Source organism: Elephas maximus, chromosome 4 (genome assembly GCF_024166365.1).
Source record: "Elephas maximus indicus isolate mEleMax1 chromosome 4, mEleMax1 primary haplotype, whole genome shotgun sequence".
In the NCBI taxonomy this organism is placed as follows: domain Eukaryota; kingdom Metazoa; phylum Chordata; class Mammalia; order Proboscidea; family Elephantidae; genus Elephas; species Elephas maximus.
In genome coordinates this window covers 68,442,147-68,553,735 of record NC_064822.1, presented here as the reverse complement: position 1 = coordinate 68,553,735, position 111,589 = coordinate 68,442,147, and the positions used below count along the sequence as shown (strand labels likewise).

The 111,589-nt window shown below is 36.3% G+C and overlaps 1 protein-coding gene across 4 annotated transcripts; it reads left to right on the top strand.

The window, feature by feature from the left end:
• The first annotated feature begins 27,889 nt into the window (after positions 1–27,889).
• On the top strand, positions 27,890–103,131 carry LOC126075185 (NKG2-A/NKG2-B type II integral membrane protein-like). Of its 4 annotated transcripts, XM_049882477.1 has the most exons (6): positions 27,890–28,094; positions 92,284–92,370; positions 92,941–92,973; positions 93,953–94,104; positions 102,325–102,425; positions 102,739–103,131. In XM_049882477.1, exons 1-6 carry the CDS (start codon positions 27,908–27,910, stop codon positions 102,854–102,856), a joined length of 678 nt encoding a protein of 225 aa, XP_049738434.1. In that variant the 5' UTR covers positions 27,890–27,907; the 3' UTR covers positions 102,857–103,131. The 4 variants fall into 4 exon arrangements, with proteins under 4 accessions (XP_049738434.1, XP_049738437.1, XP_049738436.1 ...); XM_049882480.1 differs by lacking the exon at positions 92,284–92,370; XM_049882479.1 differs by lacking the exons at positions 92,284–92,370; positions 92,941–92,973 and adding an exon at positions 29,189–29,224.
• Positions 103,132–111,589: the final 8,458 nt, after the last annotated feature.

Below are 111,589 nucleotides of genomic sequence, written 5' to 3'. Positions count from 1 at the left end.
AGAAAGGCACACAGACATTATTATTCAGTTTATAAAAACATAATAAAATATAACAGAAATACATATATAGCTGCAATAATAGCCAACAATTTTGAAGGGTCAACTGTCAGTCCAAATTCCGGAGACACAAATATGGATTTACATGCTATTTTTCTAGATTTCACAAAGCCTAAGTTGTGGGTGAATTTTAACTGAAATTACCTACAGGCTGCACGGAAGTGAATTTCTTTCGGGTTGATAGCAAAAAAACTTACATTTTTCTTGATGTATGATGAAGAATGATTGAAAGAATTTCATTAGATACAAATGAGGTCATTTTACTTTAATTTTTTTCTGACACTAATGTGTCATTTCAACTTGTGCTTTAAAACTTTTCTTTTTCCTTCACCCTCCCTTTTTTTGTTGTTGTTTCACTTCGGCTTTTGTCGCTTTCAAACAAATATTCCTGTTAAAATATAGAAAATTAGTCATGATTAGAGACTCACGTAGTATATACTATACAATAAAAAATCACTGCCGTCGAGTCGATTCTGAGTCATAGCGACCCTATACGACAGAGAAGAACTGCCCAATAGTTTCCAGGGAGCACCTGGCAATTCGAACTGCCGACCTCTTGGTTAGCAGCCCTAGCACTAAACCACGATTCCACCAGGGTTTCCGTATTATACAATGCATCATATATAATGTATTATATCACAATGAGTAGTTATTTAGAATTTTAATCAATGGCATGATATATAGTTCAATAATATTTATTGTTTTACCCTTCCAAGAGATAATTGTTTTTATCAGGGGACATCTGATGATTCTATGATGTATTAAAAAATAAGATTGAGTACAAGAATAAGGTTGAAAAGTAGTAATCTCTCCAAATTATATTCAATAAATATGATTAAATACCTGTTGAGAATGGTGCTATGATTTTAGCATTTGTCCATCATAAAAGAAATGGTGTAATAAGGAAATGTATAAAGAAGTATGTAATGCCAAGATTTTGCAAGCCACTGTAAAAACAGGACTTTGAAATCTAATAGTGTTAACATGGCCTAGCTGATGATGAGATGGAAACATTGAACTGGATGGCTTGGCAAGCCCTTTATCCCCCCAAATTCTGTAGAATTTGAGAGCAATTTCTCAAAAGCACTTTAAAAGGGACAATCTGTATGACATATTTAAAGATCTACAGCATCCTTTCAATAGGATCTCAACATCTATGTTCTGGAGGTGGGTGATGAGACAAACTGACTTCAGAATAGCCCAAGTGTGAGGATTTCCTGTTCAAACATTAAATAACACATAGATGACCCATCTACTTTTTCCACTCTGCCTCATTCTGAGCCTTCATAGAACAGTCTGTGAAGGGCATAGATATTGTTTGTTCTTGTACTGGATTGAATGTCTTTAGATTTCTCCTAAATGGACTCGCCCATGGTTCTTTTTTTTTTTTTCCTATTATCCACCTATAGCAGGCCTCTAGGACATTGACCAGGCCTCTAGGACATTGATCAGGCCTCCCTACTAAAGGTTGCCTGGCTTTCTGACCCACAGAAGGTATGTGCCACTGCTCTCCTCTCTGTCTTCTAGCCCAGCTCATCTGGTGGGAGGTTATGATTGCTGTGCATGATACGCTGAGGTTCTATTAATATATGATAGATTCAAAGAAAGAGCAATGGAGTCTTTATTGGAATAAGCTTTCAGGGTAAAGAGCAAACATCAAAAATGTTTGAAGATTTCTTAAGTTATTCAGATTACTACCTGTGGAGAATTACTCCAGTGTACACACACATTCACACACACATATTTGAGTTCATTAATCAATATCATTTAGAGTGAAATTCCATAAGCATCATGACAATGAACAATTAATTTGGATTTTTTAATTGGTCCAATTTGTGTCTTTGAAGAATAATATATTATTTTACATTGAGCCCAGTCTTTAGAACTGTATTTTTAAAGAAACTAATTGAATAATACAAGGTCAGACATAATTTCTTACCCACTTAGTTAGATTAAATGCATTCAGTTTTATTTTTAAGAAAAAGCGGGATGAGTAGCTCCTGTAAAATGGTAATCTGAACATGATAACTGATGACAAAAGGTTTTTAAAAATTTAAGAAAACATTTTTAAAAGTAAACCACACCAGTAGAAGATAACCCTCTCTAATGAAGTTCTTTTACGATTTCTAACTGTAATGGATCAGAAACACTCACATGGCTTTTGTGGCTAAAATAATAATTAAAAAAGTGAACATCTCCTGAGTGCTTGTAAGTGCTAGGCTCTGTTAAGTGTATTACATGCATTACTTTTATACAGTAACATTTGTATTTTGTTTAGAAAACTGAGTGAATTTCTAAACATCAAACATTGTAGGTTTAAAAGGTGAAATTTAATTCTAAATTTCACTTAATCTGGAGCCCATTGACTGAATGAAATTGCATGAACTGAATTATTACAATTAATTACCCAACTAAAGTGACCTTCATTGACCTTGACAGACATAGGGTCTTTCTGGAAATTTGAATCAAGAGTGTCCTCACATAAATGGTCTACATTTTCATTTATCAATTTATATAGTCTCATATTCTAGCCATTAAGTAATTGACGATTCTGTAAAAGAATTTTTTTTTAAATATGTTTTGTTTGTTCTTTGTGGTGCTTCCAGTACATTAATTCTGTGCATAAGTTTAGTGTATTAGGTATCGCGTTCCAACACATAAAATTTTTCTTTAAATTCTTAGTGATTTTTCAGAACCCTCCACCCATCCATAAATAAGTAAATACGTGTGTATCACTAAAACAAAGTGATTTACAGCAATAAGTTAATATACATACGCTAACTTTCCAATCCCTTTGACTTTGGATTGTTTATTCTTTAACCATTATAACTGTTTAAATTTTCATAAAAATTGATGCATTGGTTTTTTGTTTTTTTTAAAATATAAATTTTTAATTTTCACAGAGGTAATATAATGGTTTTAAGATATTTTAATGGACTCAGACTTTAAATAAATAATGAATATTAATTTATTAACTTCTTTATACTCAATAACTTATTGCTTTTCATTACTCCAACAAACAATATTTTGTCAAACGCAGATTAAAAAAAAGTACTTACTCAACTCTGGACCCTTGTGTTAAACCTAAAGTAAATCTGAATCCAAACTAGATTCTTCAACTGCAAATGACCATTAACCCTCAGCTTACTCCCATCCTCCACAGCCCAGTTTGTGCTCACGAGCCATCTTGTCATTATGTGCCCCATATACTGACTTCTAAAAGCACAGTTACCCTAAAGCACAGTCAGTGGCATCACTCAGCTGAAGAGATGAGTAATCAAGGAGCAATCTACTCAGACATCAACCTGGCCAAATACCCAAAGAGGCAGCAAATCAAACCTGAGAGCAAAAATAGCTCCATTTCAGACACTGAGAAGGACATAACCTACGTGGCATTAAACCTTCATAATGCTTCTCAGGATCTTCAAGGAAATGACAAGAAACCCCATTGCAAAGGTAAAGCATTTACTGGTCCTTCAGCACAAGTGCTCTAGGATGTGCAGTTGGGGAGCAGAGATGGGGGGAAACAGGAAACACTGAGGCATGAAACGAGGATGGTCATATTTAGGGAATCGGCTCACATATTTTCATTTTTGAGAATCAGAGCTCAAATTGGGGGTATGATATTCTAATATGGAATCTGAAAACTAGTTTTACTCAGGCGTTGATAAAATCTGTAGTTTTTGACCAATAATTCATGAAACATTATGTTTACTGACAATGCAGTGGTATAGAGAAAGATTACAAAGGTGGACGTGGGTTCAGTTGCAGCATTTACGCATATAATTTTCTGTGCGTAGGGTTCCTGTTGTATGTAAATCTTCCAAACAATCTCTCCATCTTTCCTGTCTCAGTATTTCCATTTCTCCCTGCAGGTTTCCCATCATCTCCTGCGAGGCTCACTGCTATGACCCTGGGAATCACCTGCCTTGTCCTGATGGCCAGTGTACTAACCACGACAGTCATAGTTATTACTGCTGGTAAGTTTTTGAAAGGTAACATGGAAGCTTTTTATTCTAAGGGTTTGTAAGTGCTTCTAATTATGTAACAATATTAAGGAAGAGAACCTTCATGTCAGTGTATGTATTTGGACTCAATGTTTATATTTGGACTAAATGTGGAAAAGTTATTATGAATTTGCAAGAAAAAAATAACAGAAAGATGTGGAGAATATATATATATATTCTAAAATTTCTTCAGGAGTGTAAAAAAATTATTGAACAGTACAAGTTAATTTTTCAAAGTGGTTGTATCAAATATTGTAAGGGATGGTAAAGTTCAGTTCATTAGGCTGTTTTTCCCCAAAGACCATTTGTTACCTGCACGTGTAGGAATTAAATTTCAGTAATTAAAATTTTCCCAAAGACCTTCATGACTTTCTTAGCTATTTTTTCATTGTTTTTATTCCACTATTCTAATTCTAAACATAAAAAAAAAAAAAATTCTAAACATACCACCTTTCAAATAGGAAAATGAACGATAATGCTTTATTTATAGCATATTAATCTTTCTAAGAATTACTGTAAATATTTTAGATACTGTAAAACCAGGACAGAACAATTCTTCTCTGGTAACAAGAACCCGGAAAGGTCTGTAACCATTTATAAAGTTCTGATATAAGTGCAGACTGGGCTGGGTTTATAGGGAATATGTTTTCTCTCTGCATTTGGGCTTAAAAAAATGATAAGAAATCATAAAAACTTAAATTGAGCAATATATTTTCATAAATGAATATTTTAGGAGAGTGTTCCTTCTTGGTTAAGAATAAGATGAAATATTGTTTAAAAGTCAATAGACCATTATATATCTAACCACCAAAATTAAAATTAAAGGTGGTACATGTACATTTTCAGGACATATATAGGATGTAATCTTTGTTTGCCTCATGGTTACATAAATTAGGCATTGAGATGCTAACATTCTGTGCATATATATATGGCTTTGTGTGTTTTGTTTTACATGTGCCAGTTTGTGAAGGTGCATATCTTGGTTATGTACATATTTGTTTGTACCTCTGAAAATATGTCAATTAATATTTATTTGTCAACTCGAATCATTTTGGTAGTAATTCAAATCTTTTCTTAGGACATTGTCATCATTGTCCAAAGGCCTGGTTTATGTATCCCAACCACTTTTATTATGTTAGTAGTGAAAGAAAATCATGGAATGAGAGTTGGATGGCCTGTGCTTCTAATACATCCAATCTGCTTCACAGAGATAATGAAGAAGACAAGGTAAGATTTTTAAGTTATTCAAACATTTTATTGAAAGCTTATTTCAGTCAATATTATGTTTGTAGGACTCATGAATATTTTACTATACACTTGTAGTTTATTTTCAAGGCTGTTTAATATTCCTTTGTTTGATTTTACAATATTTTATTTATTTTATTAGGCTATTAATGCACGTTTGCGTATTTAGTACTCTTTCTCATGAAAAACAATACTTCCATAAAAGCTTTTCTTCGAAAATAAACTTTGTTATTTTTAAATCATCATATGTAAAAATATAAACAAAATAAACATATAATTGTGCAGATTGATCAGAAAGTGAATATAACCTTTTGCCATCAAGTTGATTCCGATTCATAGTTACCATAGAACTGCCCTTTATGGTTTCCAAGGCTATAAATCTTTTATGGAAGCAGACTGCCAAATTATTTCTCCCACAGAGTGGGATAGTAGGTTCTATCTGCCGACCTTTCGATTATAAGCCTAGAGCTTAACCCCTGCGCCACCAGGGCTCCTAGAGAGTGAATGACCCATGTATTTAAAAAATACCTGGTCTCTTGGTAAACAGCCCTGGTGGTGCAGTATTTAATCCCTCCACTGCTATCCAAATAATCAAGAATTTAGCCTTACCCTGAAGGAAAGGCCTAGCAGTCTGCTTCTACGTGAACCACAGTCTCCACCAGCCTGAGCACAGAAGAACTAAAAGGTGCCCGGCTACCACCACCAACTGCTCTGAAAGGGATCACAATAGAGGGTTCTGAACAGAGCAGGACAAAAATGTAGAACAAAATTCAAATTCACAGAAAAAGACCAGACTTACTGGTCTGACTGAGACTGGAGGAACCCCTGAGACTGTGGCCCCAGGACATTGTGCTAACTCAGAACTGAAGCCACTCCCAAAGCCCTCCTTTCAGCCAAAGATTAATTCGTTGCTGTTGAGTTGATTGTGACTCATAGCAACCCTATAAAACAAACAATAACACACACAAGAAATGTGCTTCTTAGTTCAATCAAGTATACGAGAACCAATGGGCAACACTCACCCAAAAGCAAAGACTAGAAGGCAAGAAGGGACAGGAAACCTGGACAAATGATCACATGGCACCCAGGGTTTCAAGGGAAAGGGGTAGAGTGCTGACACATTGCGTCATTGCAACCAATGTCACAAAACAGTTTATGTGTAAATTTTTGAATGAAGAACTAATTTGCACTGTAAAGGTTCATTTAAAACACAATAAAATTAAAAATAATAATTAGAAGAATAAGATTACAGACAGCCAAGAAAACCTGTGGAGCTCAGTTCTAGTCTGTAAAACATGAGGTTGCCATGAGTCAGAATCTATTCTACAGTGACAAGTTTGGTGTTTTTGTTTGTTTGTTTGTTTATTTATTTACAAATAAGTTTAAGAAACAGACATTTGTAGCCCCTTAGTAGCCATGTCCCTGTGTCTGCTCTCAATACTTCTCTCTCCTCCCTAAAGCACTATTATGACATTTAATATTATAGATTAGCTTTGCTTGTTTTTGAATTTTATATAAATGAAATTGTACAGTGTGCATTTTCTGTTTGGTCTCTTGTTTCACTCATATAAGACATTCATGTAATTCATCTGTATTGTCGTAGTTAGCTGTAGTTTGCTAATTTTCACTGCTGTATTATGTGAATATAATATTTTGTAATCCAGTTTACTGTGCGTGGACGTTTGGATTATTTCTAACACTTGTCTGTGATGAATAATTAATTATTCTCTGTACATCCTTGTGTATGTATTCTGTCCATATACTACCTATATGCATAGGAATTCAATTTCAGGTTCCTAGGTATCTGTGCATGTCAACATTTGTAAATTTATTTGATAGTTTCCTAGGTTTTTGGTACACATATCCACTTTATTCAATAGTATCTGAACATGTTCCTTGATCCTCGTAAGCATCAAAACTTAGTAGTATGAGGAATTCTTATATTGGACATTTTTAAGCTTATATAGCAGTGTCATGATATTAATAATGCATTTTCCTAATTACTGTTAGATTGAACACATTTCTATGTGCCCTTAGCATTAGGATACCTCTTTGTGAAGTGCCTGTTCATGTCTCTTGTCCATTTTTCCTATGTGGTTTTTCTTTCCTTCCAATAAGTTGTTGACATGTTTTAAATATGAGCCGTTTCTTGATTTTACGAGATTTTAATAGCTTCTTTTTCCTTAGTAACTTACATTTTCACTTTAATATTTTGAGTCTTCTAATGAACAACATTTATTAATGTTATGATAGTCTAGTTCACCTTTTTGGGGCGTGTTACTGCTTGTTTTGGATCTATTTTAGGAATTACTAAAAGTCTATAAATTTATTCTCTTATGTTTTATATTTATCTATCGGAATTATTTCTTTTTTTTTTTGATCAGCAATTCATTGGGAATTTATTTTTTGTGATGCTGGGTTTTGGATGAAGTGAGGTAAAAGTGAGTTTATACTTTTCAACATCATTATTTAATTGATGAAGAGTAACATAGCAAAGATGACTGTTTCTCCATTCGCCACTCTCCCACTTTTGCCATAAATCAATTTGCATTTGATATATTTAGGGAGACTATCATGTTCCATTTTTCTATTTTTTTCTTGCACTCGTACCACATGGTAAATATTACTAAAGCTTTATGTTAAACTTTGACATTCAGTGCAAAAAATCACTTCATCCCAGTCTTCTTCAGGAGTATCCTGTTACACTGGCCCTTTTAGTGCCTATATAAACATTTTCACAGAATCAGGAGGTGGCTTTATTGAAGTTATATTTAATCAATAGGTTAATTGTTCAAAATGGATATCTATATAATATGTTTTAACATGCCTGTGTTATTGTTGTGTGCCATCCAGTCGATTTGACTCATAGTGACCCTACAGGGCAGGTCAGAACTGCCCCATAGGGTTTCTTTGGCTGGAATCTTTATGGGAGCATACTGCCAGTCTTTTGTGGAGCTAATGGTGAGTTTGAACTTCTGACCTTTTGGTTAGTAGCAGAGCACTTAACCCTTGCATCGCCAGCGATCCTCTAACATGCCTTAATCCTCTCTTTATATTCTCAAAACAGTTTCATATATTTAGGTTAAAGTCTTGGATGATTTTATTTAATTTAACTCTGGTTATCTTTCTATCTTTCTTTTTATGATGTCTCTAATATAGCACAATAAAACTTATGTATATTTGTATATTGACATTATTTTCAGCAATCTTGCTTAATTTATTATTTTAGTCAGGATTCCACCAGAGTAAGCGAAGCAGTAATAATGCATGATTTCTCCCTGATTGCTTTCACTATTTTTTTTATTGTGTGATATATTTGTAACAAACATTTGCCATTTCAATATCCTTCATGTGTACAATTCAGTGACACTAATTATGTTTTTTGTGTTGTTCAACCATCACCATTATCCATTCCCAAATTTCCTAATCACCCTAAGCAGAAATTTAGTGTCCCCTGAGCATTGCGTTCCCCTGTTCCATTATCTTCCTCCTGCCTCTACTCATATAAACTACAATAAGCTTTGGTCTCTATACACTTGCCTATGCTAGAAATTTCACATTAGTGTAATCATATGATATTTGTCCTTTTCTGATTTCATTCAGCATTATATGTTACAGGACTTCATTTCTTTTTATGGCTGAGTAATATTCCATTGTACTTATGTACCTTATTTATTTATTCATTAATCTGTTGATGGACATTCAGTTTATTTCTAATTTTTTGGCTACTGCCAATAGTGCTGCAGTGAACACTGGTGTGCAAGTATCTGTTTGTGTTCCTCCTATTAATTTTTTGGGTGTATACCTAGAAATGGAATTTCTGGATCAGATAGTGATTCTATGTTTAAATTTTTCAGTAAGCACCAAAACTGTTTTCCACCTTGGCTGCACCTTTTTATAATCCCACCAGCAATGGATGACGTTTCCAATTTTTCCACATCCTCAACAACACCCGTTGTTTTTTGTTTTTTAAATCAGCACCATCTTAGGGTTGTGAAGTGATAGCGTATTGTGGTTTTGATTTGCATTCGGTAATGACTAATGACTTTGATTATCTTTTCATGTACTTGTTGGTCATTTGTATTTCTTTGTTGAAGAAATATCTATTCAAGTCCTTTGCCAATGTTCTGTTGTGTTTTCAGTTATGTTTTACTTTTTACCCTAGCTTCCTAGGAGTTTTTCTTGTGACTGCATAGCTTTGTTATTAGCCAATGATTCAAGTAGAGGTCGTATCCAAAGACTTCAGCTCTATAGAACTTCCTCCCTCTATCTTTTGATGTGGTGTGTGTGTGTGTGTTGGGAAGTGTTCATAACTTTGCAGCAAGCTCTCAGGTCTCCATTGGCCTTTACTTTTTATTGGGAACATCTAAGTGTCCTTCAAAAATGTAATATTTATTCAGTTAACCAGAATGTGTAGAGAGCTAATGTCATCACTTTTATTGGACTCTCATTTTTAGGATCTTTGTCTTAAATTTATGGCTGGGAAAAAAAAAAAAATTGTTGCTGGTATTCTGCTTACTCCCATGGAGAACACAAACTCAGGGTAGAGAATTTGTGGGTTTTAACCATTCATTTGCCATAGGTTTCAGTACTTTGAGCTGGAAATCCTGTGGGTTTTTGTCATCACCTCTCACCTGCAGTCAAATCTGCCACCTTTGGCAGTCACACTGCTGACTTTTGCAGCCTGCCCCATGCTGTAAAATCTGAAGGTGTTCTCACTGAGCTGCGGAGGGGAAGGGATTGGGAACAGCCTGGGCAGGAAGACGGCAGATGTGTCCAATTCTTAATCAATATCTACCAGCTTTCCAGGAATAAATCTTTTTCAAATTATGATTTGACTTTGATCAATTTCCAGAGCCCTGAAAGTATTGTTTTTGTCAATCTGATCCCTTTGCTCAGTCACACTAATCAATGTCTATAACATGTCCGGTACGAAACACTCACAATGTGAACAAATTGACGGGCTCTGTACAGTAAGAAAGGATTCACCGTATTTGATACAACAAAAAAAATGTAATATAATAATTTATATTTGATTTCCCTTAAAATTGTTTTCTCCTAGAATTTCATGAGGTATTTCAGAGTCTTACGTGGATTGAATTTAGTGGCAATTCAACTTTCTCCTCCAAAGTGTGAGTTTTGAAATTCCTCTATTTTATAACTTGAGAAAAAGCAATAAATGAACAATTATAAAACTACAATTATTTAAGTCTTTGTTGACAAATAGTAGAGGAAATATTCAGGTTCAGATATATAACTGTAGGTCTGCATAAATTCTTTAAGATTGAAATATTTATTATATTATTAAGTTATGCATTATCAATATTAATACTTTATTGAAAAGGATAACTCCATGAATATTATTTTCATATATATATTTAATTATCCATATGTCTTTTCTTAAAAATATTATTCTTCTCTGTATGACAGGATTTCAGTATCTCCAGAGAGGGACAAGAATTGCACCTTTTTTAATATTTACAATAACAAGATTCCTTCTAAATCCTGCTTACAATTAAAAACATATGTTTGTAAGCACCAAGCACGGTCATTTTCCAAAGTTTGGTATAATGCTGTTCCCCATCTATGAACACATACTTCTAGTTTCTTCAGTAGCCATACAATGCTTTTTTTAGTACAATTTTAATTTACATTAACTTTAAAAAATTATATATATACAAAATAAGAAATTTGCCACTTTGCCATTTTTACCGGTACAATTTAGTGACATTAGTTACATTCATCACTTTGGGTATCCATCACCACTATCCTTTCCCCAATGTTTCCATCAGCCTTAACAGAAGCTCAATGTCTCCTATAAAATAACTCCCCTTTTCTCCCTTCCCTCCTGACTTTATAACCACTAATCAATTTTGATCTTTATACATTTCCTGAAACTAGATATTTCATGTAACTAGGATCATATGTTTGTCCTTTTATGACTGAATTATTTTACTCATATACACAGAGAAATATTATACATTCATTAAGCTTCTGCTATTTAAATTATGTATAAATTACAAATCACACTATTATCAAGAAATGTTATGTTTGACGTCAGCAACAAAATGAATAAATTCATTCATATTCTCAAATGAGTTGGTGTCTCCTAGCCCTTGAAGTTGTTTTAAATGAGGACACACCATCCCTAGTGGTAAGGTGTGTAAATCAGAGCCCAGTTAGGAGACAGAAATCAGAGAAAGTTTATATAAATAATTATTAACTATTTGTAGAGGAAAGGTAAGTAAGATGGGATAAAAGAAAACTATAAAGAATCCCTTAGTGCTGAGGGAGAATACTCAAAGAAGGAACAAACTTGATAGTTGGGTTGAAACTTCAAACCAAACCTGTGTGGCTACAGCTCCTGAATGGCAGAGGTGTTCACTGGGTTGTCCTGGGACAGAAGAGGTCCAAGCCATAAGGATGAAATTGGTGAGGATGGAATCTGAGCCAGGGTGGCAGGCAGAAGGACCCCCTACAAGACAGCCAGGGGGCAGAGGCTGGGGGGCAGGGAACTATGACTGAGACTGGCAACAAAACTTGCTGGTGGCTGAATACCAGACATCCTGCATACATCTAGCTGACAGCACACTACCCACCATAGAAGCAAGAGGATAAGAAGCATCACAAAGCCAGGAAGAAGAACCCTTCCTCCTGCAGTGTCTCTCCAATGGCTTCTACTGGCAAAGCTTAACATCATGCCAGCTGCAAGGAAGAACAGTTTGTAAGAGATAGCTTCATTATTATGAAATGGCATAGGATAGGTTGGATTTGGAGATGAGAGAGAATACATTGTTAATTGGCACACAAAGTCACCATTGTGACACATGACAGAACTGCAATATAGCAGACCTTTGTATTTGCTCCGCTTCCCCAAAGAATAAAAACAACATGTATCTCTGAATTCCATTTTAGAGCAACATTATCACTACTAAGTTCCATTTTTGGTAGAGATTGATATTTGCATTGGGTTATGTTCAGTCTCCTTTGATAATTGACACATGTCTGTGGTTTTCTCTACTATAATTCAGACATTTTCGAAGGTATTTTATTCAATTCTCTATCCTCCTCCTTCTCTCACACTTTATCATCGTGCTTAGAAAAATGCTTTGATGAAAAACTGAAATGATGAAGATAAAAAAAGAATCAAAAGGATAAAAGCATTTGTTTGGTATAAACAGCTACGTATTTGCAAATTCAAAATAGGTGAGTAATTTATCAATCATTCAGAGACCTTTTCATCATCATTCAATTAAAAGAGGAAGGGAGCTTATCATTGATTATTGTTAGCAAAATAAACCGATATATACATTTATCTCCTTGAATAGACTAAAATTTCATTTTATATAATGCATAAACTGTAGCTGTATCAGATCTTCGAAGCTGTATAATAAGCAACCACAATTGCATTGACTTTCAAAAAAAAAAGAATGTTTTCTCACTCATCTGTCTGTTGTTTGGATGGGTTTCAGTTATTATAAGTTGAGCTTAGCTCCAGTCCACTAATTTAGTTCAGATTTTTTCATATATCTTATTCTCAGAACAGTGGGCTTATAACGTGGGTGCACATCCTTCTCATTGCAGAGGTCATCAGTTCTCAGAAAGGCAAGCAGAAATGTATTTCTCGATGCCTGGGCACGGAACTCACAAGTTTTCACTTTCTCACCCACAATCCTTATCAAAACAAGTCACATGGCCAAGCCCCCAGGAATTTATTTTAATAAGAAAGCAATGGGAAATGTAAAGATTTTCAGTATTTCATGAATTTTTCTTCCTAGGTTTTATTTCCTTTATTCCAAAATATACTGGAAGGTAGTCTTGTGTAGTGGTGAAGAGTATCACATGGATGCATTTGTGAGATTCTTTATCAATGTACAGATGGGGAGGAATCAGTATAGTATAAAGTTTAGCGACATGAGCAACGTCCAATGGAGCCAGACCACTTCGGTATAAATTCTAATTCTACGATATTAGCTATACGATCCAGTTACATAGTTCTTTTACATCAGTCTTCTTTCCTGTAAAATGTAATATAAATAGTGTATTATCCACATGTTATTTGAAAAGCACTCTACAATACCTACTGGCACACAAGTATGTAATTATTTTTATTTGACATTTTTATGCTTCAGTTCTGTCACATATAACATGATGACTAGGATTATAGCTCCCTAACGGAGCTGCTATGAGGAATTAATAATATAATACCTAAAGATTCTTAAAAGAAAGCCTAACCAAATTAAGTTCTTGTTACATGTGCCTTTTCATTGTTCTTTTTCTTCCAAATATTCAACCAAACCTGATTCCCTAGAGGACATCATCTCTAACACTTTGTCCTCCATCTTTCATTCTGCAAATCCCCATTGGTTCAATAAAGTAATTTTAGACAGGTATCAACAAATTACCCTGATTGAACTAATTCAGGCAGTTATGTCAAGGGTACATGCGTTTTAAGGAAAATTAATGACATTTTATGCATGGTATGTATGTACCTGTCACCATCTCTGTTTGTCACATTGTGGTAGCTTGTGTGTTGCTATAATGCTGGAAGCTATGCCCCTTGTATTTCAAATAGCAGCAGGGTCACCCATGGTGGACAGGTTTCAGTGGAATTTCCAGAATAAGACAGATTATGAAGAAAGGCCTGGTGATGTATTTATGAAAATTAGCCGATGCAAACCTTATGGATCACAACAGATGATTGTCCAACTAGCTTGCTTTTGACACATCATCGGGTGGGATCTAATGGTAAAGGAGAATGTGTTTAGTGAAGCAGAGACCTAGTGAGGACAAGGGAGACCTCAGGAAGATGGATTGGCACAGTAGCCACAACAATGAACTTTCGAACATGCTGCTGACGACAGTGAGAATAATGCGGGATTGAGAAAAGTTTGGTTCTGTACATAAGGTCGCCATGAGACCCAGTCCACTTGATGGCAGCTATCTGTAACTATCTATCATATATGGACAAGAAAGTATAAAGGAAGAATAAAACAAATCCAAGGCAAGTATCTGAAGAAAATAAAAAAAAAGATTAGAACAGAAATTCAAGAAATCGATAATAGAATAACAACACAGAAATGAAATGACACAAAACGTATGATACCTTAACAATATGAACAATATTGAAAACATTTAGCTAGACTGGTGGAATGAAAAATAGAGACTCCTCAAATGACTAAAGTCAGGAATAAATATGTGGATATCATTATTGATCTCACAGAAATGAAGACTAGAAAAGAATACTATGAACAGTAATATGCTAATAAATTTGATAACATAGAAGAAATAGAAAAATTCTGGGAAAGACAAAAATTCCGTAAGCTGACAGAAGATGAAATACAAAATCTGACCAGACCTGTTAAAAGTAAAGATGATAAAAAACAAAAAATTTTCAACAAATAAAACTCAAAATCCAAATGGGTTCACTGATGAGTTCTAATAAATATTGAAAAAGAACGAGATGACAATTCAATGGAGAAAGAATAGCCTTCTAAACAACAAATGATGGTACTACAATTGAATATCCACATAGAAAATATTAACTTGGAAACCTACCTCACTTCTTATACAGTGAAATCTGTTTTTCCAAGTGACACAAAGTTTCTGCCCTTGACAAGGTGCAGTCTTACCACTTTCCTATTGCTCTCTTGGAAGAAGTATAGCCAGAATGCTCTTTAGAAGTGAAGATGGCAAGTCTTCGTCTCACATACTTTGGACATGTTATCAGAAGGGATCAGTCTCTGGAGAAGGACATCATGCTTGGTAAAGTAGAGGGTCAGAGAAAAAGAGGAAGACCTTGAACAAGATGGATTGACACAGTGGCTGCAACAATGAGCTCAAACATAGCAACAACTGTGAAGATGATGCAGTAACGGGGGGTATTTCTTTCTGTTGTTCATGGGCTCACTGAGTCAGAACTGACTCCACAGCACCTAACAACAACAACTTTATAAACACCCAGAAAGTGTTTCTTTTCAATTTCATAGGACTGGGACAGAACTAAGCCAGTTTTTATGATTTGCACGTTTATTCAAATTATGTACAGATATGTGCATATACTATTCAAACAAAGATATGGGTAAAATTCACTTTTGCATAAAAATATCTAATGTCAATTATTTAGTTTTTTTTTATGAAATTATTGAAACAAATACCTAAGATCTTAGCCTTATCAAATAATTCTTGGTTTCTTTTAACTTTTCCAAATTTCTTCAAAGCCTTTATATAGCTGGAAACGTGTTTGACTTAAAGGACAGGCTCTTCTAACTGTAGGTCTTCATTATCTTCATCATCATCATCTTTATATTGCAAGCTCACAATTTCTTGCAGGTTTATGTCATCCATTTCTGCGACAAATTCTCTGGAAACAACAATGTAAGGAATGCCACTTATCCCATTTTCTGAAACTTCAATGTAAATATCACTTATTGTATCCTGATTCTGTGTGTCAAACTCGTTTGGCTCCCAAAAAGATATATTGCAGGTGATTCCTTTTTTTTTTTAAGCTCTTAAGCCACCATTTAGATGCTGAGAATCCATCAGCTTTGAAAATTTGGTCATTTTCTTTGCCTTTACTGGCAAGAAAGATCCTGAAATGGGAACATTTTGGCAGAGGTGTTAAGAAACCACTCAAAATCAGTTTGTTGATTTCTGCATAATTTCAGTCTCTTCCTTTCTTGGTGTTTATGTTGATGTTGATCATGTATGTTTCAATTATCTTATCCTTTTCTTTCATAATTGAATAAATTTGCATTTTGTTGCACTTGAACTTAATTACAGCTTTCTTGTTGGTGTTGTCTTAGGTTATCATTTTGGCAACAGTAAGCTTTTCTTTCAAAGAAAAATTTTTCACTCTTATGACCATGGCTGTGAAAAAAGGCTTTTTTAAAAAAAGAAAACAACAAAGGTGGGGCCAAGATGGCTAACTAGTCAGAAGATCCCTCAGAACCCTCTTGCAACAAAGACCAGAAAAAAACAGGTGAATAGGTTACATATATGACAGTTTATGAACCCTGAGCATCAAACACAGAACTAAGGAATCTACCTGAGTGGCGGGACCTTGAGAGACTGTGTAGAAGCAGTGACGTGTTGCCGAGCCCAAGCAGTGCTTCAGCTCCAATACCTTGGTGCCGTTCTTTGGTGCGAATGTGGTGGAGCTGATGGTTGTTTCCTGAGACACAACAAGCACAGGACACAGCACTAACCGCCTGGGCAATCTCGGTGGGGACCCAGCCAGAGCACACAGGCTACACATGTCTCTGGAACCTGAGATAAAACAGTGCTCTTGGCACAAGATAAGTGATTTGTCTAATTTACTGTGCAGATCTAATAGATTATTCTGAAAATACTCTCTCCTATCTATCTGATCTCTCTGCTCCCTTCCCCAGCTGGCTTCATTAACATTAAAATTCCATGGACCTGAGATAGAACTTGCAGCACTTTTTCTGACCCATTCTCTGGCCTGGGAGAAGAAGCAAATTAACAAACAGGGAAAAAATACTTTTCTGACTTCCCTAAACTGGAAGCTCAGAGCAGAAGCAGCTCCAGTCCAGGCATAAGCAATCCACAGACTTTGGTTTTCACCCCTCCATGAAACCAGGTGGCTATTATACTGCAAAGGCAAATCTATTAGAGATCTGACTGTAATTCTTTCAGTTGTGTGGTGGAGAGGCAGGTTTTGGATGTCCGATACTGCTCTACCTATTAAACAGAGCCCTCACCTACACACAGCAGGGACTTGAGGGCTGAGGCTCCATCCATGCCACCTAGCCACCTGCAAAAGAGGTCTGAGGATAGTGGTGTCTACCAATCTTTACAGGTATAAGCACTGGGTACCTAAGATACAGCTGCAGAGCTCATCCATCAGAGCACTCTAGTGAACAGAAATTCTACTTCCTTACTGATACTTTGGGGAAGGTTTTTAACTCCCTGCTGTCCTCAGAGTGTGACCTCCTGCTGCTACCAGAAACCAGTGCAAACAACCATCACCACTACTCCTCTAAGATAGTGGGTAAGAGTCTATACCACACACTAGGTGACCAACTATCAGGACACCTGAGCTGAATATATTTGAGAATAGTGAATGGACTCATAGGCTCATATACCTGGTAACAGTTCTAGCCATCTGGTAACAGGACATTACTGCTCCAAAGACTCCACTAATCAAGTTAGCACACTCTAGTAGCCTATCTGGGTATATTGAAAGAAAACAAAGAAGATAGGACCCAGTGAGCAAACATGAAATAAATTATTACAATAACTTATAGATAGTTCAGAGAGAGCAGTTGATATCAAGTCATAGAAAAAAGCAGACCATGATTGCTTTTACAAACTCCCAAAACAGAGAATCAAGGTCTCTCCTGGATGAAGATGTGTTCCTAGAATTGCCAGTTGTAGAATACAAAAGATTAAAATAAAGACATCAGGAAAGAAATCAGCCAATGTACAGAAAAAACCAAGGAACACACAGATAAAGCATTAGAAAAAACTAAAAAGGTTATTCAAGAACATAAATCAAGGCGATATAAAAACCAAACAAATAAGTTAGGTTTAAATTTAGAAAAATAGGAGTAAATATTAAGGTAACCACAAAGAAGACGAATAATCCCATATTTCAAAATAAAAACCAAGAAAAAAGTAAAGACTCAGCAAAAACAAATTCAACTATAATGAAAAACAGGAACACACAATTTACAAAGAAAAACATCTCAGCACAAAAAAGTAAGAATGAAACTGTCAACAACACACAAAAAAGGGATGAAAATGAAAACACTAAACTCCTATCTATCTATAATGAAGCTGAATGTAGACGGACTAAACGTACCATTAAAAAGACAGAGGGTTGGAGATTGGATAAAAAAAACATAATCCAGCTATATGCAGCCTACAAGAGACACACCTTTGACTTAGAGACACAAACAAACTAAAACTCAAAGGATGGGAAAAAATATATCAGGCAAACAACAATCGAAAATGAGCAGGGGTGGCAATATTCATTTCTGACAAAATAGACCCTGAAGTTAAATCCACTACAAGGATAAGGAAGGACACTATATAATGACTAAAGGGGCAATTTACCAGGAAGATATAACCATATTAATTATTTATGCGGTCAATGACAGGGCTGAAAGATAAATAAAACAAACTCTAAGAGTATTGAAAAGTGAGATAGACAGCTCCACAATTATAGTTGGAGATTTCAACACACCACTTTCGGTGAATGACAGGAAAACCAGTAAGAAGCTCAATAAAGACACAGAAAATCTAAAGGCCACAAACAACCAACTTGACATCATACATATATGCAGAACACTCCACCCAACAGCTGCAAAATATACTTTCTTTTCTAGTGCACATGGAACATTATCTAGAATAGACCACATATTGCATCATAAAGCAAGCCTTTGCCGAATCCAAAACCATGAAATATTACAAAGCATCTTCTCAGACCGTAAGGCCATAAAAGTAGAAATCAATAACAGAAAAAGCAGGGAAAAGAAATCAAACACTTGGAAACTGAACAATAACCTGCTCGAGGAAGACTGGGTTATAGAAGATGTTAAAGAGGGAATAAAGAATTTCATAGAATCCAATGAGAATGAAAACACTTCCTGGCAGAACCTTTGGGGCACACCGAAAGTGGTGTTCAGAGGCCAATTTATATAAATAAATGCACACATACAAAAAGAAGAAAGGACCAAAATCAAAGAACTGTCCCTACAACTTGAACAAATAGAAAGAGAGCAACAAAAGAAACCATCAGGCACCAGAAGAAAGCAAATAATAAAAATTAGAGCAGAATTAAATGAATTAGAGAACAGAAAACAATTGAGAGAATTAAAAGACCAAAATCTGGTTCTTCAAAAAATTAACAAAATTGATAAACCATTGGCCAGACCGACAAAAAAAAAAAAAAAAAAAACACAACAGGAAAGGAAACAAATAACCCAAATAAGAAATGAGTTGGGAGATATCACAACAGACCCAACTGAAATTACAACAATCATATCAGATGACTGTGAAAAATTGCACTGTAACAAATTTGAAAACCTAGAAGAAATGGATGAATTCCTAGAAACACACTACCTACCTAAACTAACACAAACAGAGGTAGAACAACTAAATAGACCCATAACAAAAGAAGAGATTGAAAAGGTAATCAAAAAACTCCCTCCCCAAAAAAGTCCTGGCCCTAATGGCTTCACTGCAGAGTTCTACCAAACTTTCAGAGAAGAGTTAACACCACCACTACTAAAGGTGTTTCAGAGCATAGAAAAGGACGGAATACTCCCAAACTCATTCTATTAAGCCAGCATATCCCTGATACCAAAATCAGGTAAAGACAGTAAAAAAAAAAAGAAAATTATACACCTATATCCCTCATGAACATAGATGCAAAAATCCTCAACAAAATTCTAGCCAATAGAACTCAACAACATTTCAAAAAAATAATTCACCATGACCGAGAGGGATTCATACCAAGTATGCAGGGATGGTTCGACATTAGAAAAACAATTACTGTAATTCACCCCATAAATAAAATAAAACAACAAAAACCACATGATTTTATCAACTGAGGCATAAAAGGCATTTGACAAAGCCCAACACCCATTCATGATAAAAAATCTCAGCAAAATAGGAATAGAAGGAAAATTCCTCAACATAATAAAGGTCATTTATATAAAGCCAACAGCCAACATCATCCTAAATGGAGAGATTCTGAAAGTATTCCCCTTGAGAATGGGAAGCAGACAAGGATGCCCCTTATCACCACTCTTATTCAACATTGTGCTGGAGGTCCTAGCCAGAGCAATTACTCTAGATAAAGAAATAAAAAGCATCCAGATTGGTAAGGAAGAATTAAGAGTATCTCTATTTGCAGATGACATGATCTTATACACAGAAAACCCTAAAGAATCCTCAAAAAAAAACTACTAAAACTAACAGAAGAGTTCAGCAGAGTATTGGGATACAAGATAAACATACAAAAATCACTTGGATTCCTCTACACCAACAAAAAGAATATTGAAGAGGAAATCACCAAATCAATACCATTTACAGGAGCCCCCAAGAATATAAAATATTTAGGAATAAATCTTACCAGAGATGTAAAAGACCTATACAAAGAAAACCACAGGACACTACTGCAAGAAACTAAAAGAGACCTACGTAAGTGCAAAAACATACCTTGCTCATGGATAGGAAGACAACATTTTCTACCAAAGACATCTATAGAAACAATGCAATTCTGATACGAATTCCAATGACATTTTTTAATGACATGGAGAAGCAAATCACCAACTTCATATGGAAGGGCAAGAGACCCCAAATAAGTAAATCATTAGTGAAAAAGGAAAACAAAGTGGGAGGTCTCACTCTACCTGATTTTAGAACCTATTATACCACCACATTAAGCGAAACAGCCTGGTACTAGTACAACAACAGATACATAGACAAATGGAACAGAATTGAGAATCCAGATATAAATCCATCCACATATGAGCAGCTGATATTTGACAAAGTCCCAAAGTCAGTTAATTGGGGAAAAGACAATCTTTTTAACTAATGGTGCTGGCATAACTGGATATCCATCTGCAAAAAAATGAAAAAAGACCCATAATTCACACCATGCACAGAAACTGATTCAAAATGAATCAAAGACCTAAACATAAAATCTAAAAAGTTAAAGATCATGGAAGAAAAAACAGGGACATCATTAGGACCCCTAACACATGGCATAAGCAGTATACAAATCATTACTAAAAATGCAGAAGAGAAACCAGATAACTGGAAGCTCCTAAAAGTCAAACACCTATGCACATCCAAAGACTTCACCAAAAGAGTAAAATGATTACCCACAGACTGGGAAAAAGTTTGTAGCTATGACATTTCCAATCAGGGCTTGATCTCTAAAATCTACATGATTCTGCAAAAACTCAACTACAAAATGAAAAAGAGCCCAATTAAAAAATGGGCAAAGGTTATGAACAGGCACTTCACTAAAGAAGACATTCAGGCTGCTCACAGATACGTGAGGAAAGGCTCATGATCATTAGCCATTAGAGGAATGCAAATCAAAACCATAATGAGATTCCATCTCACTCCAACAAGGCTGGCATTAATCCAAAAAACACAAAATAATAAATGTTGGAGAGGTTTTGGAGATACTGGAACATTTCTACACTGCTGGTGGGAATCTAAATTGGTACAACTACTTTGGAAATCAATTTGATGCTTCCTTAAAAAAAAACTGGAAATAGAACTTCTATATGATTCAGCAATCCCACTCCTTGAAATATATCCTAGAGAAATAAGTGCCTTTACACGAACAGATATATGCACAGCCATGTTCATTGCAACACTGTTTACAATAGCAAAAAGTTGTAAGCAAACAAGGTGCACATCAATGGATGAAGAGATAAATAAATTATGGTATATTCACACATTGGAATACTACACATCGATAAAGAACAATGACGGATCCATGAAACATTCCATAATGTGGAGAAATCTGGAAGACATTATGCTGAGTGAAATTAGTCAGTTGCAAAGGGACAAATATTGTGTAAGACCACTATTATAAGAACTGGAGAAATAGTTTAAACAGAGAAAAAAATATTCTTTGATGGTTACGAGAGAGGGGAGGGTGAGAAGTTTTCACTAATTAGATAAGTTTTATTTTAGGTGAAGGGAAAGACAACTCACAACACAAGAGAGGTCAACACAACTGGACTAAACCAAAAGCAAAGAAGTTTCCTGAATAAACTGAATGCCTCAAATGCCAGTGTAGCAGAGGAGGGGTTTGGGGATTATGGTTTCAGGGGACATCTAAGTCAATTGGCATAATAAAATCTACTAAGAAAACATTGTGCATCCCACTTTGGAGGGTGGCGTCTGGGGTCTTAAGTGCTAGCAAGCACCCATCTAAGATGCATCAATTGGTCTAAACCCACCTGGAGCAAGGAAGAATGAAGAACACCAAAGACACAAAGTAATTTTGAGCCTAAGAGACAGAAAGGACCACATAAACCAGAGACTACATCATCCTTAGACCAGAAGAACTAGATTGTGCTAGTCCACAACAAATGACTGCCCTGACAGGGAACACAACAGAGAACCCTTGAGGGAGCAGAAGAGCAGTGGGATGCCGACCCCAAATTCTCACAAAAAGACCAGACTTAATGATCAGACTGGGACTAGAAAGACCCCAGAGGCCGTGGTCCCCAGCCCTTCTGTTAGCCTAAGACAGGAACCATTCCCAAAGCCACCTCTTCAGACAGGGATTGGACTGGAATAAATATGGGATGGAAAATGACAGTGGTGAAGAATGAGGTTCTTGGATCAAGTAGGCACTGAGACTATGTTGGCACCTCCTGTCTGGAGGGGAGATGAGAGGGCCGAAGGGGGCAGAAGCTGCTTGAACGGACACAAGGAGAGAGAGTAGAGGGATAGAGTGTGCTGTCTTATTAGGGGGAGAGCAAGTAGGAGTGTACAGCAGGCTGTATGTAAATTTTTGTATGAGAGACTGACCTGATTTGTAAACTTTCACTTATAGCACAATAAAAATTATTTTTTAAAAAAAGGAAATAAGAATTTTATGATCTTATTTTCTCAAAAATGTGATATCTCGAACAAAAAGGAAGAAAATGAAAACTATCAACATCATTATATAATAAAGTTAGCACACTTCAGTAAAATATTTAAGAAAAATGCGTGAGAAGAATGTTTTTCTTTTCTACACATTGAATGTGTTCAGTGAGGGGATGATTCTCTATTTTTTGGGAAAACAAGAAATTCTGAAGGAAAGAATTTCAGGGAAATGAATGGATTTTGGAAAATTGGAAAAATTTACAAATTGCTAAAGCAATAATTAAAAATAAGGAGAAGAATAAAACCTCTCAAGACAAGGGAAAAAATGTGTTTTGTTAGATTTTAATGAATATAAAAGAATTTGTTACTATCTCTTACCTTCTTCCAAATTTATGGATATGGTTCTATACTGAAAAAAATTTACAGGCAAAAATAAATAAACAAAAAAGCAAAAAACATAAAGAAGAGGTATACTCAGAGAACAGTAGCAATGTACAGTATGCACTCATGAACACTGCCAATGCAAAAAGAAATGGTAGGCTGAGCCTTCATCTCTGGCTCTTGTTCTTCCCAGGATTATTTCTGGCTTTTGCATATGCCCTACCTCCTATTTGGCCTGCAGTACCAACAATTTTCTGATTCTGCTCCCATCTCGCAGATTCTGTCTTTCAGAGAATATTTATTAGGTTGAAGCAATTGATTTATTGGAAGATATTTGAGTTTTCCTTCTCAGGTTATCCCTTACACTGGTTCTGGCTTTTTTTTTTTTTTTTTTTTCAGGCTTAATGCATTAACATTATCACAAAACCAAGACACATGCATTTGTCACAGATGAGTTATCTAGGGAAACAAAATCAGTGAAGCACATATATATAAATATATACACATAAGCAAATATATGAATATATACAAATATATATGTATAAATATGCATACAGATATATTTACATATGTATGTATTAGGAGAGAAAGATTTATCTCAAGGAAATGGTTCAGCGGTTGTAGAGGCTGGCAAGTCCCAAGTCCATGGGTCAGGCATCAGGCTGAATGGTTCTAGGACTCATAGCTCCAGGGGCTAATGAACCCAAGACCACACATCAGAATGTAGACTGCTGGCTCACAGTCTGCAGAAGTTAATGAATCCACGATTAGCAAGTAAGAGGGAATGGTATTGGCTCATAGGCAGCAGAGGCTGTCAAATACTAAATCAGCAAGCAATACGACAGGCCACTGGCTCAATTCCCAAGAACAGAAGGTCAGATGATGCAGATTTCAGAGCAAGCAAAAGCCAATGAACTTTGCCAAAACATCCACATATATTGGATGCAGGCTGCACCCCTTACAACTGATTGGCTGATCACATCACAACACCTCATGGAGGTGATTGGTTATATTACATAACAAAATGAGTGATAACTTCTTCATTACGTAACTGACAAAATACACCATTGCATAACTTCCGAGCCAGTGAGAATCATGGCCCAGTCAAGTTGATGAAGAACCTTAACCACCACAGTCCACCCCTGTCAACTTGACAACTGTAGGTATTTCCTTAAACCATACAAAGTCATACTTCTGCCTAACGTGATATAACTAACATGCTTACAACTGAAAACGCTCTAGTCCTGTTTACCTCTTATATTTTATAAATGAAGAAAACAAATTATTTGATGAACACATACTAGGAAGGAATACACAACAATTACATTCCTCATTTCTGCAACTGGTTCTCATGGTCATAAACGGTATTTAAAACTACCTTCTACCACCAGCCATTTTGTATCCTGTTATCCTCAACAAGTGCCTTGGCTGGCTGTGATTATTTGCCTTTGGGGTTACCCAAAACTTCATTCCTGAAGGGTCTGCCATTAGCAGTCATGTTGGAATCGGGTTCCCATAGTTTTCTATTGACTTTAATCACAGGGCATGATAGTACTAAGAGACTCCCTAAGGGATCTCCTGTATTCCAGACATACTCTTCTTTACCTCCTTTTTGCAATAATCGATTTATTCTTGGTAACTGGGGTCAATCACATCTGCCGATACAGTAACTCCCTTCTTTGACTGTTAATCCAGAGGCATGAGGAGCCCAAAGTGGCCGGGTGGCATTCTTAACTTCCAGTTTAATGGACTCATTGGTGTGTCTCCTGATGGGAGCATATCTCCCTTTGTAATTAACACCTCTAGGCCCTCAGAACATAGAGTCACAGAGAGAGGAAGCAAAAGTTTTGCAGGTGGGTCACTAGGGCTAATAGTGAGTGATGCCAAACACATTTTCATCCCTTTCATTCCTGGATCCATGAATCCTGGCTATGGGAGACACAGCACCATATATAGTACACTGACTTAGAGCATATACAGCCTCCTGGAGAACATAGTCCCAACCTTGCAAGGTATTGCCACTTAGCTGGCATTGTAATTGTGTCTTTAGAAAGCCATTCCATTTTTCTATCAAGCCAGCTGCTTCACGATGATGGAGAACATGGTAAGACCAGTGAATTCCAAGTGAATCCCTTGATGCGAGGCGATTCCGTGTGGGATACCAGGATGGTAGCTAAGGCATTCTGTGTGTCCACAGAAGCACTGCATGCAGGGAAGGCAAATACATATCCAGAGCAAGTGTCTATTCTAGTAAGAACAAAACGCTGTCCTTTCCATGATGGAAGAAGTCCAATGTAAGCAGCCTGCCCCCAGGTTGCTGACTGATCACCTCGAAGAATGGTGCCATATCAAGGAATCAATGCTGGTCTCTGCTGCTGGCAGATTGGGCACTCAGCAGAGGTATAACCAAGTTGGCCTTGATTAGTGGAAGTCCGTGATGCTGAGCACATGCATAACTTCCACCGTGCCACCTTTGCCACTTTGTTCATGAGCCCATTAGGCAATGAAAGGAATGGCTAGAGAGAGAGAGGCTGACTGGTATCCACACAAAGCATTATCTTATTCACCTGATTATTAAAATTCTCTTCTGCTGAGGCTGCCCATTGGCGAACATTCACGTTGGACACAAATCTAGACATGTTTTCTTCGTAATTAGAGTGGAGATCTATCCACAACCCTCTCCCCAGACCTCCCTGTGGCCAGTTATCTGTCTTGCTATGGTGAAAGAAAACTCACCAAAGATAAAATTTTCCTCACAATATATAATAGATCTACATATAAGTTCTAATTATATAAGCCTTTTAGGAGAAAATACAGAATTAAATCATTGTGGCTCTGTGTTAGGCACTGGTTTCTTAGATGTTATATAAGAAGCGCAAATGCTGAAAGAAATAATAGATAAATTGGATTTCATCCAAATTATTATTATTGCTTGAAGAATACTTGCAGAACTGAAGAGACAACTGATAGGATGAGATAAAATATTTCCAAATCAGATATATGATAAGGAAGCCCCAAATATGAAATATGTTGGAGGATTTCTTAATTTATTCAAATTATTACATGTGGAGAATTAGTCAAGTGAACACACACTCACAGGCATATTTGAGTTTGTCAATCAACTTAAAGTGAAATCCCCTAAAGATCATGACAATGAACAAATAATTGGTACAATGAGTGTCTTTGTGATAATAATGTATTATTTTGTGTTTAGCCAGTGTTTATTGCTAGAGTCTAAAACAAACAAAAAAAACCTACTTCAATGAGGCAAAGCCAAACATAATTCCTCATTCACTTAGATTATATACACACAGTTTTACTTTTTCTTAAAAAAGGAGGATGAGGTAGCTTCCATAAAATGCTAAAGTTAATAATGAGCATCAAAAGGCTTAAATTAATTGAAGGAAAAATTAGAAAAACCCAACTCATACAAGAGAATGCTGTCTAATGAGTTATTTTGAATCTCTACCTGAAACGAATCAGAAGCAATAACAAGAAACTTCAGCTAAAATAATAACCCGAACGCTTATTATCTATTCAGAGCTGACAATTGCCAGGTTGAGAGTTATGCACTTACATGCATTACATTTTATCTATTATTCCCATTTTAGATTAGGACATTAGATTACTAGACATTAATTGCTTTATAATGGTCACACATTGTAAGTTTCAAACGCAGAATTCAATCCTTGATCTTGCTGACTCCAGAGACCAATGAGAAAATTATTAAATGACGTTACTGAATTATACCAATTACGCAAGTGAAGGAACCCACAGGGACTGTGACAACCATATGATCTTTCTGGAAGTTTGAACCCACAGTGTTCTACCGTAAACAGCATGCACTTTTATTTATCATTTTGTCGTCTCATATTTTAGCAATTAAAACAATTGCCAATAATTTTTGTATAAGAAATGTATTTTTTTAACGCCTAATTGTTGTCTCTAATATTCTTTGAGTTGTTGATAAGTTCATTGTGCCATGTAGTTATTCTGACATATATTTCTTTAAATATGTAATGATTTCTCTGAACTCCCCACCCATTCATTAATAAGAAAAAGGTCGCATAATAGCACTTAATCTCCTTCTAATAAATAAAGGTCAGTCACTAAAACAAGGTAATTTAGTCCACTAAATTTTTATATGTTCTGTCATTCCAATTCCTGCTTCTTTGGAGCACTCAGTCTTTAACCCTTAGTGTATTATGAAATTGTCATAAAGTGATGCATTTTTTTTTTTTTTTTACAAATACAGAATTTTAATTTTAAACCCAGATATTACAATGGTTTAAAATATTTCTGTGGAGTATGACTTTTAAGAAGTAAGGACATTTTTATTTATGAACTTCTTTATTCTTAAGAGTTTATTGTTTTTTGTTACTCCAGCAAAAAATATTTTATCAAATGAAGAATACCTTTCAAAAATGACTTATTCTGCCATGAGACTTTTGAGGAAGGCTCTAAGTAAATTAGAACCAGACGCTGAGATTCTCAGTTGCAAAGTGAGCACTGATACTTACCCTCCCTCCCCACCTAGTTTGATCTTGTCATATACACAGCACGTATTTCCTTCTTGAGCACAGTTTCTCATAGAGCACAGACCTTGACACCCCTCAGCTGCAGAGATGAATAATCAAACAGTAACCTACTCAGAAGTGAATCTGGCCAAGAACCCAAAAAGGCAGCAAATCAAACCCAAGGACGCTGATAGCTCCATTTTAGTCACTGAGCAGGAAATAACTTATGTGGAATTAAACCTTCATGGTGCTTCCCAGGATCTTCAGAAGAATGACAAGAATTTCTGCTGCAAAGGTAAATCATTTAATCAGTTCTCAATATAACTGCACTAGAATGTGTAGTTCTAGGGCAGAGATGTGGGGAAAGAGTGAAGATGAAGACATGGAGCAAGGTTAGTCAGATGAAGGGGCAGGCTCACTAGTTTTCATTTTTGAGTGTCGGACCTGAAATACAAATAATCACATTCTGTTAATTCAATTCAGGCATTGTTGAAATTTGTAACCTCTGATGAAGAACTCATGGGCTTTTATTTACTAAAAATTAATGGTGTATTCTGAGAGAAAAATTACAATGGAGAATGCGGAGTCGATGTTCACTATTTATGTATATGATTCCTTGTGCATCTGGGTTCTCTTGTATGTAAACTTTCTAAACTGGCTCCATCTGTCCTTTCTCCGTGTTTCCATTTCTCTCTCTGCATATCTCCCATCTCCTCCAGGGAAGCTCCTTGCTGGGATCCTGGGAATCATCTGCATTGTCTTGATGGCCAGTGTAGTAACCGTGGCAGTCATAGTTGTTACTCCTTGTAAGTGTTTGGAAGATTATAAGGGAATATTCCTTTTAAAGCTTGGAAAGCTCTGCTGTATATTTCATAATGTTATAGAATTCCCATTTTAATATATGAATTTGTGTGATATACTTGCCGTGTTTTTTAATCTTAGTAAATTATGCTTCATCAATGTGGACTAAATGTAGAAAAGTTATTCTGAGGCTTCCAAAAGCATGAATAACAGAATAGTTGTAGAGTATATGTTTTTAATTCTAAATGTGTGTATTGTGTGTGTGTGTGTCTGTATACATATGTGTGTGTGTTTTTCATATCTCAAAGACTTACACTGAGAGATGGAAAATACTTATTGAGAAATACAAATTAATATTTTATTTTTTTAAAATCAAATACTGTAAGAGGTGGTAAAATTTCTCTATTAGGCTGCCCAGATATTTTTCTAAAAAACTTTCATTACTTTATTAATTTTTGTTGGTATAATAATTTTAATATACATTATTATGATTTTAAATGATATCCAAAGTTCCCACTTGGAAACTAAAATTGTTATGGTTTATTACAGAAATATTAATCTCTCTAATAATTACTACAATCTTTCTAGCTGTTGGAATGCCAGAGGAGAACACAACCCAGAAAGGTAAGTAAAAATTTTAAAAAGTTTTGATATAAACCAAAACCAAACCCTTTGTCGTCGAGTCGATTCTGACTCATAGGGACCCTATAGGACAGAGTAGAACTGCCCCCATAGGGTCTCCAAGGAGCGACTGGTGAATTTGAACTGCTGACCTTTCAGTTAGCAGCCAAGCTCTTAACCACTGCACCACCAGTGCTGATATATTGAGATTATATTTTGGTCCCTATTTTAGTTCATGAAGAAGTAATAACAGATTTTTTAAACCTTCCAAATATAGCAATAAATTTTCATATATAAAGATCATATGAAGAAATCCTTCTTGGTCAAAAATTAGAAGAAACATTCTTTTAAAATCACTATATCTTTCTTTTAACAATTGCCCCAAATTTCCTTTTGCTTCTGTAAAGATTAAACCAAACCAAAATAACCCATTGCAGCCGAGTAGATTCCACCTCATAGTTACCCTATAGGACAGAGTAGAACTGCCCCAAACAGTTTCTAAGACACTGCTGGTGGATTTGAACTGCAGACCTTTTGCTTAGCAGCTGAGGTCTTAACCGCTGCACCACCAGGGCTTCACACCAAAAATCCTATGGGAAAGTTCTACTGTGTCTCATGGGGTTGTTATGAGTTACAAATCGACTTGACAGCACCTAACAACCACAACAGCATAATATGATAAGAAATAAATAATTGTACTATTCCAATAAAGTAGTGTTGTTCAGTGATTTTCAGGACATGTATAGGATAGATATTTTATTTTTTTGGTTTTCACTGGTACATAAATTAGAGGATGGGAGGCTGACCCCTTCTGTGTGTGTGTGTGTGTGTGTGTGTGTGTGTTTTCATATGTATATGTGAGTGAATGAGACGGCATATATGTTATGTAGATATGTGCTTATGCTTATGCAAATATGTCAACTAATTTATATTCTTTATCTCAAATTGTTTCTGGATAGTAATTCATATTCTTTTTTCAGCATATCATTGTGGCCATTGTCCAGGAGACTGGTTATCCTATTCCAACAATTGCTATTATGTTAGTAGTGATAAAAAAACCTGGACTGAGAGTCAGATGGCCTGTGCTTCTAAAAAATCTAATCTGATTTATATAGATAATGAAGAAGAAATGGTAAGATTTCAAATATTTGAAATATTTTATTAAAAGGTATAACATAAAAAAGAAATGTATACAAAATATATATGAGTCAATAACAAGTATTTATCAAGATACATTGGTAAACATGCCATATGTTTCCTATGTATCTCAAAGAATGAAGATTTGCCTACTTTGAAAACTTATATTAATAGAATTATATTCTATGAGGTGTTTAGTGTCTTACATATTTCAGTTGATATTGTGTTTTTAGGATTCATCTATATTTTTGTTCATGTGTTGTTAATTGCTCTGATTCATGGAGACCTTACATAGAAAAAAATACAACTTTGTCTCGTCCTGTGCCGTCTTAATAATCATTGGTAGGTTTGAGTCCATTGTGGTCCATTCATCTCCTTGAACTTTTCTTGATTTTCATTGGCCCTCTTCTTTACCAAACGAGATGTCCTTTTCTAGTGATTGGTCTTTTCTGATGACATGTCTGAAGTAAGCAAGCCAAAGTCTCACCATTCTTGCTTTTAAGGAGCATTCTGATTGTGTTTCTTCTAAGACTGATTTGTCTAAACTGAGCTTTACTTTCAAGGCTACACAGTACTCCACTGTTTGAATTGACAATGCTTTATTTATATTTTATACTGTTAAAGTACATTTGCTTATTTTAAGTTCTTGGTATTTATGAAAAACAATGCTTCTATATACTTTTTTCCTAAAATAAACTTTGTTATTTCTTTTAACCATAAATAAATCTAAATATATCAAAATTATGAAGACTAATCACAAAATTAACACACCTATGTCATTACAAGTCATGTCAAGAAACAGAAAATGCTAGCCCCCTCCCTCCATTAGCTCTGCCCCATGTCTGTTCTTATCATTTCTCCTTCTTCCCAAACCACTATCCTGAGTTTTTGAACTTTATACAGATGGAGTCATACAGTGTGCATTTTTGAGTCTATCTCCTTTCACTCACATCTGATATTTATGCAGTTGATCTTTACTATTGCAGTTTGTTGGAGTTTGTTCATTTCCACTGCTGTTATATAAGTAAACCCACCAAACAAAAAAACCTAACCAGCTGCCATGGAGTTGATTCTGACTCATGAAGACACATGTGTTTAAGAGTAGAACTGCAGTTCAGAGAGTTTCCAGAAGCTATAACTTTCAGAAGTAAGTTGGCAGTCTTGTCTTTCGAGATGCCTCTGGGTGGAATTGAACCTCCAACCTTTCCGTTAGTAGCCAAGGGCCTAACCATTTCTACCACAAGGAGCTCCATTATTACCTAAATAAACATTTTAAAATCCATTCTATGGTGAATAGAAATTTAGTTATTATGGAAGTATTTAGCTATTATGAGTAATTACTCTATAAATATCTTTCTGGATGTGTTTTGTCCACATATTACCTGGATACACAGGAATGAAATTATATGGTCCTGCAGAGTTATAGACATATGTACATGTCAGTGTTTTTAAATTATCCCAACAGTTTGCTAGTTCATGGACACATACACATATTATCTAATAGTGTTTGAACCTGTCCCTTGATCCACATCCTCATCAAAACTTACTACTATGAGAGATTTTAATAGTAGAAGTTTTGATTGTTATACAATATTATCATTATTGTGTGAATAGATATTTTCTCAGTTATTATTAGATTGAACACATTTTAATGTGCTGTTAGCCACTAGCGTATCTTCTTTTATGAGGTGCCTATTCATGTCTTTTGTCCATTTTTCCTCTGTAATTGTCATTCTTTTTCTGCCAGTATATTCTTGACACATTTTGGATATGATTTCTTTTTTGATTTCATAAGTTTATAATAGTTTCATTTTTCTCTGTGGCTTACATATTTACTTCCATGTTGGAGTTTTGTAATGAATAGAATTTAGTAGTTTTAACATAGTTCAATTTCTCATTTACAGTGTTAGTGCTTATGTTGTAGTTATTTTAGTAAATAATCAAATTTCAAAATACAGAATCTACTAAATTAATATGTAGGTTTTACATTTTCTCTTTATTTTTTAAATTTTTTCTGAAAATGTGTACCTATTACATTTAGATGTATTGTTAGGTGCCGCAGAGTCAGTTCAGCTCATAGAGACACTATTTACAACAGTACAAAACACTGCCTGGTCCTGTGCCATCCTCACAATATTTATTATGCTTGAGTCCATTGTTGCAGTCACTGTGCCGATCTATCTCATTGCGGATCTTTTTCTTTTTCGCTGACTCTCTACTTTACCAAGCATGATGTCCTTCTCTAGGGAGGTCCCTCCTGATAACATGTTCAAATTTGTGAAACGAAGTTGTGCCCTTCTTGTTCCTAATGAGCATTCTGGCTATACTTCATCCAAGACAGATTTGTTTGTTCTTCTGACTGTGGTATATTCTTCTGACTGTCTGTGGTATATTCAATATTCCTCTCCAACACCATAATTTAAAGGCCTCAATTCAACTTTGGTCTTCCTTCTTTGTTGTCCAGCTTTCTCATACACAGGAGGCAATTGAAAACACCAGGCTTGAGTCATGTGCCCTTTCCTTCTTAAAGTGATGTGTTTATTTTTTAACACTTTAAAGAGGTCTCCTGCATGAAATTTGTCCCTGCAATGCGTCCATTGATTTCCTGATTGCTGCTTCCATGGGCATTGATTGAGGATCCAAGTACAATGAAATCCTTGACAACTTCAATATTTTATCTGTTTGTCATGAAGTTACTTATTGGCCCAGTTATGATAATTGGTCCAGATGCATGATCTATTGGAATTTAATTTTTGTGATGCTGATAGAAGTTTACACTTTTCTACATCGTTACCTTATTGAGCATAATTTATAGCAAAAATAATCATTTGTCCTTTCCTCTTTGCCACATTTGTCCTAATTCAAGGATATCGATGTACATTTGTGTGAATGTGGATATGTTCCTGGTCAGTACTAGGTTTCACTTTTCTATTTTTTCTTGCATCAATATCACATGGGCAAAATTACTAAAGCTTCCTATTAATTCTTTATATTCAGTATATCTAGACTCCTAAACTGTGACAAAATGAATTTCTGTTGGTTAAAGCCACATCACCCACTTGTGATATTTCTGGTATAGCAACATTAGATAACTAAGAGAATTTGGTACCGAGAAATGGGGTACTGCTCTAACAAATTTTTAAAATGTAGAAGTGGTTTAAGAATTGCATACTGGGTAGAGACTGAAAGATTTTTAAGGTGCCTGATAGGAAAAGCCTAGGTTGCCTTCTTAAGAGACTATTGGTAGAATTATGGATGTCAAAGGCAATTCTGGTGGGGGCTCAGAAGGAAGTGAGAACAATGCAGAAAGTCTCTACCACCCTAGAATATACATACGACACCAGCAACAGAATGTTGCCAGAAATGTGGATGTTAAATGTGCTTCTGGTGAGGCTTTAAAGAAAATGGTGAACACGTGATTAGACAACAGAGGAAGGGCAATACTTTTCATGCAGTGACAAAGGATTTGTCTGAATTATGTTCAAATATTTGGCAGATGGTAGAATTTTTAAGTGATGAACTTGGGTATCTAACTGAGGAGAATTCCAAGTAAGATTTTAAAGGGGTTGTGTGGTTTCTCCTTGCCACTTATACTAAAGTGTGAATGGAAAGAGATGGACTTAAAAATGAACTGTGAAAAATGACAGCAGAACTTAAGATTTGAAAATTCTGTTGCACAGACTAAGGACACTTGTCCTAAGATATCACCAAGGATGAGGCCACTCAATCTCTGGTTAAAGAGATGAAGACTGTGACAGATGGGTCTAACGACCACAGAATAAAAGCAATCACTGAAGGGACAGAGAATGAACAAAAGGAAAGAAAGTATTCTGCCGCTTACAATTTTACAGGCAAGAAACAGGTCAAAAGAGCTACATTTGTTGTCCCACAAGGAATAGGGTCACTATGAGTCGGAATCGAATACTCTACACAGAGTAAGAGGCAATCATTCGAACAAAACAAGGGGATGCTGCGTGGGTAAAATCAGAAAAGGTGTACATGAGGGTTCTATCCTTTCTCCATACTTATTTAATCTGTATACTGAGCAAATAATCCGAGAAGCTGGAGAATATGAAGAATGCAGTATCAGGATTGAAGGAAGACTCATTAACAACCTGTGATATGCAGATGACACAGTCTTGGTTTAGGCAAGAGGGCTGAAGAACTTACTGATGAAGATCAAAGACCACAGCCTTCAGTATAAATTACACCTCAACATAAAGAAAATAAAAATCCTCCCAACTGGACCCATAACCAACACCAGGATAAATGGAGAAAAGATTGAAGTTGTAAAGGATTTCACTTTAATTGGATCCACCATCAGTGCCAATGGAAGCAGCAGTAAAGCTATCAAAAGGCATATTGCATTAGGCAAATCTGCTGCAAAAGACCTCTTTTTAAAGTGTCAAAACACAAAGATGTCACTTAGAGGACTAAGGTGTCAGACTCATGCCATAGTATTTTCAATTGCCTCATATATATGTGAAAGATAGACAATGAGTAAGGAAGCCCAGACAAGAATTTAGGGTTAATTATACTGTTGACAAAGTATATTGAATATACCGTGGACTGCCAGAAGAACGAACATATCTGTGTTGGAAGTGGTACAGCCAGAATGCTCCTTAGAAGCAAGGATGGCGAGACTTCATCTCACATTCTTAGGCTTTGGACACATTATCAGGAGGGTTCAGTCACTGGATTAGGACATGACGCTTGTTAAAAAAGTAGAGGAGAAATGGGAAAGGGGAAGATCCGCAATGAGATGGATTGAAATAGTGGCTGCAACAATGGGCTCAGGCATAACAATGATTGTGAGGATGGTGCAACTGGGCAGTGTTTCCTTCCCTTGTAAATACTGTCGCTATGAGTCCAAATTGACTCAACAGTACCTAACAAAAACAAAGAACCAAAATCTATATATTTTTTGCTTAGGAGATGTTTCAGTGACATAGCTTGAAAATGGCATAATGGAAGAGAAATAATCTTCCAAAATGTTCAGCAGTTAGGCTTATAAAAGTACAGCTTAGACTGTCAGTCTTTTGCAGGAGCGGTCTCAAGATTATTTCATCCCAATTTCAAATGAATGCTATTAGCTGTTGCAAGTATCATTAAGTTTTTTAAAAAATTTAATTTTATTTTGACATAATAGTAATCTCAGATGCAGTTTAAGAAATAATGCAGAGAGACTCTGTGTATTTTTCACACATCTTCTACAAGTGGTAACATCCTGCAGCACTATAGTATAAGATCAAAACTAGCACTTAAGTTTGCGATTTTATTTATTTATTTTTTCAGGTTGTTTCTTCTGGTTCTTTTTTTCTCTTGTTCTTTTGCCTACTTTTGGGTAATTTGAACATTTTTAGGATTTTATTTTATTTATTTACAGTGGGTTATACTCTATTTCTTTGTATTGTTTCCTTAGTGATTGATCCGGCTATTTTAATATGCAAAAGAAACTTTTCAAGGTCTACTGGTATTAGTGTTTTACATTTTTAGTAAAGTGTGGAAATCGCACTCCCAGTAAAATTCCTGGTTGCACAGTGGTTAAGCGCTGGGCTGCTAATGGAAAAGCCAGCAGCTCTAACCCACCAGCCAATCCACAGGGGACAGATGTGGCAATCTGCTTCTGTAAAGATTTGTACCCTTTGAAACCCTATGGGGCAGTTCTACTCTGTCCTATAAGGTCACTATGGGTCGGAATCAACTGGGAAGCAAAGGAACCTTCTCCACTTTTAAATGTTATTGAATTGATTTGCAGACAGCATCATAATGTTTGTTTAAATCATTAAATATGATTCAGAACACTCATGAGGGTAAGAATATTCTATTGTATGTACTCATATTTCTGCACTTTCCATTGTTCTTTCTTCCTTCTGATGCTTCAACATTCTTTCTTATTCATTTCTTTTCTATTTGAAGAACTTTCTTAGGCAGTTGTAATGAGTAGGTTTGCTGTTGACAAATTCTTTTAGTTTTCCTGCATGTGAGAATGTATTCATTTCCCCTTTATATCTGAAATTACAGTTTCACTAAGTAGTGGATTCTTTCTATTTCTCTCATTCAGTATATGTGTCTGTGGTATGTGTGTCACTGTCTTTCTAAATTACACCTTCTACCAATACAAAAACTGGTCAAATCAGGAGTAGTCTAGTTAAAGAAAGATGTGGGGCCCAGAAAATCAAATTTTGTTCTTCCGCACCATTTATCTCCTTATTGGCAGCCCTTTAATTTCCTTAACAAAACCAAACTCTGAGAAACATAGTAGAAAAATACACTTTTTTACGGGGAAGAATGGAAGAATATCTGGAGACTTATTTAAATCCTTACTAAGAGAGTTTTTCATTGGAGAAAGTTGTCCAGTCTGCTTCTGTAAAGCTTACAGCCTTGGGAATTCTGTCCTATGGAGTCCCTGTGAGTGGGAATTGAATCAATGGCAGTGGGTGTGGCTTTTTTTTGTTAAGCTAGTTTATTGAACCCTGGCAACTATTAAGTTACATAAAATTAAACTTTTTGTTTTTAGTAAAACTAGGAGAATGAGACTATTAAGTATTACCACTTAGTTATTTTTGAATGAAAAGCAAAGACATTTGTGAATTTGTAACAATATGAAATGTGATTTTCAACTTTAATGTGTTTTTAGTGTTAGAATCCAGCACTTATATCTTGTTTTGAAATTAAAGATGAAGTAAAAGAAAACACTACATGCATGTTTTTAAGTAATAAAAGTATAACGGTTATTAAAACAGAATTTTTATTTACGATAGATGTTTATGGACATTCTATCATCTTATTCATGGATTGGACTGTCTCGTGAAAGCAGTGATCATTCCTGGTTATGGATAAATGGCTCGCCTTTAAAGCAAAAGTAAGTTCTTCGGAATGATGTTATGTAGAAGATGAAAAATACAAAAAAGAAAAATTTACATAAGTTATATTAATAAGTATGACTGGATTGAATTATAGGCATGTAGAGAGAAAATGAAAATTAATGACATGAAATGTTGATGGAAACATTAAGAATGAAGTGCTCAGTGTTCATAGCAATTATTACTAATATTTTATGAGAAATGTCAGTACCTATTTTTACAATATTTCTCTGTTATTGTTGCATGGAAAATGCCATTGTTTTATGGATTACCACACAAAATATAATGGATTTATGCATTTTTATACATTACAGGATAAGAGAGACATCAAATCCCATGTACCTTCTCATCTCATCTGACCTTCAATCAGCCAGTTGTGGATCTGAAACAACATACATTTGTAAGCTTGAGATTTCAAGTTAAAACACATGAGTTTAGCGTCCTTCAGGTATCTGTATATTTTATGAAGTGGAAATAATACCATGATTGCAGAAGTTTTATAAGCAATTACATTATTTGTTCAGCTGGAAGCTCCACATTGGAAGCCTCCTGGACTTTACCTTACATCCTTCTTCTCTTGACTGATTTTTATCAGTACCCTTTTCTGTAATAAAATATAACTGGGAGTATGACAACTTTCTTGTGTTTCTGAGTCTTTATATTGTTAAATATGCTTGTTTACCTGTTTGATTTTGTAACAAAATAAAAATACCTAAATTATTGCAGTTTTGTAAGAAATCTGAATAATTGGTTTGTGAGTGCTCAATTTTTTAATTCTTTTGTATATTATTGGCCATTTACATTTCAATACAATTTTTAATATCATCTTCACAGTTTCCACAATGAACACTCTGCTGGGGTTGAGACTTCTTGAATGATGGATGGAAACCTCTGTACCTCTGTAAATTCTCTCTATAAAAGGAAGAAAACACTGGCAAGAAATTTTCATACCAACTTTTTCAAGATTCTGGGAAGTAAACAAAGGCTTGAGACAATATAAAAAAATATGGGGAGTATTTAATCAAGAAAAAATGCTGAACCTTAGTAAGAAAGATACTGCCTGTGGCATTTTAACTTGGCCTCATACCAAACCCCTTCTCCCCAGCTCCACAGTAGCCATGAAAACTATCAGCTATGCCACTACTGAAGAGGAAGACCAAGTTTGGAGCTCTTAAGAGTCCCATAACCACAAAATTGCCATTCTTTGACCTTTCTCAGGCTCCCTGGAATACCCCACTCACAGCACATTGCGGGTATTTGACATGGTTGGAGCTAGCTCTGTGGGAAATTTGTTTACTGAAAACAATCAACAGCAATCTTTTCACATTACAGCTACCTGAGGCTGCAAATCCAGTTGTGGCCAAAAGAGGCTGATGAAAGATTAAAAGGAAGATTTAGGGAAAAAGATGTTCAGAGAGAGCTTCGAAAAGCTCATAAATGTGCTTGGGTATCCTGAAGGCTGTGCCATTGTACCGGACTGTGTGCATGCTGAGGAAAGATCTGAGAAGGCCCCAATCTCTTCTTGTGATGAAGGCTCAAACAATCAATTTTCAGAGTTCCTTGTTCCAACATACCCATTTAAGGCAATTGATTTTCACAAAACATGCTATTGTTGTTGTAATTTTAGTTTAGTTTATCTCAAAATTATGAGCACCCCTTGTGATCATTCTTTTGAGCCTACATTAAGCTGTTGTTGTTGTTGTTAGGTGCAGTTGAGTCCATTCTGACTCATATCTAACCTATGCACAACAGAACAAAACACTGCCCAGTCCTGAGCCATCCTTATAATTGTTGTTATGCTTGAGCTCATTGTTGCAGCCACTGTGTTAATCCACCTCGTTGAGGGTCTTCCTCTTTTCCGCTGACCCTGTACTCTGCCAAGCAGGATGTTCTTGTCCAGGGACTGATCCCACCTGACGACATGTCCAAAGAATGTAAGGAGCATTCTGGGTGTACTTCTTCTAAGACAGATTCATTCGTTTTTTTGGCAGTCCATGGTATATTCAATATTCTTTGCCAACACCAGAATTCAAATGCATCAATTCTTCTTTGGTCTTTCCTTATTCATTGTCCAGCTTTCACATGCATATGATGCAATTGAAAATACCATGGCTTGGGTCAGGTGCACCTTAGTCCTCAAGGTGACATCTTTGCTCGTCAACACTTTGAAGAGAGATTTACCCAATGCAGTGCGTCTTTTGATTTTTTGACTGCTGCTCCATGGCTGTTGATTGTGGATCCAAGTAAAATGAAATCCGTGACAACTTCAAACTTTTCTCTGTTTATAATGATGTTGCTCATTGGTCCAGTTGTGAGGAGTTTTGTTTCCAGTATGTTGAGGTGTAATCCATACTGACGGCTGTGGTCTTTGATTTTCTTTAGTAAGTTCTTCGAGTCCTCTTCACTTTCAGCAAACAAGGTTGTGGCATCTGCATAACGTAGGTTGTTAATGAGTCTTCCTCCAATCCTGATGCCCCTTTCTTCTTCATATGGTCCAGCTTCTCGTATTATTTGCTCAGCATACAGATTGAATAGGTATGGTGAAAGAATAAACCCGTGACACACACCTTTCCTGACTTTAAACCAATCAGTATCTACTTGTTTTGTCTGAACAGCTGCCTGTTGATCTATGCAAAGGTTCCTCATGAGCACAATTAAGTGTTCTGGAATCCCAATTCTTCACAATGTTATCCATAATTTGTTATGATCTGCACAGTCGAGGTAGCAATATTAAAAATTAAAAAAGAGATAAAGATATAAAAACGTTTTATTATTTATGTCTATTCAAGTATATATTTAAGTTATACTCTTGTTAGAGAATTACAATAATGGATATGCTTTATATCTTAATTTAAAATGATGCTAGTGTGAAAAATGAACTGAATATTTAGATTTTATTTATTCTTTATTAATTTAAATTTAAATCCAAATAGCGTCATTTAAAGAACCTTCTGTTAAATTAGCTAGTGGCTATAGCACAGTTTTACATATTTTATACTGATATTCTTTGAAATATGAGCATATAATGACTTTTGGGAAATGTTATAAGTGAGTTTCAAAAATACATGCAGTTTTCCCACTTTGAAATGTGGCGTCTGGGGTCTTAAATGCTAACAAGTAACCATCTAAGATGCATGAATTGGTCTCAACCCACCTGGATCAAAGGAGAATGAAGAGCACCAAGGTCACACGATAACTATGAGCCCAAGAGACAGAAAGGGCCACATGAACCAGAGACTTACATCATCCTGAGACCAGAAGAACTAGATGGTGCCCAGCCACAACCGATGACTGCCCTGACAGGGAATACAACAGAGAACCCCTGAGGGAGCAGGAGATCAGTGGGATGCAGACCCCAAATTCTCATAAAAAGACCAGACCTAATGGTCTGACTGAGACTAGAGGAATCCCAGCGGTCATGGTCCCCAAACCTTCTGTTGGCCCAGGATGGGAACCGTTCCTGAAGACAACTCATCAGATATGGAAGGGACTGGACAATGGGCAGGAGAGAGAAGCTGATGAAGAGTGAGCTACTTGTATCCGGTGGATACTTGAGACTGTGTTGGCATCTCCTGTCTGGAGGGGAGATAGGAGGGTAGAGAGGGTTAGAAACTGGCAAAATTGTCAGGAAAGGAGAGACTGGAAGGGCTGACTCATTAGGGGGAGAGTAAGTGGGAATATGGAGTAAGGTGTATATAAGCTTATATGTGACAGACTGACTTGATTTGTAAACGTTCACTTAAAGCTCAATAAAAATTATTTAGAAAAAATACATGCATTTTGTAATCGTGTATAAGTTTTTGTGTGTATGTGTGTACTGGTTTATTGTCCAGTTTATATCCTTTTGTAGCCTTATTGATATATTTGTCTGTTTGATAAGTCTAGAGTACTTTCCCTGCCTTACATAGTTAAACTTGGGTTTTTGTCCTTTTCAACATATCATTAAAATATAAGAAATTAGTTATAATTGAAGGATGAATAAATTAATAATATAATTAGTACTTTAATTTTTTTTCAATCTCTGGCATGGTGATAAATTTCAATATTGTTTAATGTTTTATCCTTTTAAATGATATTTGTTTTCAGGGGATGTCTGAAAATTCAAAAATTTATTTTTAAAAACTTAGTGCAAGAGTTAAAAAAAAAAAAAGAACTAGAGTAGAGGAATCAAGAAGAGAATTTTGGGCTCCACCAACAATTAAGTTGAAAATGTGGTAACTAGTGTTAAATTCAATTAATTACTTGTTCATAACAGTGTCATCATTTTTAGAAATTTTTCCAGAATAAGAGAAATGACCTAATAAAAATATGTACACAAGAGGAATGTAACACCATGAATTAGCAATCTAGTCCAAAAGTGTGATTTTGATATCTAAGATATTCTTAACATGGCTCAAATTTTAATAGTTTTTGATGAGAAGGAAACAAGTTTACTGCATGGGTGGTTAAGTCGTCTAGCCCTTAAAATCCAGTAGAACATGTGAACAATTTCTCAAAAGCACTTGAAAAGGGACAATCCATATGATACATTTAAACATCTTCTTTGTACTTTTAACAAGAGCCCAGCATCTTCTATGTTCTGGAGGTGTGTGATGACATAAACTGACTTCTGAATAGTCCAGTGTGAAACATTCCTGTTCACACCTTAAGTGACAATTGACAAGCCATTTACTTTATCCACTCTTGTCTCGCTCTGAGCTCTAATAGGACAATCTGTGAAGCGTACAGATATTGTTCGTTCTTGTCCTGGATTTACATCTATAGATTTTTCTTCTTATTTCCCAACCATAGCAGTTCTCCTTTAGAAAAGTAACCAGGCTTCCTCAGTAAAGGATGCATGACTTTCTGGCCGACAGAGGTATGAGCCACTGCTTTGCTGTCTCTGCTAGCACACCTCATTCAGTAGAAGAACATAAATGTTGCATATGAAACTAACACAAGAAGAAATTGAAAATATGAATATACTGTAATAAGAGAATTAATAATGGAAAAAACTTCTTAATGAATAAAACCCTAGACCCAAATGGCTTACTGATGAGTTCTAAGAAACATGCCAAAAGAATGAATACCTATCCTTACACACTCTTATTAAAAAATGGAAGAAAATAAACACTTCATATCTCATTCTATGAGGCCAGGGTTATTCTGATACCAAACCACAAATATATTAAGAAATATATATATGACAGAAAAATATTTCTTTCAATATAGGCTCTAATCTCTTCAACAAAACACTAGACAACCAAGTAAAGCAACTGCACAGATTTTTGTTTGCTTTGCTTTGTTTTGTTTTTCTGATTTTATTGCTTCTGTTTCTTTTTTTAATTTTTATTGTGGTGAAATATATGTAATAAAACATCTCAGTCATGTTCACATATATAATTCAGTAACATTCATTGCATTCACCATGTTGGACAATTGTCCCCACAATCCGTTTCCAATTTTTTTATCATAACCCTGTACTTATTAAGCATTACTCTCTATTTCCCCCTCCCACCTACCCTGGTAACCCCTAATGAATTTTGGTCTCTGTGCATTTGGGTATTCTGGGTATTTTATATAAATAGAATCAGACAATATCTATCCTTTCACGTGTAGCTTATTTCGCTCAGCGTAGTGTTTTCAGGGTTCATCTTTATCATAACATGTATCATATCTTTATTTCTCCTTATGGCCTAATAATATTCCATTGTATGAATATACCCTTTTTTTTTTTGCCCATTCACCTCTGACGGACACTTGGTTGTTTCCACTTTTTTGGCTTTTGTGGGTAATGTTGCTGTAAACATTGGTGTACAAGTACTTGAGTCCCTGTTTTTAATTCTTTTGTGTAGAACTGTTGAGTCAAATTGTATTATTTATGTTTACATTTTGAGGATCCACAAAACAACAGCAGCTGCTCAATTTTATGTTCCAACAGATAACACATGAGCGTTCCAATTTCACCACATCCTCACCAACACTCACTATTTTCCATTTTTTGTAATGTTATAAATAACCTAGGGGGTGTGAAATAATGTCTTCATGTGGTTTTGATTTTCATTCCCCTGATGGCTAATCATGCTAAGTATCTTTTTGTGTGCTTATATATCTTTGGAGAAATATATCTTGGTCCACTTTTTAATTACTTTGTTTGTCTTTGTGGTTCAGTTGCAACTCTTTATATATTCTGTATTAAACCATTATTGTTTATATGATTTTTAAATATTTTCTCCCATTCTGTATGTTGACTTTTCACTGTCTTGACAATGCCCTTCGATGCACAAAAGTTTTTAATTAAGCTGAAGTTCAACTTGCCTATTTTTCTTTTGTTTTTCATAAAATACGTAAGGAACAACTGTCAAATCCAAGTTCATAAAGGTTTTTTTTCCTATTTTTTTCTTCTAAGATTTATATGGATTTAACTCTTACATGTCGGTTGTTGATCCATTATGAGATAATTTTTATGTGGTGTGAGGTAGGAGCTACATCCCAAATATTTTGCATGTGGAAATCCACTGCCGTAAAAAAAAAAAAACACAAATGATTTTCTGTTAGTTGATCTTGTACCCTTCTGCTTTGCTGAATATATATATATATATATATATAAATTTAATCAGTTCTACTTCTTTTCTTATGGATTATTTGGTATTTTATATATAAAGGACCTATTGGCATTGAGTCATAGTGACCATATAGGACAAAGTAGAACTGCCCCATCGGGTTTACAGGGTGCAGCTAATGGATTTGAACTGCTGATCTTTTGGTTAGCAGCCAAGTGATTTAACCACTGTGCCACCAGGGCTCCCTGGTGGTATAGTGGTTAAGAGCTATGGTTACTGATCAAAAGGTCGGCAGTTCGATTCTACCCAGCACTGCTTGGAAACCCTTGGGGGAGCTCTCCTTCATCCTATAGGGTCACTCTGAGTTGGAACCGACTCTTGAGTCAGTAAGGTTTTTTTGGTTACATAAAGGATCATGTTACCTGCATATAGAGACAGTTTTACTTCTTCTTTTCCAGTATCCTTTTTTTTTTGTTTTTGTATCTTTTTTTTTTTTGTCTAAATACTCTACCCAGAACTTTCAGTACAATATTAAATACAAAATAAAATAAAACAAAACCCATTGTGGATGGGTTGATTTTGACTCATGATGACCTCATGTGTTATAGAATAGAACTGAGATCCATGGAGTTTTCTTGGCTGTAGTCTTCATGGAAGCATATTACCAGACCTTTCTTCTGAGGTGCTGCTTGGTGGCTTCAGACCAACAACATTATGGTTAGTAGTAGAGCACAAACAGTTTGTGCCACCCAGGGTTGCTTCAGTGTTTAACCGTTGTTGTTAGGTGCCATTGAGGCCATTCTGACTAATAGCTACCCTATGTACAACAGTACAAAACACTGCCCAGTCCTCTGCCATCCTCATAATTGTTGCTTTGCTTGAGCCCATTGTTGCAACCACTGTATCAATCCGTCTCATTGAGAGTCTTCTTTTTCACCGACCCTCTACTTTACCAAGTATGATGTCCTTCTCCAGGGACTGATCCCTTCAGGCAACATAAGCAAAGTAAGTGAAACGAAGTCTCACCATCCTTGTTTACAAGAAGCATTCTGATTGTACTTCTTCTAGGACAGATTCATTTGTTCTTTTGTCAGTCCATACTACAGTCAATATTCTTCACCAACACCACAATTCAAAGGAGTCAATTCTTCTTCGGTCTTCCTTATTCATCATCCAGCTTTTGAATGCATCTGAAGCAATTGAAAACACCATGGCTTGGGTCAGGTGCACCTTAGTCCTCAAGGTGACAACTTTGCTTTTGAACACTTTAAAGAGGTCTTTTGCAGCCAATTTGCCCAATGCAATGTTTCTTTTGATTTCTTCTGTTTCCATGACTGTTGATTGTGGATCCAAGTAAAATGAAATCCTTGACAACCTCAATCTTTTCTCCGTTTATCATGATGCTGCTCATTGGTCCAGTTGTGAGGATTTTTGTTTTCTTCATGTTGAGGTGTAATCCGTACTGATGGTTGTGCTCTTTGATCTTCATCAGTAAGTGCTCCAAGTCCTCTTTACTTTCAGCAAGCAAGGTTGTGTCATCTGCATAACCCAGGTAGGTAATGAGTCTTCCTCCAATCCTGATGCCCCGTTCTTCTTCATACAGTCCAGCTTCCCAAATTATTTGCTCAGATTGAATAGATATGGTGAAAGAATACATTCCTGACACACATCTGTCCTGATTTTAAACCATGCAGTATCCCTTTGTTCTATTCAAACAACTGCCTCTTGACCCATGTACAGATTTCTCATGACAACAATTATGTGCTCTGGAATTCCCATTCTTCCCAATGTTATCCATAATTTGTTATGATCCACACAGTTGAATGCCTTAGCAGAGTCAATAAAACACAGGTAAACATCTTTCTTTTATACTCTGCTTTCAGCCGGGATCCATCTGACATCAGCAATGATATCCCTCGTTCCACATCCTCTTCTAAATCTGGGTTGAGTTTCTGGCAGTTCACTGTGGATAAAGTGCTACAGTTGCTTTTGAATGATCTGCAGCAAAATTTTGCTTGCATGAAATATTAATGATATTGTTCGATAATTTCCACATTTGATTGGGTCAGCTTTCTTGAAAATAGGCATAAATATGGATCTTTTCTAGTTGGATGGCCAGGTAGCTCTCTTCCAAATTCCCTGGAATAGACGAGTGAGCAGTTCCAATGCTGCATGCATTTGTTGAAACACCTTATTTGGTATTCCCTCAATTCCCAGAGCCTTTTTTTTTTTTTTTGCCAATGCCTTCAGCTTAGCTTGGACTTCTTCCTTCAGGACCATCTCTTCCTGATCAAAGTTAACTAAGTCTTTTTGGTATAGTCACTCTGTGTATTCCTTCCACCTTCTTTTGATGCTTCCTGCATTTTTGAGTATTTTCCCTGTAAAATCCTTCACCTTTGCAACTTAAGACTTGAATTTTTTCTTCAGTTCTTTCAGCTTGAGAAATACCAAGTGTGTTCTTCTCTTTTGGTTTTCTACTCCAGGTCTTTGCATATGTCATCATAATACTTTGTCTTCTGGGGCCACCCTTTGAAATCTTCTGTTCAGCTCTTTTAATTCTTCGTTTTTCCCTTTTGCTTTAGACCTGAAGTTCAAGAGCAAGTTTCAGTCTCTTCTGACATCCATTTAGGTCTTTTCTTTCTCTTCTGTCTTTTTAATGACCTCTTGCTCTCCTCGTGTATGCTATCCTTGATGTCATTCCAGAACTCAACTGGTCTTCTGTCATTACTATTCAATGCATCAAATCTATCCTTGAGATGGTCTCTAAATTCAGGTAAGATATATTCAAGATCGTAGATTGGCTCTCCTGGATGTACTCTAATTATCTTCAGTTTTAACTTGAACTTACTTATGGGTAATTGATGCTCTGATCCACAATTGACCCCTGGCCTTGTTCTGACTGATGATACTGAGTTTTCCGTCTTTCTTTCCACAGATATAGATGACTTGATTCCTCTGTATTACATCTAGCGAAGTCCATGTGTATATTAAAAAAAAAAAAAATTTTTTTTTTTTTTTTTTGTGTATGGTGGTCATTTATTTTGGTGAAAAAAAGATATTTGCAATGAAGAAGTCATTGGTCTTGCCAAATTCAGTCATGCCATCTCTGGCATCATTTCTATCACCAAGGCTATATTTTCCAACTACCGGATCCTTCTTTTTTGTTTCTAACTTTCACCTTCCAATCATCAGTAATTATCAGTGCATCCTGATTGCATGTTCATTCAATTTCAGACTGCAGAAGTTGGTAAAAATTTTCAACTTCTTTGTCTTTGGCCTTAGTGGTTGGTGTGTAAATTTGAATAGTCATATTAACTGGTCTTTCTAGTAGACATATGGGTAGTATCCTATCACTGACAGTGTGCACTTCAGGTTAGATCTTGAAATGTTCTTTTTGACAATGAATGCAACACTGTTCCTCTTCAAGTTGTCATTCCTGGCATAGCAGACCATATGATTGTCCACTTCAAAATGAAATGTAACATTAAAATCTGTCTTGTATAAAGGCAAAGGGGAGACCATGTGATTGTTTTCAAGGACTAATTCTTTTCAGAAGTAGATTGCTGAGTTCTCCTTCCTAGTCAGTCTTAGTCTGGAAGCTCAGCCAAAACTAGGCTGCCATGGGTGACCCTGGTGGTATTTGAATACCGATGGCGTAGCTTCCAGCGTCACAGCAACACACAGGCCCCCACAGTATGACAAACTGACAAACGTGTTGTTGTTATTTCAGTGTTGCATAGCAGTGGTAAAAATGTATATCTTTTTCTTACGCCTGATCGCTGGATGAAAGCTTTAAGTCTTGTAACATTGAATATGATGTTAAATCAAAAAAATCGAACCCATTCCCATCAAGTCGATCCAACTCATAGCAACCCTATGATGTTAGGAGTGGGTTTTTCATAAATACCACTTATCATTTTGAGAAATTTCACTTCTATTCCTAATTTTCAAAATGTTGTATCATGAAAGGGTGTTGAATTTTGTCAAATGCTTTTTCTGATTCAGTCTCTTTAATTGCTGAAGGTCCGTTGAAATTTTCTATTTCTTGAGTCAGTTTACATAGTTTTTGTGTAGCTAGGTGCCATTGAGTAGTGTTGTTGTTAGATGCCATTGAGTAGATTTCAGCTCCTACTAGAACTGTCCCTTAGGGCTTTCTAGGTTGTAATCTTTATGGGAGCCGTTTGCCAGGTGTTTCTCCTTTAGAGCTGCTAGATGGGCTTGAACCACCAAACTTTTGAGTAGCACCTGAGCACTTAACCATTGTGCAACCATGGCTCCTCCATTTCACCTAGGTTATCTAATCTGTTGGCATGCATTTGCTCATTGTATTCTGCTATAAAACCAAATCAAACCCTTTGCTGTCAAGTCAATCCTGACTCATAGTGACCCTATAGGACAGAGTAGAACTAACCCCCAGGGTTTCCAAGGCTATAATCTTTTTGGAAGCAGACTGCCACATCTTTCCTTGAAGGAATGGCTGACGAGTTTGAATTGTCGACCTTTTGATCGTCAGCTAAGTTCTTAAGCACTGCACCACCAAAACTAAAATCAGACCAATTGCCAGCATGTTGATTCCAACTCATAGTGACGCTATTGGACAGAGTAGAAATGCTCTAAATGCAGTAAAGCCTTCCAAAGTTGTAATCTTTACTGGAGCAGACTGCTAACTCTTTCTCCCACAGAGTGGCTGATGGGTTCGAATTGTTGAACTTTCTGTTAACCGTAGAGCTCTTTTCCCTGAGCCACCAGTGCATATTATTTCCTTTTCATTTTTTGTTATATATATGATGATTCCTCAATTTTCATTTTGATCAGTTATTCACGTTTTGCCCTTTTCCTTTATACAAGACAGGTTTTAATGTTACATTTTTATGTAAATTCATATGAAATTATGAACATTCTTTTCACCCTTGCTTGCTTTATTTATTTGTTTATCATGGAGCTGTCTGTCTCACTTTTCAATGCTGTTAGAGTTTGCTTTATGTATCTTGAAGCGCTGTCATTGGGTGTGTAAATATTTTATATGGTTGTATCCTCCTGATATATTGTCTTTTCGATCATTATATCGTGTCTTTCCTTATCCTTTGTGGTAGATTTAACTTTAAAGTCTATTTTGTCCGAAAGTAATATTGCCACTCCTGCTCTATTTTGACTGTTGTTTGCTTGATATATTTTTTTCTATCCTTTGGGTTTTAGATCGTGTCTTTAAGGTGTGTCTCTTGCAGGCAGCATAGAGACAGATTGTGTTTTTTTTATCTCTTCTGCCACTCTATGTCTCCTTATTGGTGCATTTAGTTCATCTACATTCAGCGTAATTTTGGATGGGTATGAGTTTAGTGCTATCATTTTCATGTGTTTTTTTGTGTGTTTTTGACAGTTTCTTTTTCCCACTTAATTTTTTGTGCTTAGTAGTTTTTTCATTACTTAATTTCTTTTCCTCTTATACTTTTTTTTTTTTTTTGGCTGAGTCTTTATATTTGTCTTGTATTTTATTTTGATTTTAGGATTGCTAGTTTCCTTTGTGGTTACCTTAATATTTACCCCTATTTTTTTTTTAATAACTTTTATTAAGCTTCAAGTGAACGTTTACAAATCCAGTCAGTCTCTCACATATAAGTTTACATACATCTCACTCCCTACTCCCACTTACTCTCCCCCTAATGAGTCAGCCCTTTCAGTCTCTCCTTTCTTGACAATTTTGCCGGCTTCCCTCTCTCTCTATCCTCCCATCCCCCCTCCAGACAAGAGTTGCCAACACAATCTCAAGTGTCCACCTGATATAATTAGCTCACTCTTCATCAGCGTCTCTCTCCCACCCGCTGACCAGTCCCTTTCATGTCTGATGAGTTGTCTTCGGGGATGGTTCCTGTCCTGTGCCAACAGAAGGTCTGGGGACCATGGCCGCCGGGATTCCTCTAGTCTCAGTCAGACCGTTAAGTTTGGTCTTTTTATGAGAATTTGGGGTCTGTATCCCACTGATCTCCTGCTCCCTCAGGGGTCCTCCGCTGTGCTCCCTGTCAGGGCAGTCATCGATTGTGGCCGGGCACCAACTACTTCTTCTGGTCTCAGGATGATGTAGGTCTCTGGTTCATGTAGCCCTTTCTGTCTCTTGGGCTCTTAGTTGTCGTGTGGCCTTGGTGTTCTTCATTTTCCTTTGCTCCAGGTAGGTTGAGACCAATTGATGCATCTTAGATGGCCGCTTGTTAGCATTTAAGACCCCAGACACCACATTTCAAAGTGGGATGCAGAATGATTTCATAAGAGCAGTATTTTGCCAATTGACTTAGAAGTCCCCACAAACCATGTTCCCCAGACCTCCGCGCTTGCTCCGCTGACCTTTGAAGCATTCATTTTATCCCGGAAACTTCTTTGCTTTTGGTCCAGTCCAATTGAGCTGACCTTCCATGTATTGAGTGTTGTCTTTCCCTTCACCTAAAGCAGTTCTTATCTACTGATTAATCAATAAAAAACCCTCTCCCACCCTCCCTCCCTCCCCGCCTCGTAACCACAAAAGTATGTGTTCTTCTCCATTTTTTCTATTTCTCAAGATCTTATAATAGTGGTCTTATACAATATTTGTCCTTTTGCCTCTGACTAATTTCGCTCAGCATAATGCCTTCCAGGTTCCTCCATGTTATGAAATGTTTCAGAGATTCGTCACTGTTCTTTATGGATGCGTAGTATTCCATTGTGTGAATATACCACAATTTATTTACCCATTCATCCGTTGATGGACACCTTGGTTGCTTCCAACTTTTTGCTATTGTAAACAGAGCTGCAATGAACATGGGTGTGCATATATTTGTTTTGTATGAAGGCTCTTGTATCTCTAGGGTATATTCCCAGGAGTGGGATTTCTGGGTTGTATGGTAGTTCTATTTCTAACTGTTTAAGATAACGAGAGATAGATTTCCAAAGTGGTTGTACCATTTTACATTCCCACCAGCAGTGTATGAGAGTTCCAATCTCTCCGCAGCCTCTCCAACATTTATTATTTTGTGTTTTTTGGATTAATGCCAGCCTTGCTGGTGTGAGATGGAATCTCATCGTAGTTTTAATTTGCATTTCTCTAATGGCTAATGATCGAGAGCATTTTCTCATGTATCTGTTGGCTGCCTGAATATCTTCTTTAGTGAAATGTGTGTTCATATCCTTTGCCCACTTCTTGATTGGGTTGTTTGTCTTTTTGTGGTTGAGTTTTGACAGAATCATGCAGATTTTAGAGATCAGGCGCTGGTCGGAGATGTCATAGCTGAAAATTCTTTCCCAATCTGTAGGTGGTCTTTTTACTCTTTTGGAGAAGTCTTTAGATGAGCATAGGTGTTTGATTTTTAGGAGCTCCCAGTTATCAGGTTTCTCTTCATCATTTTTGGTAATGTTTTGTATTCTGTTTATACCTTGTATTAGGGCTCCTAGGGTTGTCCCAATTTTTTCTTCCATGATCTTTATCGTTTTAGTCTTTATGTTTAGGTCTTTGATCCACTTGGAGTTAGTTTTTGTGCATGGTGTGAGGTACGGGTCCTGTTTCATTTTTTTGCAAATGGATATCCAGTTATGCCAGCACCATTTGTTAAAAAGGCTATCTTTTCCCCAATTAATTGACACTGGTCCTTTGTCAAATATCAGCTGCTCATACGTGGATGGATCTATGTCTGGGTTCTCAATTCTGTTCCATTGGTCTATGTGTCTGTTGTTGTACCAGTACCAGGCTGTTTTGACTACTGTGGCTGTATAATAGGTTTTGAAGTCAGGTAAAGTTAGGTCTCCCACTTTCTTCTTCTTTTTCAGTAGTGCTTTGTTTATCAGGGGCTTCTTTCCCTTCCATATGAAATTGGTGATTTGTTTCTCTATCCCCTTAAAATATGACATTGGAATTTGGATCGGAAGTGCGTTAAATGTATAGATGGCTTTTGATAGAATAGACATTTTTACTATGTTAAGTCTTCCTATCCATGAGCAGGGTATGTTTTTCCACTTAAGTACGTCCTTTTGAATTTCTTGTAGTAGAGCTTTATAGTTTTCTTTGTATAGGTCTTTTACATCCTTGGTAAGATTTATTCCTAAGTATCTTATCTTCTTGGGGGCTACTGTGAATGGTATTGATTTGGTTATTTCCTCTTCGATGTTCTTTTTGTTGATGTAGAGGAATCCAAGTGATTTTTGTATGTTTATTTTATAACCTGAGACTCTGCCAAACTCTTCTATTAGTTTCAGTAGTTTTCTGGAGGATTCCTTAGGGTTTTCTGTGTATAAGACCATGTCATCTGCAAATAGTGATAACTTTACTTCTTCCTTGTCAATCCGGATACCTTTTATTTCTTTGTTTAGCCTAATTGCCCTGGCTAGGACTTCTAGCACGATGTTGAATAAGAGCGGAGATAAAGGGCATCCTTGTCTGGTTCCCGTTCTCAAGGGAAATGCTTTCAGGTTCTCTCCATTTAGAGTGATATTGGCTGTTGGCTTTGCATAGATGCCCTTTATTATGTTGAGGAATTTTCCTTCAATTCCTATTTTGGTAAGAGTTTTTATCATGAATGGGTGTTGGACTTTGTCAAATGCCTTTTCTGCATCAATTGATAAGATCATGTGGTTTTTGTCTTTTGTTTTATTTATGTGATGGATTACATTAATGGTTTTTCTGATATTAAACCAGCCTTGCATACCTGGTATAAATCCCACTTGATCAGGGTGAATTATTTTTTTGATGTGTTGTTGGATTCTATTGGCTAGAATTTTGTTGAGGATTTTTGCATCAATGTTCATGAGGGATATAGGTCTATAATTTTCTTTTTTTGTAATGTCTTTGCCTGGTTTTGGTATCAGAGAGATGGTAGCTTCATAGAATGAGTTGGGTAGTATTCCATCATTTTCTATGCTTTGGAATACCTTCAGAAGTAGTGGTGTTAACTCTTCTCTGAAAATTTGGTAGAACTCTGCAGTGAAGCCGTCCGGGCCAGGGCTTTTTTTTCTTGGGAGTTTTTTGATTACCGTTTCAATCTCTTTTTTTGTTATGGGTCTATTTAGTTGTTCTACTTCTGAATGTGTTAGTTTAGGTAGGTAGTGTTTTTCCAGGAATTCATCCATTTCTTCTAGGTTTGCAAATTTGTTAGAGTACAATTTTTCATAATAATCTGAAATGATTCTTTTAATTTCATTTGGTTCTGTTGTGATGGGGTCCTTCTCGTTTCTTATTCGGGTTATTTGTTTCCTTTCCTGTATTTCTTTAGTCAGTCTAGCCAATGGTTTATCAATTTTGTTAATTTTTTCAAAGAACCAGCTTTTGGCTTTGTTAATTCTTTCAATTGTTTTTCTGTTCTCTAATTCATTTAGTTCAGCTCTAATTTTTATTATTTGTTTTCTTCTGGTGCCTGATGGATTCCTTTGTTGCTCAGTTTCTATTGGTTCAAGTTGTAGGGACAGTTCTCTGATTTTGGCTCTTTCTTCTTTATGTATGTGTGCATTTATCGATATAAATTGGCCTCTGAGCACTGCTTTTGCTGTATCCCAGAGGTTTTGATAGGAAGTATTTTCATTCTCGTTGGTTTCTATGAATTTCCTTATTCCCTCCTTAATGTCTTCTATAACCCAGTCTTTTTTCAGGAGGGTATTGTTCATTTTCCAAGTATTTGATTTCTTTTCCCTAGTTTTTCTGTTATTGATCTCTAGTTTTATTGCCTTGTGGTCTGAGAAGATGCTTTGTAATATTTCGATGTTTTGGACTCTGCAAAGGGTTGTTTTATGACCTAATATGTGGTCTATTCTAGAGAATGTTCCATGTGCGCTAGAAAAAAAAGTATATTTTGCAGCAGTTGGGTGGAGAGTTCTGTATAAGTCAATGAGGTCAAGTTGGTTGATTGTTGTAATTAGATCTTCCGTGTCTCTATTGAGCTTCTTACTGGATGTCCTGTCCTTCTCCGAAAGTGGTGTGTTGAAGTCTCCTACTATAATTGTGGAGGTATCTATCTCACTTTTCAATTCTGTTAAAATTTGTTTTATGTATCTTGCAGCCCTGTCATTGGGTGCATAAATATTTAATATGGTTATGTCTTCCTGATCAATTGTCCCTTTTATCATTATATAGTGTCCTTCTTTATCCTTTGTGATGGATTTAAGTCTAAAGTCTATTTTGTCAGAAATTAATATTGCTACTCCTCTTCTTTTTTGCTTATTGTTTGCTTGATATACTTTTTTCCATCCTTTGAGTTTTAGTTTGTTTGTGTCTCTAAGTCTAAGGTGTGTCTCTTGTAGGCAGCATATAGATGGATCGTGTTTCTTTATCCAGTCTGAGACTCTCTGTCTCTTTATTGGTGCATTTAGTCCATTTACATTCAGGGTAATTATAGATAAATAAGTTTTTAGTGCTGTCATTTTGATGCCTTTTTATGTGTGTTGTTGACGATTTCATTTTTCCACATACTTTTTTGTGCTGAGGCGTTTTTCTTAGTAAATTGCGAGATCCTCATTTTCATAGTGTTTGACTTTATGTTAGTTGAGTCGTTACGTTTTTCTTGGCTTTTATCTTGAGTTATAGAGTTGTTATACCTTTTTGTGGTTACCTTATTATTTACCCCTATTTTTCTAAGTAAAATCCTAACTTGTATTGTTCTATATCGCCTTGTATCACTCTCCATATGGCAATTCAATACCTCCTGTATTTAGTCCCTCTTTTTGATTATTGTGATCTTTTACCTATTGACTTCCATGATTCCCTGTTATGTGTATTTTTTTTTTAATTAATCTTAATTTGTTTGTTTTTGTGATTTCCCTATTTGAGTTGATATCAGGACGTTCTGTTTTGTGACCTTGTGTTGTGCTGATACCTGATATTATTGGTTCTCTGACCAAACAATATCCTTTAGTATTTCTTGTAGCTTTGGTTTGGTTTTTACAAATTCTCTAAACTTGTGTTTGTCTGTAAATATCTTAATTTCACCTTCATATTTCAGAGAGAGTTTTGCTGGATATATGATCCTTGGCTGGCAGTTTTTCTCCTTCAGTGCTCTGTATATGTCGTCCCATTCCCTTCTTGCCTGCATGGTTTCTGCTGAGTAGTCTGAACTTATTCTTATTGATTCTCCCTTGAAGGAAACCTTTCTTTTCTCCCTGGCTGCTTTTCAAATTTTCTGTTTATCTTTGGTTTTGGCGAGTTTGATGATAATATGTCTTGGTGTTTTTCTTTTTGGATCAATCTTAAATGGGGTTCGATGAGCATCTTGGATAGATATCCTTTCGTCTTTCATGATGTCAGGGAAGTTTTCTGTCAGGAGTTCTTCAACTATTTTCTCTGTGTTTTCTGTCCCCCCTCCCTGTTCTGGGACTCCAATCACCCGCAGGTTATCCTTCTTGATAGAGTCCCACATAATTCTTAGGGTTTCTTCATTTTTTTAAATTCTTTTATCTGATTTTTTTTCAGCTACGTTGGTGTTGATTCCCTGGTCCTCCAGATGTCCCAGTCTGCATTCTAATTGCTCGAGTCTGCTCCTCTGACTTCCTATTGTGTTGTCTAATTCTGTAATTTTATTGTTAATCTTTTGGATTTCTACATGTTATCTCTCTATGGATTCTTGCAACTTATTAATTTTTCCACTATGTTCTTGAATAATCTTTTTGAGTTCTTCAACAGTTTTATCAGTGTGTTCCTTGGCTTTTTCTGCAGTTATCCTAATTTCATTTGTGATATCTTGAAGCATTCTGTAAATTAGGTTTTTATATTCTGTATCTGATAATTCCAGGATTGTATCTTCATTTGGGAAAGATTTTGATTCTTTTGTTTGGGGGGTTGGAGAAGCTGTCATGGTCTGTTTCTTTATGTGGTTTGATATGGACTGCTGTCTCCAAGCCATCACTGGGAAACTAGATTTTCCAGGTAATCAGCTAAAAAAAATGCAGTCAAATCCCTATCTGGATTCTTCCTCTGGCTCCAGGTACTCGGATGTTAGTGGAGCCACCTGGGGAGGGTGGGGGAGGGATCAGAGAGGTAGGAGTGTAGCACCACAGAATATAGAGCTGATCACCGCATTCACGCTCCGCCCACATCCGCCAAAATCCGGTGGGACGGCTCCCTGGTTGGGACGCTACTCTTCCCACTCCGAGACCATCTTGGATGGATATCTTCTTCTCCATGATAGCAGGAATGTTTTCTGCCAACAAATTTTCAACAATTCTTTCTGTATTTTCTGTCATCCCTCCCTGTTCTGGTACTCCAACCCCTCCTAAGTTATTTGTCTTGATAGAGTCTCACTTGATTTTTACGGTTTCTTCAGTGTTTTTAATTCTTTTATACCATTTTCTTCAAATATATTCATGCGAAGTGTTTTATCTTCAGTTCCACTAATTCTGCCTTCCACTTCCTCAACTCTGCTCCTCTGACTTTCTATTGAGTTGTCTAATTTTGTAACGTTTTTTTTAATTTTCTGAATTTCTGATTACTGTCTCTATGGATTCTTATAGCCTATTAAGTTTTTCATTATGTCCTTGAATAGGAAGTCCTGGTGGCATAGTGGTTAAGTGCTACAGATGCTAACCAAGGGTTGGCAGTTCAAATCTGCCAGGCACTTGTTGGAAACTCTATGGGGCAGTTCTACTCTGTCCTATAGGGTCACTATGAGGCTGGTATTGACTCAATGGCACTGGGTTTGGTTTTTTGGATCTTGTATAAATTTTTTAGAAGAAGAGTTTTTTTTTTTTTATAACCAATTAGATAGGATAATATGTTGTGTGGGTACCAGTTATCCTTTTTCTCCAGCCACTCCTATCAGTGCCTAGTAAGCTCATGAACAATGTGGCCATGGTGGCAGAGATGGAGATTATCCATGGCCTCAACAGGATTTCCACTCACCAAAACCAATCTGGTTTCAGCCACTGCTGAGTGCCCAATCTTTCAGCAGCAGAAACCAACAGAGCCCCGAATATGACATCATTTCCTGGGGTGTGATTGGCCAGCAGCTTGTTAGCAAGCTGATGACATTGAATCGTATCCATCAAGGAAAGGGCAGCATTTTGTTATTATGGGATAAGCATTTACTCTGGATTTGGATTTGCCTTCCCTGTACACAATGCTTCTGCCAAAACTACTATCTGTGGACTTACAGTGCAACTTATCCACCAGCATGGCATTCCACACATCATTGCCTTTGATGAAAGAATTCACTTCACAGAAAATTGAAGAAACACTGAGAATTTAAAAAAAAAAAAAAAAAATTTTTTTTTTTTTTTTTTAATTATGTGGGGTAAAATCAAAGGCAAAAATTTGTAAGTGATCCAATATCCAGAACAGGGAGACAAAGGTGAAAACACAGAGAAGATCACTGAAGAAATGCTGACAGAAAACTTCCATGGTATCATAAATGATGGAAAGCTGACCATCCAAGAAGATCAATAAGCACCATATAGGACAGACCCCAAAAGAAAAACTCCAAGGGATGTCATAATCATACTGGCTAAAACCAAAAACAAAGAAAAAAATCCTGCAAGCAGCTTGAGGAAAATAAAAAATCATATGCAGAGGAGAAACAATCAGACTAAGCTCTGATTATTCAACAGAAACCATGTAGGCAAGAAGACAATGATATAAAACCTTGAAAGAATAAAATTGCCAAACAACAAAAATATATCCTGCAACACTTTCATTCATATATGATGGTGAAATTAAGACATTTTCAGATAAACAGAAACTAAGGGAATACATAAAAACCAAATGAAACTTACAAGAATTATTAAAGACAGTCTTTTGGTCTGAGAAAAAACCTACATCAGACCATAGCCTGAATCTAGGATGCAAGATTGTACCAAGCAGATACCAACCCAGGCAATGAACCCTCAAGGACTATCCAAAACCAAAACAATTGCAACAGGGAACCAGGGAAGTAAAGCTGTAAATGATGACAATGTCAGAACAATAAAAAAGAGATTAAACAGTGTAGGTACAGAATTTTCTAATAAAGGTAATGTGTTACCAAGTAATAATAGGAACATATTACCTAGGAAGACAAAGGTAACTTTCAAGGTAACCAAAAAGAAAGTTTACAAACTTACTCATCAAAATAAAGAAGAAAAACATAAAGTCTCCATAAAAACAAAACCTACAAAAACAAAAACAAATCCACAAAAAAAAAAGAACTTGGCATAGTAGAGTACGAGGAACAAAGAAAACGTTAGCACCACCAAAAAAAAAAAAGAACTTCAAAATGACAGCAATAAACAACTATAAAGAACTACAACTGACCTGTGAAGAATCTTATAGCATGGATATATCTGCAGGACATTATGCTGAGGGAAATAAGTTAATCACAAAAGGACAAACATTGCATGAGAACACTACTGTAAAAACTCATGAAAAGGTTTGCATACAAAAATAAGTGAGGGAGGGAAAGGGTGGGAATGGAAAAACACTTATTAGACAAAAGATAAGCAGTAACTTTGGTGAAAGGTACGATGGTACACAGTACTGGGGAAGCGAGCACTACTTGCACAAGGCAAGGCCAAAGTAGCTCCATAGACTCATATCAAACTCTGTGAGGGATAGAATTGCTGGGCCTGGGGCTGTGGGAACCATGGTTCCACAGAACATCTAGCTCAATTGGCATAACAGACTTTATAAAGAAAATATTCTAAATTCCACTTTGGTGAGTACTGTCTGGGGTTTCAAAAGCCTGTGAATGGCCATCGAGGAAACTCCACTGGTCTCACCCCTTTGGAGCAAGGAAAAATGAAGAAAATTAAAGACACAAGTGAATGATTGGTCCAAAGGACTAATGGACCACATCTACCATGGCCTCCATCACACTGAATCCAGTACTGGATGTTGCCTGGCTATAACCACTGACTGCTCTGACAGGGATCACAATAGAGGGTCCTGGATAGAAATAGAGAAAAATGTAGAACAAAATTCTAACTCAAAAAGAAAGACCAGATTTGCTGGCCTGAGAGTATGGCCACTGGACACGCTTTCAGCTCAGGAATGAGATCATTTCTGAGGTTCACCCTTCAGCCAAAGATTGAACAGGCCCATGGAATACAACAAGACTAAACGGGTGCGTGAGCCCTGGGCCAGGGACTGGAAGTAGGAGGAAACTGGAAATCTGGTAGTAGAGAAGCCAGGGTTGAGAAGGGAGACTGTTGACACATCATGGGATTGTTAACCAATGTCATACAACAATGTTTGTACAGTTTGATGAGAAACTAGCTTGTTCTGTAAACCTACATCTCAAGTTCAGTAAAATGTATATATAGAGAGAGACTCATTGATAATTACTGGCTATTGGAGTGCAAAAGTTGAAAACAAAGTAGAAGGATTGGTAGTTGGAGAATATGACCTTGGTGACAGAAATGATGCCATAGAGTGCACGCTAGAATTTTGCAAGACCAATAACTTCCTCATCACATATGGCTTTTTTCAACAACATAAATGGCAACTATACACTTGGCCCTCGATAGATAAAATACACAGGGATCAAATTGACTACATGTGTAGAAAGGGACAGTGGAAAAGCTCAATATCATCAGTCAGAACAAAGCCAGGGTCTGACTGGAAAAGACCATCAATTACTTACATGAAAGTTCAAGTTAAAGCTGAAGAAATTAAGTCCAAGAGAGCCAAAGTACGACCTTGAGAATATTCTACCTGAATTTGGAGACCATCTCAAGAATAGATTTGACGTGTTGAACACTAATGACCGAAGGCCATACAAGTTGTGGAATGACATCAAGGACATCACACATGAAGAAAGCAAGAGGTCATAAAATAGACAGGAAAGAAAGGAAAGAAGAGTCTTTGAAAGCTGCTCTTGAGAGTACAATAGCTAAAGCAAAAGGAAGAAATGCTGAAGTTATACAATGGAACAGAAGATTTCAAAAGGCAGCTCGAAATGTAAAGTATTTTAACGACATTTGCAAAACCTGGACATAGGAAAAAAAAGGGAAGAACATGCTCAGCATTTCTCAAAATGAAAAAACTGAAGAAAAAATTCAAGCCTCAAGTTGCAATATTGAGGAATTCTAAATGGAAAATATTAAACGCAGTAATAAGCATCAAACAATCACTGTATCAAAAAAATCATCAATATTCAACCATTTCGGGAGGTAGCATATGATCAAGAACCAATGGAATAGAAGGAAGAAGTCAAAGCTACGCTAAAGGCAAATGCGAAAACCAAGGCTTCCAGAATTGATTGAGTACCAAGTGGGATGTTTTAACAAACAGCTGAAGTGCTTGAGGTGCTCACTGGACTAAGCCAAGACATTTGGAAGATAGCTACTGACTGGGAGAGATCCATATTTGTACCCATTCCAAAGGCAGGTGATTCAACAGAATGCAGAAATTGTCAAGCAATATCATCAGTGAGTTGGAATCGACTGGACGGAAAGCGGCTTGTTTTTTGGTTTGGCAAGTAAAATATTGTTGAAGATCATTCAAAAGTATTTGCAGGAGTACATCTACAGAGAACTGCCAGAAATACCAGCCAGGTTCAGAAGAGGATGTGGAACAAGGAATGTCATTGCTGATGTCAGATGGATCGTGGCTGAAAATAGAGAATAGCAGAAAGATGTTTACCTGTTTTTTATTGACTATGTAAAGGCATTTGACTGTGTGGGTCATAACAAATTATGAGTAACATTTCAAAGAATGGGAATTGCAGAACACTGAATTGTATTTGTGAGGAACCAGTACATAGACCAAGAGGCAGTTGTTTGAACAAGACAAGGGGTTACTGTTGCTTTAAAGTCAAGAAAGGTGTGCATCAGGGTTCTATCCTTTCACCATACTATTCAGTCTGTATTCTGAGAAAATAATCCAAGATGATAGGCTATAGGAAGAAGAATGGGGCATCAGGATCGGTGGAAGACTCATTAACAAACTGTGATATACAGATGACACAACCTTGCTTGCCAAAGTGAAGAGGACTTGAAACACTTACTGATGAAGATCAAAGACCCCAGTCTTCAGCATGTATTGCACATAAAGAAAACAAAAGTCTTCACAATTCTACCGATAAGCAACATTACGATACACAGAGAAAAGATTAAAGTTGTCAAGGATTTCATTTTACTTGGATCCACAATCAATGCCCATGGAAGCAGCAGTCAAGAAATCAGACAACACATTGCTTTGGGTAAATCAGCTGCAAAACTCCCAATTGTTAAAAAGCAAAGATGTCACCTTGAGGACTAAGTTGCTCCTGGCTCGAGCCAAGGTGTTTTCAATCACCTCACATGCATGTGAAAGCTGGACACTGAATAAGGAAGACCAAGGAAAAATTGATGCTTTTGAATGTGGTGTTGGCAAAGTATTTTGAGTGTACAGAGTGTCAGAAGAATGACCTAATTTGTCTTGGAAGAAGTTCAGCCAGAATGCTCATTAGAAGCAAGGATGGTGAGACTTCATCTCACATACTTTGGACATGTTATCAGGAAGGATCAGTCCCTGTAGAAGACTGGTAAAGGAGAGGGTCAGTGCAAAAGAGGAAGACCCTCAATGAGGTTGATTGACACAATGGCTGCAAGAATGGGCTCAAACATAACAATGAGTATGAGGACAGTGTAGGACTGGGCAGTGTTTCATTCTGTTGTACATAGGTTCGATATGAGTTGGAATGGACTCAAGAAAACTAACATATATAACACAAATATGTTTTATTTACTTTCCTTTCCTATTGCCTTACATCCTATAACATAAATTAACTCTGCATTCTCTCTGAAGAAGTTGGTGCATTTTTGTTATACGCGCTATAGTTGTACCATGTTTGGCCAAAGTACAACTTTATTTTGTCTTTATTGGGAGGTTACATATGATTTAAGGATGTGTGCATGGGTCCCAAGTTGACAAGGAATGGACTCCTATTGTCCTGTGACCTATGGATTTTGGGTCACAAGTCTGCATAATCTCCAGCCTGTCACCTGAACTACGGATTTTGGACTTGCCAGCTCCCCACATCATGGTAGCCAGCAGGAGTCTTGAGGCTATTGCCTGACCTAACGATTTTGGACTTGCCACCTCCCCCAATGTTTGAAGAAAATCTTTTATATACATGTATTTCATTGGCTATGTTTCTCTAGAGAACTCTAAGACTCATGATTTTTTTTCTTCTTCCCTTTATTCTTATGTTTAATATGTGTTTCATTAAGGCAGCAAAGGATTATTGTTAATACACTCAGACACTCTTTGTATTATATTGAAAAATATTCTACTTATATTTAAAATACCTATCAGCAAAGGTGTGCATCAGGGTAGTATCCTTTCCCATATGTTTTCAATCTATATGTTGCAAAATAATCTCAGAAGCTGAACTATATGAAGAATAACACAACATTAGAATAGGAGGAAGACTCATTAACAACCTGCATTATGCAGATGACACAACCTTGCTTGCTGAAAGTGAATATGACTTGAAGCACTTACTGATGAAGATCAAAGACCACAGCCTTCACTATGGATTACATCTCAAAGTAAAGAAAACAAAAATCCTCACAACCAGACCAAGAAACAACATCATGATAAACGGAGGAAAGCTTGAAGTTGTCAAGATTTCATTTTAATTGGACCCACAATCGAAGTCCATGGAAGCAGCAGTCAAGAAACCAAAGGATGCATTGCGTTGGGTAAATCTGCTGCAAAAGACCTCCTTAAAGTGTTAAAAAGCAAAGATGTCAGCTAAAGGATGAAGGTGAGCCTGAACGAAGCCGTGATGTTTTCAGTTGCCTCATGTGGATGCAAAAGCTGAGCAGCGAATAAGGAGAACCAAAGAGAAATTGATGTCTTAAATTATGGTGTTGGTGGAGAATATTGAATGTGCCATGGACTGCCAAAAGAACAAACAAATCCGTCCTGGAAGAAGTACAGCCAGAATGCTCTTTAGAAGTGAAGAAGGTGAGACTTCATGTCATGTATTTTGGACATGTCGTCAGGAGGGATCAGTCCCTGGAGAAGGACATCAACTTGGTGAAGTGGAGGGTTAGCAAAGAGAGGAAGATCCTCAGAGAGATGCATTGATAACAATGGCTGCAACAATGGGCTCAAGTATAAGGAAGACCGTGTGGCTGGCATAGGACTGGGCTGTTTCTTTCTGTTGTACATGGGGTTGCCGTGAGCTGGAACTGACTCGATGGCACCTAACAACGACAGCACATAATTTAATTTGGATTGAACTCTAAGATTTACTATTTACTTTCTATTTGTAACTCTAAACATACCTTACTTTTCATTTGCTTTTTTTATCTTTTGTTGGAATAAATATTTTTATTGTTCTACTTTTCATGGTAAAAGTTTAATCTGATGTGCTTTAAATCTTCTTTTAGTAGTGCTCTACGTTTTACAATATACATTCTTTACTCCTTACGTAGCAACAAATTAAAACTCTTGCCATTTCTCGGTGACAAGATTGTACTGCCCTTACCTTTCTTTACTAATGCTTGCTGCCGTATTTGCTCCATTGCATCCTAATAGAACTATATATTTAAAATTAGAAACTTTATAATTAACATTTTATGTGGTCAATATCGACTTAGGTGTATGCACATAATTTTCTGTTCCTTAACTCTTATTTGCTTTCTGAATATCCAAGCTTTAACCTGGGATATTTTTTTCTTCTGCTAGAAGATTCTTCAGTAAATCCTTTAGTGAGAATCAGTTGGTAACTAATTCCCTTCTTTTTTAATTCCTTGAAAATGGAACAATTTTGCCATCATAATAAAAGGCTCTTTTCACTTGGTATTAACGTACAATTTTGCCATGTCTCATAGGACACTAGGTTCTGCCATTATTAGAATTAATCACAGTCAACATTTTGTGTATATATATATATATATAAATATATAAAAATATATATATACATTTATATATAATGTGAAGCAATTGTGAGTACTCTATCATTTTAAGTAATTTTTATTGTGCCTTTCTATTGTTCAAGCATAGATTTCATTAGGTATAAATGCCACAAAAATCAATCCATATTATAACATATAACAAAGTCCTGTTTAATTGAAGACATCAAAAGTGTATGCTTGTAAGAATAGTAGTCAGGTGTACCTTCAACTTAAAAAGAGAACACTCGTGAACTTTATATTATTTGGCATTGTTTGAGAGTAAAACTGCTGTTTTAATTATGCGAGTAATGAAAAGAGGGATTAATGGTGCACAAAAATATAATAAACCATTACAAAACAAGATTAACTTAGTTCTAATAAGTAGAAAGGCACAGAGACATTATTATTCAGTTTATAAAAACATAATAAAATATAATAGAAATACATATATAGCTGGCAATAATAGCTGTCAATTATGAAGGGTCAATTATCAGTCCAAATTCCGGAGACACAAATATGGATTTACATGCTATTTTTCTAGATTTAACAAAGCCTAAGTTGTGGGTGAATTTTAACTGAAATTACCTACAGGCTGCACGGAAGTGAATTTCTTTAGGGTTGATAGCAAAAAAACTTACATTTTTCTTGATGTATGATGAAGAATGATTGAAAGAATTTCATTAGATACAAATGAGGTCATTTTACTTTAATTTTTTTCTGACACTAATGTGTCATTTCAACTCGTGCTTTAAAACTTCTTTTTCCTGCACCCTCCCTTTTTTTGTTGTTGTTGTTTCACTTCGGCTTTTGTCGCTTTCAAACAAATATTCCTGTTAAAATATAGAAAATTAGTCATGATTAGAGACTCACGTAGTATATACTATACAATAAAAAATCACTGCCGTCGAGTCGATTCTGAGTCATAGCGACCCTATACGACAGAGAAGAACTGCCCAATAGTTTCCAGGGAGCACCTGGCAATTCGAACTGCCGACCTCTTGGTTAGCAGCCCTAGCACTAAACCACGATTCCACCAGGGTTTCCGTATTATACAATGCATCATATATAATGTATTATATCACAATGAGTAGTTATTTAGAATTTTAATCAATGGCATGATATATAGTTCAATAATATTTATTGTTTTACCCTTCCAAGAGATAATTGTTTTTATCAGGGGACATCTGATGATTCTATGATGTATTAAAAAATAAGATTGAGTACAATAATAAGGTTGAAAAGTAGTAATATCTCCAAATTATATTCAATAAATATAATTAAATACCTGTTGATAATGGTGCTATGATTTTAGCATTTGTCCATCATAAAAGAAATGGTATAATAAGGAAATGTATAAAGAAGTATGTAATGCCAAGATTTTGCAAGCCACTGTAAAAACAGGACTTTGAAATCTAATAGTGTTAACATGGCCTAAGGTTTAATAGCTGATGATGAGATGGAAACATTGAACTGGATGGCTTGGCAAGCCCTTTATCCCCCCAAATTCTGTAGAATTTGAGAGCAATTTCTCAAAAGCACTTTAAAAGGGACAATCTATATAACATATTTAAAGATCTATAGCGTCCTTTCAATAGGATCTCAACATCTATGTTCTGAAGGTGGGTGATGAGATAAACTGACTTCAGAATAGCCCAAGTGTGAGGATTTCCTGTTCAAACATTAAATAACATATAAATGAGCCATCTACTTTTTCCACTCCGCCTCATTCTGAGCCTTCACAGAACAGTCTGTGAAGGGCATAGATATTGTTTGTTCTTGTACTGGATTGAATGTCTTTAGATTTCTCCTAAATGGACTCGCCCATGGTTCTTTTTATTTTTTCCTATTATCCACCTATAGCAGGCCTCTAGGACATTGACCAGGCCTCCCTACTAAAGGCTGCCTGGCTTTCTGACCCGCAGAAGGTGTGTGCCACTGCTCTCCTCTCTGTCTTCTAGCCCAGCTCATCTGGTGGGAGGTTATGATTGCTGTGCATGATACGCTGAGATTCTATTAATATATGATAGATTCAAAGAAAGAGCAGTGGAGTCTTTTTTGGAATAAGCTTTCAGGGTAAAGAGCAAACATCAAAAACGTTTGAAGATTTCTTAAGTTATTCAAATTACTACCTGTGGAGAATTACTCCAGTGCACACATACATTCACACACACATATTTGAGTTCATTAATCAATATCATTTAGAGTGAAATTCCATAAGCGTCATGACAATGAGCAATTAATTTGGATTTTTTAATTGGTCCAATTTGTGTCTTTGAAGAATAATATATTATTTTACATTGAGCTCAGTCTTTAGAACCGTATTTTTAAAGAAACTAATTGAATAATACAAGGTCAGACATAATTCCTTATCCACTTAGTTAGATTAAATGCATTCAGTTTTATTTTTAAGAAAAAGCGGGATGAGTAGCTCCTGTAAAATGGCAATCTGAACATGATAACTGATGACAAAAGGTTTTAAAAATTTAAGAAAACATTTTTAAAAGTAAACCACACCAGTAGAAGACAACCCTCTCTAATGAAGTTCTTTTACAATTTCTAACTGTAATGGATCAGAAACACTAACATGGCTTTTGTGGCTAAAATAATAATTAAAAAGGTGAACATCTCCTGAGTGCTTGTAAGTGCCAGGCTCTGTTAAGTGTATTACATGCATTACTTTTATACAGTAACATTTCTATTTTGTTTAGAAAACTGAGTGAATTTCTAAACATCAAACATTGTAGGTTTAAAAGGTGAAATTTAATTCTAAATTTCACTTAATCTGGAGCCCATTGACTGAATGAAATTACATGAACTGAATTATTACAACTAATTACCCAACTAAAGTGACCTTCATTGACCTTGACAGACATAGGGTCTTTCTGGAAATTTGAATCAAGAGTGTCCTCACATAAATGGTCTACATTTTCATTTATCAACTTATATAGTCTCATATTCTAGCCATTAAGTAATTGACGATTCTGTACAAGAAGTTTTTTTTTTTTTTTAAATATGTTTTGTTTGTTCTTTGTGGTGCTTCCAGTACTTTTTTTATTCTGTGCATAAGTTTAGTGTATTAGGTATCGCGTTCCAACACATAAAATTTTTCTTTAAATTCTTAGTGATTTTTCAGAACCCTCCACCGATCCATAAATAAGTAAATATGTGTATATCACTAAAACAAAGTGATTTACAGCAATAAATTAATATACATACGCTAACTTTCCAATCCCTTTGACTTTGGATTGTTTATTCTTTAACCATTATAACTGTTTAAATTTTCATAAAAATTGATGCATTGGTTTTTTTTTTTAAATATGAATTTTTAATTTTCACAGAGGTAATATAATGGTTTTAAGATATTTTAATGGACTCAGACTTTAAATAAATAATGAATTTTAATTTATTAACTTCTTTATCCTCAATAATTTATTGCTTTTCATTACTCCAACAAACAATATTTTGTCAAATGCAGAATATCTAAAAAAAAGTACTTACTCAACTCTGAACCCTTGTGTTAAACCTAAAGTAAATCTGGATCCAAACTAGATTCTTCAACTGCAAATGACCACTAACCCTCACCTTACTCCCATCCTCCACAGCCCAGTTTGTGCGCACGAGCCATCTTGTCATTATGTGCCCCATATATTGACTTCTAAAAGCACAGTTACCCTAAAGCACAGTCAGTGGCATCACTCAGCTGAAGAGATGAGTAATCAAGGAGTAATCTACTCAGACATCAACCGGGCCAAATACCCAAAGAGGCAGGAAATCAAACCTGAGAGCAAAAGTAGCTCCGTTTGAGACACTGAGCAGGACATAACGTACGTGGCATTAAACCTTCATAATGCTTCTCAGGATCTTCAAGGAAATGACAAGAAACCCCATTGCAAAGGTAAAGCATTTACTGGGCCTTCAGCACAAGTGCTCTAGGATGTGCAGTTGGGGAGCAGAGATGGGGGAAACAGGAAACACTGAGGCATGAAACGAGGATGGTCATATTTAGGGAATAGGCTCACATATTTTCATTTTTGAGAATCAGAGCTCAAATTGGGGGTATGATATTCTAATATGGAATCTGAAAACTAGTTTTACTCAGGCGTTGATAAAATCTGTAGTTTTTGACCAATAATTCATGAAACATTATGTTTACTGACAATGCAGTGGTATAGAGAAAGATTACAAAGGTGGAAGTGGGTTCAGTTCCAGCACTTAACGCATATAATTTTCTGTGCATAGGGTTCCTGTTGTATGTAAATCTTCCAAACAAGTCTCTCCATCTTTCCTGTCTCAGTATTTCCATTTCTCCCTGCAGGTTTCCCATCATCTCCTGCGAGGCTCACTGCTATGACCCTGGGAATCACCTGCCTTGTCCTGATGGCCAGTGTACTAACCACGACAGTCATAGTTATTACTGCTGGTAAGTTTTTGAAAGGTAACAAGGAAGCTTTTTATTCTAAGGATTTGTAAGTGCTTCAAATTATGTAATAATATTAAGGAAGAGAACCTTCATTTCAGTGTATGTATTTGGACTCAATGTTTATATTTGGACTAAATGTGGAAAAGTTATTATGAATTTGCTAGTAAAAAAAAATAACAGAACGATGTGGAGAATATATATATATATATTCTAAAATTTCTTCAAGAGTGTAAAAAAATTATTGAACAGTACAAGTTAATTTTTCAAAGTGGTTGTATCAAATATTGTAAGGGATGGTAAAGTTCAGTTCATTAGGCTGTTTTTCCCCAAAGACCATTTGTTACCTGCATGTGTAGGAATTAAATTTTAGTAATTAAAATTTTCCCAAAGACCTTCATGACTTTCTTAGCTATTTTTTCATTATTTTTATTCCACTATTCTAATTCTAAACATGCCACCTTTCAAATAGGAAAATGAACTATTATGCTTTATTTATAGCATATTAATCTTTCTAAGAAGTACTGTAAATTTTTTAGATACTGTAAAACCAGGACAGAACAATTCTTCTCCGGTAACAAGAACTCGGAAAGGTCTGTAACCATTTATAAAGTTCTGATATTAGTGCAGACTGGGCTGGGTTTATAGGGAATATGTTTTCTCTCTGCATTTGGGCTTAAAAAAATGATAAGAAATTATAAAAACTAAAATTGAGCAATATATTTTCATAAATAAAGATTTTAGGAGAGTGTTCCTTCTTGGTTAACAATAAGATGAAATATTGTTTAAAAGTCAATAGACCATTATATATCTAACCACCAAAATTAAAATAAAGGTGGTACATGTCCATTTTCAGGACATATATAGGATGTAGTCTTTGTTTGTTTGCCTCATGGGTACATAAATTAGGCGTTGAGATGCTAACATTCTGTGCATGTATATATGGCTTTTTGTGTTTTGTTTTACATGTGCCAGTTTGTGAAGGTGCATATCTTGGTTATGTACATATTTGTTTGTACCTCTGAAAATATGTCAATTAATATTTATTTGTCAATTCGAATCATTTTGGTAGTAATTCAAATCTTTCTTAGGACATTGTCATCATTGTCCAAAGGCCTGGTTTATGTATCCCAACCACTGTTATTACATTAGTAGTGAAAGAAAATCATGGAATGAGAGTTGGATGGCCTGTGCTTCTAATACATCCAATCTGCTTCACAGAGATAATGAAGAAGACATGGTAAGATTTTTAAGTTATTCAAACATTTTATTGAAAGCTTATTTCAGTCAATATTATGTTTGTAGGACTCATGCATATTTTAGTATACACTTGTAGTTTATTTTCAAAGCTGTTTAATATTCCTTTGATTTTACAATATTTTATTTATTTTATTAGGCTATTAATGCACATTTGCTTATTTAGTACTGTTTCTCATGAAAAACAATACTTCCATAAAAGCTTTTCTTCTAAAATAAACTTTGTTATTTTTAAAACATCATACGTAAGAATATAAACATATAATTGTGCAGATTGATCAAAAAGTGAATATAACCTTTTGCCATCAAGTTGATTCCGATTCATAGTTACCCTAGAAATGCCCTTTATGGTTTCCAAGGCTATAAATCTTTTATGGAAGCAGACTGCCAAATTATTTCTCCCACAGAGTGGGATAGTAGGTTCTATCTGCCGACTTTTCGATTATAAGCCTAGAGCTTAACGCCTGCACCACCAGGGCTCCTAGAGAGTGAATGACCCATGTATTTAAAAAATACCTGGTCTCTTGGTAAATAGCCCTGGTGGTGCAGTATTTAATCCCTCCACTGCTATCCAAATAATCAAGAATTCAGCCTTACCCTGAAGGAAAGGCCTAGCAGTCTGCTTCTACGTGAACCACAGTCTCCACCAGCCTGAGCCCAGAAGAACTAAAAGGTGCCCGGCTACCACCACCAACTGCTCTGAAAGGGATCACAATAGAGGGTTCTGAACAGAGCAGGACAAAAATGTAGAACAAAATTCAAATTCACAGAAAAAGACCAGACTTACTGGTCTGACCGAGACTTGAGGAACCCCTGAGACTGTGGCCCCAGGACATTGTGCTAACTCAGAACTAAAGCCACTCCCAAAGCCCTCCTTTCAGCCAAAGATTAATTCGTTGCCATTGAGTTGATTGTGACTCATAGCAGCCCTATAAAACAAACAATAACACACGCGAGAAATGTGCTTCTTAGTTCAATCAAGTATACGAGAACCAATGGGCAACACTCACCCAAAAACAAAAAGTAGAAGGCAAGAAGGGACAGGAAACCTGGACAAATGATCACAGGGCACCCAGGGTTTTAAGGGAAAGGGGGAGAGTGCTGACACATTGCATCATTGCAACCAATGTCAGAAAACAGTTTATGTGTAAATTTTTGAATGAAGAACTAATTTGCACTGTAAAGGTTCATTTAAAACACAATAAAATTAAAAATAATAATTAGAAGAAAAAGATTACAGACAGCCAAGAAAACCTGTGGAGCTCAGTTCTAGTCTGTAAAACATGAGGTTGCCATGAGTCAGAATCTATTCTACAGTGACAAGTTTGGTGTTTTTTTTTTGTTTTGTTTATTTGTTTACAAATAAGTTTAAGAAACAGACATTTGTAGCCCCTTAGTAGCCATGTCCCTGTGTCTGCTCTCAATACTTCTCTCTCCTCCCTAAAGCACTATTATGACATTTAATATTATAGATTAGCTTTGCTCGTTTTTGAATTTTATATAAATGAAATTGTACAGTATGCATTTTCTGTTTGGTCTCTGTGCGTGTCAACATTTGTAAATTTATTTGATAGTTTCCTAGGTTTTTTGTACACATATCCACTTTATTCAATACTATCTGAACATGTTCCTTGATCCTTGTAAGCATCAAAACTTAGTAGTATGAGGAATTCTTATATTGGATATTTTTACACTTATATAGCAGTGTAATGGTATTAATAATGCATTTTCCTGATTACTGTTAGATTGAACACATTTCTATGTGCCCTTAGCATTAGGATACCTTTTGTGAAGTGCCTGTTCATGTCTCTTGTCCATTTTTCTTATGTGGTTTTTCTTTCCTTCCAAAAAAGTTGTTGACACATTTTGAATATGAGCTCTTTCTTGATTTTATGAGATTTTAATAGCTTCTTTTTCCTCAGTAACTTACATTTTTACTTTAATATTTTGAGTCTTCTAATGAACAACATGTATTAATGTTAAAAAAAAAAGTCTAATTCAGCATGTTGGGGGGTGTTACTGCTTGTTTTGGATCTATTTTAGGAATTACTAAAAGTCTATAAATATATTCTTATATTTATCTATAGGAATTATTTCTTTTTTTGATCAGCAATTCATTGGGAATTTATTTTTTGTGATGCTGGGTTTTGGACGAAGTGAGGTAAAAATGAAGTTTATACTTTTCAACATCATTATTGAATTGAGGAAGAGTAACATAGCAAAGATGACTGTTTCTCCATTCTCCACTCTGCCATTTTTGCCATAAATCAATTTGCATTTGATATATTTAGGGAGACTACCATGTTCCATTTTTCTATTTTTTTCTTGCACCCGTACCACATGGTAAATATTACTAAAGCTTTATGTTAAACTTTGACATTCAGTGCAACAAATCACTTCATCCCAGTCTTCTTCAGGAGTATCCTGTTACACTGGCCCTTTTAGTGCCTATATAAACATTTTCACAAAATCAGGAGGTGGCTTTATTGAAGTTATATTTAATCAATAGGTTAATTGTTCAAAATCGATATCTATATAATATGTTTTAACATGCCTGTGTTATTGTTGTGTGCCATCCAGTCGATTTGACTCATAGTGACCCTACAGGGCAGAGCAGAACTGCCCCATAGGGTTTCTTTGGCTGTAATCTTTATGGGAGCATACTGCCAGTCTTTTGTGGAGCTAATGGTGAGTTTGAACTTCTGCCCTTTTGGTTAGTAGCAGAGCACTTAACCCTTGCATCGCCAGCGATCCTCTAACATGCCTTAATCCTCTCTTTATATTCTCAAAACAGTTTCATATATTTAGGTTAAAGTCTTGGATGATTTTATTTAATTTAACTCTGGTTATCTTTCTATCTTTCTTTTTATGATGTCTCTAATATAGCACAATAAAACATGTACATTTGTATATTGACGTTATTTTCAGCAATCTTGCTTAATTTATTATTTTAGTCAGGGTTCCACCAGAGTAACCGAAGCAGTAATAATGCATGATTTCTCCCTGATTGCTTTCACTATTTTTTTTATTGTGTGATATATTTGTAACAAACATTTGCCATTTCAATATCCTTCATGTGTACAATTCAGTGACATTAATTATGTTTTTTGTGTTGTTCAACCATCACCATCATCCATTCCCAAATTTCCTCATCACCCTGAACAGAAATTTAGTGTCCCCTGAGCATTGCGTTCCCCTGTTCCATTATCTTCCTCCTGCCTCTACTCATATAAACTACAATAAGCTTTGGTCTCTATACACTTGCCTATGCTAGAAATTTCACATCAATGTAATCATACGATAGTTGTCCTTTTCTGATTTCATTCAGCATTATGTTTTCAAAGTTCATCCATGCTGTAGTATGTTACAGGACTTCATTTCTCTTTATGGCTGAGTAATATTCCATTGTATGTATGTACCTTATTTTATTTATTCATTCATCTGTTGATGGACATTCAGTTTTTTTCTAATTTTTTGGCTACTTTTTTATGCCAGTAGTGCTGCAGTGAACACTGGTGTGCAAGCATCTGTTTGTGTTCCTCCTATTAATTTTTTGGGTGTATACCTAGAAATGGAATTTCTGGATCAGGTAGTGATTCTATGTTTAAATTTTTCAGTAAGCACCAAAACTGTTTTCCACCTTGGCTGCACCTTTTTATAATCCCACCAGCAATGGATGACGTTTCCAATTTTTCCACATCCTCAACAACACCTGTTGTTTTTTGTTTTTTAAATCAGCACCATCTTAGGGTTGTGAAGTGATAGCTCATTGTGGTTTTGATTTGCATTCGGTAATGACTAATGACTTTGATTATCTTTTCATGTGCTTTTAGGTCATTTGTATTTCTTTTTTGAAGAAATATCTATTCAAGTCCTTTGCCAACGTTCTATTGTGTTTTCGGTTATGTTTTACTTTTTACCCTAGCTTCCTAGGAGTTTTTCTTGTGAATGCATAGCTTTGTTATTAGCCAATGATTCAAGTAGAGGTTGTATCCAAAGACTTCAGCTCTATAGGACTTCCTCCCTCTATCTTTTGATGTGGTGTGTGTGTGTATGTGTGTACTGGGAAGTGCTCATAACTTTGCAGCAAGCTCTCAGGTCTCCATTGGCCTTTACTTTTTATTGGGAACATCTAAGTGTCCTTCAAAAATGTAATATTTATTCAGTTAACCAGAATGTGTAGAGAGCTAATGTCATCACTTTTATTGGACTCTCATTTTTAGGATCTTTGTCTTAAATTTATCGCTGGGAAAAAAAAAAAAATGTTGCTGGTATTCTGCTTACTCCCATGGAGAACACAAATTCAGGGTAGAGAATTTGTGGGTTTTAACCTTTCATTTGCCATAGATTTCAGTACTTTGAGCTGGAAATCCTGTGGGTTTTTATCATCACCTCTCACCTGCAGTCAAATCTGCCACCTTTGGCAGTCACACTGCTGACTTTTGCAGCCTGCCCCATGCTGTAAAATCTGAAGGTGTTCTCACTGAGCTGCGGAGGGGAAGGGATTGGGAGCAGCCTGGGCAGGCAGACGGCAGATGTGTGCAAGTCTTACTGCAATATCTACCAGCTTTCCAGGAATAAATCTTTTTCAAATTATGATTTGACTTTAATCAATTTCCAGAGCCCTGTAAGTATTGTTTTTGTCAATCTGATCCCTTTACTCAGTCACACTAATCAATGTCTATAACGTGTCCGGTGTGAAACACTCACTGTGTGAACAAATTGAGGGGCTCTGTACAGTAAGAAAGGATTCACTGTATTTGATACAACAAAAAAATTTAATATAATAACTTATATTCAATTTCCCTTAAAATTGTTTTCTCCTAGAATTTCATGAGGTATTTCAGAGTCAAAACTCTCCTAGAATTTCATGAGGTATTTCAGAGTCTTACGTGGATTGAATTTACTGGCAATTCAACTTTCTCCTCCAAAGTGTAGGAGTTTTGAAATTCCTCTATTTTATAACTTGAGAAAAAGCAATAAATGAACAATTATAAAACTACAATTATTTAAGTCTTCATTGACAAATAGTAGCGGAAATATTCAAGTTCAGATATATAACTGTAGGTCTGCATAAATTCTTTAAGATTGAAATATTTATTATATTATTAAGTTATGCATTATCAATATTAATACTTTATTAAAAAGGATAACTCCATGAATATTATTTTCATATATATATTTAATTATGCATATATCTTTTCTTAAAAATATTATTCTTCTCTGTATTACAGGATTTCAGTATCTCCAGAGAGGGACAAGAATTGCACCTTTTTTAATATTTACAATAACAGGATTCCTTCTGAATCCTGCTTACAGTTAAAAACATATGTTTGTAAGCACCAAGCACGGTCATTTTCCAAAGTTTGGTATAATGCTGTTCCCCATCTATGAACACATACTTCTAGTTTCTTCAATAGCCATACAATGCTTTTTTTTAGTACAATTTTAATTTACATTAACTTTAAAAAATTATATATATACAAAACAAGAAATTTGCCATTTTGCCATTTTTACAGGTACAATTTAGTGACATTTGTTACATTCATCACTTTGTGTTTCCATCACCACTTTCCTTTTCCCAATGTTTCCATCAGCCTTAACAGAAGCTCAACGTCTCCTATAAAATAACTCCCCTTTTCTCCCTTCCCTCCTGACTTTATAACCACTAATCAATTTTGATCTTTATACATTTGCCTAAACTAGATACTTCATGTAAGTAGGATCATATGTTTGTCCTTTTATGACTGAATTATTTTACTCATATACACAGAGAAATATTATACATTCATTATGCTTCTGCTATTTAAATTATGTATAAACTACAAATCACAAATCACACTATTATCAAGAAATGTTATGTTTGACGTCAGCAACAAAATGAATAAATTCATTCATATTCTCAAATGAGTTGGTGTCTCCTAGCCCTTGAAGCTGTTTTAAATGAGGACACACCATCCCTAGTGGTAAGGTTTGTAAATCGGAGCCAAGTTAGGAGACAGAAATCAGAGAAAGTTTATATAAATAATTATTAACTATTTGTAGAGGAAAGGTAAGTAAGATGGGATAAAAGAAAACTATAAAGAATCCCTTAGTGCTGAGGGAGAATACTCAAAAAAGGAACAAACTTGATAGTTGGGTTGAAACTTCAAGCCAAACCTGTGTGGCTACAGCTCCCTGAACAGCAGAGGTGTCCACTGGGTTGTCCTGGGACAGAAGAGGTCCAAGCCATAAGGATGAAATTGGTGAGGATGGAATCTGAGCCAGGGTGGCAGGCAGAAGGACCCCCTACAAGACAGCCAGGGGGCAGAGGCTGGGGGGCAGGGAACTATGACTGGGACTGGCAACAAAAACTTGCTGGTGGCTGAATACTACAGATGTTCTGCATGCATCTAGCTGACAGCACCCTACCCACCATAGAAACAAGAGGATAAGAAGCATCACAAATCCAAGAAGAAGAGCCCTTCCTCCTGCAGTGTCTCTCCAATGGCTTCTACTGACAAAGCTTAACATCACGCCAGCTGCAAGGAAGAACAGTTTATAAGATATAGCTTCATTATTATGAAATGGCATAGGATAGGTTGGATTTGGAGATGAGAGAGGATAAATTGTTAATTGGCACACAAAGTCACCATTGTGACACATGACAGAACTGCAATATAGCAGACCTTTGTATTTGGTCTGCTTCCCCAAAGAATAAAACCAACATGAATCTCTGAATTCCATTTTAGAGCAACATTATCACAACTAATTTCCATTTTTGGTAGAGACTGATATTTGCATTGGGTTATGTTCAGTCTCCTTTGATAATTGACACATGTCTGTGGTTTACTATAATTCAGACATTTTCGAAGGTATTTTATTCAATTCTCTATCCTCCTTCTCTCACACTTTATCATCATGCTTAGAAAAATGCTTTGATGAAAAACTAAAATGATGAAGATAAAAAAAGAATCAAAAGGATAAAAGCATTTGTTTGGTATAAACAGCTACATATTTGCAAATTCAAAATAGGCTAGTAATGTATCAATCATTCAGAGACCTTTTCACCATCATTCAATTAAAAGAGGAAGGGAGCTTATCACTGATTCTTGTTAGCAAAATAAACCAATATATACATTTATCTCCTTGAATAGACTAAAATTTCATTTTATATAATACATAAACTGTAGCTGTATCAGATCATCGAAGCTGTATAATAAGCAACCACAAGATTGCATTGACTTTAAAAAAAAAATATAAAGAATATTTTCCCACTCATCCGTTTGTTGTTTGGATGGGTTTCAGTTGTTATAAGTTGGGCTTAGCTCCAGTCCACTAATTTAGTTCAGATTTTTTCATATATCTTATTCTCAGAACAGTGGGCTTATAACGTGGGTGCACATCCTTCTCATTGCAGAGGTCATCAGTTCTCAGAAAGGCAAGCAGAAATGTATTTCTCAACGCCTGGACATGGAACTCACAAGTTTTCACTTTCTCACCCACAATCCTTATCAAAACAAGTCACATGGCCAAGCCACCAGGAATTTATTTTAGTAAGAAAACATTGGGAAATATAAAGATTTTCAGTATTTCATGAATTTTTCTTCCTAGGTTTTGTTTCCTTTATTCCAAAATATACTGGAAGGTAGTCCTGTGTAGTGGTGCAGAGTATCACACGGATGCATTCGTGAGCATCCTTTATCAATGTACAGATGGGGAGGAAGCAGTATAGTATAAAGTTTAGTGACATGAGCAACGTCCAATGGAGCCAGACCACTTCGGTATAAATTCTAATTCTATGATATTGGCTATATGATCCAGTTACATAGTTCTTTTACATCGGTCTTCTTTCCTGTGAAATGTAGTATAAATAGTGCGTTATCCACATGTTATTTGAAAAGCACTCTACAATACCTACTGGCACATAAGTATTTAATTATTTTTATTTGAAATTTTTTGCTTCAGTTCTGCCACCTATAACATGTCGCCTAGGGTTATAGCTCCCTAGTGGAGCTGCTATGAGGAATTAATAATATAATACCTAAAGATTCTTAAAAGAAAGCCTAACCAAATTAAGTTCCTGTTAACGTGTGCCTTTTCATAGTTCTTTCTCCTCCAAATATTCAACCAAACCTGATTCCCTAGAGGACATCATCTCTAACACTTTGTCCTCCATCTTTCATTCTGCAAATCTCCATTGTTCAGATAAAGTAATTTTAGACAGGTAGCAACAAATTACCCTGAATGAACTAATTCAGGCAGATATATCAAGAATACATGCTTTTTAAGGAAAGTTAATGACATTTTATGCATGGTGTGTATGCACTTGCCACCATCTCTCAGTTTGTCACACTGTGGTGGCTTGTGTGTTGCTATAATGCTGGAAGCTATGCCCCTCGTGTTTCAAATAACAGCAGGGTCACCCATGGTGGACAGGTTTCAGTGAAACTTCCAAATAAGACAGATTATGAAGAAAGGCCTGGTGACATATTTATGAAAATTAGCCGATGCAAACCTTATGGATCACAACAGACTATCGTCCAACTAACTTGCTTTTGACACATCATCAGGTGGGATCTAATGCTAAAGGAGAATGTGTTTGGTGAAGCAGAGATCTAGTGAGGACAAGGGAGACCTCAGGAAGATGGATTAGCACAGTAGCCACAACAATGAACTCAAAAATGCTGCCGGCGACCATGAGAATAATGCAGGATTGAGGAAAGTTTTGTTCTGTACATAAGGTCGCCATGAGACCCAGTCCACTTGATGGCAGCTATCTATAACTATCTATCATATATGGACAAGAAAGGATAAAGGAAGAATAAAACAAATCCAAGGCAAGTATCTGAAGAAAATAAAAAAAGATTAGAACAGAAACACAAGAAATGGATAATAGAATAACAATACCGAAATGAAATGACACAAACCGTATGATACCTTAACAATATGAACAATACCGAAAATATTTAGCTAGACTGGTGGGATAAGAAAAATAGAAAATCCTCAAATGACTAAAGTCAGGAATAAATATGTGGATATCATTATTGATCTAACAGAAATGAATATTAGAAAAGAATACTATGAACAGTAATATGCTAATAAATTTCATAACATACAAGAAATAGAAAAATTCTTGGAAAGACAAAAATTACGTAAGCTGACAGAAGATGAAATACAAAATCTGAACAGACCTGTTAAAAGTAAAGACGATGAATAAACCAAAAACTTTCAACAAATAAAACTCAAAATCCAAATGGGTTCACTGATGAGTTCTAATAAACATTGAAAAAGATCGAGATGACAATTCAATGGAGAAAGAATAGCCTTTTAAACAACAAATGATGGTACTACAATTGAATATCCACATAGAAAATATTAACTTGGAAACCTACCTCACTTCTTATACAGTGAAATCTGTTTTTCCGAGTGACACAAAACTTCTGCCCTTGACAAGGTGCAGTCTTACCACTTTCCTATTGCTCTCTTGGAAGAAGTATAGCCAGAATGCTCTTTAGAAGTGAAAATGGCAAGTCTTCGTCTCACATACTTTGGACATGTTGTCAGAAGGGATCAGTCTCTGGAGAAGGACATCATGCTTGGTAAAGTAGAGGGTCAGAGAAAAAGAGGAAGACCTTGAAAAAGGTGGATTGACACAGTGGCTGCAACAATGAGCTCAAACATAACAACAACTGTGAAGATGATGCAGTAACGGGGGGTATTTCTTTCTGTTGTTCATGGGCTCACTGAGTCAGAACTGACTCCACAGCACCTAACAACAACAACTTTATAAACACCCAGAAAGTGTTTCTTTTCAATTTCATAGGACTGGGACAGAACTAAGCCAGTTTTTATGATTTGCATGTTTATTCAAATTATGTACAGATATGTGCATATACTATTCAAACAAAGATATGGGTAAAATTCACTTTTGCATAAAAATATCTAATGTCAATTATTTAGTTTGTTTTGTTTTGTTGTTTTTTTGAATAAAATATTGAAACAAATACCTAAGATCTTAGTCTTATCAAATAATTCTTGGTTTCTTTTAACTTTTCCAAATTTCTTCAAAGCCTTTATATAGCTGGAAACGTGTTTGACTTAAAGGACAGGCTCTTCTAAATGTAGGTCTTCATTATCTTCATCATCATCATCTTTAGATTGCAAGCCCACAATTTCTTGCAGGTTTATGTCATCCATTTCTGTGACAAATTCTCTGGAAACAACAATGTAAGGAATGCCTCTTATCCCATTTTCTGAAACTTCAATATAAATGTCACTTATTGCATCCTGATTCTGTGTGTCAAACTCGTTTGGCTCCCAAAAAGATATATTGCACATGATTCCATTTTTTTTTTTTTTAAGCTCTTAAGCCACCATTTAGATCCTGAGAATCCATGAGCTTTGAAAATTTGGTCATTTTCTTTGCCTTTACTGGCAAGAAAGATCCTGAAATGGGAACATTTTGGCAGAGGCGTTAAGAAACCACTCAAAATCAGTTTGTTGATTTCTGCATAATTTCAGTCTCTTCCTTTCTTGGTGTTTATGTTGATGTTGATCATGTATTTTTCAATTATTTTATCCTTTTCTTTCATAATTGAATAAATTTGCATTTTGTTGCACTTGAACTTAATTACAGCTTTCTTGTTGGTGTTGTCTTAGGTTATCATTTTGGCAACAGTAAGCTTTTCTTTTGAAGAAAATTTTTTCACTCTTATGACCATGGCTGTGAAAAAAAAAAAAAAACCTTTTTTTTTTAGAAGAAAACAACAAAGGTGGGGCCAAGATGGCTAACTAGTCAGAAGATTCCTCAGAACTCTCTTGCAACAAAGACCAGAAAAAAACAGGTGACTAGGTTATATATATGACAGTCTATGAACCCTGAGCATCAAACACAGAACTAAGGAATTGACCTGAGTGGCGGGGCTTTGAGAGACTGTGCAGAAGCAGTGACGTGTTGCCGAACCCATGCAGCACTTCAGCTCCAATACCTTGGTGCTGATCTTTGGCATGAATGTGGTGGAGCTGATGGTAGTTTCCTGAGACACGACAAGCATGGGACACAGCACTAACTGCCTGGGGCAATCTCGGTGGGGACCCAGCCAGTGCACACAGGCTACACATGCCTCTGGAACCTGAGATAAAACAGTGCTCTTGACACAAGATGAGTGATTTTGTCTAATTTACTGTGCAGATCTAATAGATTATTCTGAAAATACTCTCTTCTATCTACTGATCTCTCTGCTCCCTTCCCCAGCTGGCTTCATTAACATTTAAATTCCCTGGGCCTGAGATAGAACTTGTAGCACTTTTTCTGACCCATCCTCGTGGCCTGGGAGAAGGAGCAAATTAACAAACAGGGAAAAAATACTTTTCTGCCTTCCCTAAACTGGAAGCTCAGAGCAGAAGCGTCTCCAGTCCAGGCATAAGTAATCCACAGACTTTGGTTTTCACCCCTACATGAAACCAGGTGGCTATTATACTGCAAAGGCAAATCTATTAGAGGTCTGACTGTAATTCATTCAGCTGTGTGGTGGAGAGGCAAGTTTTGGATGTCTGATACTGCTCTACCTATTAAACAGAGCCCTCACCTACACACAGCAGGGACTTGAGGGCTGAGGCTCCATCCATGCCACCTAGCCACCTGCAAAAGGGGTCTGAGGATAGTGGTGCCTACCAATCTTTACAGGTATAAGCACTGGGTACGTAAGGTACAGCTGCAGGGCCCATCCACCAGAGCACTCTAGAGAACAGAGATTCTACCTCCTTACAGATACTTTGGGGAAGGTTGTCAATACCCTGCTGTCCTCAGAGTGTGACCTCCTGCTGCTGCCAGAAACCGGTGCATACAACCATCACCACTACTCCTCTAGGATAGTAGGTAAGAGTCTATACCACACACTAGGTGACCGACTATCAGGACACCTGAGCTGAATCTATTCAAGAATAGTGAATGGACTCATAGGCTCATATACCTGGTAACAGCTCTAACCATCTGGTGACAGGACATTGCTGCTCCAAAGGCTCCACTAATCAAGTTAGCACACTCTAGTAGCCTATCTGGGTATACTGAAACAAAACAAAGCAAGAAGATAGGACCCAGTGAGCAAACATGAAATAAATTATTACAATAACTAATAGATGGTTCAGAGAGAGCAGTTGATATCAAGTCATATAAAAAAGCAGACCATGATTGCTTTTACCAACTCCCAAAACAGAGAATCAAGGTCTTTCCTGGATGAAGATGTATTCCTGGAATTGCCAGATGTAGAATACAAAGGTTAAAATAAAGACTGCTTCAAGACATCAGGAAAGAAATCAGGCAATGTACAGAAAAAGCCAAGGAACACACAGATAAAGCATTAGAAGAAATGAAAAAGATTATTCAAGGACATAATGAAATCAAGGTGATATAAAAACAAACAAAAAAATAAGTTAGGTTTAAATTTAGAAAAATAGGGGTAAATATTAAGGTAACCACAAAGAAGACCAATAATCCCATATTTCAAAATAAAAACCAAGATAAACGTAAAGACTCAGCAAACACAAATTCAACTACAATGAAAAAGAGGAACACACAATTTACAAAGAAAAACATCACAGCGCAAAAAAGTAAGAATGAAACTGTCAACAACACACAAAAAAGGGATGAAAAGGAAAACATTAAACTCCTATCTATAATGAAGCTGAATGTAGATGGACCAAATGTACCAATAAAGAGACAGAGGGTTGGAGATTGGATAAAAAAACATAATCCAGCTATATGCAGCCTACAAGAGACACACCTTTGACTTAGAGACACAAACAAATTAAAACTCAAAGGATGGAAAAAAATATATCAGGCAAGCAACAACCAAAAATGAGCAGGGGTGGCAATATTAATTTCTGAAAAAATGGGCTCTAAAGTTAAATCCACTACAAAGGATAAGGAAGGACACTATATAATGATTAAAGGGGCAATTTACCAGGAAGATATAACCATATTAATTTTTTATGTGCCCAATGACAGGGCTGAAAGATACATAAAACAAACTCTAAGAGCATTGAAAAGTGAGATAGACAGCTCCACAATTATAGTCAGAGATTTCAACACACCGCTTTCGGTGAATGACAGAACAACCAGTAAGAAGCTCAATAAAGACAGAAAATCTAAAGGCCACAAACAACCAACTTGATCTCATAGATATATGCAGAACACTCCACCCAACAGCTGCAAAATATACTTTCTTTTCTAGTGCACATGGATCATTCTCTAGAATAGACCACATATTACATCATAAAGCAAGCCTTTGCAAAATCCAAAACCATGAAATATTACAAAGCATCTTCTCAGACCATAAGGCCATAAAAGTAGAAATCAATAACAGAAAAAAGCAGGGAAAAGAAATCAAACACTTGGAAACTGAACAATACCCTGCTCAAGGAAGACTGGGTTATAGAAGATGTTAAAGAGGGAATAAAGAAATTCATAGAATCCAATGAGAATGAAAACACTTCCTAGCAGAACCTTTGGGACACACCGAAAGTGGTGCTCAGAGGCCAATTTATATAAATAAATGCACACATACAAAAAGAAGAAAGGACCAAAATCAAAGAACTGTCCCTATAACTTGAACAAATAGAAAGAGAGCAACAAAAGAAAACAGACACCAGAAGAAAGCAAATAATAAAAATTAGAGCTGAATTAAATGAATTAGAGAACAGAAAACAATTGAGAGAATTAAAAGACCAAAATCTGGTTCTTCAAAAAATTAACAAAATTGATAAACCATTGGCCAGACCGACAAAAAAAAAAACAGGAAAGGAAACAAATAACCTGAAGAAGAAATGAGATGGGAGATATCACAACAGACCCAACTGAAATTACAACAATTATATCAGATGACTGTGAAAAATTGCACTCTAACAAATTTGAAAACCTAGAAGAAATGGATGAATTCCTTAAAACACACTACCTACCTAAACTAACACAAACAGAGGTAGAACAACTAAATAGACCCATAACAAAAGAAGAGATTGAAAAGGTAATCAAAAAACTCCCTCCCAAAAAGAGTCCTGGCCCTAATGGCTTCACTGCAGAGTTCTCCCAAACTTTCAGAGAAGAGTTAACACCATTACTACTAAAGGTGTTTCAAAGCATAGAAAAGGACGGAATACTTCCAAACTCATTCTATGAAGCCAACATATCCCTGATACCAAAACCAGGTAAAGACAGTAAAAAAAAAGAAACATATAGACCTATATCCCTCATGAACATAGATGCAAAAACCCTCACAAAATTCTAGCCAATAGAACTCAACAACATATCAAAAAAATAATTCACCATGACCGAGAGGGATTCATACCAAGTATGCAGGGATGGTTCAACATTAGAAAAACAATTACTGTAATTCACCATATAAATAAAACAAAACAACAAAAACCACATGATTTTATCAGTTGAGGCATAAAAGGCATTTGACAAAGCCCAACACACATACATGATAAAAACTCTCAGCAAAATAGGAATAGAAGGAAATTCCTCAACATAATAAAGGTCATTTATGCAAAGAAAACAGCCAACATCATCCTAAATGGAGAGATTCTGAAAGTATTCCCCTTGAGAACAGGAAGCAGACAAGGATGCCCCTTATCACCACTCTTATTCAACATTGTGCTGGAGGTCCTAGCCAGAGCAATTACTCTAGATAAAGAAATAAAAAGCACCCAGATTGATAAGGAAGAAGTAAGAGTATCTCTATTTGCAGATGACATGATCTTATACACAGAAAACCCTAAAGAATCCTCAAAAAAAAACTACCAAAACTAACAGAAGAGTTCAGTGGAGTATTGGGATACAAGATAAAGATACAAAAATCACTTGGATTCCTCTACACCAACAAAAAGAATATTGAAGAGGAAATCACCAAATCAATACCATTTACAGGAGCTCCCAAGAATATAAAATATTTAGGAATAAATCTTACCAGAGATGTAAAAGACCTATACAAAGAAAACCACAGGACACTACTGCAAGAAACTGAAAGAGGCCTACGTAAGTGGAAAAACATACCTTGCTCATGCCAAAAGACATCTGTAGAAACAATGCGATTCTGACCCCAATTCCAATGACATTTTTTAATGACATGGAGAAACAAATCGCCAACTTCATATGGAAGGGCAAGAGACCCCAAATAAGTAAAGCATTAGTGAAAAAGGAAAACAAAGTGGGAGGTCTCACTCTACCTGATTTTAGAACCGATTATACCACCACATTAGGCAAAACGGCCTGGTACTAGTACAACAACAGATACATAGACAAATGGAACAGAATTGAGAATCCAGATATAAATCCATCCACATATGAGCAGCTGATATTTGACAAAGTGGCAAAGTCAGTTAATTGGGGAAAAGACAGTCTTTTTAACTAATGGTGCTGACATAACTGGATATCCATCTGCAAAAAAATGAAAAAAAGACCCATAATTCACACCATGCACAAAACTAATTCAAAATGAATCAAAGACCTAAACATAAAATCTAAAAAGATGAAGATCATGGAAGAAAAACCAGGGGCATCATTAGGACCCCTAATACATGGCATAAGCAGTATACAAATCATTACTAAAAATGCAGAAGAGAGACCAGATAACTGGGAGCTCCTAAAAGTCAAACACCTATGCACATCCAAAGACTTCACCAAAAGAGTAAAATGATTACCTACAGACTGGGAAAAAGTTTGTAGCGATGACATTTCCAATCAGGGCTTGATCTCTAAAATCTACATAATTCTGCAAAATCTCAACTACAAAATGGAAAAGAACCCAATTAAAAAATGGGCAAAGGTTATGAACAGGCACTTCACTAAAGAAGACATTCAGGCTGCTAACAGATACATGAGGAAATGCTCATGATCATTAGCCATTAGAGAAATGCAAATCAAAACTATAATGAGATTCCATCTCACTCCAACAAGGCTGGCATTAATCCAAAAAACACAAAATAATAAATGTTGGAGAGGTTGTGGAGATACTGGAACACTTCTACACTGCTGGTGGGAATCTAAATTGGTACAACCACTTTGGAAATCGATTTGATGCTTCCTTAAAAAAACTAGAAATAGAACTTCTATACGATCCAGCAATCCCACTCCTTGAAATATATCCTAGAGCAATAAGTGCCTTTACACGAACAGATATATGCACAGCCATGTTCGTTGCAACACTGTTTACAATAGCAGAAAGTTGGAAGCAACCGAGGTGCACATCAATGGATGAATAGATAAATAAATTATGGTATATTCACACACTGGAATACTACACATCGATAAAGAACAATGACGGATCCACGAAATATTCCATAATGTGGAGAAATCTGGAAGACATTACGCTGAGTGAAATTAGCCAGTTGCAAAAGGACAAATATTGTATAAGATCACTACTATAAGAACTAGAGAAATAGTTTAAACAGAGAAGATAATATTCTTAGATGGTTATGAGAGAGGGGAGGGTGAGAGGTTTTCACTAACTACGTAGTAGGTAAATTTTATTTTAGGTGAAGGGAAAGACAACTCACAACACAAGAGAGGTCAACACAACTGGACTAAACCAAAACCAAAGAAGTTTCCTGAATAAACTGAATGCTTCAAATGCCAGTGTACCAGAGGAGGGGTTTGGGGACCATGGTTTCAGGGGACATCTGAGTCAATTGGCATAATACAATCTACTAAGAAAACATTGTGCATCCCACTTTGGAGGGTGGCGTCTGGGGTCTTAAGTGCTAGCAAGCACCCATCTAAGATGCATCAATTGGTCTAAACCCACCTGGAGCAAGGAAGAATGAAGAACACCAAAAACACAAAGTAATTTTGAGCCTAAGAGACAGAAAGGACCACATAAACCAGAGACTACATCATCCTTAGACCAGAAGAACTAGATGGTGCTAGTCCACAACCAATGACTGGCCTGACAGGGAACACAACAGAGAACTCCTGAGGGAGCAGAAGAGCAGTGGGATGCCGACCCCAAATTCTCACAAAAAGACCAGACTTAATGATCACACTGGGACTAGAAGGACCCCAGAGGCCATGGTCCCCAGCCCTTCTGTTAGCCTAAGACAGGAACCATTCCCAAAGCCACCTCTTCAGACAAGGATTGGACTGGAATATGGGATGGAAAATGACACTGGTGAAGAATGAGGTTCTGGGATCAAGTAGGCACTGAGACTATGTTTGCACCTCCTGTCTGGAGGGGAGATGAGAGGGCGGAAGGGGACAGAAGCTGCTTGAATGGACACAAGGAGAGAGAGTGGAGGGAAAGAGTGTGCTGTCTCATTAGGGGGAGAGCAAGTAGGAGTGTATAGCAGGCTGTATGTAAATTTTTGTATGAGAGACTGACCTGATTTGTAAACTTTCACTTATAGCACAATAAAAATTAATTTTAAAAACGGAAATAAGTTCTTACAAAAATTAAGAAATTTATGATCTTATTTTCTCAAAAATGTGATATTTCAAACAAAAAGGAAAACTATCAACATCATTATATGATAAAGTTAGCACACTTCAGTAAAATATTTAAGAAAAAAGCGTGAGAAGAATGTTTGTCTTTTGTACACATTGAATGTGTTCATTGAGGGGATGATTCTCTATTTTTTGGGAAAACAAGAAATTCTGAAGGGAAGAACTTCAGGGAAATGAATGGATTTTGGAAAATTGGAATAATTTACAAATTGCTAAAGCAAAAGCTAAAAATTAAAAATGAGAAGAATAAAACCTCTCAAGACAAGGGAAAAAATGTGTTTTGCTAGATTTTAATGAATATAAAAGAATTTGTTACTATCTCTTACCTTCTTCCAAATTTATGGATATGGTTCTATACTGAAAAAAATTTACAAGCAAAAATAAATAAACAAAAAAGCAAAAAACGTAAAGAATAGGTATACTCAGAGAACAGTAGCAATGTACAGTATGCACTCATGAACACTGCCAATGCAAAAGGAAATGGTAGACTGAGCCTTCATCTCTGACTCTTGTTCTTCCCAGGATTATTTCTGGCTTTTGCATATGCCCTACCTCCTATTTCGCCTGCAATACCAACAATTTTCTGATTCTGTTCCCATCTCGCAGATTCTGTCTTTCAGAGAATATTTATTAGGTTAAAGCAATTGATTTATTGGAAGATATTTGAGTTTTCCTTCTCAGGTTATCCCTTATGCAGGTTCTGGCTTTTTTTTTTTTTTTCAGGTTTAATGTATTAACATTGTCACAAAACCAAGACACATGCATTTGTCATAGATGAGTTATCTAGGGAAACAAAATCAGTGAAGCACATATATATAAATATATACACATAAGCAAATATATAAATATATACAAATATATACGTATAAATATGCATACAGGTATATTTACATATGTATGTATTAGGAGAGAAAGATTTATCTCATGGAAAGGGTTCATGCGGTTGTAGAGGCTGGCAAGTCCCAAGTCCATGGGTCAGGCATCAGGCTGAATGGTTCTAGGACTCATAGCTCCAGGGGCTAATGAACCCAAGACCACACATCAGAATGTAGACTGCTGGCTCATAGTCTGCAGAAGTTAATGAATCCATGATTAGCAAGTAAGAGGGAAGGGTATTGGCTCATAGGCAGCAGAGGCTGTCAAATACTAAATCAGCAGGCAATACGACAGGCCACTGGCTCAATTCCCAAGAACAGAAGGTCAGATGATGCAGATTTCAGAGCAAGCAAAAGCCAAAGAACTTTGCCAAAACATCCACATATATTGGATGCAGGCTGCACCCCTTACAACTGATTGGCTGATCACATCACAACGCCTCATGGAGGTGATTGGTTCTATTACATAACAAAATGAGTGATAACTTCTTCATTACGTAACTGACAAAATACACCATTGCATAAATTCCGAGCCAGTGAGAATCATGGCCCAGTCAAGCTGATGAAGAACCTTAACCACCACAGTCCACCCCTGTCAACTTGACAACTGTAGGTATTTCCTTAAACCATACAAAGTCACACTTCTGCCTAACGTGATATAACTAACATGCTTACAACTGAAAATGCTCTAGTCCTGTTTACCTCTTATGTTTTATAAATGAAGAAAACAAATTATTTGATGAACACATACTAGGAAGGAATACACAACAATTACATTCCTCATTTCTGCAACTGGTTCTCATGGTCATAAACGGTATTTAGAACTACCTTCTACCACCAGCCATTTTGTATTCCTGTTATCCTCAACAAGTGCCTTGGCTGGCTGTGATTATTTGCCTTTGGGGTTACGCAAAACTTCATTCCTGAAGGGTCTGCCATTAGCAGTCATGTTGGAATCGGGTTGCCGTAGTTTTCCATTGACTTTAATCACAGGGCGTGATAGTACTAAGAGACTCCCTAAGGGATCTCCTGTATTCCAGACATACTCTTCTTTACCTCCTTTTTGCAATAATCGATTTATTCTTGGTAACTGGGGTCAATCACATCTGCCAATACAGTAACTCCCTTCTTTGCCTGTTAATCCAGAGGCATGAGGAGCCCAAAGTGGCCGGTTGGCATTCTTAACTTCCAGTTTAATGGACTCATTGGTGTGTCTCCTGATAGGAGCATTTCTCCCTTTGTAATTAACACCTGTACACCCTCAGAACATAGAGTCACAGAGAGAGGAAGCAAAAGTTTTGCAGGTGGGTCACTAGGGCTAATAGTGAGTGATGCCAAACACATTTTCATCCCTTTCATTCCTGGATCCATGAATCCTGGCTATGGGAGACACAACACCATATATAGTACACTGATTTAGAGCATATACAGCCTCCTGGAGAACATAGTCCCAACCTTGCAAGGTATTGCCACTTAGCTGGCATTGTAATTGTGTCTTTAGAAAGCCATTCCGTTTTTCTATCAAGCCAGCTGCTTCACGATGATGGAGAACATGGTAAGACCAGTGAATTCCAAGTGAATCCCTTGATGAGAGGCGATTCCGTGTGGGATACCAGGATGGTAGCTAAGGCATTCTGTGTGTCCACAGAAGCACTGCATGCAGGGAAGGCAAATGCATATCCAGAGCCAGTGTCTATTCTAGTAAGAACAAAATGCTGTCCTTTCCATGATGGAAGAAGTCCAATGTAAGCAGCCTGCCACCAGGTTGCTGACTGATCACCTCGAAGAATGGTGCCATACCAAGGACTCAATGCTGGTCTCTGCTGCTGGCAGATTGGGCACTCAGCAGAGGTGTAACCAAGTTGGCCTTGATTAGTGGAAGTCCGTGATGCTGAGCCCATGCATAACCTCCACCCTGCCACCTTTGCCACTTTGTTCATGAGCCCATTAGGCAATGAAAGGAATGGCTAGAGAGAGAGGCTGACTGGTATCCACACAAAGCATTATCTGATTCACCTGATTATTAAAATTCTCTTCTGCTGAGGCTGCCCATTGGTGAGCATTCACTTTCGACACAAATCTAGACATGTTTTCTTTGTAATTAGAGTGGAGATCTATCCACAACCCTCTCCCCAGACCTCCCTGTGGCCAGTTATCTGTCTTGCTATGGTGAAAGAAAGCTCACCAAGGATAAAATTTTCCTCACAATATATGATAGATCTACATATAAGTTCTAATTATGTAAGCCTTTTAGGAGAAAATCCAGAATTAAATCTTTGTGGCTCTGTGTTAGGCACTGGTTTCTTAGATATTATATAAGAAGCGCAAATGCTGAAAGAAATAATAGATAAATTGGATTTCATCCAAATTATTATTATTGCTTGAAGAATACTTGCAGAACTGAAGAGACAACTGATAGGATGAGATAAAATATTTCCAAATCAGATATATGATAAGGAAGCCCCAAATATGAAATATGTTGGAGGATTTCGTACTTTATTCAAATTATTACATGTGGAGAATTAGTCAAGTGAACACACACACAGGCATATTCAATTTTGTCAATTAACTTAAAGTGAAATCCCCTAAAGATCATGACAATGAACAAATAATTGGTACAATGAGTGTCTTTGTGATAATAATGTATTATTTTGTGTTTAGCCAGTATTTATTGCTAGAGTCTAAAACAAACAAACAAAAACTACTTCAATGAGGCAAAGCCAAACATAATTCCTCGTTCACTTAGTTAGATTATATACACACAGTTTTACTTTTTCTTAAAAAAGGAGGATGAGGTAGCTTCCATAAAATGCTAAAGTTAATAATGAGCATCAAAATGCTTAAATTTATTGAAGGAAAAACCAGAAAAAAACAACTAATATAAGAGAATGCTTTCTAATGAGTTATTTTGAATTTCTACCTGAAACGAATCAGAAGCAACGACAAGAAACTTCAGCTAAAATAATAACCCGAACGCTTATTATCTATTCAGAGCTGACAATTGCCAGGTTGAGAGTTATGCACTTATATGCATTACATTTTATCTATTATTCCCATTTTAGATTAGGACATTAGATTACTAGACATTAATTGCTTTATAATGGTCACACATTGTAAGTTTCAAACACAGAATTCAATCCTTGATCTTGCTGACTCCAGAGAACAATGAGAAAATTATTAAATGACATTACTGAATTATACCAATTACTTACACAAGTGAAGGAACCCACAGGGACTGTGACAACCGTATGATCTTTCTGGAAGTTTGAACCCACAGCGTTCTACCGTAAACAGCATGCACTTTTATTTATCATTTTGTCGTCTCATATTTTAGCAATTAAAACAATTGCCAATAATTTTTGTATAAGAAATGTATTTTTTGAATGTCTAATTGTTGTCTCTAATATTCTTTGAGTTGTTGATAAGTTCATTGTGCCATGCAGTTATTCTGACATATATTTCTTTAAATATGTAATGATTTCTCAGAACTCCCCACCCATTCATTAATAAGAAAAAGGTCGCATAATAGCACTTAATCTCCTTCTAATAAATAAACGTCAGTCACTAAAACAAGGTAATTTAGTCCACTAAATTTTATATGTTCTGTCATTCCAATTCCTGCTTCTTTGGAGCACTCAGTCTTTAACTCTTAGTGTATTACGAAATTGTCATAAAGTGATGCATTTTTTTTTTTTTTTTTTACAAATACAGAATTTTAATTTTAAACCCAGGTATTACAGTGGATTAAAATATTTCTGTGGAGTATGACTTTTAATAAGTAAGGATATTTTTATTTATGGACTTCTTTATTCTTAATAATTTATTGCTTTTTGTTACTCCAGCAAAAAATATTTTATCAAATGAAGAATACCTTTTAAAAATGACTTATTCTACCATGAGACTTTTGAGGAAGGCTCTAAGTAAATTAGAACCAGAAGTGGAGATTCTCAGTTGCAAAGTGAGCACTGATACTTACTCTCCCTCCCCACCTAGTTTGATCTTGTCATATACACAGCACGTATTTCCTTCTTGAGCACAGTTTCTCATAGAGCACAGACCTTGACACCCCTCAGCTGCAGAGATGAATAATCAAACAGTAACCTACTCAGAAGTGAATCTGGCCAAGAACCCAAAAAGGCAGCAAATCAAACACAAGGACGCTGATAGCTCCATTTCAGTCACTGAGCAGGAAATAACTTACGTGGAATTAAACCTTCATGGTGCTTCCCAGGATCTTCAGAAGAAGGACAAGAATTTCTGCTGCAAAGGTAAATCATTTAATCAGTTCTCAATATAACTGCACTAGAATGTGTAGTTCTAGGGCAGAGATGTGGGGAAAGAGTGAAGATGAAGACATGGAGCAAGGTTAGTCAGATGAAGGGGCAGGCTCACTAGTTTTCATTTTTGAGTGTCGGACCTGAAATACAAATAATCACATTCTGTTAATTCAATTCAGGCATTGTTGAAATTTGTAACCTCTGATGAAGAACACATGGGCTATTATTTACTAAAAATTAATGGTGTATTCTGAGAGAAAAATTACAGTGGAGAATGTGGAGTCGATGTTCACTATTTATGTATATGATTCCTTGTGCATCTGGGTTCTCTTGTATGTAAACTTTCTAAACTGACTCCATCTATCCTTTCTCAGTGTTTCCATTTCTCTCTCTGCATATCTCCCATCTCCTCCAGGGAAGCTCTTTGCTGGGATCCTGGGAATCATCTGCATTGTCTTGATGGCCAGTGTAGTAACCGTGGCAGTCATAGTTGTTACTCCTTGTAAGTGTTTGGAAGATTATAAGGGAATATTCCCTTTAAAGCTTGGAAAGCTCTGCTGTATATTTCATAATATTATGGAATAGAATTCCCATTTTAATATATGAATTTGTGTGATATACTTGCCGTGTTTTTTAAAGTTAGTAAATTATGCTTCATCAATGTGGACTAAATGTAGAAAAGTTATTCTGAGGCTTCCAAAAGCATGAATAACAGAATAGTTGTCGAGACTATATGTTTTTAATTCTAAATGTGTGTATTGTGTGTGTGTGTATGTATACATATGTGTGTGTTTTTCCATTGAGAGATGGAAAATACTTATTGAGAAATACAAATTAATATTTTAAGGTAGCTAAATCAAATACTGTAAGAGGTGGTAAAATTTCTCTATTAGGCTGCCCAGATATTTTTCTAAAAAACCTTCATTACTTTATTAATTTTTGTTGGTATAATAATTTTAATATACATTATTATGATTTTAAATGATATCCAAAGTTCCAACTTGGAAACTAAAATTGTTATGGTTTATTACAGAAATATTAATCTCTATAATAATTACTGCAATCTTTCTAGCTGTTGGAATGCCAGAGAACACAACCCAGAAAGGTAAGTAAAAATTTTAAAAAGTTTTAATATAAACCAAAACCAAACCCTTTGTCGTCGAGTCGATTCTGACTCATAGGGACCCTATAGGACAGAGTAGAACTGCCCCCATAGGGTCTCCAAGGAGCGACTGGTGAATTTGAACTGCTGACCTTTCAGTTAGAAGCCAAGCTCTTAACCACTGCACCACCAGTGCTGATATATTGAGATTATATTTTGGTCCCTATTTTAGTTCATGAAGAAGTAATAACAGATTTTTTAAACTTTCAAAATAGAGCAATAAATTTTCATATATAAAGATCATATGAAGAAATCCTTCTTGTTCAAAAATTGGAAGAAACATTCTTTTAAAATCACTATATCTTTCTTTTAACAATTGCCTCAAATTTCCTTTTGTGTCTGTAAAGATTAAACCAAACCAAAACAACCCATTGCAGCCGAGTAGATTCCACCTCATAGTTACCCTATAGGACAGAGTAGAGCTGCCCCAAACAATTTCTAAGACACTGCTGGTGGATTTGAACTGCAGACCTTTTGCTTAGCAGCTGAGGTCTTAACCGCTGCACCACCAGGGCTTCACACCGAAAATCCTATGGGAAAGTTCTACTGTGTCTCATGGGGTTGTTATGAGTTAAAAATCGACTTGACAGCACCTAACAACCACAACAGCATAATATGATAAGAAATAAATAATTCTACTATTCTAATAAGGTAGTGTTGTTCAGTGATTTTCAGGACATGTATAAAAAAAAAAAAAATAGATATTTTATTTTTTTGGTTTTCACTGGTACATAAATTAGAGGATGGGAGGCTGACCCTTTCTGTGTGTGTGCGTGTTTTTTCATATGTATATGTGTATGTGAGTGAATGAGATGGCATATATGTTATGTAGATATGTGCTTATGCTTATGCAAATATGTCAACTAATTTATATTCTTTATTTCAAATTGTTTCTGGATAGTAATTCATATTCTTTTTTCAGCATATCATTGTGGCCATTGTCCAGAAGACTGGTTATCCTATTCCAACAATTGCTATTATATTAGTAGCGATAAAAAAAACTGGACTGAGAGTCAGATGGCCTGTGCTTCTAAAAAATCTAATCTGATTTATATAGATAATGAAGAAGAAATGGTAAGATTTCAAATATTTGAAATATTTTATTAAAAGATAGAACATAAAAAAGAAATGTATACAAAATGTATATGAGTCAATAACAAATATTTATCAAGACACATTGATAAACATGCCATATGTTTCCTATGTATCTTAAAGAATGAAGATTTGCCTACTTTGAAAACTTATATTAATAGAATTATACTCTATGAGGTGTTTAGTGTCTTACATATTTCAGTTGATATTGTGTTTTTAGGATTCATCTATATTTTTGTTCATGTTGTTGTTAATTGCTCTGATTTATGGAGACCTTACATAGAAAAAAACGAAATGTTGTCTCATCCTGTGCCGTCTTAATGATCATTGGTAGCTTTGAGTCCATTGGGGTCCTTTCATCTCCGTGAATATTTTTTAAATTTTCATTGGCCCTCTTCTTTACCAAACGAGATGTCCTTTTCTAGTGATTGGTCTTTCCTGATGACGTGTCTGAAGTAAGCAAGCCAAAGTCTCACCATTCTTGCTTTTAAGGAGCATTCTGATTGTGTTCCTTCTAAGACTGATTTGTCTAAACTGCGCTTTACTTTCAAGGCTACACAGTACTCCATTGTTTGAATTGACAATGCTTTATTTATATTTTATACTGTTAAAGTACATTTGTTTATTTCAAGTTCTTGCTATTTATGAAAAACAATGCTTCTATATACTTTTTTCCTTAAATAAACTTTGTTATTTCTTTTAACCATAAATAAATCTAAATATATCAAAACTATGAAGACTAATCACAAAATTAATACACCTGTGTCATTACAAATCATGTCAAGAAACAGAAAATGCTAGCCCCCTCCCTCCATTAGCTCTGCCCCTGTGTCTGTTCTTATCATTTCTCCTTCTTCCCAAATCACTATCCTGAGTTTTTGAACTTTATACAGATGGAGTCATACAGGGTACATTTTTGAGTCTATCTCCTTTCACTCACATCTGATATTTGTGCAGTTGATCTTTACTATTGCAGTTTGTTGGAGTTTGTTCATTTCCACTGCTGTTATGTAAGTAAACCCACCAAAAAAAAAAAAACCTAACCAGCTGCCATGGAGTTGATTCTGACTCATGAAGACACATGTGTTTAAGAGTAGAACTGCACTTCAAAGAGTTTCCAGAAGCTATAACTTTCAGAAGTAAGTTGGCAGTCTTGTCTTTCGAGATGCCTCTGTGTGGAATTGAACCTCCAACCTTTCCGTTAGTAGCCAAGGGCCTAACCATTTCTACCACAAGGAGCTCCATTATTACCTAAATAAACATTTTAAAATCCATTCTATGGTGAATAGAAATTTAGCTATTATGGAAGTATTTAGCTATTATGAGTAATTACTCTCTACATATCTTTCTGGATGTGTTTTGTCCACATATTACCTGGATACACAGGAATAAAATTATATGTCATGCAGAGTTATAGACATATGTACATGTCAGTGTTTTTAAATTATCCCAACAGTTTGCTAGTTCATGGACACACACACATATTATCTAATAGTGTTTGAACCTGTCCCTTGATCCACGTCCTCATCAAAACTTACTACTATGAGAAATTTTAATAGTAGAAGTTTTGGTTGTTATACAATATTATCATTATTGTGTGAATAGATATTTTCCCAGTTATTATTAGATTGAACACGGTTTAATGTGCTATTAGCCACTAGTGTATCTTCTTTTATGAGGTGCCTATTCATGTCTTTTGTCCATTTTTCCTCAGTAATTGTCAGTCTTTTACTGCCAGTATATTCTTGACATATTTTGGATATGATTTCTTTTTTGATTTTATAAGTTTATAATAGTTTCATTTTTCTCTGTGGCTTACATATTTACTTCAATTTTGGAGTTTTTTAATGAATAGAATTTAGTAGTTTTAACATAGTTCAATTTCTCATTTACAGTGTTGGTGCTTATGTTGTAGTTCTTTTAGTAAATAATCAAATTTCAAAATACAGAATCTACTAAATTAATATGTAGGTTTTACATTTTCTCTTTATTTTTTAAAGTTTTTCTGAAAATGTGTACCTATTACATTTAGATGTATTGTTAGGTGCCACAGAGTCAGTTCAGCTCATAGAGACACTATTTACAACAGAACGAAACACTGCCTGGTCCTGTGCCATCCTCACAATATTTATTATGCTTGAGTCCATTGTTGCAGTCACTGTGCCGATCTATCTCATTGACGATCTTTTTCTTTTTCGCTGACTCTTTACCAAGCATGATGTCCTTCTCCAGGGATGTCCCTCCTGATAACATGTTCAAATTTGTGAAACGAAGTTGTGCCCTTCTTGCTCCTAATGAGCATTCTGGCTATACTTCATCCAAGACAGATTTGTTTGTTCTTCTGACTGTGGTATATTCTTCTGACTGTCTGTGGTATATTCAATATTCCTCTCCAACACCATAATTTAAAGGCCTCAATTCAACTTTGGTCTTCCCTCTTTTTTGTCCAGCTTTGTTGTACACATGAGGCAATTGAAAACACCATGGCTTGAGTCATGTGCCCTTTCCTTCTTAAAGTGATATGTTTGCTTTTTAACACTTTAAAGAGGTCTCTTGCATGAAATTTGTCCCTGCAATGCAGCCTTTGATTTCCTGACTGCTGCTTCCACAGCCATTGATTGAGGATCCAAGTACAATGAAATCCTTGACAACTTCAATATTTTATCTGTTTGTCATGAAGTTACTTATTGGCCCAGTTATGATAATTGGTCCAGATGCATGATCTATTGGAATTTAATTTTTGTGATGCTGATAGAAGTTTACACTTTTCTACATCGTTACCTTATTGAGCATAATTTATAGCAAAAATAACCATTTATCCATTCCTCTCTTTGCCACATTTGTCCTAATTCAAGGATATTGATGTACATTTGTGTGTATGTGGATATGTTCCTGGTCAGTACTAGGTTTCACTTTTCTATTTTTCCTTGCATTAATATCACATGGGCAAAATTACTAAAGCTTCCTATTAATTTTTTATATTCAGTATATCTAGACTCCTAAACTGTGACAAAATGAATTTCTGTTGGTTAAAGCCACATCACCCACTTGTGATATTTCTGGTATAGCAACATTAGATAACTAAGAGAATTTGGTACTGAGAAATGGGGTACTGCTCTAACAAATTTTTAAAATGTAGAAGTAGTTTAAAAATTGTGTACTGGGTAGAGACTGAAAGATTTTTAAGGTTGCCTTCTTAAGAGACTATTGGTAGAATTATGGATGTCAAAGGCAATTCTGGTGGGGGCTCAGAAAGAAGTGAGAACAATGTAGAAAGTCTCTACCACCCTAGAATATACATATGACATCAGCAACAGAATGTTGCCAGAAATGTGGATGTTAAATGTGCTTCTGGTGAGGCTTTAAAGAAAATGATGAACACGTGATTAGACAACAGAGGAAGGGCAATACTTTTTATGCAGTGACAAAGGATTTGTCTGAATTATGTTCAAATATTTGGCAAATGGTAAAATGTTTAAGTGATGAACTTGAATATCTAACTGAGGAGAATTCCAAGCAAGATTTTAAAGGGGTTGTGTGGTTTCTCCTTGCCACTTATAGGTAAAGTGTGAATGGAAAGAGATGGACTTAAAAATAAACTGCGAAAAATGAAAGCAGAACTTAAAGTTATGAAAATTCTGTTGCACAGACTAAGGACACTTGTCCTAAGATATCACCAAGGATGAGGCCACTCAATCTCTGGTTAAAGAGATGAAGACTGTGACAGATGGGTCTAACTACCACAGAATAAAAGCAATCACTGAAGGGACAGAGAATGAACAAAAGGAAAGAAAGTTTTCTGCTGCTTGCAATTTTACACGCAAGAAACAGGTCAAAGGTGCTACTTGTTTGTTGTCCGACTGCTATGGAATAGGGCTGCTATGCGTCGGAACCGAATCGACGGCGACAGATTTTTTTGGGTAAGAAAAGAAGGCCATCCCCAGAGCAGCTCAGAATTCAGCAAAATTGTTAGATGGAGCACTAGAAGCATGGCCTTTTTGGATTCAATGGGCATGGCCACACTTACAACGTTTCGAAGAGTAGGATCTTTGCCAGATTGGTTACAGATTTTGGGGTTGCTGTTTAGGTTTGCCAGAAGGGTGGGGTCACTGCACAAAGTTGTGGGGGTGAGGCTTTCATGCCCAAGTGTCAGAAAAATTGGGCCTGCTGTGGCCAAGGGGTTGGGTTGCTCCTCAAATGGACAAGGAGAATGGGGCAACACAAAACCAAGGGAGCAGAGTTGCCATCCCAGTGGGCCTGGAAGGTGCAATTGAAGTCCAGGGCTGAGGGGCTACCACTCAGAATCCAAAGGGTGTGGCCAATACCCAGAGTCTGGAGAGCAGTGCCCTTGCCCAGGTGGTCCTGGAGAATAGAGGGTTATTTTCAAGCCTTCAGCGCTAATGTAAATTTTTCTGCTGGATTTTGGACTTGCTTGCTCTGGGTTATCCCTTCTTTCCCTTCAATTTCTCCCATTAGTAATGGAAATGTCTACCTTGTGCTTGTTCTACCATTGTATTTTGGAAGAATATAATTCGTAGTCTAGATTTCATACATTCACAGATGAAGAGGAATTTAACCCCTGGATGGAATATGCCTAAAGTCTCACCCGTATTTGATTAAGATGATTCAGAAGTTGAGATTTTGAATTTAGAGTTGATTTAAGACTTTTGGGGTGAACGTGTTTTGCAGGTGTCAAAGACATGAATTTTGGGGGACCAAACGGTGGAATGTTGTTGATTGAATTGTGTCCCCACATAACATGTGTTGAAATTTTAGCCTCTATATGCCTGTGGCTATAATCCCTTTTGGGAATGGGTTGTCTTTGTTATGCTAATGAGATACCAGTAGTACAGGGTGCATCTTGAGTCAGTCTCTTTGGAGATATAAAAGACTTTGAATGAGCAAGCCAGAAAGCAGAGATCTGGAGGATTGATGCCAATTCACATGGAGATCTCCAAGGAACCATGTAAGGAGCTCAAGAGACAAGGACTTTCCACCAGAACTGATGGGAAGATAGTCTTCCCCTAGAGCTGGCATCCTGAATTCAGAATTCTAGCCTGCTAAACTGTTAGAAAATAAGTTTCTTTTTGTTAAACCTACACAGTTTCGGTATTTCTGTTATAGTAGCACTAGATGACTAAGAGGATGTGGAACAAGGGATATCACTGCTGATATCAGATGGGTCTGGGCTGAAAACAGAGAATACCAGACAGATATTTACCTGTGTTTTATTGACGATGCAAAGGCATTTTGACTGTATGAATCATAACAAATTATACATAAAATTGTGAAGAATGGGGATTCCAGAACACTTCATTGTGCTCATGCAAAGCCTCTACACAGAGTAAGAGGTAATCATTTGAACAAAACAAGGGGATGCTGCGTGGGTAAAATCAGAAAAGGTGTACATCAGGGTTCTATCCTTTCTCCATACTTATTTAATCTGTATACTGAGCAAATAATCCGAGAAGCTGGAGTATATGAAGAAGAATGCAGTGTCAGGATTGGAGGAAGACTCATTAACAACCTGTGATATGCAGATGACACAGTCTTGCTTGCTTTAGGCAAGAGGGCTGAAGAACTTACTGATGAAGATCAAAGACCACAGCCTTCAGTATGAATTACACCTCAACGTAAAGAAAATAGAAATCCTCCCAACTGGACCCATAACCAACACCAGGATAAATGGAGAAAAGATTGAAGTTGTAAAGGATTTCATTTTAATTGCATCCACCATCAGTGCCAATGGAAGCAGCAGTAAAGCTATCAAAAGGCGTATTGCATTAGGCAAATCTGCTGCAAAAGACCTCTTTTTAAAGTGTCAAAAAGCAAAGATGTCACTTAGAGGACTAAGGTGCCAGACTAATGCCATAGTATTTTCAATTGCCTCATATACATGTGAAAGATGGACAATGAGTAAGGAAGCCCAGACAAGAATTTAGGGCTAATTACACTGTTGGCAAAGTGTATTGAATATACCATGGACTGCCAGAAGAACGAACGTATCTGTGTTGGAAGAAGTACAGCCAGAATGCTCCTTAGAAGCAAGGATGGCGAGACTTCATCTCACATTCTTTGGCTTTGGACACATTATCAGGAGGGATCAGTTGTCGGATTAGGACACGATGCTTGTTAAAGTAGAGGAGAAATGGGAAAGGGGAAGATCCGCAATGAGATGGATTGAAATAGTGGCTGCAACAATTGTCTGGCATAACAATGACTGTGAGGATGGTGCAACTGGGCAGTGTTTCCTTCCCTTGTAAATACTGTTGCTAAGAGTCCAAATTGACTCAACAGTACCTAACAAAAACAAAGAACCAAAATCTATATATTTTTTGATTAGAAGATGTTTCAGTGACATAGCTTGAAAATGGCATAATGGAAGAGAAATAATCTTCCAAAATGTTCAGCAGTTAGGCTTATAAAGTAGAGCATAGCGCGTGGCTTAGATTGTCAGTCTTTTGCAGGAGCGGTCTCAAGATTATTTCATCCCAATTTCAAATGAATGCTATTAGCTGTTGCAAGTATCATTAAGTTTTTTAAAAAATTTAATTTTATTTTGACATAATAGTAAACTCACATGCAGTTTAAGAAATAATGCAGAGAGACTCTGTGTATTTTTCACACATCTTCTACAAGTGGTAACATCCTGTAGCACTACAGTATAAGATCAAAACCAGCGCTTAAGTTTGCGATTTTATTTATTTTTTCAGGTTGTTTCTTCTGGTTCTTTTTTTCTCTTGTTCTTTTGCCTACTTTTGGGTAATTTGAACATTTTTAGGATTTTATTTTATTTGTTTACAGTGGGTTTTACTCTATTTCTTTGTGTTGTTTCCTTAGTGATTGATCTGGCTATTTTAATACGCAAAAGAAACTTTTCAAGGTCTACTGGTATTAGTGTTTTACATTTTTAGTAAAGTGTGGAAATCTCACTCCCAGTAAAATTCCTGGATGCACAATGCTAAAGCGCTGGGCTGCTAATGGAAAAGCCAGCAGCTCTATCCCACCAGCCAATCCACAGGGAGACAGATGTGCCAATCTGCTTCTGTAAAGATTTGTACACTTTGAAACTCTATGGGGCAGTTCTACTCTGTCCTATAAGGTCACTATGGGTCGGAATGAACTCAAGAGCAATGGAAACTTCTCCACTTTTAAATGTTATTGAATTGATTTGCAGACAGCATCATAATGTTTGTTTAAATCATTATATATGATTCAGAACACTCATGAGGGTAAGAATATTCTATTGTATGTACTCATATTTCTGCACTTTCCATTGTTCTTTCTTCCTTCTGATGCTTCAACATTCTTTCTTATTCATTTCTTTTCTATTTGAAGAACTTTCTTAGGCAGTTGTAATGAGTAGGTTTGCTGTTGACAAATTCTTTTAGTTTTCCTGCATGTGAGACTGTATTCGTTTCCCCTTTATATCTGAAATTACAGTTTCACTAAGTAGTGGATTCTTTCTATTTCTCTCATTCAGTATATGTGTCTGTGTGTATGTGTGTCACTGTCTTTCTAAATTACACCTTCTACCAATATAAAAACTGGTAAAATCAGGAGTAGTCTAGTTAAAGAAAGACGTGGGGCCCAGAAAAACAAATTTTGTTCTTCCGTGCCATTTATCTCCTTATTGGCAGCCCTTTAATTTCCTTTACAAAACCAAACTCTGAGAAACACAGTAGAAAAAAACACTTTTTTACAGGGAAGAATGGAATAATATCTGGAGACTTATTTAAATCCTTACTAAGAGAGTTTTTCATTGGAGAAAGTTGTCCAGTCTGCTTCTATAAAGATTACAGCCTTGGAAACCCTATGGGGCAGTTCTATTCTGTCCTATGGAGTCCCTGTGAGTGGGAATTGAATCAATGGCAGTGGGTGTGGCTTTTTTGTTATGCTAATTTATTGAATACTGGCAAGTATTTAGTTACATAAAATTAAACTTTTTGTTTTTAGTAAAACTAGGAGAATGAGACTATTAAGTATTACTACTTAGTTATTTTTGAATGAAAAGCGAAGACATTTGTGAGAGTTTGTGACAATATGAAATGTGATTTTCAACTTTAATACATTTTTAGTGTTAGAGTCTAGCACTTATATCTTGTTTTGAAATTAAAGATGAAGTAAAAGAAAACAGTACAGGCATGTTTTTAAGTGATAAAAATATAATGGTTATTAAAACAGAATTTTTATTTACCATAGAAGTTTATGGACATTCTATCATCTTATTCATGGGTTGGACTGTCTCGTGAAAGCAGTGATCATTCCTGGTTATGGATAAATCGCTCGCCTTTAAAGCAAAAGTAAGTTCTTCGGAATGATGTTATATAGAAGAAGAAAAATACAAAAAAGAAAAATTTAGATCAGTAATATTAATAAATGTGACTGGATTGAATTATAGGCATGTAGAGAGAAAATAAAAATTAATGACATGAAATGTTGATGTAAATACTAAGAATGAAGTGCTCACTGTTCGTAGTAATTATTACTAATATTTTATGAGAAATGTCATTACCCATTTTTACAACATGTCTATTATTGTTGCATGGAAAATGCCATTGTTTTATGGATTACCACACAAAATATAATGGATTTATGCATTTTTACACATTGCAGGATAACAGAGCCATCAAATCCCATGTACAACTGTGTAACGTTCCTTTCACCTGACCTTCAATCAGCCAGTTGTGGATCTGAAACAACATACATTTGTAAGCTTGAGATGTCGAGTTAAAACACATGAGTTTAGCGTCCTTCCGGTATCTGTATATTTTACAAAGTGGAAATAATACCATGATTGCAAAAGTTTTATAAGCAATTACATTATTTGTTCAGCTGGAAGCTCCACATTGGAACCCTCCTGGACTTTACCTTACATCCTTCTTCTCTTGACTGATTTTTATCTGCACCCTTTTCTGTAACAAAATATAACTGGGAGTATAACAATTTTCTCATGTTTCTGAGTCTTTATATTGTTAAATATGCTTACTTACCTGTTTGATTTTGTAACAAAATAAAAATACCTAAATTATTGCAGTTTTGTAAGAAATCTGAATATCTGGTTGTGTGAGTTCTCGATTTTTTAATTCTTTTTTATATTATTGGCCATTTACATTTCAATACAATTTTTAATACAGCTTAAAGGTTTCCACAATGAAAACTCTGCTGGGGTTGAGACTTCTTGAATGATGGATGGAAACCTCTGTAAATATTCTCTATAAAAGGAAGGAAACACTGGCAAGAAAGTTTCACACCAACTTTTTCAAGATTCTGGCAATTAAACAAAGGCTTGAGACAATATAAAAAAATATGGGGAGTATTTAATCAAGAAAAAATGCTGAACCTTAGTAAGAAAGATACTGCCTGTGGCATTTTAACTTGGCCTCATACCAAACCCCTTCTCCCCAGCACCACAGTAGCCATGAAAACTATCAGCTATGCCACTACTGAAGAGGAAGACCAAGTTTGGAGCTCTTAAGAGTCCCAAAACCACAAAATTGCCATTCTTTGACCTTTCTCAGGCTCCCTGGAAAACCCCACTCACAGTACATTGTGGGTATTTGACATGGTTGGAGCTAGCTCTGTGGGAAATTTGTTTACTGAAAACAATCAACAGCAATTGTTTCACATTACAGCTACCTGTGGCTGCATTACCAGTTGTGGCCAAAGAGCCTGATGAAAGATTAAAAGGAAGATTTAGGGAAAAAGATGTTCAGAGAGAGCTTTGAAAAGCTCATAAATGTACTTGGGTACCCAGAAGGCTGTGCCATTGTACTGGGCTGTGTGCATGCTGAGGAAAGATGTGAGAAGGCCCCAATCTCTTCTTGTGATAAAGGCTCAAACAATCAATTTTCAGAGTTCCTTGTTCCAACATACCCATTTAAGGCAATCGATTTTCACAAAACATGCTATTGTTGTTGTAATTTTAGTTTAATTTATCTCAAAATTATGAGCACCCCTTGTGATCATTCTTTTGACCCTACATTAGGTTGTTGTTGTTGGTAGGTGCTGTCTAGTCTGTTCCGACTAATATCGGCCCTATGCACAACAGAACAAAACACTGCCCGGTCCTGCGCCATCCTTACAATCGCCATTATGCTTGAGCTCATTGTTGCAGCCACTGTGTCAATCCACCTCATTGAGGGTCTTCCTCTTTTCCACTGACCCTGTACTCTGCCAAGCATGATGTCCTTCTCCAGGGACTCATCCCTCCTGACAACATGCCCAAAGTATGTAAGACACAGTCTCGCCATCCTTGCTTCTAAGGAGCATTCTGGCTGTGCTTCTTCCAAGACAGATTTGTTCGTTCTTTTGGCAGTCCATGGTATATTCAATATTCTTCGCCAACACCTCAATTCAAAGATGTCAGTTCTTCTTCGGTCTTCCTTATTCATTGTCCAGCTTTCACATGCATATGACACAATTGAAAATACCATAGCTTGGGTGAGGCACACCTTAGTCTTCAAGATGACATCTTTGCTCATCAACACTTTGAAGACGTCCTTTGCGGCAGATTTACACAATGCAATGCGTCTTTTGATTTCTTGACTGCTGCTTCCATGGCTGTTGATTGTGGATCCAAGTAAAAGGAAATCCGTGACAACCTCAATCTTTTCTCCTTTTATCATGATGTAGCTTATTGGTCCAGTTGTGAGGAGTTTTGTTTTCTTCATGTTGAGGTGTAATCCATACTGAAGGCTGTGGTCTTTGATCTTCTTCAGTCAGTACTCCAAGTTCTCTTTACTTTCAGCAAGCAAGGTTGTGTCATCTGCATAACCCAGGTTGTTAATGAGTCTTCCTCCAATCCTGATGCCCCGTTCCTCTTCATACAGTCCACCTTCTCAGATTATTTGCTCAGCATACAGATTAAATAGATATGGTGAAAGAATACAACCCTGACACACATCTTTCCTGACTTTAAACCATGCAGTATCCCTTTGTTCTGTTCAAACAACTGCCTCTTGATCCATGTACAGATTTCTCATGACAACAATTATGTGTTCTGGAATTCCCATTCTTCCCAATGTTATACATAATTTGTTATGGTCCACACAGTTGAATGCCTTAGCATAGTCCATAAAACACAGGTAAACATCTTTCTTGTATTCTCTGCTTTCAGCCAGGATCCATCTGACATCAGCAATGATATCCCTGGTTCCACGTCCTCTTCTAAATCTGACTTGAGTTTTTGGCAGTTTCCTGTTGATAAAGTTCTGCAGCTGCTTTTGAAAGATCTTTAGCAAACTTTTGCTTGCATGAGATATTAACGATATTCTTTGATAATTTCCACATTTGGTTGTATCAGCCTTCTTGGAAATAGGCATAGTTGGCCAGGTAGCTCTCTTCCAAATTCCTTGGAATAGATGAGTGAGCATCTCCAATGCTACATCCATTTGTTGAAACATCTTAATTGGTATTCTGTCAATTCCCAGAGCCTTATTTTTTGCCAATGTCTTCAGTTTAGCTTGGACTTCTTCCTTCAGGACCATCTGTTCCTGATCAAAGTTAACTAATTCTTTTTGGTATAGTCACTCTGTGTATTCCTTCCACCTTCTTTTGATGCTTCCTGCATTTTTGAGTATTTTCCCTGTAAAATCCTTCACCTTTGCAACTCAAGACTTGAATTTTTTCTTCAGTTCTTTCAGCTTGAGAAATACCAAGTGTGTTCTCTCTTTTGGTTTTCTACTCCAGGTCTTTGCATATGTCATCATGATACTTTGTCTTCTGTAGCCACCCTTTGAAATCTTCTGTTCAGCTCTTTTAATTTTTCGTTTTTCCCTTTTTGACCATGAATGCAACACTGTTCCTCTTCAAGTTATCATTCCTGGCATAGTAGACCATATGATTGTCCACTTCAAAATGAAATGTAACATTAAAATTTGTGTTGTATAAAGGAAAAGGGGAGACCATATGGTTGTTTTCATGGATTAATTCTTTTCAGAAGTTTGATTGCTGGGTTCTCCTTCCCAGTCAGTCTTAGTCTGGAAGCTCAGCCAAAACTAGGCTACCATGGGTGACCCTGGTGGTATTTGAATACCAATGGCATAGCTTCCAGCATCAAAGCAACACACAGGCCCCCACGGTATGACAAACTGACAGACTTCTTATTGTTATTTCAGTGTTGCCTAGCAGTGGTAAAAATGTATATCTTTTTCTTATTCCTGATCCCTGGATGAAAGCTTTCAGTCTTGTAGCATTGAATATGACATTAAATAAAAAAAAAATTGAACCCATTCCCATCAAGTCAATACAACTCATAGCAACCCTATGAAGTTAGGAGTGGGTTTTTCATACATACCACTTATCGTGTTGAGAAATTTCACTTCTATTCCTGATTTTCAAAATGTTGTATCATGAAATCTGAAAAAAACCCAGAACCCAGTGCCGTCAAGTCGATTCTGACTCATAGTCCCTATATGTATCATGAAAGGGTGTTGAATTTTGTCAAATGCTTTTTCTGATTCAGTCTCTTTAATTGCTGAAGGTCCGTTGAAATTTTCTATTTCTTGAGTCAGTTTACATACTTTTTGTGTAGCTAGGTGCCATTGAGTAGTACTGTTGTTAGATGCCATTGAGTAGATTTCAATTCCTACTAGAACTGTCCCTTAGGGCTTTCTAGATTGTAATCTTTATGGGAGCAGATTGCCAGGTGTTTCTCCTTTAGATCTGCTGGATGGGCTTGAACCACCAAACTTTTGAGTAGCACCTGAGCACTTAACCGTTGTGCAACCATGGCTCCTCCATTTCACCTAGGTTATCTAATCTGTTGACATGTATTTGCTCATTGTATTCTCCTATAAAACCAAATCAAACCCTTTGCTGTCAAGTCAATCCTGACTCACAGTGACCCTATAGGACAGAGTAGAACTAACCCCCAGGGTTTCCAAGGCTATAATCTTTGTGGAAGCAGACTGCCACATCTTTCCTTGAAGGAATGGCTGGTGAGTTTGAGTTGTCGACCTTTTGATTGTCAGCTAAGTTCTTGAGCACTGCACCACCAAAACTAAAATGAGACCAATTGCCAGCGTGTCGATTCCAACTCGTAGTGACCCTATTTGGACAGAGTAGAAATGCTCTAAATGCAGTAAAGCCTTCCAAAGTTGTAATCTTTACTGGAACAGACTGCTAACTCTTCCTCCCACAGAGTGGCTGATGGGTACAGATTGTTGAACTGTCTGTTAACTGTAGAGCTCTTTTCCCTGAGCCACCAGTGCTTATTATTTCCGTTTCATTTTTTGTAATATATATGATGATACTTCAATTTTCATTTTGATTAGTTTTTCGCATCTTCTCCCCTTTTGCGTTATACAAGACAGATTTTAATGTGACATTATTATGTAAATTCATATGAAATTATGAGCATTCTTTTCACCCTTCCTTCCTTCCTTCCTTCCTTCCTTCCTTCCTTCCTTCCTTCCTTCCTTCCTTCCTTCCTTCCTTCCTTCCTTCCTTCCTTCCTTCCTTCCTTCCTTCCTTCCTTCCTTCCTTCCTTCCTTCCTTCCTTCCTTCCTTCCTTTCCTTTGTTCCTTCTTTCCTTCTTTCTTTCTTTATTGTGAAGCTGTCTGTGTCACTTTTCAATGCTGTTAGAGTTTGTTTTATGTATCTTGAGGCCCTGTCATTAGGTGAGTAAATATTTAATATGGTTATATCCCCCGATATATTGTCTCTTCAATCATTGTATAGTGCCTTTCCTTTCCCTTTGTGGTGGATTTAACTTTAAAGTCTATTTTCTCCGAAACTAATATTGCCACTCCTGCTCTTTTTTGACTGTTATTTGCTTGATATATATTTTTTTCCATCCTTTGGGTTTTAGGTTGTTTGCATCTCCTGTAGGCAACATATAGGACAGATTGTGTTTTTTTTTTTTAATCTATTCTGCCACTCTGTGTCTCCTTATTAGTGCATTTAGTCCATTTACATTCAGCACAATTTTGGATGGGCTGTCATTTTCATGTGTTTTTCTGTGTGGTTTTGACAGTTTCTTTTTCCCACTTAATTTTTTGTGCTTAGTAGTTTTTTCATTACATAATGTCTTTTCCTCTTATTCTTTTTTTTTTTGCTTGCCAAGTCTTTATGTTTTTCTCGTATTTCGTTTTGATGTTGGGATTGCTAGTTTCCTTTGCGGTTACCTTAATATTTACTCCTATTTTTCTAATTTTAAACCAAACTTTTATTTCTTTATATTGCATTGACTTCCTCTGCATATGAAAGATCTATGACTACATTTCTTAGTCTCTCTTTATTGTTTTAATGTTGTCATCTTTTACATTATGACATTGCTGTTTCCCTGTTTTGGGTATTTTTTATCTTGATTTATTTTTGTGATTTCCCTATCTGGGTTGCTATCTGGTTGCATTGTTCTGTATTCTAGTCTTGGGATGATATCTGATATTATTTATTTTCTAACCAGAGAACTCCTTTTTAGCATTTCTTATAGTTTTGATTTGCTTTTTACAAATTCCCTAAAGTTCTGTTTATCTGGAAATGTCCTAATTTCACCTTCATATTTGAGAGACAGTTTTGCTGGATATATGATCTTGGCTGGCAATTTTTTTCCTTCAGTGCTTTATATAAGTCATCCCATTGCCTTCTTGCCTGCATGCCTGGTTTCTGCCAAATAGTCTGAGATTATTCTTATTGACTCTTCTTTGTAGGTGACTTTTCATTTATCCCCAGCCTCTTTTAGCATTCTCTGTTTCTCTTTGGTTTTGACGAGTTTGATTATATGTCTTGGTGACTCTTTTGAGACCTTCCTTATGCAGGGTCTGATGAGCATCTTGGATGCATATCTTCTCCTCCTTCACAATATCAGGAAAGTTTTCTGCCAAAAAATTCTCAACAATTCTCTCTGTATTTTCTTTTCTCCCTTCCAGTTCTAGTACTCCAACCACTTCTAAGTTATTTGTCTTCATAGAGTCTCACATGATTCTTAGGGCTTCTTCAGTGTTTTTAATTCTTTTATCTGATTTTTCTTCAAATATATTGGTGCCAAGTGTTTTACCTTCCTTCCATTTCACTAATTGTCCCTTTCATTTCCTCAATTCTGCTCCTCTGACTTTCTATTGAGTTGTCTAAATCTGTAATTTTATTTTTAATTTTCTGAATTTCTGATCGCTGTATCTGTATGGGTTCTTGCAGCCTGTTTAATTTTTCATTATGTCCTTGAATAGGAAAGCCTGTGGCATAGTGGCTAAGTGCTACAGCTGCTAACCAAAGGGTCAGCAGTTCAAATCCACCAGGCTCTCCTTGTAAACTCTATGGGGCAGTTCTACTCTGTCCTATAGGGTCACTATGAGGTCGGAATCCACTCGACGGCATTGGGTTTGGTTTTCGGTTCTTTAGATCTTGAATAACTTTTTAGCCAAAGAGTTTTTTTTTTTTTTTATAATCAGTGGATACGATAATATGTTGTGTGTGTACCAGTTAGCCTCTTTTTCCAGCCGCTCCTATCAGTACCTAGTGAGCTCATGAACAAAGTGGCCACGGTGGCAGAGATGGAGATTATCCATGGCCTCAGCAAGATTTTCACTCACCAAAGCCAACCTGGTTTCAGCCACTGCTGAGTGCCCATTTTTTTAGCAGCAGAAACCAACAGAGTCCCCAATATGACATCATTTCCTGGGATGTGTTTGGCCAGCAGCCTGTTAGCAAGCTGACGACATTGAACCATATCGATCATGGAAAGGGCAGCATTTTGTTATTATGGGATAAGCATTTACTCTGGATATGGATTTGCCTTCCCTGCACACAATGCTTCTGCCAAAAGCACTATCTGTGGACTAATGGGACAACTTATCCACCATCATGGCATTCCACACAGCATTGCCTTTGATGAAAGAATTCACTTCACAGCAAATGAAGTGTAGCACTGGACCCGTACTCACAGAATTCACTAGCTTTACCATGTTTCTCATCATGCTGAAGCAACTGAATTGGTAGAACAGTAGAAAGGCCTTTTGAAGAGTCAATTATGGCTCCAGCTTGGTGACAATACCTTGCAGGCCTGGGTAATGTTCTCTAGGAGGCTGAGTATGCTTCAAATTGGTGTCCAACATATGGCGTCATTTCTCCCATTGCCAGAATTCATTGGTCTTGTAATCAAGGTGTAGAAATGGGAGTGGTACCACTCACTATTACCACTAGTGATTCACTTGCAAAATTTTTCTTCCTATGCCTGTGACACTCTGCTCTCTCTGCTGGCCTAGGGCTTGGTTCCAAAGGGAGCAATATTTCCACCAGGAGACACAGCTCTGTTTCCACTGAACTAGAAGTTAAGAATGCCACTTAGCCATTTTGGAATTCTCATTCCTTTAACTAAATAGGTAAAGAAGGGAATTACTATACTGGCTGGAATGATTCATCTTGATTGCCCAGGAAATACTGTCCTTTTATTATGTAGGGAAAGTAAAGAAGAATGTCTCTAAAAAAGGCAATCCCTTAGGGCGTATCTTAGTACTACTAAAAAAAAAAAAAAAAAAAAAAAAACTACTACTCCCTGAGATTAAAGGCAATGAAAACTAAAATGACTCAATTCAGGCAGGACTATTAATGTCTCAGTCTCTTCAGGAATAAAGGTTAGTGTCAAGTCATCTGGCAAAGAGCCACAACCTGCTGAGGTGCTTCCTGAGGGCAAAGGGAATATGGAATGGGTAGTGAAAGCAGGTAGTTAAAAACACCAGCTAAAACAACATGACCAGTTGCAGAAATGAGGACTGTAATTGTTATGCATATGTCTTATATCTTCCTTGTGTTATGCATATGTATATGTATATATATATATATAAAACACCCACCATGTGTCTGTCAGTTTGTCACACTTTGGTGGCATACTTGTTGCTGTGATGCTGGAATCTTTGCCACCTGCATTTCAAATACCAGCAGGGTCACCCTTGGTGGACAGGTTTTAGAGGAGCTTCCAGGCTAAGATAGATTAAGAAGAAGGACCTGGAAGTCGTCTAGTTCTGAAAAAAAAAAAAAAAATGGCAGTGAAAACCTTAGGACAAGCCGCAGAACATTGCCTTGTGTAGTACTGGACAATGACCCCCTCAGGTTGGAAGGGACTCAAAATAAAACCGTGGCAGAGCTGCCTCCTGAAATAGAGTTGTCCTTAATGGTGTGGATTCAGTCAAGCTTTCGGGAACTTCATTTGCTGATATGGCACGACTCAAAATGGGAAACCACAAATATCCATGAATAATAGGAACGTGGAATGTATGAATTAAGTGAATCTAGGAAAATGGGAAATCATTAAAAATGAAATGGAGCACAAAAAACATCGATATCCTGGGCATTAGTGATCTGAAATGGCCTGGAATTGGCCATTTTGATTCAAATAATCATATGGTCTACTATGTCAGGAATGGGAAGTTAAAGAAGAATGGTGTCATGTTTATTATCAAAAGAAAATTTCAAGATCCATCCTGAAGTACAAGACTGTCAGTGACAGGACAATATCTGTATGCATACA

Coding starts and splice junctions, on each gene's coding strand:
- LOC126075185 (XM_049882477.1), top strand. CDS start 27,908: ATGAATAATCAAACAGTAACCTACTCAGAAGTGAATCTGGCCAAGAAC. Junction 94,105..102,324: donor TAGATAATGAAGAAGAAATG/GTAAGATTTCAA, acceptor TATTTACCATAG/AAGTTTATGGACATTCTATC. Junction 102,426..102,738: donor CGCTCGCCTTTAAAGCAAAA/GTAAGTTCTTCG, acceptor TACACATTGCAG/GATAACAGAGCCATCAAATC.